The 126,080-nt window shown below is 46.9% G+C and overlaps 7 protein-coding genes across 15 annotated transcripts; 3 read left to right on the top strand and 4 right to left on the bottom strand.

Annotated features, from left to right (window-relative positions):
* Positions 1-1,359: 1,359 nt before the first annotated feature.
* ATP5MF (ATP synthase membrane subunit f) lies at positions 1,360-8,487 on the top strand. Its single transcript, XM_080679269.1, has 4 exons — positions 1,360-1,793; positions 6,194-6,301; positions 7,497-7,613; positions 8,353-8,487. The coding sequence occupies exons 1-4, from the start codon at positions 1,781-1,783 to the stop codon at positions 8,379-8,381; spliced, it is 267 nt and encodes an 88-aa protein (XP_080535395.1). The 5' UTR covers positions 1,360-1,780; the 3' UTR covers positions 8,382-8,487.
* A 615-nt stretch (positions 8,488-9,102) lies between these two features.
* On the bottom strand, positions 9,103-23,828 carry CPSF4 (cleavage and polyadenylation specific factor 4). 4 transcript variants are annotated; one of them, XM_080679262.1, is made up of 9 exons: positions 23,531-23,792; positions 21,821-21,871; positions 19,420-19,572; positions 16,460-16,555; positions 16,006-16,099; positions 14,725-14,797; positions 13,474-13,538; positions 13,005-13,100; positions 9,225-10,181 (listed from the first exon to the last, which is right to left on the bottom strand). In XM_080679262.1, the coding sequence occupies exons 1-9, from the start codon at positions 23,631-23,633 to the stop codon at positions 10,010-10,012; spliced, it is 903 nt and encodes a 300-aa protein (XP_080535388.1). In that variant the 5' UTR covers positions 23,634-23,792; the 3' UTR covers positions 9,225-10,009. The 4 variants fall into 4 exon arrangements, with proteins under 4 accessions (XP_080535389.1, XP_080535390.1, XP_080535388.1 ...); XM_080679263.1 differs by lacking the exon at positions 13,474-13,538 and having other exon boundaries at positions 9,103-10,181; positions 13,005-13,175; XM_080679264.1 differs by lacking the exon at positions 13,474-13,538 and having other exon boundaries at positions 9,218-10,181; positions 23,531-23,828.
* A 30-nt stretch (positions 23,829-23,858) lies between these two features.
* On the top strand, positions 23,859-45,103 carry LOC308253629 (pentatricopeptide repeat-containing protein 1, mitochondrial-like). 3 transcript variants are annotated; one of them, XM_080679255.1, is made up of 10 exons: positions 23,859-23,957; positions 30,103-30,601; positions 32,403-32,543; positions 35,306-35,524; positions 36,714-36,815; positions 39,017-39,724; positions 40,699-40,815; positions 41,563-41,745; positions 43,533-43,711; positions 44,896-45,103. In XM_080679255.1, the coding sequence occupies exons 2-10, from the start codon at positions 30,125-30,127 to the stop codon at positions 44,960-44,962; spliced, it is 2,193 nt and encodes a 730-aa protein (XP_080535381.1). In that variant the 5' UTR covers positions 23,859-23,957; positions 30,103-30,124; the 3' UTR covers positions 44,963-45,103. The 3 variants fall into 3 exon arrangements, with proteins under 3 accessions (XP_080535381.1, XP_080535379.1, XP_080535380.1); XM_080679253.1 differs by lacking the exon at positions 44,896-45,103 and having other exon boundaries at positions 43,533-44,628; XM_080679254.1 differs by lacking the exons at positions 23,859-23,957; positions 44,896-45,103 and adding an exon at positions 24,000-24,177 and having other exon boundaries at positions 43,533-44,628.
* Positions 44,099-56,508, bottom strand: BUD31 (BUD31 homolog). 2 transcript variants are annotated; one of them, XM_080679268.1, is made up of 6 exons: positions 56,081-56,211; positions 54,668-54,797; positions 53,908-54,029; positions 46,685-46,807; positions 45,865-46,031; positions 44,099-44,347 (listed from the first exon to the last, which is right to left on the bottom strand). In XM_080679268.1, exons 3-6 carry the CDS (start codon positions 53,999-54,001, stop codon positions 44,297-44,299), a joined length of 435 nt encoding a protein of 144 aa, XP_080535394.1. In that variant the 5' UTR covers positions 54,002-54,029; positions 54,668-54,797; positions 56,081-56,211; the 3' UTR covers positions 44,099-44,296. The 2 variants fall into 2 exon arrangements, with proteins under 2 accessions (XP_080535394.1, XP_080535393.1); XM_080679267.1 differs by lacking the exon at positions 54,668-54,797 and having other exon boundaries at positions 56,081-56,508.
* On the top strand, positions 56,494-74,496 carry PDAP1 (PDGFA associated protein 1). 2 transcript variants are annotated; one of them, XR_013961144.1, is made up of 7 exons: positions 56,494-56,630; positions 65,826-65,917; positions 67,122-67,232; positions 69,116-69,237; positions 71,317-71,468; positions 72,575-72,964; positions 73,226-73,285. XR_013961144.1 is itself a non-coding variant. In XM_080679266.1 (6 exons), the coding sequence occupies exons 1-6, from the start codon at positions 56,618-56,620 to the stop codon at positions 72,631-72,633; spliced, it is 549 nt and encodes a 182-aa protein (XP_080535392.1). In that variant the 5' UTR covers positions 56,494-56,617; the 3' UTR covers positions 72,634-74,496. The 2 variants fall into 2 exon arrangements, 1 of the variants encoding a protein (XP_080535392.1); XM_080679266.1 differs by having other exon boundaries at positions 72,575-74,496.
* Positions 74,391-87,012, bottom strand: ARPC1B (actin related protein 2/3 complex subunit 1B). Of its 2 annotated transcripts, none has more exons than XM_080679256.1 (10): positions 86,596-87,012; positions 80,909-80,985; positions 80,045-80,149; positions 79,402-79,624; positions 78,552-78,659; positions 77,323-77,529; positions 77,165-77,240; positions 76,041-76,246; positions 75,000-75,090; positions 74,391-74,696 (listed from the first exon to the last, which is right to left on the bottom strand). In XM_080679256.1, the coding sequence occupies exons 2-10, from the start codon at positions 80,970-80,972 to the stop codon at positions 74,658-74,660; spliced, it is 1,119 nt and encodes a 372-aa protein (XP_080535382.1). In that variant the 5' UTR covers positions 80,973-80,985; positions 86,596-87,012; the 3' UTR covers positions 74,391-74,657. The 2 variants fall into 2 exon arrangements, with proteins under 2 accessions (XP_080535382.1, XP_080535383.1); XM_080679257.1 differs by lacking the exon at positions 86,596-87,012 and adding an exon at positions 85,838-86,131.
* Positions 87,013-93,207: 6,195 nt separating this feature from the next.
* Positions 93,208-119,576, bottom strand: ARPC1A (actin related protein 2/3 complex subunit 1A). The gene is made up of 10 exons (XM_080678558.1): positions 119,438-119,576; positions 114,111-114,203; positions 108,503-108,607; positions 105,141-105,363; positions 102,451-102,558; positions 99,542-99,754; positions 97,986-98,061; positions 97,339-97,532; positions 95,536-95,626; positions 93,208-93,624 (listed from the first exon to the last, which is right to left on the bottom strand). Exons 2-10 carry the CDS (start codon positions 114,172-114,174, stop codon positions 93,586-93,588), a joined length of 1,113 nt encoding a protein of 370 aa, XP_080534684.1. The 5' UTR covers positions 114,175-114,203; positions 119,438-119,576; the 3' UTR covers positions 93,208-93,585.
* Between the last annotated feature and the right edge of the window lie 6,504 nt (positions 119,577-126,080).

Raw genomic sequence — 126,080 nt, forward strand, 5'->3', positions numbered from 1 at the left:
CAAGGAGATTTAGACTTAAGCACCCTAGAGGAGAATGTAAACCGCTTAGGGGATTCTCTCAGTTCGTTAGCAGAAGTAGTCTTACAAAATAGAAGGGGTTTAGACTTATTATTCATGAAGCAAGGAGGACTCTGTATGGCCTTAGGAGAAACTTGCTGTTTTTATACCAACCATTCTGGGGTCATCAAAGAAAGCCTAAGTCAACTCAGAAAAAGACTCCAAGATAGAGAGGAAAGGCAAAGGACTGAGGGAAACTGGTACGAAAATCTATTCTCTTGGTCCCCATGGCTAACAACACTCCTAACATCTCTAGCAGGACCTTTGATCTTATTGCTAATAGCAGCAACATTTGGGCCCTGTCTTATAAATAGTCTCACCAACTATGTACAAAGGCGGATACAGGCAGTAAAGCTGATGGTCCTGCGTACTCACTATCATCATGTCTGCACTGATGATAAAGAAACAATGATTTGATTCTCCCATAAAACCAGTGGGGAATGTTAGAGAGTGGGAATTTTTGAGCACTCCGGAGAGGCCATGGACTATGCCCCAAATACGGTTGTCAGTGCTGACACCAGGCCAGGCCTTGAGATATGGTCTCATGGCCCCTTTCCCCTTGTACCTCACAAAATAGCCTCGAAAGATAGAACACTGTCAGCTTTCTAAAGAACAGGATAACCCTGTAAATAACATGGTCGTCAATAGCATGGCCCTGACATTATTTGGGAAAAACTATTTTGTCTTGGGTTACTCTGCAAAAACAGGATGTGGTTAATGTGCTTAAAAGTGGTCTTGCACAAAGGGTCGGGGCTGCTCTCTGACCTCCCTGCCTGGAGAGAGAGCAGTCACCGGCCGGCAATAAAGGCTCCCTAAATTGTAATTTGGTCTGGACTCCAGTGGTCTTTACTCGGGTTCGCTCCACAACAGGTCAGGAAGTCCAAATTGAATAAGGAGCCATACTAGGGGAAGGAAAAGTCACCCTGGGGGCAAGGTCCCACCCTGCAATAGATTGTCACCTGGGGCTTTCTAACCTGGTGACCTTCTGTACCTGGCCCATGGTCCTTTCTCTACTCATGGCTAACTGCCTACCATATTTTCACACACATTGTTTCATTTAATTCCTAGCACAAGGATGCCAAGTAAGCAAGCATTACATCCCTATTTTACAGAGAAGGAAACTGAGATTCAGAGTATGGAATCACACCCAAGTCAGAATTGCTTAACCAGCAATGGTGAACGTAGCCTTTACACACACACACACACACACACACACACACACACACACACACGGTCATGTGAACCCTAAGGTCTTGCATATCCAGCCCAGAGATAGAACACATAGGGGTACTCTTGAATCAAACCTACTTGTAATTTAAACCTGGATGAACACTTTTCCTGGTGACTGGGAATTCCTTAAGAATCGGAGCTCATCTCCCATCCAGTCCAGTTGGGAGGAAGGATCTTGATATGCTCAAGGTGACAGAGTAAGAAAGCCAGGATACTCTTTTTCCTTTCACTTCCCGTTTTCTGATTCCCTCCCAGGATGGAGAGCTAGGCTGGGCCCTTCTCTCGCTACTCCGCTCCCAACTGAGGGGGTCTGGAGGCTTTCCTCTCCAGAGACTTTGCCTTTCATTCCGCGGAGCACTTGCAGCCCCAGCGGAGCCTCAGTCCCGACCTGCTTCCCGTGAGCCTCTGCTCTCCACGACCCCACGCCGGGGCGCTTGCGCCATACCCAGCAGTCCTTGCGCGGCCCCGCAGAGCGGACACCCCGGACTCCAAGATGGCGTCAGTCGGTAAGCACAGAGAGCCGGTTAGGGCCTGTCAGGTTGGAAGCTGGAGCCGGTCCGGGGCTTACAGACGCACTGGGAGGGGAGGGAGCTGCGGAGCGCCTGTCTTTGCTGAGGGCCTTCGCCGGGACCTCACCCGACGCGCTCTGGACCCTTTGCAAGGGTCCTGCGCTGTCCGACCTTTCTCTGTTCTCCGGCCGCACCTCCGGGCTGTGGCAGGGAGGGCGAAGGCGAGAGCGAGGCGGGGGCAGCCGGGCAACGCGCGGCAGGGCTTGGGAATGCGCCGCCTCAGGACTCCCTCCCTCTCCTCGCCTCGCTAAGGAATAGCTGCTCTTGTCCCCGCTGCGACCCAGGTGCTTTGCACTTGAATCTTACGTGTAGATACTTGTTTCCAAAGTTGAAACGCAAATTAAGCTCCAGGAGAAGTTTAGTGCCTAGGACCGTACCTAACATAATAAAAGGTTAGACGCATATACGTATGTTGACTATGCGCTGAATAGGCTCTCAAAGGTGAAGTGACTACTCAAGGTCACAACTAGTGAGAGTACTGAGCTGGGATTCAAATCTAGGAGTTTGGGGCCTCTTGGTAAACTGAGCTTGAATCACAAGGATGATCTTAGGACTGACTGGCAGGCTTTTCGGTGGCATATATGAATGAATCTCTACACTCATTGGACTGTGCACACTTTTTTTTTTTTTTTTTTTTTTTTTTAACAGTAGGGCAATCATGTATAAGCCCTAGATCCTCACATTAGCCTTTTCAAGAAGTCACTGCCAGGAATGTTGATTCCATGTGGTGTGGCCTGCGGGAGATCACAGCATGACATAGGCAGTTTTGATTAACCTATGTGTGTCTTACCCCAGTTTCTGTATTCTTAATCTCAGCCTGGAAAAATGAAGAGGGGATCAGAAAAGATGAATGATGCTGTTTTTGCCATCTGTGAAAACGGGCACTAGAATATTTATCCATAGGTGGTTTTGTTGTTTAAATAAGACAACATGTGAAAAGAAAGCATTAAATATTTTTATTTAAAATAGTTATTCTGCCGAAACCGGTTTGGCTCAGTGGATAGAGCATCAGCCTGCGGACTGAAGGGTCCCAGGTTCGATTCCGGTCAAGGGCATGTACCTTGGTTGCAGGCACATCTCCAGTGGGAGGTGTGCAGGAGGCAGCTGATCGATATTTCTCTCTCATCGATGTTTCTAACTCTCTATCCCTCTCCCTTCCTCTCTGTAAAAAAATCAATAAAATATATTAAAAAAAAATAATAAAATAAAATAGTTATTCTTTTGCATATTTCCCCCAACATAGTTCTATTTTTGAAAGCACTTTTTAACTTTTATTATGGAAGATTTAAAATAAAAAGGGAACAGAATAATGTAAGGAGCACTTTGTACTCATACCCTGTGTCAGCAGTTAGCAACATTGTGCAATTCTAGTTCCATCTATACCTTCATCGCCACTCCCCACCACAATGCCATGTTTAAAGCCAGAGTTGGTTTTAGAATGACGTTTGTACTCCTTGCTGCATGCAAGAAGGCTTTGAGAGTGTAGCAGAGGTATTACCATGTTCTTATTCAAGAAGAAATGTGATATAGTATTCCTTGGACTAAAAGCCTACCTATTCAAGTAAAGATAAACCTGGAATGTAGGATGTGTACTTATTAAACTTTCCTAAAAATAGCACAATCAAGGCAACAGGGAAAGGTATAGGTCATTTTTGGAGAACATTGTTCGGTGTTGAGTTTAATATCTGTGACACTGAACTCTCGGATAGAGATTTGGAACATATCTTAACATTCATTTGAGACCATCTGACATTTCAAAAATTAAACTAATCACAGCTTTCTGTTTGTAAAAAAAACCCTAAAGAGTGAGATTAATCCCTGAAACCTTGTGTCGTTAAAATATCCTAAAGTTTGGTTTATGTGCTTTTCCCTCTACTCTTATCCTTTTAAAAAAATGTTTCATGTAAACCTAATGAGATTTTAATAGTAATAATAACAGTTTACAATTCTGAGCACTGTTCCAAATGCTTTTATACAGATTTCCGTTTAATCCTTATAATAAACCATTACAGATGAGGAAATTAGTTCACTGATTATATTGAAAGAAAGTGCTGGCATTTGAGATAAAGAGGGCAGGGAAGAGGCCTTTTAGGAGATGATATTTAAATTGAGATAGCTGTGTGATGAACCAGGGGCACTGCAAATGCAAAGGCATCAGTGAAAATAATTATGTTGCATATGAGAAACAGAAACGGTTTTGACTCAAGTATGGTGAGCCCAGGAAGATGGGTGTATATGAGATGGTTGTCTTACTCCATAGAGTGTTGGCTCCTGAGAGCAAGGCTTTTGTCTGCAGTCAGTACTGTATTCACAGTGCTTGGTGTGCTACTTGGCATATGGTAGGTGTTCCATATTTGTTGGATGAATCTAGGTGGAAGGTTGGGGCAGTTTGTTTGGGACAGGTAGCCTAAACCGCAACCCTTAATCCATGTAGGCAAGTCATAGGCTTATGCCTCCATGTTTCACTGGTCTGTTGTGATAAGCCTCAGCCTGGTCCATCAATGCCAAGGGTCCGGTTCTCCAGACGACCTGTAGCAGATCTGAAGCTGCCTTTCAGCCTTGCATTTCTCTTTATGGCCTGACAGCCCTTGCCCTTGTTAAGGGTTGGGAGATGTTAGGAAACCTGTGGGATTCCCTCAGTGGACTCTTGAGGCTGGTCTTCAGGGAGCATTCATCTTTCCTTGGATCCCCAAAATGGAAAAGAAACTTTGGAGTGATTTAGTCTGGCTTCTGTGGCTGGTCATTAAGAAGGAACTTTAGTCCTTGACGCCTTGCTCTGAAGGCAGCTTTTTAGAGTTGATCTCTGGCTGCCCTGCAGGTGCTGGATCTGCTGGCACCACAGACATCAGGGCACAGAGGAAGTGGCTATTTCTACACTCAGTGCTCAGAACAGTGGGCACTAAGAATGGTTTATAGCCTGACAGTCCTAGCGTGCCTGGCCGGCATGCATTTGCGTTCTGTGTGTGCAGCAGTCTGACCTGTGTCTGGGCTTACAGTTGGGGACCTCAGGCAAGATCCTAAGCACTTTGCTTTTCCTTTTCCTCTGGGTGATGAAGCTGTTCTGGGGGTTGAGTGAGGTGGGTGGGACTGCCTGGCACAGGGTCTCCTGCCTGGAAATGTGTTCACAGGGCTGGGCTGGTGGCTTCTTAGCAACAGTCCTTGGGCAGGTGTGCAAATCCCCAGTTAAGAACCGTATGCTAGTGTGAGCTCCCTGTGGCCCTGGGTGGGCAGTTGGGAGCCACCTCGCACATGAGCACCCACACTAAAGACCCTGAGACAAGCAGAGCACTTTCAGGAGCAGGAGGGAGGGGCTTGGTCAGTTTGGGCCCAGTGGGCTGCTAGAGGTTCGCTCCCTGCATTTGCCTGTCCATGAGTTGGGAGTCGGGGCCCACGCGGATCCCCTCAGTGGGCTGATAACTCTGCAAATGATTGTCCCAGCCAGGGCACTGGGGAGAGAAGGGGCTGTAGGTAACCCCACTGGGATGGCAGGTGTAACCCACTGTCCTTGTCCCCTTGCAGAAAAAAATAAAAAATAAAAAAAAATAATAAAGTTGACCTCTGGAGGAGCATGGGGGAAGGGAAATCATTCCCTCATGAGCATCTGAACACTCACAGTTCCACCCCCTCTCCCAAGTCCCCTTTCTATTTTACTCTTAAGCCCAGAGATGAGTATAGTATGGAACTATAGAAACCCTTCCTGTCCAGTCTTCAGACTCTCATTGAAATATAATCTAGGGCTTGTTGGATCATTTGGAGTGGTTTTTACTATCATTTGACATCTGTGGTCCCAGGTAAGATACTTGTAGTAGAAATCAAACTGGCTTCAGGAGTAGGGGGACCAGAACTGAGGTTGAGTCCTGCCTCCACTGCCTGCATGCTGTATGACTTTGGCCAACTTTTCTGAGTTACTCCCCCCACCCCACCCCCACACACAACCTTATAAATTAAGGAATCAACTACTTGTTTCAAAGATTAAATGAGCTAAAATATGTAAATATTAGTTTTGCAGCAATCTTTCTATTCTGTCCACTACTACTTTCTTCCTCGTGGCCCTTAGTTCTCTTTTTACATAGTTATTCTCAGCAAGCTGTTATTCAAAATCCTGTTTATTAATAAATCTGTCACTACAGCAATTCTGCCATTATATGGACTCTGGCTTAAAATAGTGAATTTGGTGTGATATATTTATTCATAATATTACTTATGTCCAGCCTAGCCTCTATGTAGTAATTTTATCAAATATCCCTTTATTGAATGGTTGAAATGAGTGACATAAAAGGATGCTATTTGTATTATTTGGAGATTTTTCAGTATGTCTTTTTGCTTTTCCTAATCAGTGCCATTGAAGGAGAAGAGACTGATGGAAGTCAAATTAGGGGAACTGCCAAGCTGGATATGGATGCGGGATTTCACCCCTACAGGCATTGCTGGAGCATTTCAAAGAGGTCAGAGCCTTTTGGATATGTGTAAACAAAAGCAAATCTCTGGTTCTTCAGATTTCTTTTTCCTGAATTAATTTGGGTGGTAAAGGCCTTGTCTCAGACCAGTAAGTTATGTAGATGACAGGGAGAAATTGTTAGCTTTTGAATTTCATGTTTGATCCTGTCAAAGACTGGCTCTGAGATATTTCAGCCAAGAAAACATTTTCTATTGCTTGGGATCAGTACCATTGCCTTCATCTTAGAGAAATGTCTATGAGCATTTTCACATTATTAGACTTCTTTAAGAAAAAAATGAGTGAAGCATAGTGGACATCAGTCCTAAAGTATAATGCTCATCTTCCTGCCAAGCAAAACTTCCTGATGAATATTTGAAATGGTCTGTCCTTCATGTCTGTGCATTTTAAAGTGCACAGCTTGTCAGATCAGTCCTGAGGAACCCATGTCATGTTCCAAGACTAAAGACCCACATTATGCATGGTCTCCAGCTTCTCAGGGGCTTCCCTCTGTATTTTTCTTAGTAATACTGACTTCCCTGTGGCTGTCTTTTATGTGCCATCCTTCCTCCTGCCCTGAGGCCTTTCCTCAATTTTGCCCTCAGATTAGAATACTCTACCTTTTCCCTACAGTTACAGTAGTCCCCGACTCCATGGAGGTGACTGTGTCCTGTTCATGCTCACAGCTCTCTGCAGTGCTCCTTCACAGTGTCCCTCACTGTTATAAACTATGGCCTTCTATGATCATTTCAGTCTTTTTCCATCTACTAGGCCATGAGCCCCAAGAAGGCAGATATGGTTTGTCCCCTTACTGATGGGAGTACCTAATAAAGAGAAACGCACGAAGCCTTCTTCCCTGAGTGGCCCTTACTGGGGATTGGATTCTCAGTCAGAATTAGGGTAAGGTTTTCCAGGGCTGGAGGTGAGGGTGAGGTAAGATCAAAGGCTGACAGGCTGAACCAAATCTATAAGATCAGGGCCAAAGGGTAGGGGTAGAATTAAGGTGGGCCTAGCTAGAGCTTCTCTTGGGCTCGTGGGGACCCAAGACTCCAGGGGGGCATTTATGTTTTTCCCTTTATCAACCCGAGAATGTAGGGTCAGTGGCTTAAAGAGCCAGAGCAGGACTGGATCCCTGAATTAAGCCAGACTCGATTTTGCGCTGCATGAAGCAGTCATAGCAAAGCAATGATCTTTTCTGTTTGCAGGTTACTACAGGTATTACAACAAGTACATCAATGTGAAGAAAGGGGGCATTGCTGGGATTTCTATGGTGCTGGCAGCATATGTGTTTTTCAACTACTGCCGTTCTTATAAGGAACTAAGTAAGTGTCTTTGGTTACATTGCCTACAGTGGGGTTTCCCATGAGAGGGTAGCATTGGCTCACTGTCAGATTTAGAAGTCCATTATTCTATTGACAGCTGAAGAATTGAAGGGACTTGTCAGAATATAGTTTTTAGGATATTAAGTGAGAAAATTGTGGCAAAGAGAAAATACACAGAAAAATAAGATGAAGCTGGGGTTAAGGTAATACTTAGGAAGCATTCTATAAGATACTGCAGGCTCTGCCAAAGGTTGATGGAAAATTTGGCTTAATTTTCCTAGCAGCCCATGTAGAGGGAAGTTGAGTGGTACAACCTGTTTGGGCAGTGCTTTGGAGAAGTGTAGCTATTCCTGGTTCTGAGATCCAAGAGGAGCTTGTCCAGTGGGAGATGCCAGAAGGTGTCATTGGTGATTGGGTTTCATGGCTGTTTCTGATAGTGTCCAGCCCCGTCTGTGGCATCTGGGCTGATGCTGGCTCCAAAGGACTGGACAGGTTCTTGGGGCTATTTATCTGAGTGGGTGTTCTTCTGGGAAGGAAGAGGCTGGCCAGGGAGATGAGCACCTGAGATGCCTTCATGTCCTCAGGTCAGCAATTCCACTGAGACCCTGACAGGCAGGTTCTAGGTTATTTTCTGAAAGGAATTCTCAGGATGGCTTTGATTTTAGCCCAATGCTTTCTCTGTCATCTTGTGCTTTCCCTGTACCTTTTAAGAAATTTACTTGTGACTTTCTAACTTCAGAACATGAGCGACGACGCAAGTACCACTGAAGAGGGCCCAGTGTGGACTCCACATTCCTGACCATGACCTTTGCCCAGCACCTCTGAATCCTTTCATATTGTAATGTAACACCTAATAAAAGGTGGCTGGTACTGGGCTGCTTCACTGGTTTGGCCATTTCCCCTCACTTCAGGTCCCTTGCACAAGGTAGGACAAGATTGCCTTACCACTCCCAAAGGGGGACTGTCAGCCCAGGGCATCGAATTATGAAGATAGACCATTTCAGTCACATCACTTGGGGATTTTGCCCCAGCTCATTAGGGGGGTCATTTAGCAGTACCCTTTCAAGTGTTTCCCTGCTCTTCATCTTGTGTGTCCTGAGCATTTTTGGCTTTTTGTCACCCGACTGCTATAGTATAAAGCAGTCCTGTATTCCTAATGCCTTCCCCACCATCATTCTGTATCACTCCTGGGTATGTGCCTGATGGAAGCTTAGTGGGATGATCTAACGGAGGGAAAGCACAGGCCCTGAGAGCCCATATACAGCACTTTTCCTTACCTTCATCAAAGGCCTCAGTAAAATGATGTGAAGGCCGGATTAGTTTCTTGTTAAGGGGCGTATGGTGAGCCTATATACTGCATGGAGTATAAGGGGGTGAGATGCTGTGGCTCATTTTCTCCTAGACCTGAATTTGAATAAATGTCATCCAGCATTTGAGATGGAGACCTGCCAGTAAAAAGACCTTTCACCGGCAGCATCACTTCACTTTTGAAGTCATTTGTTGAAAGGGGATAAGCAGGCACCAATGTCAAAGCTTTGTGCCAGGCAGCTAGTGCAGCCAATGGCAAGATCCTCTCCTTGGCATGGAGTCTGAAGCAATGAGACACAACTTAAAAAACAAGCTTTAATCAACCTCATAAAAATTGTTCTTATAATTGAACTTGGATAGGTCCCCTTGCCCAGCAAGTTCCAGGTGATGGTTTCACATTTCCAGGCTAAGGTGGTCTCCATAGGCCAAAAGGTGTCTGAGTGACAGTACAGATGCTTGATGGGGCAGGAGGTAGGTGCACAGGTGGATCACGTCATCTTTTTAAAGGGCGGCCTGTAGCTCAGCTTCAGGTATACCTTAAACACTGTTAAGGTTAAGCATGTGCCCCAAGAAAATAAGCCTAGAGGAAAAAGACCCTCACACTTGAGAGCCCTGCACCCCTCCTCAATCGCTGCCACCTTGGAACAGGACCAGGCTGAGGCAACAAGCCCACTTGAGTTTGCCCTGAAGGGCTGCCTCGTTCAAATCACATTGATAGGCACAGCTTCTGAATTCAGCAGGACATGGAGGAAGCAGGCATGACCTAGCCTGTTTTAAGGACCCACCAGTCCCTGGGGTCACCAAGAACTGGTGTTTAATGAGGCCCAAGGGGAAGGGCCGTCTTTCATATAGAACTGCTTGCAAAAGCTCTTCCCCACAACTTCCTCCTCTCTCCAGAGGGCAGTGTTCAGGAAGTCCCAGACAGATGTTGATGCCTAGACACACATGATGCTGATTTGAGGGACAGAACTGGAGCACATGTTCCCTTTTTAAGAGACTACAGCAAAATGGTAGGGAAACTGACAGATGTTGCCCCTCAGACTGATAAACGCCAGTGTGCTTGCCTACCAGCTCCAGCCAGAGTTGCACTAACACTGGCATTGAACAGTTAAATGCACAATCCCAAGGATGGCCCAGAGTGATCCCCGAAATGGGGCCCTTTGGGCTGTTTTGAGCTGTCTCCAGCTGCTGTCACTGTCCACTGAGAAAGGCCAAGTGCCCTTTGGTGCATCTGTTGGCGTAGTGTCCTTTTTCACCACACTGGGAACAGTAGGAAGTAAAGAAGACAAAAAAACAAAAACACGTAATTTTCAAATGCAGTTTTCAACTAAGGTGGCACTCATCAAATACCAGGTTGGGAACAGGGACTCTGAAATTCTCAGTGGTACAGTTTCATTGAAATATAAGGGAAAAGCTACAGAAGATAAGGTGGTATAGAAACTGCAGCAAAAACTTGTCAAATGGGAGGGACCTGCAGCCAAAGGATGATCTGAGAGCACACAGTAGTGAGCTCCTTCAGCCAGCTGGGCACATGGGACCTGCCCACAGAAGGGCTCTCAAGGTGGTAGGAAGAAGCCCACAGCACCAGAGCTCCTCCACCTGTCCAGGAATGAAGCCTCTGCATGGCTGACCACCTACCTGTGAGGCACCGTTCTAGGACTGCCTGGCAATGGGAGGGAACAAGGGGAGAGAGAGAAGCTACCAGGGTCCTCCCCCAATGCAGGGGGGGATTCATTGTTGTGGACACTGTGTGGGCTACATCCAGATTTCCCCTCCTGGTTCTTGCACACCTGCCTAAGCTATCCCTGGGGATAGGTTTCGGTCACAGGAGCAGAGCTGGGACAAAACGGTTAGACTTGGTTGAACAGACCCGGTAAAATCACCTCAAAAATCTAGCATGGACCCGGATTTGTCCTGCTTCTCATTATCCAGTACCTGCCTTAGTTTTACTTCATTCAACCTTGTTGCTCCTCAAAAAGTAGAATTCTTAGAAAGGAAGCAAATGGCATCCTCAAGCACCAAACAAGGAAAGGGTCTGGAGGTGGTAGGTAGGGGCACCCACTCTGCACTAACCCATTCAATGCCCTCCTAATCCCTGCTTCCTTGCAGTTCCTGGAGAGTGGGGCTCTAATTGCTCACCACTGCCTAGAACTCTTGGCTGCTCTACTCCCAAAGGGGGACTGCTGTCCTCATGTTTTCAAGTCTTTACCTGTACATGTGACCTGTGTGGACAAGTGGCCTGTGTTGCTGCCAGTTAGTCCTTTGGTTGATGTGATGACCAGAGGGAGGGACTGTGTGGGCCCATTCATGGCACTTGGCATATCCATCAGCCTCCACAGCTGAGGAGTCCAGGATTCCCACAAGGCATCTTTAATATTAACTGTAAAGTGCCCCTGGTAAGAAGAGGTTGGCAAGTCCTCACCCCAGTTCTCTGAGGTTCCAGGACTTAGAAGAGTTTGCTTCACAGAAGCCCTGCTGAAGAGTCCTACAGGGAGGCAAGATGTACTTGAGGACTGCTTGGAAGCTGTTTTGCACAGGACAGATATCACCTCATTCCTCTCTACTTTCCTCACCTGTTATGGCTCAGGCTTAGAAATCTGAGGCCTTCCCTGAATCGATGTGCACTTTTAACTTTAGTGTCTTTGGCCTTCCCGAGAACAAAAACCCCTCCCAGGATAGAGTAGTAGCAGCAGTCTGTTTCCTCAGCAGAGCTGGCACAGAGCAGGTGCTCAGTGAGTGATGGCCATGGGAAGTGTCCAGTGGATTGGCTTTTCTATGAACATGTTAAATATATGCCTTTTGACTCAGCTCCTCTATTTGCAGGCATGGATGCTTCTGACATCAGATAAGAGCTCACAAATGTCTAAGTATTAGATTTAGCACTATTTTTAGCTGTAAAAATTATGACTTAACTGTCTACTAACAGAGAACTGGTAAAATAAAATATGATTATAGTCACTGAAAAAGATTAGATTTACATGTACTGATAGATCTACAGTATATTGTAAAGAAAAATGTATAGAATTCTATACATACTAGGGCCCCATTTATATTAAAATACATACCATCCTTGTGTTTCTGTGAATAAAAGTTTAGAAGGGCAGTTCTCCAAGTTGGGGTCCCTCTTAGGGATTTTGGAATGTAAAGGGGTACCAAAACCAAAAAGCATGAGCACAGAATATAATGAATAAAGTGGCCGTTTTAGAAAAGGTGGGAGTAAGGGACAACACTCACTTTGTATCTTAAATACTTCTATATCATCAATAAATTTTTTATTTTTAAAAGCATGGACTAACTTTGTATTTCTTCTAACAATTCCCAATCTGAAGTCTTTGTAAGTCTAGTTCTATTATTCGTTGTTTCTGATTCACTTGGTGGTGCTTGTTTCCTTCTATGTTTTGTGATTTTTAATTGTGAACTCATTCTTCGGAACTCTAGCTATGGGAATTCTGTGTGATCTGGGTTGAGAATAAATTCATCGAAGAGCCAGGTTCCAGGAGCCCATCTGGGCTGTTTTAGATGAGAAAATTAGCTTTTTAGCCCTCACCAAGGGCATAAATACAGGCCTAAACTCATGGAAGGACTTGCCAGTGACTGTAAACTCAAGGGACTCCCCTCACCCCTTTCCATCAAGAGCCAAGAATAACACACACGTTTCTTAGTGGGGCTTTAAAGTTTACTCTTCCCTGAGTGCCCCATTGTATGTATGTGTGTGTATGTGTAAGGGGTGAGAAGGGCCTATAAAGCTTTGAACCTTTCCCTTCAGTGTGATCTGAGGACAACCAGAGGCTTCAGGGCTCACTTGTCCTGGGATTCATGCTTCCACTTTATTCCTAGCCTCTGACAGATTTCCCTTCCTTTTTTGAATGTACACTCCATTCATTGTGTGTTTAATCATTCACCTAGCCTTGGCGTGTTGTAGAAGAAAGTGGGATGGCCTCTAGCCCACCATAATGGCTCATTTTTTACTGTTACAATTAGCAAACACAAAGACTTTTCATTTTTCAAAATTAACTATTTGGAGAGTGAGGGAATAGGCACTGACTGTGAAGACCCCTCCCCACCCCCCAACCCAAGACTCACCTTGTAGCAGGTGACCTGCTCCAATGGGCGGGGTCCCCGGTTCCCTGCACTGCTGTTTTGACTCTGCATGACCCCGATGACCTGCGGGGCTCTCTGCTGATTGGGAGAAGAGTTCTGACTCGTTAACTGGATCAAGGAGGACGACCTTTGTAATGGCGGATTGTTACTTTGCTGGAAAGAGTTACACAACACGGTTTTACTGTGAAAAACACGTGCACGCAAACTACCAATGGGGACAGAAAAAAGGAGGGCGGGACTACTCCCGCATGACCAACAGGAAGGAGGGCTTCTGAGGTGGCCCCTCTCAGGAGAGCAGGCAGAATAGAAACATCTGGTGATGATGGCAGGAGCGGCTGCCCGAAAAATACCATGCAGACACACATAAACGAAAAATAAAAGTAGAAAACAAAACACCAAAGAGACAAGGAGGTCTCTGGGGCAGTGGGGCGAGGGCATGAGCAGGCCTTACTTTTGTTTCTGAGGTTCTAGCTTCAGGTCAGGATGAACGCTTGGTTCAGCCAGATGTTTAGCAGCCTACACGGCGAGCAACAGTCATAGAAAAACAGTTGGAGGCTGACATGCTGAACTGCGGTCTAGGGGCTGAGAGGGCCTTCCACTAGGGAGTCACGTGAGTAAGGAGGATGGGGACTCCTGGGGTGGGACTGGATAGCAAGGCTACCTCCCAACCAAGTGGTTTCTGGCTCCAGCCTCCAAAAACGCAGGAACCCCAAGCTAGAAACCCCCAGGTTGTCACGGTTGCACCAGCACCCAATAATTCCCAACTTTGGTAACAAGGAATTCTATCTGATGCCCCATAACCTCCTGAGGATGGGAGCGGTCAGTATAGCAAGTGCGGACATTTCTTCTGGCTACTCAGCATCTAGCAGTGAGGAAGGCCTGGTGGGGCTTTGGCAACAGGTTCAGTCCAGCCAGGTAAGAGGTAAGGCTCAAGGTCCATGGGTGGGTTTATTCAGCGTGTTGAGACCCTGCCTAGCGCAGTGGCCAGCCGTTCCTCTGGGTTTCCAATCCCCCACTCGAGTAACCAAACCCAGGATGCCCTTGCCGGGGGATGGGGGCGGGGGCTGCTGCTGCTTTCCATTTGTTCATGGCATTTCCTCTTTTCTCCTGCTTGAGGGGAATCGGCCAACTGCTGGGTTATAGGACCCCTTGTCTAGAAAACGGGAGCCAGCTGGTCCTTCAGCCCTCTGTTCCCAGCATTTCCCGAAGTTGGGAACATCCACACAGAGTGATCACAGCACTGGCCAGAGAACTAGCCAGCCTTGATTTTGTTCCCAGATCTGCTCCTGCCCAGCTGTGGCACCTCAGGCAAGCCCCTCCCTCTAGGAGTGTCAGTTTCTCCATTTGTAAAGGAAAGGGTCTGAACCAGAAGCAAGAGCGGTAGAGACGTGGAGCTCTTGCTGCCTTCCACTCTGGCTCCAAGGTGGGCTCAAGGCACTCCCCAGGCAAGGGAAGAGAAACCAAGTGGGCATTCAGCTCCAGCAGACAGCCCTCCATATCTAGAGGCAGATAAACTGCTCAGCTCCCTGAATTTTCTGCTGGAACTCAGGATGACTGTATTGCCTCCTCCTGAGCCCTCTCACAGGTCTCCAGCTGGGGCTATGACAGACCAGGCATTGATGCAGGCACTGAGTTCTCTACTGCAAGGGCACTGCCAGGGCCAGCAGTGCCATAGGGCCGAGGAAGGGCCAGAACACGGTACCTTTGTCGGAGGCTGCGTCTGCTGGGGCAGTGGAGGCTGCTCGGTGGTTCCCATTGGCAGTTCAAATCGAGGGCTGGTGACCCAACAACCAGAGGGGACGAGAACAAGAGAAGAAGAGATGAAGAGGAGCTTGGCTAGGCGGTGTTCTCAAATTCTGGCCCAGGGAATATCGTGGCCAGTCTCTACCCAAGTACAGAAAACGAACCAACTGGACTTAGGGTGGATGTTGGCTCTCAGCTCTGCCTCTGAAGCCATAGGACAGTGGGAAGAACAGAACTAACATGCCTGGGCTCAGACCCAGCTCTGTTATAACTGGCTGAGACCTGGGGAAAGTGCTGCTCAGAGGAATGAAGGAACAGCTGTTGGTAACATCAGAAGGCATGAGCCTGCTCCATGAGGGGCTTTGAGCATGGGAGCTCTTTCCAATACACACCCTTCCCTGCAGGATCCAACTCAAGTGCCAGACCTCTAACAACAGACTCCCAGGAGGACACGTCTGCCTGCCCCACAAGCAGGAACCCTTGGGCCACCTGTGGGCTCCTGGGCTTTCATCTAGGGAGCGGGACCACGTCACTTACTCACCGTGTGGCAGCAACCAGGACACTGTGCTCCTGTACACGTGTCGGCAGTGTGGATGGAGGCAGCACAGGAGGAGAAGACTACCCTGTGGTTCCAGTGCTACCCTATCCCCTCAACCACCCAAGTGACAGGTGCACTGAGGCTTAGGAGAGGAGTGCTGAGCCCTGCTGGGCAAGAACCTGGCTTTGGAGGCCTGCAGACCTGCCTCTGAGCAGGCACCACCTCCTACCACCATGTGACCCTGGCCAGTGGCTGAGCTGCCTGTGTCCTCATGTGTGAAAAAGAACATTCTCTTTCATACTTGTGAGAGTTACATGAACTAGTGTATGTGAAACCCAAGCTCAGTAATTCATATAGGAGGCCCTGACATTATAGTACCCTTCCTTTATGGCACAAGTTCTTAACCTGAGGGCCCTAAAAATATGTGTGCATGAGTTTCTCTGGATCACAGGACCCATAGTTTTCATCAGATTCCCTGATGGCTATGTCCAAAAAAGGTTAAGTGCTGGTGTAGTCAGCCACTCTGAGCTCAGGAAGCAGCTGGGGTCCCTCCCCAACCTCCTATCCCTGCCCCAGGCACTGTGCTACCACCACCCAGTGACCAAAGCCTAACTGAACCCAGGAAAGATGTATAGGGCAGCAGGGCCTGGGGCAAGAACAGTGAGGGAGTTGTGGGGGGGGAGGTAGGAGCTGGCTACTCACTGCATGAATTTACACGAGGGCCCCTCCGGGCAGAATCCCACGAGGTAATTCACACAGATGACTCTCCGAGTGTGCCGGTGCCTACACAGGGGACCTGTGGAGCCAGCATCAAGCACTCAGACCACCCCCTCTTTAGGGGATGCTCTCATGCCCATTGCCAGTCAGAGACCTGCCCAGACCATTGTCAGATACTGGCTTTGCCGCTTATTCATAGGGACAGTGGGCAGGACACACAACCTCTCAAATACTGGTTTTCTTATTGAAAATGCAGAAGAGAATGCAGCCCACACAGGAGCTTTGGGAGGCTCAAGTGAATTGAGAGTGTAAAAAAGCCTCACTAGCCCCCAAATGTCTAACACCATGTTTTGCTGGAGTAGGCAGGACAGGTAGAGGGTCATGTGGGCAGAGAGAGGACTGGCCTCTTAGCAGGGGGCCCAGCCACCCTGACACCTACCGTGCTTGCAGAAGCCACGATCGTACCAAGGGCAGTCCTTGATCTTGGACTCGGGGTCGATGTGCAGGAAGGGGCACTCCTTGTTGCTGCACTCCCCTGCAGGGAAACCCACACATGCGTCCACCCAGGCCAGCCCTGGGAGAGCTGGACCCAGACCCACCTTGGTTTCTCCCAAAGCCAGGGCCCATTGTGTGGCAAAGAGTGCCAGGTGGTTCTGGTGTGTAGTCCTGGCCTGGCGAACCCCGAGACTCGATAGAGTGCCTCAGGGCCTCGGTTTTCTGACCTGTATGTGTGCTGTGAAGGTCCTCCCCTCACATGTGTCCATGCTGTCACCAGGGTCAATGACACTGACAGAGCTGGGCACAAGGTATACACACACTCATTAGATAACTCATGGCTCCATCCCTTACCAAAGATGGTGTCCTGGGACTGTGGTGTGCCCAGGTATGCAAACGTACCAGTTGAGGCCAGGAATTACTGTTCTACTTGGATCAGCTTTTCACATGTACTAGCTGGGACAAGGGAAAGGTCTGAGGAGTCTACCATTTAGGACAAAGTAGGGAAGATTTTGGAACTCAGGCTGGGTCCCTGTGGTAGAAGGCAATGAAGCCTTTATGAGAGGAGCTATCTCAGAAGCAACCAGCCCAGCTGCCACTAGCATCTTTCACCCAGCTACAGTTCAGCCACCTCCAGGCTTGCCCTTCCTTTCTAACCTGTTACACATAAAATGCCAATCTGAAAAAATGCAAACTCCTTCCCAGACCCACAATTTCCTACATGTCTAGCTCAGTGGTAGGCAAACTCATTAGTCAACAGAGCCAAATATCAACAGTACAACAATTGGAATTTCTTTTGAGAGCCAAATTTTTTAAACTTAAACTATATAGGTAGGTACATTGTTATTAACTTAATTAGGGTACTCCTTCAATCGCACTGTACGTGCGTGCCCGCATGTGGCATTTTGTGGAAGAGCCACACTCAAGGGGCCAAAGAGCCGCAAGTGGCCCGCGAGCCGCGGTTTGCTGACCACTGGTCTAGCTCATCCCTCCTGTTTCCTCCTCCCCTCCAGCCACAATGGCCCCCCCGCTGTTCCAAGACACTTTTCTGTCAGGATTGGCCCCTGCTTAGCCTTCAGATCCCAGCTCAGGTCTCACCTCCTAAGAGAGGCCTTCCTGACCATTCTACCTAAAGGAGATTCCTCATGTGGTTCCATCACTGTTTATTTCCTTCAGAGCACTTATTGTGCACAATTCTCTTGTCTCACTGACATATCAGCTGCCTCTTTCCCTGGCCCACTAGAGCAAAAGTACCATGGGGCAGGGAATGGGCCTATCTTCTTCATCACTGTCTCTTCAGGGCCTAGCAGGGGGACCCTCACCTGTGTTACAGGTGACAGGAGCTGCAGACAGTATGTTTATACCAGGTCAGGATCTGCAGGGGAATAGCAGGCAGGGATTTTTCACAGGGGCAGGAGGGAGGGGGGGCCTGCTGTGCCCATGGCCATCAGCAGAGAAGTAGGGGACTCAGGTGAGCCTGCAGAGGCACCCTTGAGAGTCTGCTCTGAGGGCTGGCTCCTGCCTTTGGGGTCAGATGAAAGAAGGTTCCCATTGAAAAGCCACTGCTTTCTTTCAGTGATGGCTCCAGGGGAGGGTGGGAAGCTTGGAAGTCTGAGTCCTATTTCTGTCTGTCTGTGCTATGACTTTTTAGTTTGTGTTGCCTCTCAAAAAAAGAAAAAAAAAAGAAGCCATAACTCTAATTAATAAGCCAGCAGGCCAAGCCTGTTGGGCTGCTGTAATAATTAGCGTCTCCTCTGACAACAGTGCTTTGAAAGTGTGCAGCAGGTCTAGCACTCCTCGGCCCACAACAGAGTATAGCAGGCTTCCAGTCTCCCACCGGGCCTCCACACAGAGCCTGGGGTCAGCAGTCCTGAGGCCAGAGCTAGCCCTTGTCCTGACCAACAAGGTCAACCTCACTCAGAGCAGAGAGCCAGATTCTAGTTCCATCAGAGAGCACAACAGCTTGGCCAAGCCCTGTGCCAGCCCCACTGCCCTCAGGCTGTCCCCACTTCTCCATGCAGTTCACTCAGGACAACTTAGGCCACACGTTCTCTAAGCAGGGATCAAGTCAATCTCAGTTTCAAGGTGAAGAGTAGGACTCTTTGCTATCAGAATACAGCTCTGCAAACTTGCCATTCTTAAGGGGCATTTAGGACAGACAAGCTACTACCTGGGATCACATGCTCAGAGAGAAGGAAACCAACTCAGGGGGCAATCAGTTGCCACACAATAAGAAGTTGATTTAAGGGAGAAGGCAGACTTGAGCAGAAACAAGGCCTCTGGCCAGCTGCACTCTCACCCACCCACTGGGAGGCTCTCATTAGTCTCAAATTCCCAAATTACCTGTAAGTGCTCAAAAAAAAGCAGCACTGCCCGGGCTGGTACGCTCACTGGTTACAGCACCAGCCCACGCACCACAAGATCTCAGGTTTGATTCCTGGTCAAGGGCATGTACCTGGGTTGCAGGTTTGATCCCCAGCCACGGAGGCAACCAACTGATTTGTCTCTCTCACATCAATATTTCTCTCTCCTTCCCTCCCTTCCTCCTTTCCACTCTGGAAAAAAAAAACACCAAAAAACAATGGAAAAAAATATCCTCTGGTGAGAATTAACAAAAAAATAAACAAACAAAAAAACAGAGAGAAGCACTACACAGACGTAGGGATTATTAGAGAATAACTATAACTTCCCATGACTAATAGGCCAGCTGAGGGTTGGAGAGCAATGCCTAAGGTTCTCATCTGAAGCTGGACAGATTGGAGATGGTAGATACCCGGAGTGCCTGACCAGTTGCTTAACTCCTCTGGGTCTTGGTTCTTGGTGGAGCCTCCCTTCGGTTACTGATGCTGGGGGGTTTCTGGATGGGAGGAAGGGGCCTGGCCACACCTTACCGAATTGCCTTACCAAACTTTGAGTAGAAGTAGCACTCAGGCATCTTGGTCATGTCATACTCATGGAGGAACTCGCACTGGTCCCCCTTCTTGCACAGCCCCCGTAGCCAGTGTTTGCACACCACTGTCTTCTCGCCACTAATGTGGCGAAATGGGCACATGCCCCCTGCAGAGGAAGATAGAAAGATGTAGCCCTGAGCCCAGGGGCACTGGGCCTAGGGGAGCAAAGGCGCCTTCTCCCCACACTTCCCTGAAGCACCCAAAACCAGAATGTCCCAGAAGGTGGTGGCTGCTCCTAATAGAAGGCAATGTGATTTTAGGCGGTACATGGGCACACATTTTAAGTTTAAATAGTTATGTCTTTTATTTTAATGTGTTTTAATAAAATCTAACTAAAACATCATGATTTCACAGATTGTATTGTAAGATGGAGGCTTGACTAGATCAACAGTGGTGTGGGGGAGGGGTGGGTTTATTTCTTTATTTAATTAAAGAATAGTTCCAGTGATACATGGACATGGCAAAAATTGTACGGCTAGTTAAAGAAAGACTGGGTTTTGGGAAAACCCAGTTTTAAGCTATCTTCTAGCCCAGTGGTCGGCAAACTCATTAGTCAACAGAGCGGCAAACCACGGTTCGCAAGCCGCATATGGCTCTCGAGCCGCAGTTTGCCAACCACTGTTCTAGCCTAAAAGATAGAAGGTAAAGAGGATCACCAGTAGAAGCCTGGACCCCAGGTGGGCTCCATCTTTAGTTAAAAGTACCTACTTAGCCACCAATAACTAAGAAAATCAGCTACAGAACTGAAGAAATGCATTGCATACAAACTGGGGGAGGTCTGTCGTCTGCAGTAGTACCTAAGTGATCATCCTTATAGACAGGACAGAGCCATACCCTGAGAAAGTACTATTTCTAAGTAGTGGCCTGGCAAGACTACTGGGAAGTGCCAACCAGAATGAGGTTGTGACTGGGAAATTTCTGGACCAGCCCTGTCCAACAGAACTTTCTGCAATGATGGAAGTTCTATATTTATGCTGTCCAATATGGCAGTCAGTAGCCACATGTGGCTATTAAACACTTGTAATATGACTAGTATGATTAAGGAACTGCATTCTTAATTTCATTTAATTTTAACTGATTTAAATTTGAATAGCACATGTGGCTAGTGGCTACTGTACTAGCTAACAAAGAAACAGTCATAATGCCCATGTTAAGGACAGCTTGGTAACAGATGGTGGCAGGTCAGAAAGGCAGAATTACTGAGCAAGGACATGGGAATGAGCCCAGGAGCCCAGGGATGATGATTCCAACTAGAAAGCTGGAGGTCAAACGGGTTGACCTACTGGTAGGTCTATTGTTTCAATGATAAATGACTGAGTTATAGAACTAAAACTTGCCAAAATCAGTCATTAAAACCAACCTTGCTCTAATTCTGTGTTCCCTTTCAAGCTGTGATCAAATTTAGTTTCCAAATAAATTTGCCTAGAAAAACAAAAATGGCCGAAACCGGTTTGGCTCAGTGGATAGAGCGTCGGCCTGCGGACTGAAGGGTCCCGGGTTCGATTCCGGTCAAGGGCATATACCTTGGTTGCGGGCACATCCCCAGTGGGAGGTGTGCAGGAGGCAGCTGATCGATGTTTCTCTCTCATCGATGTTTCTAGCTCTCTATCCCTCTCCCTTCCTCTCTGTGAAATATCAATAAAATATATATATAAAAAAAAAAAAGAAAAAAAAATGGCCAGACCTACGTATAGTATATAAGGTCCAGCCAATACTTCTCCTTATGAATAATCTGGCTCATGCAGCCTCTGTGGGGGCCTGGTTACTATGAATAAGACTCCATGAGACAGACTATTGTTGGGTGTGGGGGTTTTTTTGATGAGAGGGTATGGAGAATAGTGAGCTTGTACAGACTGTAGAATCACAAAGGCCTGGGCTCAGATACTGGGTTCAGCCACTCAGTAACTGTGAGTTTGGGAAACACAGCCCTAAAAGATAAGACGGTAAAGAGGACTACCAGCAGAAGCCTAGACTCCACACGGGCTGCATCTTTAGCCTCCAATACCTAAGAAAGATCAACTACAGAACTGAAGAAATGCATTGCATACAAACTTGAGAAAGTTTCTGAACATCTCAGTGCTAGGAGCTTCTGTTCATGTCATAGGTCAGCTTGTGGCCACAGGGAAAGTGAGGTGAGAAAGCTGATTCAGAGCCAGGTTCAGTGCCTTGTTTTAGGTTTCAGGCAGAATACCCCATCATGTTCCTAGCTTATCCAAACCACAATTTCATCTAGGGGCACTGTTATTCTTGAGAAAGCAATTTAAGCTAGAGACCTGATGGCCTGCAAGTCTGCTAGGGGATAGAGAGGTAGAAGGCACCTCAGGAGAAATATCAAGGAACCAGGAGTCTCTTACCTTTGCCACAGGCAGCTTTCAAAAAGAATTCACAGACAGCAGCCCCTGACTCTGCAGAAAGGAGAGAAAAGGAGAAGGGTCAACAAAGCAAGGTGCAATTGCTACTGATGACATCTGAAGACAGGAAGAGGAAAACCTTCCGGCCTTTGACCTATGAAATTCTCATGATCCAGGAAATAGGCTGGCAAAAAAAATGCAAAGCCCAAACAAGCAAGAAAAATGTTGCTTATTTCAGTCATGAAAAACGAGACACATATGTTAAGACCAGTCATTATACAGGCTGAGAGTCTTCTATAATAAAAATGCTTTCGAGGGTTTGGGAGTGAGTGGGTGAAGGAAGGATGGAGCCCAAGTTCACAGAAATTACCCGGTGCTTGGACCTTCCAGAGGGCTAATTTCCGAGCACTTTAATGTGAGGCAGAGGGAGAGAATGATCTCACAGGAAACATACATGAATGGGGACTCTGAAGAGGGACAGGAGAGAGAGAGAGAGAGAGAGAGAGAGAGAGAGAGAGAGAGAGAGAGAGAGAGAGAGAGAGGGAGGGAGGTGGGGGGGAGGCGCTATTAGGGAGGGAAGAGCATATAACTGAAGACAAAAAAAAAAAAAGCAGGACTACTCAATTTGCAATACCAACACAATTATTAAAGGAGCAGTGCTTTGCTTCTACAGATGCAGCTGGTTCAGGTGAGGGGAGCAAGTGAACACAGGTGGAGTGCATGTGGTGCAAGTCATTGGGATCAGGGTTAGCTGTTCCAATGAGCCCAGTAATTCACCGGCCATGGCTACCAGAATAAACCTGGCTTCACAAAGTTTTGTCTATCAGCAGGTATTTCAGAATTGCTGAAAACCCACAGAGAGCATCTCCGAGGGCCACTTTTGTGCCTCTATTTATTAACTTGGAAGGGATTCCTTGGCTTCTGGGCTGCAGGCAGATTTTTCTAGGACGGACTTAAGGCGGTAGCACTGGGGATCCTGGAGGTGTCACTTGTTTGCATTTCAGAAAGTCTGAAAAGGGAGCTCAGGCACCTGCCAGGTGTGATGAAAGACCCAGAGTTGGAGTCCAGTTGGAGTGAGTCCTAGGAGAAGAATGGAGCTTGAGAGTCTAACTGTGGTCTTCCAGACTCCTCCAACGGCCCAGTTTTGATGAAAGCAAAAGGGAGAGCACAGTGAGGGGACTGGAGATGGGGGAAAGAGATTGTATAGTACTTTCCAGTAGTTGGGGAGTTTGTGGGGTTGGGGGAAGGATTTCCAATCAAGGATACCCGCCTTGCCCTAGCTGGTTTTGTTCAGTGGATAGAGCCTCGGCCTGCAGACTGAAGGGTCCCGGGTTCGATTCTGGTCAAGGGCACACGCCCCGTTGTGGACTCAATCCCCCTCAATCCCCAGTAGGAGGCTTGCAGAAGGCAGTCAATCAATGATTCTCTCATCGTTGATGTTTCTATCTCTCTCCCCCTTTCACTTCCTCTCTGAAATCAATAAGAATATATTAAGAAGAAAAGGATACCCGCCTTCATTGAACAATTATTTGAACAGCCGGACATGGTCTAGCCCTCCTGAAGATTATCTTAAACTACCCCTAGGGGATCAAAGATCAGAGGAAGTTGGGCTCCCGCGTCCGAGTCCCAGGACTGAGGGGAATGGGTCCCAGTTCCGAGTCGGTTGCGCCCCTTGCCCGCCGGCCCCGGCCCCGGCCCCGGCCCCACGCTCACTGTCCATGCCGGGGAAGGGCAGCGGCTGCGCCCCGAGCTGCTGCTCCACCGCGATCTCCAAGTCGAACTTGATGTGGTCCACGCTGGCGATGATTTCCTGCATGGCGGCGGCGGTGGCCCCACCGGCCCGGCTACTAGTACCTCGCCGCACTCACACTTCTACCCGCCACCGGCCGGCGCACACGGTCCTCCTCCGCTTCGCCTCGCCTAACCTGGCCGCCGCCGCCGCCGCCGCCGCCGCCACCACCGGCGCCCGAGGTATGCCGGGAGCGCTCGAAGCCCGCGCCGGCCCTTCGCTTGCTCAGACCCGAACAATCGAGCGCGGAGTACGGCCTGCTCCGCTAGGCTCGACTAGCTGCCAGCCGAACGCCCGTCTAACTTGTATCCACGCGCCAGGAGCTCGCGACACGGACTGCGCCTGCAGGAGGTTGGCCGGGGCGCGCTCCGGGGGCGTGGGAGGCGGGCGGGTGGGTGTAGGGAGATGGTGCGCGACGCTGAGAGGCGAGGCGGGGAAGTGTATCCCCGCGGGGTCGACGCGGACGCCTGGCCCGCGTTCCTTGGGCCGGACTCGGAGCGAGTTCCTATTTGACCCGCACTGGAGCCCGGGATCCGGACGGGAACAGGCCAGGTTGAGCCGGGGGCGTCCGGTGAGGAAACCGGGGATCTAAAGGCCAGTGTGGAGGGGTCGGGTTGGCCTGAGGCCCCGGGGGAATGTCGGGTCCTCCGAGGGGAGGACAGCGGCAGTGTATCTCTAACGCAGGAGTTTTATTAGCCTGGCAGGTTAATGAACTTGGGCAGGAAGAAAATTTCACCTTTATTGTCTCTGCGTGGAACAGCTTTTTCTTCCCTGACTGACGTGTAGTGTTAGCAGTGCCCAAAACTAAGTCGTGATTTCAAGTGGGGACGAGTGTAAATGATACTTAGAGAATCTGCAACTACTACCTACAAGCTATTATTTCCATCATCGCTGTTTGACATGACAGGATCTTGTTATTTAGTATGTTGAAAAGAAGCATATATACTACTATAGATAAGTTAGTTTTTAAAACATTTGATACCTATTTCGGTATATATTTTTTGTAAACCTATATATCTCATTCAGTGCAGGTAAACACTTCATTTAATGTGGCTACTTGAAAATTTAAAATTACATACGTGTTCACATTTGTTTTTATTGAGTTTCAGGCCTCACCAGACACGGAATGATAAAGGTCCTCTGCACTAGTGTCACTAGGGTGCTGGTCAAGAGAGGTTGTCCTATTTGACTCTCACAGGAGCCGGGATCCCAGCCGGGACAGGCCAGAGGGGCAGTGAGTGTGGCAGCCAGGGTTGAGCCCGGGGCTCAAAGACAGCCCAGTTCGGAAGCTGACCAGTCTGACCCACAGCACTGCTGCAGGGCCCCCAGCAAGTCACTCCCCTTCCTGGGCCTCAGTTATTAATCTGTTCAATCTGCCATCACCTCTGAAGTCTTTCCAATGGTCATCTGATATAACTAGACTTTAACATTTTTTCATGCTGGTTATTTTGATATTTTTTAATGAAAGAGTTTCAAGTATGCAGAGCAGGACCTCTAGCCTAGCACTGTGCAATAACAATATAGTGTGAGCGCATATGTAATTTTATTTTATTTTTTTAATTTAATAAATCTTTATTCAGATTGTTACAATTGTTCCTCTTTTTTCCCCCCATAGCTCCCCTCCACCCAGTTCCCACCCCTTCCTCTGCCCTTACCTCCCCCCTACTGTCCTCATCCATAGGTGTACGCTTTTTGTCCAGTCTCTTCCCACACCTCCCACACCCCTTTTCCCCCGAGAATTGTCAGTCTACTCCCTTTCTATGTCCCTGATTTTATTATATTCACCAGTTTATTCTGTTCATCAGATTTTTTTATTCACTTGATTTTTAGATTCACTTGTTGATAGACATGTATTAGTTGTTCATAATTTTTATCTTTACCTTTTTCTTCTTCTTCCTCTTCTTAAAGCATACCTTTCAGCATTTCATATAATACTGGTTTGGTGGTGATGAACTCCTTTAGCTTTTTCCTATCTGTGAAGCTCTTTATCTGACCTTCAATTCTGAATGATAGCTTTGCTGGGTAGAGTAATCTTGGTTGTAGGTTCTTGCTATTCATCACTTTGAATATTTCTTGCCACTCCCGTCTGGCCTGCATAGTTTCTGTTGAGAAATCAGCTGACAATCGTATGGGTGCTCCCTTGTAGGTAATGAACTGTTTTTCTCTTGCTGCTTTTAATATTCTCTCTTTGTCTTTTGCTCTTGGCATTTTCATTATGATGTGTCTTGGTGTGGTCCTCTTTGGATTCCTTTTGTTTGGGGTTCTGTGCGCTTCCTGGACTTGTAAGTCTATTTCTTTCACCAGGTGGGGGAAATTTTCTGTCATTATTTCTTCCAATAGGTTTTCAGTATCTTGCTCTCTCTCTTCTTCTGGCACCCCCATAATTCTGATGTTGGTACGCCTGAGGTTGTCCCAGAGGCTTCTTACACTATCTTCATATTTTTGGATTCTTTTTTCTTTTCCGGTTGAGTGTTTTTTGTTTCTTTGTATTTCAACTCTTTGACTTGATTCTTGCGATCCTCTAGTCTGCTGTTGGATCTCTGTATAATATTTTTTATTTCAGTCAGTGTATGTTTAATTTCTAGTTGGTCCTTTTTCATATCCTCGAGGGTCTTGCTAAATTTATCAGCCTTTTCTAGGAAATTCTTGAAAAACCTTATAACCGTGGTTTTGAACTCTATATCCAGTCGTTTGTTTTCCTCCATTTCTTTCATTTGTGGTATGTTTCTTTGTGTCCGCATTTTTGCTGCTTCCATGAGTTGGTAGAGTGGCTTTGTGTGGTAGGTGTCCTATAGGGCCCAGTGGCTCAGCCTCCCAGTTACCTGAGGTGGACACTCTTGGTGCACCCCTTTGTGGGCTGTGTGCACAGTCTTGTTGTAGTTAAGTCTTGATTGTTGTTGGTATCACTGGGAGGAATTGACTTCCAGGCCAATTGGCTGTGAGGATCAGCTGTGTCTGCGCTGGGAGAACTTCTGTGCTGGAGACACTCTTATGAGACAAGACTTGCAAAATTGCAAAAGCCTCTGTGCTCAGCTTGGATGGGGCGGAGTTTCAGGGCGGAGCAGACAGCTTTGGTTTCCCGTCAGCCCTGCCCTATGAGGCCCTTGGGTCTCAGTGTCCCTCGGTAATTGCTGCAAGCACCTCTGAGAGAAAGCTGCCCTTGAGTTTCGCCTGCTGCCAGATAGTCCAGTTTCTCCCCGAATGAGTCGGGGTTCCCAGAAACTTGCCCAGAACTGGAGTTCAGTGCAGTCGGGAGCTTCTGTCTCCCTCTCGCTTTAGAAAGCCAGCGCGCACTCAGCCTTCCGTGCATTCAGCAGTCAGTCCTCTCTGTGCGCGTGCGCGCGTGCCTCCAGACCTCTGTCTTCCGCAGCTCCCGAGTCTCAGTGTGCTTTCTCTTTTCCTGACAGTCCAGTTTCCCCCTGAATGAGTCTGGCTTCCCAGCGTCTCGCCCGGGACTGGAGTTCAGTGCAGTCGGGAGCTTCCTTCTCCCTCCCACTTTAGAAAGCCAGCCGTGCTTTCAGCCGCCCGTGCACACAGCTGCCCATCCTCTCCGCGTGCGAGTCTCCGTACCTCAGCCTTTTGCAGCTCCTCTGAGTCTCAATGTGCTTTCCTCTTTTCTTCTAGTTGTAGAATTTCCACTCAGCCAGCTTTCCTGTGGTTCTGGATGGTGTCGGTTTTGTCTCTTAGTTGTAGTTTTGATATTGTTGTGCAAGGCAGCAGTTTAGGTGTTTACCTATGCCGCCATCTTGGTTTCTCCGCATTTGTAATTTTAAATGTTCAAGTAGCCATATTAAAGAAAGTAAAAAGAAATTGTGAAATTAATGTTAAAATTTCTTTAGCCCAGTGTATCTAAAATATTAACATTTCATCTTGTAAAATAATTGTGTATTTTATATTTTTTTGGTACAAAGTCTTTGAAATCTGGTGTGTATTTTATACTTATAGTTCATCTTCATTCAGATTAGCCACGTTTCATGTGTTCAGTAACCATATGTGGCCAGTGGCTACCATATTGGACAGCACTTATGTCCACAACTAGCCCATTTGTCCACAACTTTTTGCAGAAAATAAGTGCTTGAATTAGCTTTCCTGGGCATAGGCCCAAAATACCAACATTCCCCCCCCCCCCCAATAACAAATGATAGCTGTAATTTTTGAACATTTATTAAATGCTAGACATTGTGCTAAAAACATCTCATTTAATCTTTATATCCTTGTGGTAAGGTGAGTGGGATTATCCTCATCTTGCAGCTGAAGAAATTGAGGCACAGAAAGGTCAATTAATGGTTACAGTCACACAACTCTGTTCAGGTCTCAAACTCAGCTCTCATTTCAGCACCTGTGCTCTTAGATCATCTATCTTCTTATATATGTAAAAGGCTAATATGCTAAGTGTCCGACCGTCCGGGTAATGACGTCATGTAGCAACGCCCAACTTCCTCTCCCTAGTGACTAGCCTCCTTGCAGTTTCTTCAGCCCAGGAACACAACTTGCTTTATAGCCAGGTGCAAACATTTCACACTTTTTAAAAAAAATTTCTTTATTGATTAAGGTATTACATATGTGTCCTTATTCCCCCATTACCCCCCACCTCCCATTCATGCTCCCAACCCCCTGTTGTCTGTGTCCGACATTTCACACTTTAACCAAATGTCTGTGAAGTGTTTTCCCATGCCTCATCTCATTTAATCCTCACAGAAGTCCTGGAGTAGATAGATAGGGGACTCGGTAGAATCGTATTTTCTTCTCATTAGCCAGAAAACGGAGATTTAGAAAGCTTAGAAACTTGACCTGACTGAAAAGAAGTAAGAAATAGTGGACCTTGAAAATGACTTCAGGTTTTTTCACTGCACAGAATATAGTCAAACACTGCTGCAGTTAAATATTGTACCCTTCGTTCTCCCTGTGTGATCTACAATAATAATCTGCTTCGTGTTGATATTTGCTGTTGTGTTGCTAATAATTACCTGAAAGAGAAGTTGGGGTGCTTCACTGGGCTGGAAAAAGTTTAGCTAAATCAGAAAGCAGGTCTAATTAAGCAGGTTCATCTATATACTAGAGGCCCGATGCACAAAATTGGTGCAAAGGGCTCGGCCCCCTGCCGCTGCTGCAGCTGCCTTGGCCCCCTACGCTGTGGCAGCCACTTCTGCTTCGGCCCCCACCTCTGGGCTTCGTCTGGAAGGTCGTCCGGTATAATTAGCATATTACACTTTTATTATCTATACTAATAAAAGAGTAATATGCTAATTAGACTGGGAGACCTTCTGGAGACCTTCCAGACATCCTTCCAGACAAAGCTGGGGGCTTCGCCGGCCTGCAAACAGCCCCCAAACGGCCCTCAGTCCCTCACCCAGGCCAGCCATGCCCCCCAGTGGGACCCTCACCCCAGTGGAGGTGTGGCCAGCCTGCAAACGGCCCTCAGCCCCCCACCCAGGCTGGCACCAACCCCAGTGGGGACCCCCACCCCGATGGGAGTGTGGCTGGCCTGTAAACCGCCCCAGGCCCTGACCCCCAAGGGCACCCTCACCCTGATCTGGGACCCCCTTCAGAGCAGACCATCCAGCCCCCACCCGTACACTAGGCCTCTATTTATACTAATAAAAGGGTATTATGCTAATTAGACCTGGAGACCTTCTGGATGTCCTTCTGGACAAAGCTATGGTGGCAGGGCCGAGGCAGAGGCAGTTAGGGGAGATCAAGCCAGGAGGAGAGGGCAGTTGGGGGCAAGCAGGCTGGTGGGGGGGGGGCAGTTGGGAGCGAGAAGGCCAGTGCGGGGGGGGCAGTCGGGGGCGAGCAGGTTGGCAGGCAGAGTGGTTAGAGGCGATTAAGCAGGCAGGCAGGTGAGCGGTTAGGAGCCAGCGGTCCCGGATTGCGAGAAGGATATCCAACTGCCGGTTTAGGCCCGATCCCACAGGATCGGGCCTAAACCAGCAGTTGGACATCCCCCGAGGGGTCCAAGATTGGAGAGGGTGCAGGCCGGGCTGAGGGACACCCTCCTCCCATGCACGAATTTCGTGCACCGGGCCACTAGTTATAGATATAAAGCTCTCGCTGGCACCAATCGCACGTGTGTTTCAATCTGTCATTGTCGATCGTGACACTTCTATTATAGAGAAAGGGCGATATTAAAATATTTCTTCTAATTCATTTCCTTTCAATGTGCATGAATTTGTGCATCAGGCCACTAGTAGCTTGATAATATCACTAGCTTATATCTGTTGAGTGCCTACTGTGCCAATACTGTGCTGCACGCTATGTATCTGAGACCTCACTCAAACAGTGCTCTGTGGGTGACGTTATCGTTAACCCCAGTTTACAGGTGAAGAGACTGAGACCAGAGCAGTGAGTGCCCAGGGACTCATGGATGGTTGTTTGGCAGAATCTAGGCTTTCTAACCTCAGGGATCATGCTTGTAACCACTTCTCTGTCTTTTTTCTGCCTTTTTGGGTTATGAACCTGAAGTTATTGACTTCATTATTTTTCTGACCTATGCCAGGTCTTGGAGGTAAAAGCCAGAGATGGACCTAGTGAGACTTGCCCGGCTCTTCTCCAGCCCCTGGCCCCTGGGACTGTCTATCCTGCAACACCTTGACCCTCTTAGTGCCCGGTTGGCAGGAGGTAGGGAAGGGCCTGTGTGGCTGAAGTCCATGAGGCTGACTGGGCCAGTACAAGCAGCCTTCAGCAGCTCCCTCTCTCAGCTGCCCCTCAGCCAGGGGAGCCAGAAGAACACACGCAGCCTCAGCTCTGACCCAAGCCAGCCCAGCCCCAGGGCCACCCAGGAGGAAGAGGAGGAAGAGAGTTTTGGGACTCTCTCTGACAAATACTCCTCCCGGAGAATGTTCCGCAAATCGACGGCCCAGTTGTATAACCTACGGCTCAGGGAGCAAGATGAAGAAGATGATGAAAGGGAGCTGGAGCCAAAATCATGGCAGGGCCGAAGAAACACCCCTTATTGGTACTTCTTTCAGTGCAAACACCTGATCAAGGACGGAAAGGTGAGGTAACCTTTGGATTCTGCTGCTCCTGGCTCTTAACATCCCTGGTAGCTCAGTTTTTTGTGTGAGGGCCTGCCCTACCTTTTCAGTCCCTAAAGGTTTGGGTTCTCAGGGCTATATTTTCTCCTTGGTCTTCACTCACCCTGGGTGCTGTTCCAGGTGACCCACTAGCCTCCTGGCTTTCAGTGCCCCCTCCTCACTGCAGCCCGGCCTTCTCGTGGGCTCCTGATCTGTGTATCCAGCTACCTTCTCAGCATCTCCCTTACACTTACCCACATTGACCTGAAATTTTCATTCCCAACCTTGTTTTTTCTACACTTTCTTCATCTCACTAAATGGCAACCCCATTATTCCATCTGCCCAGGTAAAGTGACTTCAGGTCATTTCTAACTCTTCCCTTTTTCTCCCAGCTCTAACTTCAAAATGTTGCCAATCCTAACACTTCTCACAACATTGCTGCTGAACGCCGAAGCCTACCCTTCTCTTTGCCCCCTTAGACCTGTCACAGGTCTCCCCGCCGCTCTGGCCGTCTCCTGCCTGGATGCCAGCTCTAAACACAGAGCCATCCTCTTGAAGCAGAAAGCAGTTATTGTTACTCCTCCCTCCAAAACTCCTAATATATTGACTGACATTGAAGATGTTCACTTTCTTAGGTATTGATAATGACATTCTGTTTATGTATAAAGTTCTCTTAGAGGTATGTATTGAAGATTTTATGAATGGAATGATAGGATGTCTAGAATTTGTTTTCAAAAATTCTGTTTATAGGGGGAGTGCAGAGTATAGATGAAACAAGATTGGCCAAACGTTAATCCTTGTAGTTAACACTGTTCTCCATTTTTGTGTGTTTTTGTAATGAAAAGTTGAGAAATAAAGAGAAGCAGAGTCCTTACAACGGCTTATGAAGCCTGCAATATCTGCCACCATGACCCCTCTATCCCTCCACTTAACTACTGCAGTCCTCCAACTCCCCGGCAGACTCCTGCACTGGCTGTTCCCTCAGATAGACATGGGGCTTCTTCCCTCATCTCCTTCAGATCTTTGCTTACCCGTCATCTTCTGAGGCCCTGCTTGGCTATCATATCTAAAACTGAACCTCCCACACCCTCTGGCACTTAGTGCTTCATTTTTGTTCATAGCACCAGTCACCACTCGACCTACTATATATTTTTCTTAGTTATCTCATTTGGTGTCTGTCTTTTCAGACTAGAAGATGAACACCAGGAGGGAGCTCCCTCTTGTTCTCAGCTGTATCTCCAGCAAATAGATCTTGCCTGGCATAGAGGACTCAGTAACTACTGGTTGAATTAATGGATGAAAAAATAAGGAGTAAAGGAGTGAACCAAGGATTTAAAGGGGAATAGCTTAGGGGTGGGGATGGGTCAAAGACAGCTGTGGGCCAAGGGAGTTTGCAATTGGAGGAAGCTGGTCACTCAAGGCTGTCGTCCTATACCAGTGGTCGGCAAACTCATTAGTCAACAGAGCCGCAAACTGCGGCTCGCGAGCCGCAGTTTGCCAACCACTGTCCTATACCATCTCAGGAGGCTGTCGGTGTGGGGTGGAGAGTTTCCATAGGTGGTGGGAGTCCAGTGGGCTTTCCTTCCTGGCTACACAAAGCTCTCATGCTGCAGAGCACAGGGACCAAGAGGCTGGTGGCAGAGGCCCAGGGCAGGTGTTTAGCTCCTGGGCAGGCCTGGTCTTGGGCTCAGGGAGGGTCCCACAATTTCAAACTCCCTCCCTCTGCTGAGGGTCTCTGAGGCCACCCTGAACCCCCTTTATTGTTTCCTTCTTCCTCCCCCAGCTGGTTGAGGCCCTGGACCTGTTTGAGAGGCAGATGCTGAAGGAAGAGCGACTCCAGCCTCTTGAGTGCAACTACACGGTGCTGATTGGGGGCTGTGGGCGGGCTGGCTACCTGAAGAAGGCTTTCCGGCTCTACAATGATGTGAGTGGGGGCATAGGGGTGGCAGGGGCAAGACTCTGAAGAGCATGGATTTAGGGACCAAAAAGAGCTGGGTGCTGATCCTGAATGTGTCACCTGCTGCACATGACTCTGGACAGATGATTTAACCTCCTCGGCCTCAGGTGCATCATCTGTAAATGGAGGTGATCTTGGATAATTACATGAGATCACATGGGAAGTCCTCCAGCATCTGCCTGGCCATGGAAGGCCCCACACATTGGTCTTTTTCCATTGCCCAGTTTGTTTGTGTTCCTTTTCTCTCATCCCTGTCTTCACAACTCCACCACCACTACACACACACACACACATACACACACACACACACACACACACTCACACACGCACCTTTCTTTCAAAATTGGTCCCTTTTTTTATTTTTTCAAAGTTGGCCCTTTGAAAAAGGGCTTTTATTCTCTTGGAACATGGTTTTACTTTACATTCACCCTCCTCTAGGGTGTGTCCTGTATGTAATTCTCAGAACCAAGAAACTATTTCCTTTGTGAGTCAGGAAAGAGCAGTGGACTCTAGCAGCAGTGATCCCATCTTCTCCTGCATCCAGAAGCTGGGACATCCTTTACTCCAACAAGGATTCTTGGGAGCCTTAGTCTTGTCATTTGGGACACTCCTACTCCAGGCCTGATCATCTCTACTGGGAGCAAGGGGGAGGAATTGTACTTACAAATGATAAAGTAACATATTCTTTAAAAGACCTGATTAAATGTCTTGGCATAGAAAAATAAGAGGCTGGCTGCCCTGATCAGCACTCTAGCCAGCAGAAAAGCACTCAAGTACTAAGTGAAGGGGGTGGGGTGGGAGCACATTTATTGTGGCTCTTGGTTAAGAGTGCTTAGCAGCACTTACATTTGGAGGATCCTTAAGTGAATTCCCATATGTCACCTCCTCAGAGAAGCCCAGGCCATTCTATTTAACCTTAGCTATTTTCTATTACTTTGCTGCTGCCCCCCAATAATAATTTTATTTTAGAATAATTTTAGATTTATAGAGAAGTTGCAAAGATAATATAGAAAGTTCCTGCCGAAACCGGTTTGGCTCAGTGGATAGAGCGTCGGCCTGCGGACTGAAGGGTCCTAGGTTCGATTCCGGTCAAGGGCACGTACCTTGGTTGCGGGCACATACCCAGTAGGAGGTGTGCAGGAGGCAGCTGATCGATGTTTCTCTCTCATCGATGTTTCTAACTCTCTATCCCTCTCCCTTCCTCTCTGTAAAACATCAATAAAATATATTTTAAAAAAAAAAAGTAAGTTCCCAAATACTCCTACCCCCCTCCTCTGTGTTAACATTTTACATTAGATGGTGCATTTGTCAAAACTAAGAAACCACTATTAGTTCATAGTTCATTGTTAACTAAACTCCAGACTGTATTTGGATTTCACCAGTTTTCCACTGATAACCTTTCTGTTTCTGATCCAATCCAGGTTCCCATACTGGCTCCTCCAATCTGTGACATTTTCTGAGGTTCCTTGTTTTTCATGGTCTTGACAGTTTTGAGTAGTACTGGTCAGGGGTTTTGTAGAATGTCACTCATTTGAGAATTTCTACATTCTCATGGTGAGACTAGGGTCATGGGTTTGGGGGAAGAATATCGCAGAGGTGACATGCCCTTCTTATATAAGGTCTTCACAACATCACCATGACTTATCATAGGAGACGTTAACCATGGGCACTTGGTAACGTGGTATTTGCCAGGCTTCTCTACCACGAAGGTACTATCTTTCCCTTTCCAGCCTGTGTTCTGTGGGTGTCCTTCACAGCACTTACTACAGTTGTTGGTTACTTATTTGTCTGGTGTGTGTCTCACCCTCTAGTGTAGGCTCAGTGAGACAGGCTGTATCTGTCCTGGTAACCACTGTTAGCCAGTGCCTGACTCGTAGTAAGTTCTTAGTACACATCTGTCGACAGTGTGAATATATACCAAGTGTCCGTCATCCTCGAAGTCGGGATCACTGTCTTCATTTTTCAGATGAGGAAGCTGAGGCCTGGAGAGATAAAGTACTTTGTCCAAGGTTACCCTGGGGTTAGGGCTTTTCACATTCTTCCGCAGCAGCTCCTTGCCTGTCCTTGGTCAGGTGGCCCTTATCTGGGAAACAATGAGTGCTTGACTTTACCAGGAGTTCAGTCACCTGGAGGGCTTCATAAGCACTGTGTTAGCCCCAGCCTGGGGTTTGTGACTCCCCAGGGTGGGGGCCCCTGAAATGTGTTGTAGTAATATGCTCCTGGCTGCTACTGGTCTGGGGGTCACTCTTCTACCCAACCCTTTTCAAGGTGACAGTATCATTCCTATGTTTTTCAATGAGGAGCTAACTTGCCCACCACCGTTCAGTTAGTAAGCATTGCAGTGGGGCTTTGATTACTACCTCCCATCCTTTCCCAGAGCAGATCCATCCCAAGCCCCTTAACAGTCAGTGTGACCTGGTTGGCAAGAGGGTGAGAGCATCAGGAAGACCCTGCTTAAAGCACCTCAGGCCGAGGGTGAGCTGATGAGCACCCTGGGAAGGATCGTTTGGTGTAACTGGGATGCGGGATCAGTTTTCAGAGTCCCTCTGGCTGAGTTGGATTTGGAAAGCCGAGCCATGATGTGTCACTCAGCTCTGCCTTTGTGCAGGCCCTGCTCCCAGGCCTGTTTAATGCAGTAATGGAGTCCCCTCTAGTGTCCTTTGGGTGCCTGTCACCTGTGTGTCCAGCTGATCCTAGAGCTACCTCTAAGTTTCTCCCCATCTCCACAGATGAAAAAGCGGGACCTGGAGCCCTCCGATGCCACCTATACAGCCCTGTTCAATGTGTGCGCTGAGTCCCCCTGGAAGGACTCTGCTCTGCAGAGTGCCCTAAAGCTACGGCAGCAGCTCCAGGCCAGAAACTTCCAGCTCAACTTGAAAACATATCACGCCTTGCTGAAGGTGACAGCCAAGTGTGCAGACCTTAGGATGTGCCTCGACGTGTTCAAGGTGGGGATGCCCTTCCTTCCTGCCTCCCACTTGGGATCTGTCCCATGTAGCAGGTGTGAGGCTGTGGCCATCTGTGTCCCTCACACAGGAAGGTTCAGGGACCAATGAGATAGTCCCCGTGCTGGGCTCTGGGGTTCACAGGTAAATCTGACGAGACCCTGATCTCAGAGGCCTTGGTCAGACAGAGAGACCCCTAACCCCATGGGGACATTGGGGTCTGTGCACGGCTGTGTTGGGCTTGGTGGTGCCACGGGGAAGGTGACCTCATAGCACTAAAGATGAGTCTGCTCACTGGGGAGGGCCTCCTGCATAGAAGGAGTAGTGGGAGCCTAAGCCCTAGTATCCAGGGCGCTGGGTGAGTGGAGGCATGGGAGTGCTGAACATGGGCTTGTCTGCATTAGAGCTTTGACTTGTAGCTTCTTATCTTCCTCAGCAGTCCCATAAGAAGGTTTTTAATTTCTAGTTTACAGAGGAGACCTATACAGGGTTTGAGTATGGAATACCATGAGCGGATGATAGGTGTGCTTGCTCAGCTTGCAAGGAAGTGGGACAGATGTGAGTTCACACTGAAACAGCCTTATGGGAAGCCGGGAAGGCTCTAGGTCGCCACAACTAAACCTCAGGAGAACCAGGGCAGTGTCAGGGCTCAGCATGCCCTTGGCAGCCTTGTCCTCACACTCTTCCCTCAGGCATTTCTCACTCTGTTCTTACCTTCTACCCAGAGTGACTTGACAGCTTTTCCTCATCACACATAGCAAGATCCCACCTGCCCATTCCAGGTTAGGGGACCTGATGGACTGTCCAGGCACCATGTGGTACAGAGCAGCCTTTGGTCAGTCCTGGGTCGGTTACCTTGAGTAAGCCTGCCCTGCTGGAGAGGCAGAATTATGGGGTTTGCGATTCAATTTCCAGTACAGGGGCTAAAAGTGACCACTGTGGTGTTCTTTGCAGAGGGGTGCACAGAAGTGATAGGAGCAGCTGGGAAAGAGAGGAGGAGGAAGTGCAGGCAGCAGTTGAACAGCTCAGCTCAGGAGCTGGTTCTGAGCCAGCCAGCCAGATTCAGGCTCCACCTCTTCACTATGTGCAGACTTGGACCTGCCCCAGGAATGTCTGTCCTGAGCCAGACCCAGTTGGCGGGTCTGGGCTCTGCCACAGGTTCCCAACAGGACCTCCTTATTCCCTCTCCTAGGAAATTGTTTATAAAGGACATGCGGTCACAGAGGAGACCTTCAGTTACTTGCTCGTGGGCTGCATCCAGGACAAGAAGACAGGCTTCCGATATGCCTTGCAGGTCTGTCCTTCCTGACTTTGCCTTCCTGCCTCTCCTGTCCCCACTACTTCCACTCCGTGCCCCTGTGTCCGGTGCAAACGATGATCCTTTGTACATTTCTTGAGCTCCTGCTACTGCCCTGGGCTGGGTGTTTTTATATTTGCCATATTTTGGTCTTCCCAGAGCACAGTGCTCCCCTGCCCCACCTCATTTTACAGATGAAGGGAGAGGAGGCCCTAGGAGGCGGTGGTGGCATGGCTGCTGAGAGTGAGGGCACAGCCAGCTCATGGTCTCCTACTCTGCTCGGCTGCCTTCTGTGCAGCTGGTCTGCATCTACCAAGCTTGTGGTTCCTGCAGCACATCTACTTGGGGTACTTGCTCAATCATATCCCACAGCCACCCCCTCAGCCTCTCTGTAGGGGAACCCCAGGAGTTGCATGTAGTTCTGGGAGAGTCTCACAGACATCAACATTGAGACATGCTGCTCTAATTTCACCTTGGATTCCCAGGAAGAACTCCACTCATCAACTGGGTAGGCAGTATTCGCAGTGGTACCATAGCTGTTCTAGCTCCTCCAAGTAGAGAAGGACTGGCAGCTCACCTAGAGCCCTCCTACTTCAAGGGTAGCCTTTAGACCAGCAGCATCAACCTTACCTGGGACTTGCCAGGGTCACAGACCCCCGCCCCCACCCCCCATCCCCCCACCCCCCCACACACACATAACACATACACTGCATCCAGATCAGCATTTCATCAGGATCTCCAGGCATTTGGTCCACACAGAGTTTGAGCCCTAGTGATCTGAGACAGCCTTGGACCAAATGTTTGCCCGCCCGTGCCCCCCCCCCCACCCCACCCCCGTTCCAGACTCGCTGAAAGGAGTGGCCACTGGCCATCCTCTGGCCATTAGCAAGCTTTATAGTGAAAAACCAACCACGGCCTAGTTCTTCCCTCTCCTTGGCCTAGATCTGTTCTAGTTAGAAACAGTCTGTAATACTAACAGCTATGCACAGTGTCTTGCACTTATTAAACTGCTTGAGCTAGGCACCAGTAGCCTTGTTTTACGGATAAGGAAACTGAGGCTCCTTATGTAACTTGTCTTAGGTCCCACAGCCACTAAACAGTGGAGCTGGGACTGGAAATGAGGTTCATCTGACTCTAGAGTCAGAATTCTGCCACCATGGGATAGGGCCTGTGTCCCTGCTGAAACTCAGTTCTGTAATCGTTCCCTGAGGAGGTACCTGCCAAGACCCTTGCCCTCCTGTGTGGTGGATAGCAACCTTCTTGCTAGATGTGTCCATCTGGGCCTGACCAACCCCTGCCTCACCTGCACAGTGGTCCCTGATGAGGGCAGAAATCAGAGCTCTAGGCCCACTGAGTGTGGCTTTCACCTGAGCACAAAAGGAGGAGCAAGTGATACCTTGAGCCCATGTGGTGCCCTCTTCGTGTCAGTCACCCAGACATCACAGCTTTTTGGAGAACACACAGCATACTAGACACTGTGCTGTGGGGATGAAAATGATCTCATTTATGAGGAAATGGGGCTGCCTAGGCCCACAACCTGGCTAAGTCCCCCGCCACCCACACCTGCCTTATGCTCTCAAGTGTGAGAAAGCTGCCTGGGGCAGGGCACACAGTAGGCACTCAGGGAGTGCAGCTGAATCCAATCCTTAAGTTGGCCTAGCCCAGTGGTCTGCAAACTGCGGGTCGTGAGCCACATGCGGCTCTTTGGCCCCTTGAGTGTGGCTCTTCCACAAAATACCACGGCCTGGGCGAGTCTATTTTGAAGAAGTGGCGTTAGAAGAAGTTTAAGTTTAAAAAATTGGGCTCAGTCGTTGTACTGTTGATATTTGGCTCTGTTGACTAATGAGTTTGCCGACCACTGGCCTAGCCCTAGACTTCCATAACCTAGCCTCTCTGGCCGTCCACCCCCAAGGGAGTACAGAGGTGGGCAGAGGCCTAGGGAGAAGCCTATTCCCTGGTACGGGGGCCCTGAGAGAGGGCAGAAGGGTGAAACAGAACAGTTTTGGGGTGAGCTAAAGAGGAAAGGAGTGATACTCCCCTGAAGTTTCCCATAGAGTTCGCAGGTTCTTGCCCAGAGCCTGGAGTGGAGTCATACTCGGTCCTTCCTGCACCCTTTGTGTTTGCCAGCTGGTTGCTGGCTCAGTGCCTTCTCCCTCCTGAGAGGGAGCATGGAGCTGAGGCTTGTTTCTCCCTGGCAGGTGTGGAGGCAAATGCTGAGTCTGGGGCTCCAGCCAAGCCGGCATGGCTACAACCTGCTGTTGGGGGCAGCTCGGGACTGCGGCCTGGGGGACCCAGAAGTAGCCTCAGCGCTGCTCCTGAGACCCAGGGAAGAGATGGTGCTGCTCCAGCCCCGGGCAGGTGGGCGGCAGGCAAGGAAGAAAGCCCAGGCTGGGATGGTTGACAGCATGTCAGCCAAGCTGCACGTGGAGACCCTGGAGAGGCAGCTGTTTCTGGAACCTTCTCAGGCACTTGAAAGGCCTCCAGAGCCTCAGGAGGCCAGAGTCCCCAGCAAGGCCCAGCCTGAGATGGAAACCAAAGTGGATCCTGATCACACTGTGGCCCTTGCCTCTGTGGTCTCAGAGCCGCCTCCCCGGGAGCTGGAGACTAACCTCCTGACCCTGGGGCCGGTCCCCTCGGCTGTGGTCTCCTTTGGGACCGTGACCACATCAGCAGACAGGCTGGCTTTAATGGGGGGCCTGGAGGGCTTCCTGGGCAAGATGGCAGAGCACGGACTCCGGCCTGACATCAAAACCCTCACGCTTCTGGCTGAGGTGGTAGATCCTGGTAGCCCCGCAGAATCCTCACTGCTGACTGTCCTGGACACATACCAGGTGGAGGCCGATGTGACATTCTTCAACACTCTGATGAGGAAGAAGAGCAAGCTGGGTGATCTGGAGGGGGCAAAGGTGAGCATGGAGGCAGGCACAGGACTCTGCTCTGGAGCCCTCCTTCCCCCTCCCTCCTCTGACCTTCCGACTGTAGGTCATATCTTCTCTATCCATATCCACAGTCATTGGGCAGACTGTCCAGGGCCCATGTTCTGAGCCTGGCCTCAGGTGAAAAGCTGGGAATCGAGCGAGCTACCTTCCCAGCCCTCTTCAAGGAGCTCACAGATTGGTGGCTGGTGGCTCCTGAGTATCCCTACCCTTCAGCCACCCCACCTCACTGACTTCACACTTACTCTGTGCTAGATGCTGTTCTAAGAGCTCCACATCCATTTGTTTCTTTACTGACCACACCCACTTCACTGATGAGGACACTGGGGCCCTCCATTCATATGACATGTTTTTTATGTGATGCCTTTTTTTGCCAGAGTACTCATCTGGGCACTTGGGAACATCAAAGATGACAAAGACACAGCCTCTGCCATCGGGCTCACAGCGCAGAGTGCACCTTTCCCTAGAGAAGCTACATATGATAGAGCCCCTCTGCGGAACCTTCTCTGGGTCAGCCTGCACTTACCACACTGTTGTCGGCATCTCCCACCCTGGACCACGGGACCATGAGCCCCTAAGGCCTCTGGTACTCCATGGTCATTGAAAGCCCAAGTGCAGGGATGGATGGCCAACAGAGAAGTAGAGAGGGACAGGAATATGAAGGGCATTCAGGGAGAAGGGACGGCATGTTGGAGACAGGCAAGCTAGAATGCGAGGTGTACTTGTAGAACAGCTGAATTCTGGGGAGGTGGCTGGACAGGACCTGGGCCCTTAAATAATGGGCTGAGGCCAGTGTCCAATGTGGCCAGCAGAGGGAGCTTGAGGCCTTGGAGCAAAGCTCTACCCCTCGGATCTCCAGCATCCAGCCAAGGGCTTTGACAGGCGAAGCTTTTGCTGGGGCTAGTGGGGTACAGCTTATGGTGATGCCATGTCTATTCCCATAGGCACTGCTGCCAGTCCTGGCAAAGAGGGGAATTGTCCCTAACTTCCAGACATTCTGCAATTTGGCCATTGGGTGCCGTCGACCACAGGATGGTCTGCAGTTGCTGGCAGACATGAAGGTGAGTGAGCCCAGGCCTGGGCAGGACCCATGGTGCTGAGGAGCACTGGAGGTGCTCAGGAAGAAATCTGGGTGGGGGAAGTTGGGGTACTCCCAAACCTCTGCAAGGTGTACTTATAGAAAGCTGACTTATGGGGAGCTGGTTGGATAGAATAAATTGTGGGGGCAGGGAGAGTGGGGTCATTCTAGCTTCAAGTGTAGAATGATCATTGGCCCAATTTGGGAGAAAGTAGACGCTGGTGAGCTGCTGCAGGAATGGGCATTGAGAGCAGGGATGTTACAATCTTGAAAGCGGTGGCAGTGGGGTGAGATTGAGGGGTGGGGACAGGTCTTGGCCCAAACACTTTGGAGGATAGAGAGCAGGGATGTAGCAGAATTCTTGGGTGGGAGTTCAGGGGATATAGTAAACCCACAGCCAAGAACTGAGGAGGTGGTCTCCTGCCCATGGTTTACTGCCTGAGTCTGTTGATTTCTGAGAGCAATATTCTCTCTCCACGTTCTTCAGGACTGAGAGGGTAAGGTACTTAGCCATGTGGGATGGAGCCACAGAGTGGGGCATCTGTGCTTTCTTTTTGGAGGGGGCAGTGCAGCCCATTGTTGCTATGAGGTTCTGCCCTTCTTGTCCCTGGTCACTAGTCTGTAGAGCAGACTTGACCGGCAGGGTAACTCACCAAGCTGAACATGCTGCAGCAGGCCTTCCTCCGACAATCACCATCATCTTGCTGATTGTATGTCTGTGATGTTCCAGAAATCCCAGATGACCCCCAACACCCACATCTACAGCACCCTCATCAATGCGGCCCTCAAGAAGCTGGACTACACCTATCTCATCAACATCCTGAAGGACATGAGGCAGAACAGAGTCCCAGTGAATGAAGTCGTCATCCGCCAACTGGAGTTTGCAGCCCAGTACCCACCCACCTTTGACCGGGTATGTCCCCCAAGCTCTAATGTGCCCATTGTCACCTTAGTCAGGGCCACTACCTGCCCCTGGTTCTGGCCTTCTGGGATTGGTATTCCCTTGCTTTAAGTTGTCAGTGGCTACCCTTGGGAAAAATCCCAAATTCCTTAGGCCACAGCTTGCAAGTCCCTCCTCCACATGGCTTTCATCTCAGGCCACTCTTTCCTTTGTTCACTGTCAGTCCAACTGTACTTCTGTCTTTTCTAGGTAACACCAGCCTTTTTCCTGCCTCAGGCTTTTTGCATCCTCTCTGCCTTAAAGAGACTCCCTCTGCTTTTTCACATAACTGGCTCCACCTCATATTGTAGATCTCAGCTTTAAGTGGCTCTTTCTCAGAGGATACTCAGCTGACTGCCTCCCTTCTCATTACATAAAGCACTATTTCTTTTCACCATGTTTCACAGCTTATACTTACATGTGTGACTCGCACCTTCATGAATTATAAGCCCCTAGAGGTGGAGACTCTCTCTGCCTTGCTCACCTGAATCCCTAGTGCCTGCCCTCTGCCTGTACCCAGTACGGACTGTTGTCAAGTGAAAGGGGACGGCAGTAGGGCAGTGATAGAACCTGTTCTGTAACAGCCATTTCTGTCTGCCGTTCTGAGGATATCAGAATCTGAGGGTTCAGATTTTAGGCCTACTGAGTCAGACTGTGTGCCACGGATTTAGCCTGGAGAAGCACCATCCCAATGGGTAGGGAGAAAAGTTGGCAAGGACACACCAAGCTCCACCATGGAGGCATGGGGTCAAGGACAGCTGTGCAGGTGCGATGCTTGAGTGCCGTTGAAGGCACAGGAAGAATTAGTGATAGCAGTGAAGAGTATGCCAGGCAGAGGACATAGCTTTGTGCCTTTGAGCAGTTGGTTTAGTCTTATCAATTTCTGAGTTCTTTATATGTTCTGGATACTAGTTTTGTTGGTTGCATGTTGCCAGTATCTAGTTAGTAGGTTGTCTCTTCACCCTGAGGTGTAGGGCCCACTAAGGGTCTTCTCAGGTTGTCAGCAGTCCCCAGACTACCTAAGTACTTAAAGCTTATTGTATTGAAATCATACATTCATACTGCCTTATGAGAGTGGACTTATTTCTGTTTGTGATTGTGAAGGTTTTGCTTTATGTACTTTCAAGCTACGTTAGATACATAGAAGTTTAGAATTGTTAAATCTTTTCAATCAACCCTTTTATCATCATGTGGTAAGTTTATCTCTGGTACTTTTGTTTTTTTGTCTATTCCTCCACCAGCTTTCTTTTGGTATCTGCCTGGTACATCTCATTTCCTCCCACCTCTCTGTAGAGGCCACTGTAGCAGTGCTGAGATGACAGTCACCAGGGAGACAGTGGCTGTGCAGAGGTAGAAGCACTCAGCAGACTGTGGAGGTAGAGTTGGTGGGACCTAGCGATTCTAGCTAGGGGCGGGAGTAACATCCTTGGGTATAGGACAGTGGTCGGCAAACTGCGGCTCGCGAGCCGCCGCCGTTTGCCGCTCTGTTGACTAATGAGTTTCCCGACCACTGTATAGGAGAACAACACATATTTAGGAAGAGCTGTTAGCAGATGGGAATCTGGGTCAGCCTTCTGGTATAGCATCTTTGCTTTTCTACAGTATACTCAGGTATTATCAACAGCTTTGTACCCTCTCCTTTCCACAGCTTCCCTGAGGCCTGAGCCAGCTGCTGTGGTTTGAGATTAGCTGTAGGTAGCATGCAGTGATTCTAATTGTGGCTCCTCTGAACCCTTGAATTCCATGCTTTTTAATTACAGTACAAAGGGAAAAACACCTACTTGGAGAAGATTGATGGCTTTCGAGCTTATTATAAGCAATGGTTGAAAATGATGCCAGCAGAGGAAACGCCCCACCCATGGCAGAAGTTCCGGACCAAGCCCAAGGGGGACCAAGACACTGTCTCTGAGGCTGATGTGGACAGAGGCTGTGGGGGCAGGTAATGAGGATGCCCAGGAGGATTTCCATCCAGCAGAACTGGAACAAAGTGCACAGCCTTCACAGTGCTTTGTGGGAACTTCAGGAGTCCCTTTCATATTAAAGACACATGAACATGCTGGTGTAGCCTCAATCCTGAGGACAAGGTCTGGCCAGAGTAAGAATTGCAGCATTTTGTATTAAGACAAATGCTGGGCCCAGGGTGCCTGACAGGATCCCAGCAGATCCCAGCACGGCTTGGGCCATTTTGGCACATCATCTCAGGCCATCCTCACCTGAGAGGTTGTCATCCCCAGTGAACTTGATCATGGTCACATGAGGTGGTCAGGATTGAGTCCCAGTGGCCCGGTGTTCTCCCACTGGGCTCTGTAAAGAACTATTGCAGGGCCTAAAGGTTTAAAAGTTTTATTTGTACAAATCACAGCTGATGAACACCAAAGCCTTCACACATAGAGACCATGCTCCAACTTGGCCCTGTGGCACTGCTCTGCCAGAAGAGCTGCTATCAGGAAAAGGGGGTGTCACGACAGGCAGAAACCTGAGAAGTCCAAAGTCCTGGGTGGAAAGGGGTCAAGGCCCAAGGGCCTCAGCCAGAGCAGCCCCGGCAGCCGCAGTGTGTGCACTCAATGATCCGGCCCTGCAACAGAAGACAGTTGAGACACCGCACCCAACCATATGCGCCGCCCCCCCCGCCCCCCCCACAAACGTAGTAATCCTCTCACTGAGGAAGTTGACAATGGGAGTCACTCCCTATAGGGCACTCCTCAGAAATTCCTCTATGACAGTTCTGGATGACAAAAATTCAGTTCCCGTGTGAGAATGGAAACAGCTGCTATTGACACTGAAGTTACAACTTATTGTACTTTGAATTTAAGCTAATTAAACACATTTGTGCCACTCCCTCCCCCCAAAGGGGGGAAAAATCTGTGTGACTCTTGTTAATCTGCAAAGTGAGCATGACATATCCTGCTATAAGCTGGAGGGGGGAGGTGGGTAGGATTCCTACTGTTCAGGGGTCTCAGGTCCTCTGGGCTGGGGATCCTTCCAGGAGGCCATGGGGAGAGAATGTTATGCACTTGAATCTATACAGTAGCAGAAGTCTTTTCTCCCAGGCCAGGGGCCTGTCCAGTAGACGGAAGACCTCAAAGCAGTGGTTATATTTATTTTCCTCTTTTTTGGAGTAAGACCCTTACCTAAGCAAATAAGATCTGATGGTGAAACCAAACTAAATCCAAAGCAGGCTCTGTTCTGAGCATAAGGCTGGGGGAGTTCCTCCAACCAGACGCTGCCATGGAATCTGGTGGTCTCAGAGAATAGGGGCTCCTGCTGCTCTGCCCCCAGAAAACTTAACATCCAGAACCTTCCCTTGGGGAGGCAGCCCTCATTCACTTTCCACTGCTCAGAATGCTGTGCCTTTGACATTCTAGATGATTCAGGGAGACAGCTGCCTACTGAGCTAAAGCCCTGGCCCAGAGCCGAAACTACAAACTGTAACTGGTCTGCAGAGTAAAGGGTCCCTGTAGTGACTGTGGAAGACCAACCCAGAAGGTGAAAAATGTGGCTTCAGCTCCCAACTGGACCCACAACTGTCAGCTAAGGGGCTGCACTCAAAGGCCACTAATGGCCAACATCCCAGTAACTTCTCTGCCTCCTGTAGCCCCATTTCAGAGGGGCTTGTGATCTCAGCTCAGTTACTGCATACCCAGCACCATTTCTGAGGTTTGGAACTCAGAAGTTCTGACAGAAGAAATAGTGTAATTGAAGTGCCGAGGCCTGGAAAAAAGCACAGCTGAAGAGTAAGTACTATTGACTGGCTCACCCTTCCCTGACTCGGTCCTCCCAACCACCTTAGAGATAGGTGTTATTACTCCTATTTTGTAAGTGAGGAATTCAATAACTTGCTCAAAGATGGAGTTAAGACTGGCCCCCAGACAAAGCATATACAATTACTGCCAAACTGCTTAGATGGCTTGCTGAACAGAGGGACTCACTTCTGGGATGGGGGTGGGAGGGAATGGCCAGCAGGACATCCAGCAACCAAATTATTTCCAGCCCCCTCAAAAGTATAAACTCTCTTGGTGTCAACTAGGACAGAATTCTGAAGTGAAAGTGACATCAAATTCAATAGTCAGTCATTATAGGGATAGACATTACCACTTCCAGCTTGCTTTTGGGAACCCGGCAAATGCAATTCGTCCCAAAATTTGTGTCTCGTGTCTGAATGCACCGCAGGCAGCATAAGTTTTCATAACCTTGCTTTTTCCATTTTGCAATCAGGTTTTTGTCTGCATAGCCTTCTTTAATACAATATTCATATAGTTCTGTCAAAAAGATGAGAAAAGGGCATCAGATCATGGTAAAACAAAGCTTGCCCCACCCCTGGCCCATCACTAATCTTCATTAAATAGAATATCCAACATTGCTCCCCTTCTTTTTTTTAGTGGCAAGAAAAATCATGAAACTTGCTGAGGTTGCTATAATAGAGCCATCCTATATAATAAAAGCCTAATATGCTAAGTGTCCAGTTTTCCAGTCATCCATTCAACTAATCAAAGCACAATATGCTAATGATATGCTAAGGCTGCTCAACTGCTCACTATGATGCGTACTGACCACCAGGGGGCAGACGCTCCAACTGGTAAGTTAGCTCGCTGCTGGGGTCCAGCAGATCAGGACTGAGTGAGATGGGCTGGACATGCCTTGGAGTCCTCCTGCAGTCCCTCCCTGGCTGGCCAACCTCCCATGTTCCTCCCTGGCCCCAATCGTGCACTGGTGGGGTCCTCAGCCTGGCCTGTGCCCTCTCACAACCCGGGACCCACTAAGGGGATGTCAGAGAGCCGGTTTCAGCCTGATCCCGCAGGCCAGGCCGAGGGACCGCACTGGTGCATGAATTCGTGCACCGGGCCTCTAGTTACTTAAATAAATCTCAAAGCTACTCAAGTTGGAAAGGCTAACAGAGAATCTAGCCAATTACCTCTGCTTATGGCTTTCCGCTTATAGAAGAGGTCAAAAATATAGCGGGTTTTCTGGTGGTGGATCCTGAAGATAGGCCACAGAGATTCCACTTTCCTCTTTCCCTCATGAGGTTCTGTTTCAGCTGGGGAGAAAATGGTGTTTGATTTATTTTGGCAGGCAGGGTTACTCTACACAGGATATAGTGGTGTCTTTTTTTAAATAAGCAGGAATAAAGAATAAATCCTACTTTATACCCACCAGTGTGGCTACAATAAAAAATGAGAGACAATTAAAAAAAAGACAAGTAGTGAGGATGTGGAGAAATCGGAATCCTCACATGCTGCTGGTGGGAATGTAAACTAGTGTAGCCTGGTTGGAAAACAATCTGGAAGTTCCTCAGGAAGATAAACAGAGTTACCATATGACTTAGCAGTTCTACTCCTGAGTATATACCCAAGAGAATCAGAAACACACATGTACACAAAAACTTGTATGTGAATGTTCACAGAAGCATTATTCACAATAGCCACAAAGTAGAAACAATTCCAGTGTCCATTAACTAATAAACAGATAAAATGTAAACCATACAATGGAATATAACCTATATATATAAAAGACTAAGTGACCGACCATCTGACTGGTACATATGACGCGCACTGGCAATTTAAAAGTAAATGTTGACTCACGCATGCACAATACATATAAAGCTCTCGCTGGCCCCGATCTAGACAGAATAGGAATATTCCTACCTGAACCCCTTTTGGGACATGGTCAGTTATATGTTGCTTTTTCTCGAGTTTGAAGAGCATGTGACGATAAAGTTAAAGTAAATATTTCATCACAAGGAAAATTAGTCAAGCACTCTTAAAGTATTTTTACTCTTAATGTGGTACACAGGGAGATACTAGAATAAGTTTAATCAATTTATCAGTCGTTTTTAATATGTGTTTTTATATCATGTCTTTGTTGTTATATCATGTTATTGTTTATTAATCAATTTATATATTGTTTTCATATACATTTTACTAATTTCCTTTCATCTCTGACATTTCTATTATAGAGAAAGGGTGAATAGCAATATTAAAATATTTCTTCTAGCCGAAACCGGTTTGGCTCAGTGGATAGAGCGTCGGCCTGCGGACTGAAGGGTCCCGGGTTCGATTCCGGTCAAGGGCATGTACCTTGGTTGCGGGCACATCCCCAGTGGGAGGTGTGCAGGAGGCAGCTGATCGATGTTTCTCTCTCATCGATGTTTCTAGTTCTCTATCCCTCTCCCTTCCTCTCTGTAAAATATCAATAAAATATATTTTAAAAAAAATATTTCTTCTAATTAATTTCCTTTCAATGTGCACAAATCTGTGCACTGGGCCACTAGTTCAGTCATAAAAAGGAATGAAGTACTGATACATGCTACAACATAAATGAACCTTTAAAACATTACACTAAATTAAAGAAACTAGTTCCCAAAGCCAACCTACCATATGATTTTATGTCTTTAGAGACGAAAGTGGACTACTGATTGCCTAAAACTAGGAGATGTGCGGGGGGTGGGGGTGGGGGGAGAATGACTACTAAAGGGTATGCATCTTTTTGGGGTGATGAAATGTGAAACTGATGGTGGTGATGGGTTGCCCAACTCTGTGACTATACTAAAAACACCCTTTAGTTGAACACTCTGAAAGGGCAAATTTTACATTACATGATTTATATCTTAATACAGCTATTTTTTAAAAAATAGAATAAGCCACATGATTTAAACAATTATTTTTTTAAATACATTTTTATTGATTTCAGAGTGGAAAGGAGAGGGGGAGAGAGAGATAGAAACACCAATGATGAGAGAGAATCATTGATTGGGTGCATCCTGCACATCCCACACTGGGGATCGAGACTGCAACCCGGGCATGTGCCCTGACCAGGAATTGAACCGTGATCTTCTAGTTCATAGGTTGACGCTCAACGACTGAGCTATGCCGGCCAGGCATAATTATTTTAAACTTAAAATGCCTTTTTAATTACATAAATTAGAAAACAAAAGATTTTGAAAAATAATTCAAATAAAACCTCTGTGAAAACCCTGGTCTTTATCCTTCCAAACCTCTTTCTACAGTCTAATAATTTCTCAACATAATTCTGGGCCCACAGACTGGCATCCTAAACATCTATAGAGTACCTCTAATTTCATTGCCAACCAAAATCCTTTAGGGATAAAAGAAAAATAGAATTGGACTAATCTGAAAGTTCACAGTATGGCAGGCCTGCAGGAAATAACTGCTCCATCTATATATATATAGGATCAGGTAGCAGCTCACACCTGCCACCAGCAATTCTCTTTCTTACAAGTTGATCTTTATCTACCACCTCCTCTTGGTTTTTAGAGCAGAGGAGAAAAGTGAGGAATGGTAAAAAAACAAAACACAAAACAACAACAAACCCATACCTCCATTTCTCCAACTTTGAGGCCATTTTTAAAATCTAGGATTTATAATTCAGCTCAACAAATGGTTTCTTTGATTGAATCAAGATGCAGGTGCTGAGGACATAGCAAAAGCACACCATTTGCTTCATGTGGGGAAAGCCCTGCTCTGGGTGCACAAGATACAGCAGTAGGGAAGACAGAGAAGCCCTGGAGCTGTGTTCCAGGGGAGGAAAGCAGATCAACATCTAGTAGTTAAGTTGTAACAGATGGCAAGTGGGGAAAGGAGGGACTGCCATTTTATATAGATGATGAAAGAAAGCACAAAGGAGATATCTAAACAGAGACTTAAGAAACAAGGGGTCCGGCTGGCATGGCTCAGTGGTTGAGTGTTGACCTTTGAACCAGGAGGTCATGGTCGATCCCCAGTGGGGGGCGTGCAGGAGGCAGCTGATCAATGGTTCTCATCATTGATGTTTCTATCTCTCTCCTTCTCCCTTCCTCTCTGAAATCAATAAAAATCTATAAAAAAAAAAATAAGGGGTGTGGGTGGGCTGGAAGGTGGGCAAAATGGGTGAAGAGGGTCAAAGCGTACAAACTTTCAGTTGTAAGATAAACTAGAGGCCCGATGCACGAAATTCGTGCAAGAGTAGGCCTTCGCAGCCACGGCGGCTCCCTCGATCCCACAGCTACAGCCCCGTCCGGTCTAATTAGCATATTACCCTTTTATTATTATAGATAAGTCCTGAGGATGTAATGTGCAGCACGGTGACTATAGTTAACAATACTGTATTGTACATTGAAAGTTACTGAGAGAGTAGATCTCAAATGTTCTTATCACAAGAAAAAAACTATGTGAAGTAATAGATATTTTGCTAAACTTACTGTGGTAATCATTTTGCAATAAGGTATAAATATGTCAAATCATTGTTGTACCCCTAAAACTAATACAATGTTTTATGTCAATTATATCTAAATTAAAAAAAGAAAGAAAAATGAGGGGCAAATATGCTTGAGAGGCAGAGCTAACAGCAATGCAAAGGCCCTGAGGCAGGACTATACTGGGGATCAAGGAACAGCAGAAAGGCTGGGGGTTGATGAGGCGAGTGAGGGAAAGAAGTAGGTGATGGAGCTCAAGAAAGAGCTGAGGGTGAGAGTGTGTTTGACCTGGAAGGTCACAGAAGGACTTTGGTTTTGCTCTGATAGGGAGGTGAACCACTGCAGGATCCTGAGCAAAGTGATATAATCTGACTGACTTAAAACTCTCACCCTGGCTGCCCTGTGGAGAAGACTGCAGGGAGAGATTGAAGTAAGCCAGATAAGAAGTGAGGGTAGCTTGAATCAGGTAGTGAGGATAGATGAGTTAAAAGGAGCCAGATTTTAGATACATGAATTTTCTAAGATTTCACTATGAACAATTTTAAATATACACAAAAGAAAACAGTTTATTGAACTCCCAAGTACCTATCACCCAGCTTTAGTAACTAAAAGTTAGCTAGTTTAATTTTATCTGGTTTTCTCCACGTTTGCGAGTGGGGAAAGAGGAGTATTTTAAAATTAATCTCAAACATCAAACATCACATTAAAAAATATGTATCTCGCCTGGCAGGTGTAGCTCAGCAGTTGAACGTCGACCTATGAACCAAACGTTCACCAGTTCAATGTTTCTCTCTCAATGATGTTTCTATCTCTCTATACCTCTCGCTAAAATCAATAAAAATATATTTTTAAAAAAGTTTTAAAAATATGTATCTCTACATACTAAAGACCTTAAAAGATATCTGTAATGCCAATATCCCGCCCAACAAAATCAATCATTATCTTTTTTTTAAAAAATATATTTTATTGATTTTTTACAGAGAGGAAGGGAGAGGGATAGAGAACTAGAAACATCGATGAGAGAGAAACATCGATCAGCTGCCTCCTGCACACCCCCTACTGGGGACGTGCCCACAACCAAGGTACATGCCCTTGACCGGAATCGAACCTGGGACCTTTCAGTCCGCAAGCCGATGCTCTATCCACTGAGCCAAACCCGTTTCGGCTCAATCATTATCTTATTAGCATCCCATATTAAATCCATGTTCAATTTTCATCAATTGCCTCAAAAATATCTGTTGACAACTATGTGTCTGAATTAAGATCTAAACAATGTCCAGATGTTGTATTTGGTTCATCTGTCTCAAGTATTGTTTATCTGTAACAGTTTTCCCTCTCTGTTCTGCCACCCTTTGTAGGAATCTGGATGTCTTCGATGTTTGGATAGGAATAAGAGGGAAATCAAGGAAAGCTCCACAGTTTGTGGCCTGAGAAGGGAAGCAACTTTGAGGTGGGTGAATGAGGATTTAGTTCTGGACACGTTAAGTTTGAGATGTTTTTAAGTATCTAAATGGGGGCCATCCAATAGATAGTTGGTGGAGAGTCTAGTGTGGAATCGAGGCTGGAGAACACATTTGGTCACCTGGGTAGAGGTGGCTGGATGAGAACACTGGGGAAAGGTGGGAGCATGACGCCATCCTGGAAGTGGAACCTTCCTATGCTTTTGAATCTTCTCTCAATCTTTTAATCATAGCAGCATCACCTGCATTTTAAAAATCCCTTTTTGGACCCATTTTCACAAGATCATGTGAATATTCTTTTTTTTTTTTTTTAAGAAAAAGAGAGAGAAAAGAGAAAGAAAAACACTGATTGGTTGCCTCCCATATAAACCCCGACCAGTGATCATAAACCTGTAACCCATGTGTGCGCCCAGACTGGGAATCAAACCCACAACCTTTTGGTGTACTGGACGACGCTCCAGTAGACTGAGCCGCTGACCAGGGCAAGATCATGTGGTCATTCTTGGCTATCGTTTTGTACAGGTTCACACACAAAGGGGAAGACAGTTTTCAGTGGGTGACGTGGAGTCTCGTCACTATGAGAATATAAGAAGCCAGAGGTAGGGGACATCATGCCATAGTCTAGACTTATGTTTTTACCTCTTTGCTAATGTCAAAAACTGCCCATTAACTTCAAAATCTGGCAACACTTCTTTTACAGTACTATTATTTAAAAGTCTAATTAAATGTTTATTATGCAAGTGTTGATTATGCTCGATTTTCAACTAGTTTCAAGTCCTTATAAAAACAAAGTTATTTACAAGTCTCAGTTACAGTCCATAGAGAAAATGTCTTTGTCAAATCCCCATAAAACCCTCTGCCACATGTAATTTCTGCCATCTCTGCCCCTCAGTCCCTTTTTTGTGGGGGACTTACAGAGCAACAGTGGCTATACACAAACTTGAGTAATGAGCTAAGAGACATATGAAGAGCTGAGAAGTTGTACTGAGCTAGGAAATACTGGGGACAAAGAGAAAACAGAAATTTCCTTCCTAAGTAACAGTGCCAACTGCTCCAGTAAGTGTGAGTGGTTCTGTTAATGGCCCTCAGATCAAGAGAACAGGGCTGATAATGCCACTGGCTTTGTGCCTCTTTACCAAAGGCCACACATGACCCAGAAACACTGCCACAGACTCCACAGGCAAAATTTGCACTGAAGGCTACAGAATGGAAGCTGGCAGGCTTTGTTTGGCTCCTCCAAAAAATACATTTTTAAGTTTGAATTTTAAATTAGGGGAGTTCACATAAAACAACTGGCTTTCTGGCTTGTCTTGAGGGGGGAAAAATTTAACACATTTGGAAATGCTCAGCCTGTATTTGATATGGTAAAATGGGCTCCAGGTAAGTAGCAACCTCTGCCCCTCTCCAGTGTGCCACATCCCCAGAGCTCCCTCCCTATGGTGCCCAACACTGAAGCCAAGTCTGGTACCACCTGGCATCCACTCTGCTTTCTTTATAGTGGAAGTAGGAGTAAAATGGGAAAGCAAAGACATGCTGAAGGGCAACATGGTTAAATAAAAATGGGAGAAAGAATACTTCTTTTGGAGGTAAAGAAAATCATATAAAAAAAAAAATCATATACTTCTAAATACTCTCCCCCCAAAAGTCATCCCTTAAAAATGGAAGCTTTTTTTCAAGGACTCGTAAAATCTCATATATTACAGCACTTTCCAAGTTCCTTTATTTTGAATAAAAATCTGTTTGGGGAAGAAATCGCTCAGCCCAAAATGATCTTGATTACTTTAAGTTCTGGGTATTTAACAGAGGTTTTGAAAAAAAAAGAAGCAAAGTAATTTAACACTGATTTAGTAATTACTGTTGGAGGTATGACTTCACAATAACAAAGGTTAGATTAGTTACCTCAAAGCTTTAAAAAAAGACCACTTTAAAATATATTTAAAAAAAAAAAAGCAATTTAATAAGTTGTTACACTGTGATCATATAAAGCCAACAGATGCTTGTGACTTATGATAAAATTTCCAAAACAGCACACTACACTGATTCACAAAGTACAGAATCATACTGCATTTAGAGGGAAGTGAAGATGGTGCATTCTGGAAAACTGGTTGATGATGCAGAAACAAAGATGAGGAAAACAGTCAGAAACCCGTAAGAAAAATCTGAATAACAATGTTTCAGAAAAAAGAACAGGATTTTCCAAGTAAATATATTTTGTGTCATTTGAAATATATATCCAATTAAAATAGTAATTATAGATAAACTATTTGATCTATATTCCCTAAAACTTTTATATTAAAATTGGCCCCAAAGTGTTTTTGAAGCCCCTTTCATTAGTGTTATCTTACTTTCTGACACTTATTGCATTCTTATGACTTAGTAAGCAAACAAAACAAATCAATGTCTGGAGGCCACAGTAGTGCCCTCTCTCTTTGCATTTAAGCCTCTCTCTTGGATGCAGCCCACCTGGACAGGAACTCCCCAACTCACCTTCTCTCATCTTTTGATCTAATTCATCCAGTGTTGGTTCAATCAACTCCCAGCCATCTGGGGGAGCTTTCCGGCTTCTTTTGACTTTAGGCATTTTTCCTCACAAGATAATTTGCAAAGATCTAGGAGGGAAAATTAAATAAATTAGTTTCTGACCCTCAGATCACCAAAGGCCTTCACCAGCCTCCACTGTGTACCTTCACTTCACTAATTCTGTTATCTAATCTGTAAAATGGGGATAATAGAACTTAGGGGGTCATTGTGAAGACTTAACTATAACTGCATGTAACATGCCTGGTTTTTAATGTGGTTTTTTTTTTGCTGTTATCATTAACTGACACCAACTACTAGCCGGGCCCTGTACTGGATATTGGGAACATAGAACAAAGAATAAGACACAATCTCTGTCCCTGTAAGGTGACATTCTAGCAAGGAGATAGAAAGTAAAAAGGCAATTACAAAAAGTGTGATAACTGATTGAGGGAGCTGAGAGGATGAGTGTTTAAAAAGGAAAAAGAGCCATGGCCTCTGTGGCTCAGTTGGTTGGAGCCACATCCTGCATACCAGGTCTCGGGTTTGATTCCCGGCCAGGGCACATACCTAGGTTGTGAGTTCAATCCCTGGTCTAGGCACATACAGGAGGCAACCGACCAATTTAAGTCTCTCACATCAAAGTCTCTCTCTCTCTAAAAAAAAAAAAAATATAACAATTTTCTTATTTTTTTAAAAAAGGGAAAAAGGCCATGTAAAACAAAAGTACCTCAAGGCTACTTCCAAAGAATGTAACTGAAAGATCTCTTGTCAGTTACAGGCTCAGGTTCTTTTCTAGCTCTATCAATTACTCTGCGACTTTGGGGAGGTCACATTCCCACTCTGGTACTCAGTCTCATCTGTAAAATGAGGGCAGTGGGTTAGCTGGTTTGTCAACATCTCTTTTTAAACTCAACATACTACATAGAGGCAAATCATGTAAAGCCCATATAATAGTCCAGCCCAAATGTAAATTAGTAAAGAAATAATTTCAAGCCTCATAGCATATACTAAATGGCAAAGAGAACTCAGGTTACCTCTTACCTTTTTTAAAAAAATATATTTTTTACATAGAGGGAGAAGGATAGAGAGTGAGAAACATCGATGAGAGAGAAACAACGATCAGCTGCCTCCTGCACACCCCCTACTGGGATGTGCCTGCAACCAAGGTACATGCCCTTGACCGGAATCGAACCTGGGACCTTTCAGTCTGCAGGCCAACGCTCTATCCACTGAGCCAAACCGGCTAGGGCTACCTCTTACCTTTAAGCATAGCAGATTCTCTTCTCCCAAATTCATTCAGTCCCTCCCTTCTGTCCAGTCCTTCACAGCTTACAAAGTCCCCCTCACCCTACGGCTTCCTTTCATGAATTTCCCCTAACAACCATGCAGGAATTAAACTCCAGAAGGTTTACTAAAGTCAAGGTCGCACAGCTTGGAACTGGCAGCGTATGACTCTGATTGGAAGTTCCGGACTCCCAAATCCGTGATCTTTGCACTTGTTTCCCCTACTACGCTGAAACTGAAGAAGGGTGGAATCTGGTTCCTGCCCCAGCGCCCAACGGCTGGGAGAACAAAGACACGGGAACAACCACTCTGCAGTCACCCAGGGAAATTCGAGGGCCCTGGCCCAGCCTGGGAGTCAAGAGGAGGCCTCTTCAGGGAGGTAACAGGTAGGAGGTACACTAAATCAAGAAGAGGTGTCGGGAGGTATAAGAGAAGTAGTAGCGCTCGGCAGAGGCGGCAAGTGGAAAGACTTTCGGAAGAAAGGAGGGAAGACGATACAACTAGAGTTGGAGGAAAGGTTCATAGAGAAGACAGCATCTGAACCGGGCTTACAAGAACGAACAGATTTTTTTTACAAAAAAAAAAGACCCAAAAAACAAAACACGTTCTTGGCAGAGAAAACAGCGTATGAGTGTGTGTGTGTGGGGGGGGGGGGGTGGAAACAAGAGAACCCCCAAATCTCCCATCCCCTCTGTAGAAAGAGCGAGGCGCCACCTCCTCTCCGTAACTCACCCCCATCTCCAGGGGCCCGAACCCGTCCCAGTCCAGCCGCTCAGAACGCCCTCTAGGCCAGTGCAGACCTCCAATCCCTGGCCCATCTTTACCAAGATACTCGAGAACAGAGAAAAACACCCACCTCTAGTGCTGTCAGTTAGCCGAGCTCTGGCTCCCAAAGAGATGCAAAAGACAGAGGGATATAACAGCAGTCTGCCGCGTAGTAGTCGTCGCTTCTGTCCCGTCCGCTTCCGCTTCCCAGATTATCACTTCAGGATGAGGTCCTCGCGGAGCCCCGCCCCACCTGGCGCAAATATTGCGTCATCTTAGGTGCCCAAAGCCCTGCCTGTAAAGAAAACCAGACCTACCGCTGCTTTTTTGCTCTCACTTTCCGAGGGTTGGCCAGCCGACTCACGCGTCTCTCCAGGCGGGGAGAGTGGGGGCACTGTTGCCCGGCAGTATGCGGACGAGCCTGAACTCAGGCGGCGCGCGGGACAGTCCAGCTCCCTGCAGCTGATTCCCTGAGATAACCAGTTCTCTTGGAGACGGCGGCGGCGGCAGCGCGCAGAGGGGACTGTGCTGGGCGGAAGAAGTCGTGCCCGAGGCATTTCCGGTTCCGGTGTCAGTGTGAGGCGCCGCCGCCGCCGCCGCCGCCCCCGCAGCAGCTGCCAGAGCCGCGATGCCTAAAGGAGGTGAGGAGCGGGCGCGTGAGCCCCGTGGGCCTCGAGGGGCTATCTCAGTCTGGCTCCCGCTGCCCCAGCCCTCGGGCGTCTCAGAGGGCGGCGCAGAGAGAGGATGTCCGTGCCGGCTGAGGGCCAGGCGTAGGCCTCGACGCCGAATTGTCCCGATGGGGAGACTGAGAACCATAGTGGCCTCAAACCACTCCCTCGGGGGTCTGCGGAGACTCGGAGGCTCCGGTTCCTCGCCGACGCAGAAGGCCAGACCTAGGGCGCGCTTCTCCCCGGGGCGGGGGGGGGGCAGGGGGTGGGGCGCGGGTCTGGAGCTTTCTCTATTCTAGGCTCGCCGGAGACTGAGTCACCGTGTCCAGCGCCTGTGCAGGGCCCGCTTGCCTCGTTGTAAAACGTGGGCCCTCTTGGGCTCTGGGCGAAAGAGGCCTGCCTAATGAGACATAAGGTGATGCTCTCTTGAGTCTAGCAGACTCAGCTTTGATTGCTCTACTCAGCAGCGGTTTGATGTGTATCTTTGAGCCAGTCCCTTAACCTCCCTGTGACTTGGTTTCCTCATTTGCAAATAAGGGTTATAATTGTACCTACCTCATAGTATTGATGCGAGGCTTAAACTAGGTAATCCCATGGAGTGCGCATATGTGCCTAGTAAGCTTTAACACTTGTTATTTGTAAACTTTGTCAGTTCCTTGGCCAAGAAGGTAAAGAATCCCTGGCTTCCCAGTACATTGTTCATCCTCCTCCATCCTTTTTTTCCTAAGAGTCAATAGTTCTCGATTTGAAGCCCATCCAGTGGCTTTGGACAGGATATCTACAATTTTCCAGACTGTTCTCATCTGGAACACCTGGCTGATAAAGAAAATTGGAGAGTTGGGATTAGGGGTAATAAAATGATAGAGCACTTGAAGTGTCTAGCTAGCTCCTGGCACAGAACAGATATTCAGTTAATGTTGGCAGCTCATGTGTCATGTTGATTGAAATGTATCAGTCCACAGGAAAATATACTTGGAACTTTATCAAACCTAAATGACTTCCTGACTCTACTTCCAGAGATAATTGGACTTTACAGAGTTTCATCCATTTAAACCTAGGTATCTGCTGGTTTAGTCTGTGGTAGGAAGAGCCACGTCTCCTCTGTGTTCCTTAGTTTCCTGTTATGCACAAGGAGGATGCTAAGTGAGCCCTTCTGACTCCAGAATTCAGGCTCTAGCAGTTCCATTTAATAGATACTTTGAGGCAAGGTTGGAGGGTACAATTAGAAAGTCCTAAATATGAATTCTTGGTTTAATGACATAGCCTTTTGACTTGTGAAAAACTTTATGTATAAACAAGATTTACATTTATTTTTTTTGTTTTGTTTTTAATATTTTTATTGCTTTCAGAGACGAAGGGAGAGGGAGTGAGAGATAGAAACATCAATGATGAGAGAGAATCATGGATCGGCTGCCTCCTGCACGCCCTCTACTGGAGATCGAGCCCACAACCCGGGCATGTGCCCTGACTGGGAATCGAATCCTGACCTCCTGGTTCATAGGTTGATGCTGATCCACTGAGCCACACCGGCCGGGCAGATTTACATTTATTACTTTACATTAATTTGCTTCAAAAGCAAAGCAAAACATGAAAATGTTAAAAGTATCAAAATTCCTCATGAACAAAGAACCAATATTTGTTTCCGTTTAAAAACTGAAGCATTTTTAAAGGCATGAAGAGCTGATAAAAGTTATTGTAGACCAAAATAAGGTCAGCATCCCATAGCCAAGTGTGCAGGATAGAAGCCTATAGTAGCCAATTTTGAGTTGTTACTATTGCCTGGAATATTCAGAGGGCAAGAAAGGGTGTTGGTTTCTTATAATGGCAAGCTTGATCTTTCACAATAGGACTTTCATGAGCATAGACTGAGACACTCCTGGGAACCCAGGTAGTCATTAAAAATGGGTGGTGTACTTTGTAGCAGCCCAATTATGGCTATGCAGCTGCTGTCTAGGAAATTAGGGAGGCCAGTATCTCTGTTGCTGTCTCTGGAGTCCAGAGCAGCTCCGACTGTCTAATATAGATTCTCTGCTATCAGTGAGAGACTCACTGGAAATCAGGTGGACTACAGCTTTCAGGAAAGGTGGGGATGGGTCAAAGCCACAGCTAATCCAGTATCCTCTGGGGCCAGTAGAAGGGCTATAAAACTGGCTGGTGGCTTTAGCAGGGGTCAGTCTATAAAACTGATACTCTTAAATGAACTTTAATTGCTAATCATATATAAATTTTAAATTTTAATTGTTGAGAGTATTATAGATGTTCCTCTTTTTCCCCCCTTGGCTCCCCTCCACCCAGTTTCTGTCCCACCCCAGGCCTTCACCACCCTATTTTCTGTGTCCCATAGGTAATGCATATATGCATGTAAAATTTTTGGTTAATCTCTTCCCACCCCCCTTCCCTCTGAGATTCGTCAGTCTGTTCCATGTTTCTATGCCTCTGATTCTATTTTATTATTAGTTTATTTTTTTCATTAGATTTCTTGTTCATTTATTTTATTTTTAGATTCAATTGCTGCTAGATATATGTGTATTGCCATTTTATTGTTCATAGTTTTAAATTTTTTTCCTTCTTCCTCTTTTTTACATATTTTTATTGATTTCAGAGAGGAAGGGAGAGATAGAAACATCAGTGATGGAGAATCATTGATTGGCTGCCTCCTGCACATCCCCTAGTGAGGATCGAGCCCACAACCCAGGCATGTGCCCTTGACCAGAATTGAACCCGGGACCCTTCAATCTGCAGGCTGATGCTCTATCCACTGAGCCAAACCAGCTAGGGTGTCTTCTTCCTCTTTTTAAAGAATATCCTTCAGCCCGGCTGGCGTGGCTCAGTGGTTGAGCATCAGCCTATGAATCAGGAGGTCACAGTTTGATTCCCCATCAGGGCACATGCCCGGGTTGCGGATCCCCTTTGTGGGGCATATAGGAGGCAGCCAATCAGTGATTCTCATCATTGATGTTTCTCCCTCTTCCTTCCTCTCTCTGAATCAATCCTATATAATAAAACCCTAATATGCAAATCAGTTGAACGGCAGAACAACTGGTCACTATGATGCACAGTGACCACCAGGGAGCAAATGCTCAATGCAGTACCTGCCCCCTGGTGGTCAGTGTGCTCCCACAGGGGGAGTGCCGTTCAGCCAGAAGCCGGGCTCATGGCTGGTGAGCACAGTGGCCATGGCGGGACCCTCTCCTGCCTCCGCTGCAGGCAGCCAGTAAGAAGCAAGGGGTCCTGGACTGTGAGAGGGTACAGGCTGGGCTGAGGGCCCCCCCCACTCTGTGCACGATTTTCGTGCAACGGGCCTCTAGTAAATATATATTTAAAAAACAAAACAAAAAATGAATACCCTTCAACATTTCATATAGTACTGGTTTGGTGATGAACTCCTTTTGCTTTTTCTTGTCTGTGAAGTTGTTTATCTGACCTTCACTTCTAAATGATAGCTTTTCTGGGTAGAGTAATCTTAGTTATAGGTCCTTGCTATTTATCACTTGAATATTTCTTGCCACTCCCTTTTGGCCTGCAAAGTTTCTGTTGAGAAATCAGCTGACAGTCGTATGGGTACTCCCTTGTAGGTAACTAACTGCTTTTCCCTTTCTGCTTTTAAGATTATTTGTCTTTAGCTCTTGGCATTTTAATTATTTTTTTTTAAAGGAATGGGTATTTTATTTTTTATTTTTTTGTTAATCCTCACCCAAGGATATTTTTCCATTGATTTTTAGAGAGAGTGGAAGAGAGAGGGAAAGATAGAAATATCAGTGTGAGAGAAACACTTTGATTGGTTACCTCCTGCACAAGCCCTGACTAGGGCCCAGGCCAGGGAGGAGCCTGCAACGAAGATATGTGCCCTTGACCTGAATCGAACTTGGGACCCTTCGGTCCACAGGCTGATGCTCTGTTCACTAAGCCAAACTGGCTAGGGCTTGGCATTTTTTTTCCTTGCTTTTATGGGGGCAGGGAAGGGGAGCATGGATCAAGGCTGCCCTGGAGGTGGTGGACCTGTTGTGAGGCCGTGGTGGTGGTGGCAGGACGGCGTGGATCCGCACAGCCCTCCCCACAGCTGGTGCACCTCGGAGCCCAGGCCCAACCCTGCCGGGCTCTGGACGCAGCTTTGTCTCCTCCTCCATGCTCTTGGCCGCAGGCTGCCTCCTCCTCTCTGAAACCAACTAACCTGGACTAGGGGTTGGCATTTTAACTATGATGTGTCTTGGTGTGGTCTTCTTTGGGCTCCTCTTGTTTGGGACTCTGTGCTTCCTGGACTTGTAAGTGTATACATGATTTTCAAAAAGTAATCTGAATTAATTTTACAGTATATCTCTATATATAAAAGCCTAAGCACTGTTATGACTGGCCGACTGGTCGCTATGATGTGCACTGGTCAACGTAGGAGCTTCCCCCTGGTGGTCAGTGCACTCCCACAGCCAACCTCCCACATCCCTCCCCCACGCTGGCTAGCCCCGATCTGGACTGGATGAGGGACCCCACCCATGTACGAATTCGTGCACCGGGCCTCTAGTAGGCTAATAATTAGCCTAACATGTCTACCCCTAATAAACCAGCCTAATGATAATAGCGTAAACCTATCAATAGTATTCTTTTCTGATTCTCTACCCCACTACTTATACTCTCCACCCGACTGTTGCCACTTATGATTGTTGCTAGTCAATTTCACCTGGCCAAAGAACCTTAAACGGGAAAAAATTAATATACTAGAAGCCCAGCGTGCACGAAATCGTGTGTAGTTAGGGTCTGTAGGCCTAGCTTGGCCTCCTTCGCTGGCTTCTGCCACCCTGCGATGCTACGTGAAGCTCCCTGCCCTGAGACACTCTGCAATGCTCGCGGACCCTCGACTGCTCCATGAGGCTCCCCCTGCCCCGACACTGCTCCGTGAGGCTCCTCCCGCCCTGCCACTGCTCCGTAAAACTCCCCCCGCCCCGCGACTGTTCCACAAGGCTCCTCCCGCCCAGCCACTGCTCCGCGAAACTCTCCCCCGCCCCACGACTGCTCCGTGAAGCTCCCCTCGCCCTGTGACTGCTCCGCAAAACTCGCTGCTGCCCAGTGACTGCTCCACTAAGCTTGCTGCTGCCCTGCGAAGCAGCCCGCCGCCACCACTCAACAGTCCCCAGTCCCGCCCACCACCACCACCCCCTTCATGGTGAGCGGCTTGGGGGGAAGGGGGGTCCGAGAGGTGCTCCATGCATTTCATGGTGACCGGTCGTCCGTTTGGTCGTGACAGCACCTGGCTCTGTATATATTAGGATTATTATATTCTCCAAATGTTCTTGATCATAACATTTTCAGCTACAGAATTTTATTTTACATCTTATTTGAAGCCACACTAGTTCCCATTCTTTTTTTCTTTTTCTTTTTTTAATATATTTTATTGATTTTTTTACAGAGAGGAAAGGAGAGGTATAGAGAGTTAGAAACATCGATGAGAGAGAAACATCGATTCAGCTGCCTCTTGCACACTCCCTACTGGGGATGTGCCTGCAACCAAGGTATATGCCCTTGACCGGAATCGAACCTGGGACCCTTCAGTCCGCAGGCTGACGCTCTATCCACTGAGCCAAACCGGTTAGGGCTAGTTCCCATTCTTATTACCTACTGAGGGTGGCAAACTGAGTGACTTAATGCATGAATCTATTTCTTATTTTACACTCCATTAGGGTCACTACCTTTACTAATCACATTAACTTACATTCAAAATACTGTAGGCTCACTAAATTTTCTATTGACCCAATATTGAGTTAAACCATTAGTATCTTCTTGAGGTAATACATTATTGTGACTAGTGTACATGATAGCTTTTATAGTAAAGATACCTTTATATGGTCTCCAACTCTGACTGCCAAAAGCACATGTTGAAGCCCCTATTTCCTGTTCTATAGTATTAGCAACTATAATGCTACAGTTAGGATGATACGGAATACTATGAATTACTATATTATTAAATCCTGTTACTAATTTCATAGCATGTCCTTTCTTAATATTACCTTTACTAGAGGCCCGGTGCACGAAATTCGTGCCCTGGAGGGGAGTCCCCCCAGCCTGGCCTGTGCCCTTTCACAGTGTGGGAGCCCCGCGATCGGTCACCCCAAAGAGGTAGGCCCCACCAACCCATCTGAGCCTCCTCGATGGATTGCCCCAAAGAGATAGGCCGGAGCCAGGGGACTCACCTCCATGCCTGGTGGAGCTGCAGGACCCCCGCGCACACAGCGTCAAGCCCCCGCCTGTCTACATGTGCATGCAGCCCTGCCCACCCACGCACACCCGCTGCACACGCAACCTCCTGGTGATCACTCATTACAGCGTGAGGGCGTCATGGCGTGAGGGCGTCACAACTACATAGGCTTTTATTAATAGGACTGGGTATACTATTTCTTTCACCAGGTAAGGGAAGTTTTCTGTCATTATTTCTTCAAATAGGTTTTCAGTGTCTTGCTCTCTCTCTTCTTCTGGCACCCCCATAATGCGAATGTTGGTATGCTTGAAGTTGTCCCAGAGGCTTCTTAACACTATCTTCATATTTTGGGATTTTATTTTTTTCTTTTTGCCCTTCTGATTGGGTGTTTTTTGCTTCCTCATATTCCAAATCCTTGATTGAATTCTCAGAATCCTCTACTTTCCTGTTGAATCCCTGTAAATTATTCTTTATTTCGGTTAGTGTATGCTTAATTTCTGACTGGTCTTTTTTTTATGTCTTTGACATTCTCACTGAGATCCTTGGAAGTCTCACTAAGTTCCTTGAAACTCATTAAGTCTCTTAAAGCTCTCATTAAGATCCTTGAGTAATCTTATAACCATTGCTTTGAACTTGTATCCAGTAGTTTGCTTGCTTTCATTTCTTTCATTTATAACATGTTTCTTTGTCTCCCCATTTTGGCTTCTTCCCTGTGTTTGTTTCTATGTATTAGGTAGAGCTGTTATGTTTCCTGGAATTGGTAGAGTGGCCTTGTGTAGTAGGTGTCCTGTAGGGCCCAGTGTCTCAGCCTCCCCGGTCATCTGAGCTGAGCACTCTAGGTGTGGCCTTGTGTGCACAGTCTTGTTGTAGTTGAGCCTGGGGGGAATTGGCCTCCAGGCCAATTGGCTGTGAGGACCAGCTGCATCTGCAATGGAAGAGCTGCTATGCAGGAGACACCTCTGTGGAGAAGGACTTCCTTCAGTGGGGTTTTGATGCTCACTGAGTGTGCCCCTTGAGTATGTCGCTGTTGGATGTGTAGAATTGTAATCTGATATGGTCTGAAGCTGTCCACCGGGTCACTGGCTGGGGCCACCTGGCAGGAGCTACAGTGAGATCTGCAGATGGCTGCTATTTGTATTGGGCTAGGAAGTGCTCAGGCTGAGGTCCAGCTCTGAGGCAAGGCAGGCTGGTGCTAGTGCTGGGTCTTGGGCCTTTTATTGATAGGTTTGGGGTAAGCTGCCCCCAGCTGCTGCTTGTTTAAGAGAATTTAGCAAAGTTTGGAGCCTGAGCCCTGACAGGCCATTCATATGGAAAAGCAACTGAAACAGCTTGGGTGGGGGCTGCAAATTGGATGGGGCAGGGTCTCAGGGAATCATCAAGGTGGAGCAAACAGTGTGTTCCAGGCTGATGGAGACTCAGATATGGCTGCCAGTCAGCTCTGCGATGGGGGAGGTTCCAGCACAGGAGCAGTGACCCCTGCAAGCACCCCTGTCTAGGAGAAAGCTGCTCCCAAGTTTCTGCCCCCATGCCAGACAGTCCAGTTTTTCCCTGTATGTTCCTGGTCCCCCAAAGCCGCTGCCCAGTGCTGGAGTTTAGAGGATTTGGGACCCCGTAAGTTTATGTGCAGCCCCTTTAAGGGGAACACCTGGGACTCCAGCAGCCTCCATGTCACTCAGCAATAATCCCCCACTAGTTTTTACAGCCTGAAGTTATAGGGACTTACCTTCCCAGCTCTGGAACCCTGGGCTAGGGGTCTGGTGTGGGCTGGGACCCCCTGCTTCTCACGGGAGGCCTTGGAGATACCCCTCCCAATTAAAGAAATATCACATGTGGGTGTCAGACCAGCCTGTTCCACGCCTTCACCCCTTCTACCAGTCTCAATGCGCTTTCTTCTTTACTTCTCTAGTTGTAGGACTTCCATGCAGTTGGATTTCAGGTGGTTCTGAATGATGGTTGTTTTGTATTTTAGTTGTAATTTTGATGTAGTTGTGGGACACGGTGATTACCAGGGTTTACCTACACTGCCATCTTGGTTCTCCTGCTAGTCATATTTTAACACTTAGATGGTAGTCAGGTTTATTTTCAACTTTAACTATGTTTCTTACTACAAGTACAAGAAAGTTTTCTCCAATAGGTTTTAAGTTTTCTCTTTCTATCATACCACTTAGATGAAGTACCTTGTATTCCCTAGCATCTGTGGTAAATCACCTATGTGGTGGCTTTGTCTTTCCCCTCAATACTATATGTTAGAGAAAAAGGTGACAATCACAAGAAACATTTTTATAGTGCTTATCCCATGCCAGGCACTGTCCCAACAGCTTTACATATGTTAAATCCATCTTCATGACAACCCTATGAGGTAGGTAGGGACACAGATGAAGAAGCCGAGATTCTTAGAAGTTAAATGCCCAAAATTATAAAGTTAGTAAGTGGTAGAGCTGAGATTTGAACCCCAGGGTTGGATTGCAGCATTTGTGCTCTTCACCACTCTGTTTTGATCTTAAGTCTTTTTGTCTATAAAACAGGACCAGTTGTGGCTCCTGCACCATAAGTTTGTTCTGAGGATCAAATGAGTTCATGGAGGTCACAGAACATGCAAGTAAAAAGAACTGTGGTGACTGCAAGGATGTGTTTCATGTTCTCATAATTGCATCTATCTATGTTTGGATTCTAAGGGACCAGGTGACTTAGCCAGTCACTACATGCAGTATGCTCTCCCCCATATCCTCCCCTCAGGTCTTGTTTGTGGGAGCCTGCATCCAGCACATAGTTTAGTGCTGCATCAGGTGGTCACATGTTGCCTCTTTTTTTCCTTTGAATATATGAGGATGGGGGAAGTATAGGTTTGGGTTGTGTTTGGTGAGGAACAGGTGAGGTCTTCAATCTCTGATGAGAGTGCCTCAAGCAGGACACAGCTCTCTGGGGCTCAGCAATCAAGGAAGCCGCTTCCCTCCTGTCTTCCTAAATTGCCAATCCTCTTGCAGGGAGAAAGGGAGGCCACAAAGGCCGGGCACGGCAATACACGAGCCCCGAGGAGATTGACGCACAGCTCCAAGCTGAAAAGCAGAAGGCCAGGGTGAGTACATTGTGTCCCAGGGTGGTGCTCTGCCTCTGGCACCCAGATAGTCCTGGCAAGGACTATCCATTCTCAGGAAGAAGCCTACACCTGGAATCTGGGGGAGCAGCAAGGAGCAGCCATGAGTCTCAGAACAACCAATGCTGGCCACCCTCTGATTGGATCAATTAGAACTTTGTTCAGTCAGCAACGGTTGCCTTAGTGAGTCTCTGTTCTTGTTCCTGTGTTCCCAACTTCCAGGGGTCTCTCCCTTTGCCAGGCTCTAGGGTGAGCTCCCAGCACCACCCCTTGTCTGTTCCAGCCATACAGGACTACTTGCCAAACCCAGCATAATATGATGCCCTGCCTTCCCATACCCCTACCAGGCAAAGTAACATTTGTTCCCCAGACCTTGCTCAATGTCACCTCTTCTGTGACTCTCACTGGTGCTACCCACCCTTCCCTCTCCAGTGCAAGCTTAGTAGTTAGCTCTACTTTGCTTTTTCCAGACAACTTACAGGAAACAAAGTATGTTTCTGTCGTTGTTGTTCCTGTCCCCTACCACACCATTAGAGTCTCATCTGCATAAGGGCTGAAGGAAGCACAGTCAGGTTAGGGTAGAGAGACCGGGGTACAGGGAAGGAGGAGGGCCTGCCTTGTGAGGGGGCTGGCAGCTGAGCATGACCTTGGAGAATATGTACAGGTTTTGTAAGGGATCTCTTTGGTGGGGAGGCAAGAAAAGTGGAGGAAATCGGTGTGCCAGGGCGTTGTCTTGGGAAGCTGGTGTAGCAGGGCATCACTGCCACTGATTGTGGGAGTGGAAAGCAGGGGAGGACTTGCCCAATAAAAATGAGTATGATTTGGCAGCTGAGGAAGCAGAAGAGGAGCTGAACAGTACTAGCACCACAGCTGAGTCCTTCTGACCTTGGGAGATGAGGTACCTAGCCTGGGAGAAGGGGAACAGGGTCTTTATGGCTGTGTGAGGGGCTTGCTGGACTGTGGGAATGACTTCCAAGCTGCAGAGTCTAGTGGATAGGCTGCTTCTGACCCAGGTCCCCCCGGGGGACCAGGATCTTGGAGTAGGAGCCTTGTCATCCTTGATCTCAGCCTTCTCAATGTCCACAGTTTAGATGTAGTTGGGGCGGGGGGAGGGGTGTGTGTGTGTGATAGTCTTGGGGTTTTGTTTTGCATTTTTAATTCTGTAGGTTGTCCATTCCTGAAATAGGAAGAAGAGGAACAAGGAGAAGAAGATGGAGATGGGGCTGCAGGTGACCCCAAAAAGGAGAAGAAATCACTAGACTCAGATGAGAGTGAGGATGAAGAAGATGATTACCAGGTACTAAGCTTGGTGGGGGCCTGAGACCTGAACTCATTCATTCAACTAACATTTATCAAGTGCCTGTTGATCACCAGTCCCAATGGTAGATGCAGACAGAGTCCTTGCTCTTAAGGGTTTACATAACGATGTTTTTGTCAAAGATAGACCACATATATGATGGTGGTCCCATAAGATTATAATGGAGCTGAAAATTTCCTGTCATCTAGTGACATCATAGCCGTCGTAACATTGTGGTATAATGCATTACTCATGAAATGTATGGTGATGCAAGCATACTCTAATGTTCGAACAATGGCGAAATCGCCTACTGATGTATTTTTTAGTATGTATCACTGTTAAGGGGCACATGATTGTATGGACAATAGGGAAGTAAATGAACGGTGTAATTTCAAGTAGTGAGAAGTATTACAGATAAAATGGACTGTGATCAAGGATACTGGGAGTAGTGTGTGGTAAGGTTTCTTTTAAACTGAGATCTCAAACAAGATGGAACTGGCCGTGCAGAGCAGTCGAGGCAGCCAGATTAGTAAGCAAAGTTCCTGGGGTGGAACCACCTGATCATGTTTAAAAAATAGGAGGTTGGTGGGACTGTGACTTGGTGGATAAAGGGTAGAGTGGTTAGGGATGAAGGAGGAAAGGTTGACAAGGGCAGCTCTGGTATGGCTTTTGAAGGGGTTTGGGTTTCACTGTAGGTGGGCAGTGGGCAGCTGGTGGAGGTCTCGAAGTTGGAGAGAGAGAGGACCAGATTTGCTTTTTAAAAGATTGTTTTGGCTGCTCTGCAAAGAGTGAATTGTGGGCTGTTGAGTTTGGGAAGCAGTGAGATGTTGGTAGGTATCCAGACAAGAATTTGTGGTTTATATTAGGGTGGTGGCAATGGCAGTGCAGAAAAGTGGGCATATTCAAGCCATATTTTAGAGATAGACTTAGTGAGGTTTGTTGAGGGTTGGGTGAGGGGGCTGAGGTAAGAAGGAATAAGGCCGTGCTTAGGGTTCTGGGGAGGAGCAGGATGGGTTGGGGGTGAATCTTAAGTTCTGTTTTAGACACATTAAGTTTGTGATATCAGTTATCCAAATTGAGGTGCATAGATGTAGCCAGATTGGATATAGGTATCTGCAGCTCTGTATAGTGGTCAGATTGACTGGTGTTTAGAAGCTGCCTTTCCGGTCACTTTATTAAAGAGAAAGATGGGGTTGGCAGGGTCTGATACTTTGACCAAATGTATTACATTGAGAACTTGTGCTTTCATTTCTTTTTGAACTTCTCTGGGATGTGGGAGGTTCAGGCTCCAGGTTCTTGGGCCAGCATTCAAAACTCATAGGCTGTGATCTGATGGCTAAAGTCATATTTCCCTCCTATCAGCTTAGATGACTAGGAATTAGAATTGGTCCTGAGACCATCATTGGCCCACCGTACTCTGGGGATCCAGCATTGTATGTTGTAGTCAGGCGTGAGAGTCCATGGAAAACAGCTTTTGGAGTCTGAACTTAAAGTGGAGGAGTAGTGAGTGCTCTGTGCTGGGCGATTTTGATTTGGGCTTGGGTTCACATCTCATCTATTGTCTACTTATTGGTTGGCTTTAGGCAAGTTATTTAATCCTGTGCCTCCATTTTGTCAACTTTGAAAGTGGGATAATAATCCCTGGCTGCTGGAACTTAGCATAGGTTGGGCTCTAAGTCATATGCACTCGTTCTCCTGTACCTCCCATGCTGGTACTGGTAAAGACAATCCTCTGAGGTTTTGGGCCAAGCATCTGGGGTGGGCTGGGGTGGAACAGGAGTTTATCCCCATCCAGATGGGCTGTTGGGAGATGTTGGAAGTGGCCTTCAGGGGCTCTGCAGGACCTAAACTTCTCCAACAGCCAGCTTCTTGTCCTATCTTAGCAAAAGCGCAAAGGTGTGGAAGGCCTTATCGACATCGAGAACCCCAACCGAGTGGCACAGACAACCAAAAAAGTCACACAACTGGACTTGGATGGGCCCAAGGAGCTTTCAAGGAGAGAACGGTAACCTCTGCTGCTGGGCCTGGTGACCTGAGCACACAGGCCAGGGGCTGACCTGTGGGGGCTGAGGCACCCACCTCCACTGAGGCCCCCGCTTCCTGGGCTCTGAGATCTCCAGTGGCTTCAGCTATGGTGTTGATCTCTGTTTCATCTCATTCCCTAAAGGCTCTCTAGAGCAGCGGTCGCCAACTGGTGGTCCACAGACCACTGGTAGTCCATAAGGTCCGAAAGGTTGGTGACCGCTGCTCTAGAAGCTTCTCCACAAAACATAAAAGCAGAATTTTAAAATTCACCAATAGAAACAGGAGAGCAGATTCAGACCTGAGTTTTGCACTTGAATTAATCCCCCGGGTTACAGAGGGTTTTGCTATAGTTCCTGCTTCCATTCCACCCCAGTCCAGGGACACTTCCCTTATCCTGATCTCATCATTCCTGGCCTGTATCCATCTGTAATGTTATGGCTATGAGATGAGGGGGGGGATTTGGGGCCTGTGGAGTCCAGAAGACAGCACAGTGCAGGGAGATCCACTGGCTGCCCAGCCCTCTCCAAGTCTTAGGTGAAAATGGAGCAGCAGATAGTTTCCTTATAGATTGTGTGAGGATCATAGTCAAGTACCAAGGTGCCCTGCACACGGCCAGTTTTCCATAAGCAGTAACCTGGCTTTTGATGGCTGCCAGGTGACATCAAGGGCCTTATAAGAGATTGAAGGTCGTTAGGGAAAGCTGCCCTGTCTTTTCTTCTGACTAGGCTGCTGGGATTTAAATCCACCTCCCTGTGCTGGCTCCTTGAGGGGTCTGTGAAAATCCCACGAGGAAGGGGTCTATGAAAACCCATGAGGAAGGTCCACAAGCTTGGGTGTGATTAGAGGCTTTGATGGACTCTACTCCTCCAATAGATTCCTTCTCACCAGTGAAAAGGGATCCTGTTGCTGCTCCTGCCTTTTGGGTTGCAGAGTGAAAGCCATAAAGACCTGCACCATGCCTGGCACTTAGCCTTCACTGAGGAGGCCCTGAGAGCCTTCAGGCAACCTTGCTTATCATTCCAGATGCCTCCATGACCCCCTCCTCCCTCCTACTGTAGGCTGACAGGTATTCCTGTCTCATCTTTTTAGTAAGTGTTTTGTCCAGAGTCTTCTGGATGAGACATCTGCACATCCAACTTTGATTGCTGGGGGTTTTTCCCTCCCCTCTGGCCATGCCCCATGCCTTATTTTTCATTACTCCCCAGCCCTGTGTGCTATGAGTCCTATGGGATGCCCAGTCTCTCCCTTCCCCCACCTCCTGCCAGGCGGGACTTCTCTGCCACCTCCAAAATCGGCTCTTCCAAGAACCTGGTGTAAATGAGACACTCTAATCTCACACCGGGACAGGTGCCCATTCCAGTTCAAAATCTCAGGCTTGGGAAGAAGATCCTCTAAGGGAACTTAATGACCCTCCCCTCTCTCTACTTATGGTGTTGGTGGCTGTCACCTTTGTCCCATGGGAGTCCAGCTCATATTCACACCCCTATTAATGGGGGCTCACCCCCCTTGGAGATAGCCTCATGCACATCTGAGCTGCACTGATTGAGTGTGCCTGGTTCCCATCCATGGCCATTTGGTTCACTCCTTTCTCCACCCCTTATAGAATGTGGTTTCTATTGCCTTCCTCCTCCTGGTCATCTTCTGTGGACACAGTTCACTTGGTTTTGGTTCTCCTTTCTCACTGTGGACTTCAGATCCTAGTCAGCCACACCCTGCCCACTACTCACCACCCCAGCCAGACATGGTCCATATTGTGTTAAGGCTTTCCCAAGGTCACAGGCCCTGAGCCTACCCGTTTATCCTGTGTTTTCCATCTGAGGAGGCTGAGTACATAACTTGAGCTTCCCCCAACCCCTTGAGCCTGCCATGCAGAGGTCCAGACTAGTCCCTCTGCGTGTTTTGTTTGGTGAGTGTCCATCAGGGAGGGGCACATGGAGCCAGGGGGCCCTCCACCACTTGGGCCTAGGCCTGAGTACTTGGCCATTTTTCTGGTTCCCACATCCACCTCAGCTGATAATGGTGGGGAGATGTCCCCTGTGACACTATTTTATCCAAACAGAGAAGAAATTGAGAAGCAGAAAGCAAAAGAGCGTTACATGAAAATGCATTTAGCTGGGAAAACAGAGCAAGCCAAAGCTGACCTTGCCCGGCTGGCAATTATCCGAAAACAGCGGGAAGAAGCCGCCAAGAAGAAAGAAGAAGAAAGGAAAGGTAACTCCCGAGTCACTGTAGCACTGCCTGACTGGTTCTGGGCATAAACCCTGCACTTCATTGTCCTTGTTGTGAAATGGGGTGGGGTCAGGTTGTTTGGTAGAGGCCCACCCTGTGTGTATGCACCTTTCTCACTGATAGGTGGAAGTGGGAGTTCCTAATCCCTCCCCACCAGGGTGCTGGGAGGGTCCCACAGCAGCATAGGGTTAAATATGGGTTTGAACTTCAGCAGAGCACTGTCTGTGGCATCTGAGAGAGGCCTCAGGGATATATCAAGTGCAGATCTTCGAGTTTGGAAGGTCCCACCAAGGTCTGGTGCCTTGTGTGGCTGGGGGAGCTGTCTGGGATAACCACTGTCTGTGTGAGGGGTTTGGGGAGGTGGGGCAGGGTGGGCTGGATTTCATGGCAGACTCAGATGAAATCTGGCCCAAGTGTCCTTTCTCCATATCCTCCCTCCAGTGTGCCAAAGGTGGTAGAGGGTTCCTGTAGGCCAGGTTGGCTGTGGGAGTTGGTCTGGTTTATAGGAGCATTTTGACTCATGTTCTTATGTCTTGTGCATTCTACATGTGGGACCAAGAGAGCCCTTAGGGGTCCTGCTATCCTGCCTCCTCACCAAATAGCAAGGAAACAGGCCTAGAAATGGGAAACCAGTTATCCAGGGGCATTGTTACCACACTGGAGATAATCTGGTTATCCCGGCTCCCTGCTAGCGGCTCTTGCTAACCAAATCCCAAGCAGGAAAGGACTTCCTGTGTAACTCCAAACGTTGTTGCTGATTTTAGAGAATTCAGCATCTACTGGGAGAAGATTGGAATTACTGGGTTTTGCCAGGGGCGGTGTAAAAAGAGTTTCTATTTTAGTCCTGGATTGGGTGTTGGTGGGTCTTTATGGAGTGGGCCCCAAACTCAGAATGTCTGCACACCAGGAAGGGTTCAGTGGCTTCAGCAGAAATCCTTTTCCCACTGGAAGGCATCAGGCAGGCCTGGTGAGCCATTTGCACAAATGTTTTCTGAGGCCTATCAGACGTACAGTTCTGATTCTGGGAGTGGGGTTGGATATGTGGAGGGGTTGTTTTAACTACCCTTTCCTTCCCTTTCTACTCTTAGCAAAAGATGATGCAACTTTGTCAGGAAAACGAATGCAGTCGCTCTCCCTGAATAAGTAACAAGGCCTGAGGGAGGAGATACCAGGGAACTGGGCCATTCGGCCAGGACTGCTGCTGTGTCTCGCCCACCCTGTGCCCTGTCACCACTGCAGCAGCCCCTCAAGACAAGGAGTTCCCCACAGCCTGGGGTCTCCTCTTCATCTTGGCACGGAAATTGTTTGGGGGATGGTGGGTGGGGGGCTGGGGGGAGGGGGCAGCTGCTATCTTTGAGACAGAAAGATGCAGGACAGCATTTCATATGTAACCATTCGAATGTTTTTGCTGTTTTTAGAATTCAGAACTTTTGTTGGGGGTGCCTGGGAGGTGGGTTAAGAAGAGCGTCCATTGTCCAGTAGATTGCACAGTAGGGGCTGGTTGTGCTGGGGGCTGCTGCTGGTGAGTTTGCAACAACCAGCCCATCTGTGTTGCCTGGGTGCTCACTCAGGGGCTGTCATCTGGGAGCCTGTACCCCTGGGTCTCTGAGGGTCAGGGCTCTTCCCATGGCCTCCCCTGTGCCCTTCTCTGCCCCATTCCCACCTTTCTGACCAGGGCCCGTTCTTAACCCTACCCATGGATAATTTCAAGAAACCGCTGTTTACTGTGCAGCACCCAGGCAAAACATGCTCTACAAATCCAACTTGTATATTTGGCAGATTAAACTTGACATTATCGTAACCCTTGTTCCATGATCCATCTTTGGGCCCCTGTGCCTGGGCCATTTTCACCCAGCAGGCATGTTGTCACTCTCAAGGCAGGCCTGCCCCACAGGTTCAGTTGGCACTGAGCAGAGTTTGGGGACTGGACCCTGGGCATCCAAACTGGAGACCTCAGGATACAGGAGTTGGCCCTTCTCCCTTTAACCAAGTAGAAGTCTTAGGCCAGAGTGGCCAGGGCCCTGTCCATGTCCACAGCAGGCTGGCAGCAGCACTGCACCTCCCTGTCCTGTCCTTCAGGTGCCCCCTGGTGGTAACAGCCTTAGGATTTCAGTGCAGGGAGGAAGCATCCTAATAGCTGATATCCAGCATGACTGCCAAGCGTTACCTCATTCAGTCCTTACCACCCTTTATGGTGGGATGGCAGCAGGGATGCTGGGACTTAGCATAGTCACCGCTGCCTGCAGGCTCCGCCATAGTGCCTGTCCTGCCCCCCTGCAATCTCCTGAGAGGCGCTCTGTCTGCCTCATGAATAGCATCATCCTTTCTTTGCACATGGTCCTCCTGGGAAGTCAGTGACTGGGTGCCAAGCAGGGAGTTTGACCTGAAGTCAGATGGGTTTAGTGGTCGAGCCCAACTCCCAGTGACCTCTACCACACCCCCTGGGCTTGGCCATACTGGAGGTCACAGCCTTGGGTACCCGAGGAGGGATACCACAGCTGCCAACATATGCAGCTCATCCTGACCTACAGAAACTCCCTCGTTACCTAGATTTTTAAAGCCGCATAACTATAAAGTATGTTATTAAAAAACAAACATAACCCTCTGAATAAAATGAAAATGGGGGGGGGATCTTAAAAAATAATGAGCATTTACCAGAAACCAACTGCAAAACATCAAACAGTAATTAAATTTACATTAAACCCCAGAATCAGCCTGGAATAAGCAATCACTTGTCTAGGAATCTGACTGCTGAATGACAAGAAGACACCTTCCCCCTAGGCTGGACTACAGTGGGGAAGGAACTATTTTGGGGAAGGCTCTTGGGTTTAAGGATCATTTTTGCTGGCAAGCAAAAATAAGGTACCTATGTCTGTGCAAAAACTAACCTCTTCCAAACACAGGCGAGCATGTCTACAATTGTATTTTTATTACCTCCACATTTTGAAGCAGTTCATGACCAGCAGAGTACTTTGGGGACATTTTTTACAATAAATGAAAGTATTTGTTTAAGAAAAAGGCACATGTTCCTTCAAATAGGTAAGAAAAGCTTCCAACCCCCTCCCCTCCCTTTCCCCTATGGGAACGTTAGAAATACTCAGCAAAGCGAGCCTTAGCTTCCCCTGACCCCTCCCCCAGCAGCTGGGATGAGGCCAACATTCTCCTCACAGGTCATTTGATCTTGAGGTCCTTCAAGGCTGATTCCAAGCTCTGGAAGGAGATGAGCAGAACAGGCTGGTTCTTAGCTGTCCTGTAGACATTCTACCCACCCCAACCCCAGGCAGAGGACAGAAAACTTGGTCTTTGGGGCCCAACAGACCTGGTTTGAATCCCAGCCCTATAAGGGAGGTGCCTCAGCATGCGGAGGCCCAATGGTCAAGGGGCTGCCTCTCATCCCCCCTACCGCACTCCAACGAAGTGCCTTTCTCCCACTTGAAAGACAGGGCATCCAGGGAGGCTGCCCAGGCAAAATGGGATGAAGGACCCCTGGGAGTCTGGTGGGTTAAGACTCACCTTCACATCCCAGATGCTCATGCCACCGTCCATGCCAGTAGTGCAGAACTGTGAGCACTTGGCCTTACCCCCGCTGAGCACCGAGATCTGGCTGCAAAGATGATGAGGGCTTTATGGATCCCAGCCTGTGCCTGTGCCTGTGCCTGTGCCGGACTCAAGTCCAACCTGCCCTCCAGGAGCTCTTGGGGGTACTGACTTCAGTGAGAAGTCCTGGGGTTTGCTCGCAGGGACAGCCTGGGAGGCAGGCGGTGTGATCACAGAACAGGGCTCACAAGTGTGCTTTAGGAATAGCAGTAGTGTGCAAGGTGCAAAGGGCAGCCCAGGCAACTGGAACAAGATACAAAGGCCTGGGCAGGGCATGGAGGATGTGTCTGGGGAATGTGTGTAGTGACAATAGGGTGGCAGAATAAAGTAAAATATGGGGCTGGCAGGTCGAGGAACTAGTTCTGAAGAGCTTTGAAAGTGGGACAAAGGTGTTTGGTCAGAAGACAACACTGTACCTAGCAGCCACAGGAGGGCTTAACTGGCTCCGTCAGAAAGTCTTGCCAAAGTTCTTTATTTGCCACAGGGTGCACACCTGTGGCTGGCCGGATTTGGAAGTTTTGGAGGGTCTTCTCATCACACCCTATTTCCTTAGAGGCTGCTGCTGGACCTTTGGTTCTGCCACCAGTTCACCAGTTTCTAGCACTAGACCAGCTTCAGCTGTGGTCCTGCCCATAGCTGGTCACTGCCTGGCCAGCCGAGAAACAGGCCCCACCCCTATGATGGTCCTCACACAACCACGGTCCTACAAATGCTGAGAGGCTGACTGCTTGCCCCACCAGATTGTATTATGCAACCTAAAGAGATCTACCTGGCTCCCAAAACCTGGGGTTACACCTCCAAGCTGCTAGAAAGAGAGTCCAGATCAACTGCTCCCATGACCACCCACTCCAGGCCCCATCCTGCCCCCTCTGGCCCCGCCCTGAGCTGCCTCCTTTCTTACGCAGCGAATCCAGGCCCGCCTCGGCCCCACCCCAGGTCCACCAGGCCCGCCCTCACCTGACGCTGTTCTTGTGCAGCGAGTCTAGGCCCGTCCCGCCAGCCACGCCGCCCTCGGAGCTCGCCTTCTTGTCGAGGTTCTGGAAGCGCTCGCGGGCTGTCAAGCCGCGCTGCGAGTTTTGTTTGGGCACGTCCAGCCGCCCACCGAAGCTCAGCGTTCCCGCGGCACAGTCGTAGGTAAAAAGCACCGGAAAGCAGTCGTGGCCCTGCGGTGGGGGCGGGGTGCTATTTGAGCACAGGCCGAGGGCAGGCGTAGCGCCCCCCTTTTCCGCCCAGGGAAACGGGCTGGAGGCAAGGCATGCCAACAAGGGGAAATTGGTCCATGAGTCTGGCTGCCCGCACAGGCTGGATGGACTTGGATGGAGCAGCTACCGGGAAGCTGATGCAAGCTTGCGGACACTGCCAGACCAAGCCCAGGTAGAGGGACCAGATGTTGGGGGTTAGCAAATAGGGGTGGCTCCTACCCCAGTAAAACCAGTGCCTAGATGAAAAAGCTCGTCTGGGACTCCTCTGGGAGCCCAGGGACCTTCTGTCCTAACAGGCCAAGTGGGCTTGATCCCCCTCGAGGACCCCCATTATGTTTGCTGAGGGTGAAAAGGGACTTGACCGAGGTGGGCAGAAGGAGGGAAGAACAGTAGTGCCCTTTGGACACATGGTAGAACTGCACCCCACACACACCCACTCTGAGTGAGGTGTGACCCTGTCATTTCTACTTGCCAATAAAATAGGCATAGATGTAAAGATCCATCCAGGGCATGATCTCCACTTCCCCTCCTCCCTCCATGGCCGTTGGTGGAGCAATCTGGTGACAAAGCCTCCATCTGCACTGAGCAGAACCCCCTCACAACACCCACACTGGACATATAAAGTGAGCAAGAAATAAGTATTTACTATGTCGAGCCCCTGCAGTTGGGGAATTTTTTGTTGTTACCACAGAATAATGCAACCTATTCTAGTCAATACAGATATATGGACGAAAGGATGGATGGATGAAAGGAAGGGAGGAAGCAGGGAAGGAAAGCAGGGAGGGAGGAAGGGAAGAAGGGAACAAGTGGATATAACTGCCTGGGCACCTCTGGGCTCGCGGGGAGACCTAATTGGCTACTGCTTCCCTCCTTCCTTACCGCAGCCACCAGACTGTTTTCTGTGATGAAGGTCACGGCCAGCAGTGGCAGTGTTTCAGAGGCCAGTGTTGTGACTCTGAGTGAGAGAAAGATGTCAGCCACCAGCCCCCTCCTGCTCTATGACTTTGTTGTCCTCCCCTTGGGTGACCAGTACTCACGCCATCTTCTTGTCAGCATCAGCCAGGCACACCGTGCTGTCGTGGCTGACCCAGGCCACGCGGCTGCCACTGGCTGAAAAGCAGACACCGTGCACCCAGCCGCAGCTACTGCTAGACTCAAACATCAGCTCCCCGAAGGGCATCTTGGAGCCCCATGGGGTGGGTGCTGGTCGCTCCTCCACTTCCTTTATGTAGGCTGAGAATATCCTGCCCACAGAGGGAAAAAAAAAAAAGGTGAATGGGTGTCTAAAGAGACTCCCTTCCTCAAACCAGCCTGGTAAGGCCAGAGCAATTGGCTAGAAGCTCATGATACCAGAGCCAGCTTTTTATGACCTGCATCTGCACAGGTGGTCAAGTCTGGGCCTCAGTGCCATCTTTGTGCAATGGAGAAGGGCCAGGAGGTCTCCCAGCTCAGAGTCCTGTGAACTCCCAGGACCATCCATTGGTGACACACCACCAGGAGGCGTCCTGGTCCTCATCATGCTGGCCACAACTCCATAGCCAGCCCCACGATGGCCCTTCTCCCTCCTACTCTGCACCTTGAGCCATTCCTGCCCCTTGTCTTGCACACTGCTGCTCTCACACATGTTAATCCTCCTCTATATCCCAGAACCAGCAAGGGGTCACCTGACACATCAGGGTGCCAACAAAAACAGCTCCCAACCCACCAACAGAGCCTCATCAGGGTATCCTCCTCCCCATGCCCAGGACCTCCAAGGGGACCTCTGAGCCTGCTGGAGCCTTGTTTCCCAGGTAGAGATTCAGAGACCCAGGTCATCTGCCTGGAGCTGGGAGCTGGAGGCTTGGGAGACTTAGGGCTGCTGAACCCAGAAGTAAAGAACAGCCTATGGCTACTGGGGACTCTACATTCCAGGTCTTAAGATAATGAGGCAGCTTATCAGTCATTTATTCCTTAGTGTGAAAAAGTACACCACTCATTTTCCTTCAGACAGAAGCCAGGAAACTGAAGGGGTGGCAGATTCTAATGAAGCAGGAGAGGAAGGTCTAGGAAAGAAACCTTGTTGACATTAAGAGGTAGGAAGAGGCCAAGACTCCCCAGGCTGGAGACAGGAGCCAATGAAGATCCTAGAAAGAGTAAAACCTCACAGAGCCCACGTCACCCTCCTGGCAGCAGCGCTGGTCTACAGCTGGTCTGGAAGGCAGGGTGTGGGGCTCCCCCTTCACCCTCAAATTCCTGTCCCATTGATGTCAGGGTCCCACCCTCTCACCGGCACTTGAAGTCGCAGGAGCCTGCGGCCAGGAGCACGTTGTTGGGGTGCCAGTCCAGGCTGAGGACGGTGGAGCGAATGGGCTTCTTGATGTGCTTGCACACCCACCTGGATACGGCAGTCAGACAGGTAGGGAGAAGAGAGAAGCAGACCCACTTACCTCAATGTCGAGGGGCCTCAGTGGCCTAGGAACTCCAGGCTTCCACTGTGCCCTACAGACCAATGCAGTCCAGGAGAGAGGGATCTGGGCACTGTGAGCTGATGGGCCTTTCAGGGCCAGGTTCAGGCCAGCAATGTGTGGGCACTCTATACCCTGTCTCCTTTAAAACTCAAGACAACCGTGAGCAGGCTCAGTAAAGCTACTAATTGGCTAGAGTGGGATTTGAACTTGGGTCTCCCAGGCTCCAGCCTGAGCTCGTGCCTGGCCTCTGGCCTCAGGGACCCAAGGGAGATTATGATGTGGCCGGAAGCTTGTGGCTGGGTACCTTGGGCAAGTGACTTTGCCTCAGAACCTAACTTTGCTCACCTGTAAAGCACGAACAGATGCCCAGTCCAGGGGGCGGTGGGGAAATCAATGCCAATACACGTGCAGGGCTTAATGTGAGGACCACAGAGGTGACCTGGTGTGTTTTGTCCCCTTGTTACTGAGACAGGGCTGTGGGAGCACCCAGTGGTGTGTAGAGCCCCTCACCTCATCTATGAGGTCCAAAGAGGTCACACTTCCCCAGGGTGGTGTGAACAGAGACACCAACACCTCATTTGGTATTTTCTGGGACACTCTAGTCCCACCACCTGTTAGTCTGCAGTCCAGGGTACCTCCCAGCCCATTCAGGCTCACCCAAACACCCACCAGTCATTTTCCTGTTCGAAATAGCAGATGGAGATGACACGGGAGCCGCTGCCCACAGCGAACTTGTTCTCATTGGGGGCCCAGCGCACACAGCGAGCAGCCCGGTTGATCCGCAGGATGACAAGGGTGGGCTTCCACGTGCGGCCCTTCAGTGTCCACACATACGCATTGCGGTCTGTGCCGCAGGTCACAATGCGGTTACTCTCAGGGGCCCAGTCAATGCCTGTGGGAGGGGAGGGGACACTAGGTTGAAGGGAACTAAGCAGAAGTGGATGACTCTGAAGTTCCATGTAGGAGGGGCTCAGAGGTCACAATCTGAATGAAAGTGGCTCCAGGGGGTGCTACTAAAGCTTCCTGGGGGTGTTACAGTTCTGACAGCTATCACCAAACATGCTGGAAGGCCAAGCCAGGAGACAGAAAAGAAACGGGTTATTGGTAATGCTGGGCTGCTGGATCAGACCTTTCCTAAAGCCCACAAACTCTGAGTTTTACAGTAACACGAACCAGCATAATCCCTTTATAACTTAAGCCACTTTGAATCAGGGCTGTGTTACAACCCAAACTATCCTACCAACACAGTGTGTGCGTGGCTGGCCCTGGATAGCCATGTCAACCTTTGCTTCCTTTCAGGAGGGTGACCCACCTGTCACCTGCCCGTTGTGCTCCTTGAGCTCATGCACCTTGACCCACTTGGCTCCACTCTTCTCATAGATGTGCACTTCATGGTTGTTGGGGCAGATGGCAATCTCTGCAGGAAAGAGCAAGGTGTGGGGAGTCAGAAGATGCATAGATGCCCAAGTTCCCCATTGCCCTTCAACTACCCTCTACCAGGAATGCCCTTCACAGACCACGTGGGCAGCACTTTGCTTTTGAGACTCTGCCTCAGAGGGGCCCCCTGAAGTCCCTCAGGCCCTGCTGGGCTCTTCTTATGACACCTCCCCAGGGACTGGCCCCTCTCACATGGAGCACCCAGACGTGCTCACAACAGTCTCATGACATCTGGGAGCTTTGCCTAGTCCTCTGCTACTGCCCTCTGCTCTCAACTCCAGCCATGGTCCTTGCTGTCCCACCTCAGGGCCTCTGCACCTGTCCCTTCCTCCCTTCCTTTAGGTCCTGTACAAATGTCACCTCCTTGGAAAGGCCTTCCCTGGCCACCTTTTCTAAATCAGCACCTCTACCTCCACTACTTTCCCTCACCCTGTGTGTTCTTCATAGCTCATCTCACTACCTGCCATTGCAGGTTGTCTTCAGTCCTTATCCCAGCCCCTCCCCCAGCCTGGGAACCCCTGCACCTACAGCCCGCCTGCTCTCGTTCCTGCTCTCACCTCCACCCCTCAATGCCCACTCACCTGGCTGCCCCTGCTTGTCCCAGAGTGGCTCATCCCTTCCCTCCTAACCCAGGATCAGAAGTGAAGGAGGGGGACAGTTGGCCCTCACAGAGCCCACAGTCCAGGGTGCCTGGCCACTTTAATGCCCACGTGTGCTCCGGGGGATGGAGGGCACTCACGTGTGCGGTCCTTGTTCCACGCGTGGCAGCTGATGGGCTCCATCAGGAAGCTGTGGTAGGCCATGGCTTCTCAGCTCCTGTGCCCAAGAAGGTGAGAACCCAAGTCAGCCCTGCCCCTGCCCCAGACCAGGCCCCAACTGACCTCACAGGAGGGCAGTGGGACCACCCTGCCTCCTAACTCTGGCCTGATGCCTTGCTTCACTCCTGGGACCTCAGTTTCCTTGTAAAATGACAGCTCTCATGGGATGTCTTTGAGGCTCCAGGGAACAGAACAAGGATGGGGTGGGAAGTACAGGGGTGTTGAAGCCGCTGGAGTGGGGTGTGCAGTGACCCTGCGCCAGGCAGGTCATTACTCATCATCTGTGCCTCTGTTTTCTCATAGATAGAGCTCCCCCCAGAAGAATGGGGTGAGGATGAAATGAAACCATCTCAAAAACCGAGAGCAGTGCCCTACATACCCAGAGCCCTGGTCTTCCCCACTCTCTTCCGGGTGGGTAAAGAGGGGGAACTTCTGTAGGCACCTGTGGGGAAGGGCACAGGTGGACAGACAGACAGATCCTATTTTCATCAAGAAAACCCATTTGCTGCTCCTGTGGCTGGGAGGATGGGCTGCACTGGGCCTGGAGTGGGTGTTGGGGTCTTTGGGGTCCAAGGATGGCATGGATGTGAGATGAAGGAGGGTCCAGAGGGCAGCTAGGTGCCAAGAGGAGGGGGGACTGGGCCCAGCACTGCAGGTTCAGGCCTGGCAGCAGCAGCAGCTACTGGACCTCCCACGTAGAGAGGGGCCACAGCTCGCCCCCCAGCTCAACCCCTGCACATCTCAAGCCTCCTCCCACCTGCTGGCTGAACCCATTGGGCCTGAGGAGATGTGGGGTCCACACCTAGAAGGGTCACCCACCGCCTTCCTTTACCCTCACCCCTCCTCACATAGCTCTGCTCATTTCTGCTCTGGACTGGCTGGCTCCTCCCAACAACTGCCCTCTCAGGCCACTCCCTCCCTCCTGGCTGTGACTAGGGGCGAGGCCCCCCTGCCTCTTCTTCATGCTGAGCTTGCTGCCCTCAGCCACCTCTGTGCCTGGAGCAGGCAGAACTCCTGGCCTTCACACATGCTACTCCCTCTGCAGGGAAGGCTGCTTTCTGGGGACATGCCTGATGTACCTTCAAGGCCAGTCCTGTCCACATTTCACACCTGCGTGCCATTCTCTCCAGCCGCTCAATGCCCACCTCTGTTCTATTAGGCAAAATCCTACTTACCCCCGTAAAGACCAAAGTGAACATCACTTCTTCAGTAGACCAGGCTCAGGCTACACATGCTCATGCATGTTCAGCCTTGTACACACACAAGCACACTGCTCCCACACATGTGTTTTCGGCCTTGCACACACACTAGCACTCACCTGGCTGCCCCTGCTTGTCCCAGTGGTCAGCAAACACATTAGTCAACAGAGCCAAATATCAACAGTACAACGATTGAAATTTCTTTTGAGAGCCCAATTTTTTAAACTTCTTCTAACGCCACTTCTTCAAAATAGACTCACCCAGGCCGTGGTATTTTGTGGAAGAGCCACACTCAAGGGGCCAAAGAGCTGCATGTGGCTTGTGAGCTGCAGTTTGCAGACCACTGCACTAGCACATTGCTCCCACAATAGCTGCCTCCCGGCCTATCTCCTTATAAGGCCTCTTTGTGTATGGCAAGGCCACGGAAGTGGCTGTGGTGCCGGAGCTGTCAGCCCAGGTCAGCATGTCTGAGGGGGATTTCCCCCAAGCTTCCGGTGCATCTGGACTGGGCCAGTGTTGGCATCCAGTTTTGCTGGGGCAGGGTGTCCTCACTGTCTACACTATAGATGACTCAGGAATGGGAGCATCAGGCTTGTCTGACTGCTAACCTGTGCTAATCGCCCTGTTCAAGGTCACTCACAGGGCAAGGGCAGGCCTAAGGCCAGAGCCCACTTCCAAACCCCTAGTCCAGCTGAGGCCAACCACCCTGACCCCTTCAGTCCCAGGAGGCCCAAAAGGAAGAAGCCCATGTAGCTGCATGCTGGGGTGAGGGTGGGAGTCCCTGGACCCCAGATTTGGGCTCAGGGTTGGTCAGCAGAACCCAACTTCCCAGCTCCAACTGTGTGGCCAGGCATTTCTGCCCTTTGCAAGGTCTTGGTAAGAGTGTCCAAGGACACGTGAAAAGCCTGTCTAGCACGATGTTCCAGAGTTCCAGGCTGTGAAGATGGAGAGGCTGGGTCAGCTGAGGACAGTGGCCCCCATACTAGTAAGCCATGTACCTGAGAGGACCTGGGGACCTCTGACCATTTTTTCCTGGGTCCCAAAGGTTCACCAAGCTGGCAAAGATGCCACATGCGCAGTGGGACAGGCAGGGGAGGGAGGTCCAGACTACACCTATCAGCGGTCACACTTTAGCATGAATTCAGAGAGAAACACTTCCTAGTCCACTGAACCAACACCTTAAAGGGGCAGGTGGTTCGGATGAAGGGGGTGGGAGAGGGGAAGATGCACTTCCCTTAACTTTTTCATAACTTCTGCAAAGCACCTGAAACCAGCAAGAGCCCCAGCAATGACTCCCACGCCCCAGGCACAAAAGAGGAAATGAGAGCCCAGAGAGGGCAAGGACTTCTCCAGCCACCGTGGCCCAGGGCTGTAGCCTCCTTGCTTAGGCATCAGTAGTGTCTGTGGTCAGACCCCAGGAAGCAGCCTTCACTGGGCCACCTGCCTCGGAACTTTGACTTAAGCCCAGGAAAACCTCTACCCTACAAAAGTAGGGAGCTGGACTCACTGCCAGCCAATTTCCTGCTGAGGAAAATGCTGTCAGGGCTGCTTTGCTCAAGTATGTTGTCTCAGGGATGATTTCTGGTGGAGGCAAAGGCAGGCTGAGGCTGTGGCCTCCGGGACACCCACCCACTTGTCCTCATGGCCTGGTGAGCCAGCACTCCTGTGGGCCCATTTGACTGTTAGAGACAAAGTGAGAGGAGGGGACCCTGGGCATGGCATTGGGACTTGCCCCCCTTCACCCCCAATCACCTCTGAAACTGAGTGAGGCTGGGGGAACACGGACCAAATCCTGAGACTCCCTGCTCTACCCCAGCCTGGAGCCAGGATCTCTCTGTGGTCCCCACATCCACACGCAGAGAATGCTCAGTGTGAATGGACCCAGGAGCACCCGTGGCTGGTGGTGTGAGGGCAAAGAAGAGTGACGTGGGGGCTAGGAGGGGGTATGGGTCCCCCAAGGGGGGGGGGTGTGGGTTTCCATCCAGGGGGTGCCAAAGACCATGCACTGGGGCATAAGCCCCACGGGGACGGATATTTGTTCACTGATGTATCCCCAGAACCAATTAGAATACCTGCCAAACAGTAGATGCTGAATAAATATTTCTTGAATGTGGTTGAATGAATGAATCATATCCTTTCCTGTCTGAGGGGATGGTCTGTAAGGGATATGCCATATTACTTCAGTGGCACATGAATGCAATTTGTACATATTTACTGGTTTACTGGAGAGCATGTACTCCAATTTTTTTTCCTGATTGGGTCAATGATCAGAAAAGCTTGGAAACCTGCAATCTAGAGGGTCCTCTGAGGATGCAGGGTGACTATAGCTCCTTCTAAAGCAAAGCAAGTCAAGTGAAGGGTCCCAGGTCTTGGGGCCCCTTCCTTACAGTGCTGGGTTCAAATTCTGGCTCTGTCCATACTGGCTGGGTGCCCTTGGCCAATGCTTTCCTCACATCTCCATCCAGAAAAGGCTGGGGCTGGACAGGCACCCACTGTAGGTTTTTTCTTACTTGAAGAGCAGCTTTGCCAGCCTTCCCTGAACCCAGACATTTGGCTGTATTTTTGGCTAATCCAGACAGGAGGTGCCTGGAGCAAGGATCTCCGCTTTACAGGCGCTCAGGGAAGTCCCCACCCAGCTCAGAGGCTGGCTGGAGAGAGCTGCCAGCAAGCCATTTTGCAGCAGGCTAAGCAATTACTCAATTTCCTGTTGTGTGTGGAGCAGCCCTTGCCACCACAGACAGACCAGCCAATCCCTTCTCCCTAACTCTCTCCTGAAGTCTTACAAACCAAAGTCAAGTCAAGAAACACAAATGAAAACCATCACAAAGCACCGTAAAGCCCCAGTTAAAGTAACTCAAACAAAACAAAAACACATAAAACTTAATGCTGGCAGGGCTGTAGAGAAATTCTAATTTGTTGCTAATTTATTCAGTCTTTCTGAAGAGCGATGTGATAATGCTTAACTCAACAGCTGGGTAGGAACAAACAGAACAGAATAACATGAACAGGAAATTAAGATCATTAACACTCTTGGGTGACATAAATTCATTTTTTTTTTTGCTAAGAAAATAGCCACTGAGTTATTTTTTTTTCTCAAAGCAAACATGTTCATACTAACCCTCTTTGTAATGGGGACAGGGTAGAAAAATCCAGCTGACTACAGACATGGAGAGAGTACATGTGATATTAACACGATATTCTATTTAATTATTACAAGCACATATGTAATAAATTAACTTAACTTGGCATCTCTAATGCCCAGGATTCCCCAGGATTTTGACATACATTCTATTCTCTCTTCTAAACCAAGCCTAATAAGTTTTTTGTGTTGTTTTTAACCTTCACTCTGAGACTCAAAAGCCAAGATTTGCTCAAAGTCACACAGCTCTTAAAAGGCACAGCAAATTCTGACCCCGAAATCTCAAGAGATTAGGTTCACCTGGACAGACTCTGATACATGTGGGCAGGCCTTATAATGGCAGCAGCAACAGCAGCACACATCTATACTCTATGTGTGCCCAGCACATTAGCAAGCGCCTTACATGCACTACCATGCAAGGTCCCCGTTTTCCAGATAAGCAAGTTGAGGCCCAGAGAGGTGGTGGCTTGCTCAGGTCATCAGCCCGTGAAGGAAGACGCTGGCACTCTTACCTGGGTCCCTGTGACCTCACAGGCAATGGGTGCCCTTAGCCCCGGGCAGCACTGACCTCCGGGCGGGGAGCCCCGGGGAGCCACACTAGTCATTTACTGTCACCGCCCGGGTCCCGGCCCTGCCCCTCCCGGCCCTGCCCCTCCGGGACGGCCGGGCTGTTCACCCCGCAGCTGCCGGAAGAGGGGCCGATCAGATCCGCTGGCGTCTGGGACCCCGGTTCCCGAGGCTGCGCCAGGGAGGGACCCCTCAGACCTGGCCCTGGGACCCAGGCGGGGGGAGGGGGCGCCGAGAGGAGGGAGGGGACGGGCGGGGACGCCAGCTCATTTCCCGCTGGAGCAACCCGGAAGGTGGAGGATGGAGGGGAAGTGACTGGGCGTGGGTCCCTCGCCGACCGAAATAACGGGGGACACCGACCGGGGGGCACAGTCGGGGAGGTGGGAGAGCGGGGGAGGGGGACAGAGCGGACGCGCGGGCCGGGGACTCGACCACCTCGAGGACGCCAGGTGCGGCGAGTCCTCCGTTGCCCACCCTTGGCCCGGCCGGCCGCTTTCACCCGCCGCCCCGAACCCCTCACCACCTGGCGCCCCTTCACCTCCGGGGGCCCCCACATCTCCTGGCAGGTTTCCTCCCTCCCCGCCAGGCGTCCCCTCCCCGCGCCCCCCTCTTCCTCGGGCCCCCCTTTCCCCCGCGCTCCCCTCATCTCCAGGCGACCTCCTCGCCCCCCACCTCGGGGCCCCCAACCCCGCACGCCCCTCACCTCGGGGCTCCCGGCCGCGGACTCTGGGCAGTCGACGCGCCGAACCGGCTCTGGGACCCGCGGCTACTTCCTCGTGGGCGGCGGGCGGGGCCTGCAGCCTCAGCTCCGAGGGGACTGGGGCGGGAGCGGGCGGCCGGAGGTCAAAGGCCCCGCCCACCTCTCTGGGTTTTGGGGCTGCACGGATCCAGGGCACCCAGATATTGCCCGCGACTGTCCCTCGCCACAGTATGGGTGGAGAAACCGAGCTCAGAGAGGGGAGCGCAGCCTGAGCAGCAAGACGGCAGCGTGCACGTCCCCCACCCCACCCGGAGCGGCGGGCTCGGGGTTCACACGCGCTGGCCGGGCAACTTAGGGAGCCTCCGCAGGCCTCGGGCCCCAGCTCGCAGGGACCGCCCCTTCCGTCACCAGCTGATACCCGCTGGGCAGCAGAAATGCACGGGGCGTCGCCCAGGCAGGGGGAGCTGGCCCGGGCGGGAGCGCACCCTGGCGCCCTGCCGCACTCCGGCGGCCCAGCACTTACAGCGCTGGCTCCTGGCACCGTCCCACGGAGTCGGCTTCACTTGCTTGACCTGGCCATCTGAGGTCAGGGGTCCAGGACCTGACCTGGGGCTGACTGGCTTAGAGCACGCAGGACCACACCAGAGGTAATGACAACCTCACCGGGGTCATTTCCTGGGCATGTCCAACGCTCTGGAAGGGGTGGAACAGAAGCCAGAGATGCAACAGGTAGGTACCCATGGTGTCCCCTCACAACTGCACTTGTCCCCACGGGTAAGGGAGTTGTCTTGCAGACCGTCTGAAAAGCCCAGGACTTTAGACAATGAAGCCCCTTCTACGAAGCTGCATGAATCTGAACACGGAAGTGGAAAAGCCACAAAGGAAGCCCGTCGACCTAGTTTGAGCTCAGAGGGGAGAGAATCCCAGAGAACTGACCAGAGCCCTGGGCAACCTCTGACTGGTCAGCCTGAGCCAACCCGCTCCATCCAGAGGTTTCAGATACACAAGGCAAGGGGCCTACTTTGTTTTTAAGCTGGCTTGAGTTGTGTTTTTCTGTTCTTCATCACTGAAAGCATCCTGACAAACATGCATTCCTGGACCCCTGTTCTTCCTTGAAGAGTGAACTGAGGCAGCCCGATTTGATGAAAAGACAACTCATCAGCTTAGTGCGAGCAGAAACCATGTCTGCATTGCTCACTCTGCTCTCCCCTCCCTGCCGCCTGGAACAGCACCTGGCATAGAGGAGGCCCTCAATGCACATCTGTTGAATGAGCCAGTGAATGAGCAAACTGAGTGGTGTTAGGAAATCGAACCCAATCCGGGCTCTGCCACTTCAGCTGTAGTGTGACTTCGGGCCAGTCACTCCCCTTCAGCGCCTTGGCTTCTGCATCTGTAAAGTGAGGCTGACACAGAACAAGCTGGGCTGCCCCTCACAGGCCTGCGGTCTCCGTGCCAGGGAAGACCCAGTGGGTGGGAAGGCACAGCTCACACAGGGAAGTGGCAGGGGTGTTATTTGAAATGGCTCCCTTGGGGGACAAAGTTTTCTAAGCCTAAGAAGTGAAGCCCCTTCTTGGGTGAGGGGAGTCTGGGGGTGGAAGTGTTCATTTGAAGTTCTGAGAACAACGCAAGAGCTTTCTGTTTCTTCCCGGAATCTGCCTCTCCCTGTGTGTCCTGGGAAGAAGATGCTGTATTCCCCGTCTTTTCCGCCTTCTCAGGTATCCCAGGAATGCAGCCGCACACCCAGGCTTCAGGGCAGGCTGACTTGGAGGAGGGCAGTCAGTCAGGGGTTGGTGCAATGTGTTGGGGTCATCAGGGTCCTTTGACTTTCTGCTCCTTCCTCCTCACCGAACTGGCCTTACTGCCTCCGGTCACAAGCGGTGAGCCATGCTGCAGGCATCTGGCTCAGGACACGGTGGGCTGGCCAAGGCCGTGGGACACCAGGGACAGAAGCGTTTCCCATAAGACCCCAGCATGTTTTCCTTTCCTCTCAACGTGTGCTCACCCCTGAATGCGGACAATGGGTCTCTCTCCCTGAGGCCAAGGGATTGCCCCCTGATCCCTGTGAACAGGAGGGAAGAGGGGAGACACTGTACCTCCTTCCCCAGACCACACATACTTGTGAGGTGGCTGAAGCCTGGGAGGGCAGATGTCCTCCACGGCTGAGGCTCAGAACTCAGTCATCATTCCACATCCCAGGTCCTGTTCTAGGGGGCAGGCCTTCTGATAGGCCTGGCACCCTCTTGTGCACCCCCTTCCAAGCCACACAGTTGTATGTGGCAGTTCGGTTGAGAAACTCAGGTCTACAACAAAACCCCACAAGGTATCATCAGAGGGGTCCCTCCTGTCGGTTTCAGACATTGCCCTGCTCCTGAGCTTGGGTGAACGGAACTGGCCTTGGTCACTACTGTCCTTCCACTTCCTGCTCTCACCCAGCGTTGGCCTGGGAATGAAGGGTCCCGGGTTCGATTCTGGTCAGGGGCATGTACCTGGGTTGCAGGCACATCCCCAGTGGGAGGTGTGCAGGAGGCAGCTGATCGATGTTTCTAACTATCTATCCTCTCCCTTTCCTCTCTGTAAGAAATCAATAAAATATATTTTAAAAAAATAAAATGTGGCAACAGCCCTAGCTGGTTTGGCTAGGTGGATAGGGGGTCCTGAGTTTGATTCCGGTCAAGGGCACATGCCTAGGTTGCCGGCTCAATCCCCAGTAGGGGACGTGCAGGAGGAAGCTGATCAATGATTCTCTCTCATCATTGATGTTTCTCTCTCTCTCTCCCTCTCTGAAATCGATAAAGATATTTAAAAAAATGTGGCAACAGCCCGGCCAGCGTGGCTCAGTGGTTGAGCATCGACCTATAAACCAGGAAGTCACAGTTCGATTCCTGGTCAGGGCACATGCCCAGGTTGTGGGATCGATCCCAGTGTGGGGTGTGCAGGAGGCAGGCAATCAATGATTCTCTCTCAGCATTGATGTTTTTCTCTCTCTCTCTCTCCCTTCCTCTCTGAATCAATTAAAAAATATAAAAAAATAAAATAAAATGTGGCAACAACAGTTCCAACACTGCAGGGTTGTTGTGAGCAGTTAATGCCTAATGACTGTTTACCTCGGTGCCTGGCACAGTTAGCTATTCTTACAGTAATGCATCAAGGGGTGGGTGAAGCACCCTTCCTCATGAATCCCTCAGGTGACTGACTCTACTTCAGTTGTTTTCAAATTTTTTTTGCTCAGGACCCACAGTGATATATATTGTGACCAAGTACAAACCTCTATGTATATCTGAAACGTTAAGTATTGTGAAACAATACTTACTCTTACTATGTGTAATACAAAAATCTGTTATTTTTCTCGTTTTATTTTTATTTTTTTACTTAGTGATAGCTTTGATTATATTAAATGCTAGCATTACAAATCAATCAAATGTAGTAAATCTAAGTACAATGGGGACATTTCTCTTTCCAGGAACAATCCATTTACACATCCTAGTACCATCCCCTAGTGGAGGGCTCTTTCTTGTGTAGTCCAGCCTCTACTGATGCTCCCCTCAGAGTGAGTGAGTGAAAGGAGAGAAATCTTGAGCTCTCTCCAGAGGCCAGTGGTGGCCTAACTTAGAAAGCATCGATGACGCCTCAGGACCCACAGGATGTTTTCTGTTCTTTCCTCTGTTCCTCCAGATGTTTGTGCCTCCTGGGTGTGTGTCCCTCTGGATCTACTTTCCACTCTTTTCCACTCTGCTCTGGGCCTCAGCACGCTCACCTGTATAGACTGCATTCGTGAGCTCTCTTGCCCTCTGACTTCCAATTTATTTTAACCAAGGGACGTCACCAGCATTGGGGATGGGAGGTGGACAGTGCATTTGTCTTTTATGTCAGTTTCACTTCTTCCCCTGTTGGGTTTATGGCATCCCTTGGTTGCCAGCCTGCTCTCTCTCTGCCCCACGCAGCTCACATCTGGTCCTGGAGACATGCAAGCATCCTCGCCCGTCTTCAGGGGGAGTCTGCTCCAGGGCAGTCTGGTTTCTGCTCTCTGCCCTCAGAGCAGCCAGCGTACCACATCCTCTTGATTTCATAGGCATGTGTCACATCACAGTCACTATGCTCAGCAAACACACAGAGGTCTGTATCTGAAAGACGATCTAATCTCTCAGCAGGTTTGAGGGGAGGGTTAGATAGCCCCTGCTCTTCCCCCATGGGCAGGGGAGGAGGGCTGACACACAAACACACTGACACACTCTCCAATAGAATTTTTATTTCCAAATTCAACCTTGAGATGAGGATTTGCTAAGGGTCACAATCTGGTTTTTGCCCCCACCTTGCAAGTCCTGAACAGGTGTTTTATTTTTATAAAATGCCAGTCATGACCTAGTAAATGGATTTTTACAATCACTACTGGGCTCTGGCCCTCAGTGTGACCGTACTTCCCTTCTCTGAACTGAACTAGTGTATTAGTTTCCCATTGCCGCTGTGGTAATTGCTAAACAGGGTGGCTGTAAACAACACAGACCGATTCTCTTGCAGTTGTGGTCAGGGGTCCACAACCAGTCTCCGTGGGCAGGTGGCATTCCTCCTGGAGGCGACGAGAGAACTCCTTGTCTTTCTTGTCTTTCCCAGCGGATAGAGGCTTCCTGCATTCCTTGGATCTGTGGCCTTGTGACATTCCAACCTACCATTCCATCATCACTCACCCTCCTGCCTCCCTCCTAAAAGGTCCTTGTGATAATGTTGGGTCTTCCTGGGTCACCCAATATCTTCTCCCCATCACATCTTTAAGTTAACCCCATCAGAAAAGTTCACAGGTTTTGGGGATTAGGACATGGACATCTTTGGGGGGCATTATTCTATCTACCACACTTTGATAAATTATACACAATAACTGAAATAACATAGCTTATAATTTATATTTTGATCTGTGCTGACTATTCCACATTGGGGTAGCTTTATTGCCTTAGCTATACTGCACACACCTGGGGGAACCCTGGGCCTTCACATCATTGCCTCTAGAGTTGGGCACACAGGGAAAGTAAACTGCTTGTGATGACTGTTGGGCCAAACTGAAGAGTTATGCTTAAATAATTAATCTGCGTTCTGAGGCTGACTCCGGTTTTCTAATACTATTCTGGAAAGAAATACTGAATTTTTTTTTTTGGTTAGCAAAAGCCTTCATACTTTATTTCCTACCCTATGCTACTCTGTTATTAAGGGTCTCCATGCCTACTATAGGGCCAGAGCTAAGCCTGAAAGCAAACCCCACCTTTACTATCTAACAGAATTACTAATACTGCATTACCATTTTACTGGTAGGGAGAATGAGGTTCAGATATGTTAACTATTGCTCAAGGTTACACAGCTTGGCAGAACTTTGACACCAAAGCCCAAAGCTTCAAATCAAAGGGCTTTGGTGATCACCTAGATCCCCTCCAGATGGGTAGTCATTGTGGACCCAACCCTGGCCTTGTTCCTGAAGGTAGGGTGAGAGGAGGAGCTTCCACAATCTCATAGACCCCAGCACAGCTGTACAGCACAGAGGGTTTCTGGTTGCCATGCTTGGGATGGGTGGTCTTCCAGGGTGAGAAATGGCCTAAGTTACAAAAAAGAAAAAAACTACTCTGTGGCTATTAAGTTCTTGGTGGTAAAGTTCATAAATTTTGTTTTTTGTTGCTGTTGTTTCTTTCATGCAACACATTGTTTCTCTAAAAACCTCTGGGCTCACTAGCCAAGTCATGTGCTTTAATGAAACTGAAAAGAAATTAGCTAATTCATAATTTTTGGCCTGCTTTTGTCTTTCCTCTCTCTGTGACAACAACCTTGCTGATATGCTGGTGCAAACACATATACACAAAGGATCCCTGCCAGCAGGTCCAGAGAGAACACGGCAGCCAACAGGGAAGGGGCAGGCTTCCCGACCTGGCACCCCGGGTGTTTCTGGGTCCTCTCCTGGAGGGAAGCAATGCTCCCATGAGTCACCAAACGGGCAAAGTAACTCTTCTGAGACTATCATGACGTCCTCTGAGAAGCACTGTTACCAGGGTCCTAAAACTAAAGTTGTGTTTGAATCCCTGCTCTACTTCTCCTGGGCCAGTGAAGTCAAGAATATGGCTACACTCAAGGCTACTCTATATTTATTGACTTTGTTATTCATTTATATTTACACCTCTCAAGATTCGCAGCCTTGGAATGTCAAACTTCATGTCTAATTATGATGAAAATAACTTAGCTTGGGCACAAAAATCACTAAACCAAAATGATAACGTGTCCTTTTCTCTTCCACACTCCCCCGCGTTATGCCCTCGGCGGCACACTATTACAGCAGGTGCTCCTGCTGTGGACACAGGGCCCAGGGCCCAGACCTCGGGTCTCAGAGCAGGCTCCCATTTGGGCGTGGCTGCTTAATGGTGGTGGGCATCTCTGTGCAATATGGGAACCATTCACCTACTTTGCAAAAGCACTGCAATGCTAAAAGATAGCATGCAATAAGTGGTTCTTTTGGTTGAAGAAAAACCATTTGTATTCAATTTAAGAAATGAATCATCTAAGATTTTACCTTAAAAACTAGTCTAAAGAAGAACTGATTAAGTCTTTCTACTAAATATGGAAATAATATAAGGAAACAGAACCAAAAACATACTCAGTATTTTTATTTAAATTTTTAGCAATTTACATACCTCTCCACCCTTTCTTTTAAGTTAGTGTGACAATTTCCATAATAAACTACTAAAAGAGAAGCTTTGGTCAAAAAATGGAATGAAATAGCAAAAACAAAAACCAAAAAAACAAACAAACAAAAACCAAAATACAAACAAAACCCAATCACTGCTGCTTTTAAAAATCCAACACTTTAACCAATTATATTCAAACAAAACCACACAAACAACATTGGCGCGATACGTGTCTTCAGTGTTTCCTTGCGGCTGGCTCTCCTCACCATCATGCAAATGGTGGAGCTGCCGTGGGCAGTTTGTCAGTTTGTCATGCTGGATCTGGGAGGCTCACTCAGCTTCACATTATCCGGAGGCCCTGGATGGAAGACTCTAAGGTCTTAAAAATGGAAGGAAGAAGACTAATGGTTACTGAGGACTGTATATCCTGGCATTTTCCCCACAGTGCCATACTACTCCCCTTCCTCTCCTTGGCTGAGGTGCAGGCTCCTTGTGCTCCCTGTACCCCCCAATCTGAGACACGCTCTCCCAGGACTTTGCCCAGAGTCTCTCCAGGACTGCTGGCCCTTCCAGGTCAGGTGTTCTCCTGTCTCCACTACCCCAGCCCACAGGTTCTGGGCACACTCCTGTGTTCCTGGGGCACATACCTCCTTATCTGTGTCATTGGCCCTTACTGATGAGGGCCACTTGTGCACATGTCCCTTGCCTCTTCACCACACTCTAGATGCCCTAATGGCAGGTACTTCTGTAGGCCACACAGCAGTCAGCCTGCTGCACAACACAGCAGGTGCTCAAAGGTGGATGGATTGAAGAGAAAACTGCACTGGGACTTCCTAGCTCACACAAGTGCAAAAAGAGAGAAAAAGACATGGCTTGAGAGATCAAAGGATAAAGGGCATGACTGTAACCACCCGGGTGGTGCTAACTACAGATGCCCAGGACTTAAAGCATATGAAGATTAAAAAAGGGGGTGGGGAGGATACTTTCATTATTATTATTATTATTTTTATTTTTAAAATATGTTTCTTTATTGATTTCAGAGAGGAAAGGAGAGGGAGAGAGAGATAGAAACATCAATGATGAGAGAGAATCATGGATCAGCTGCCTCCTGCACGCCCCCTACTGGAGATTGAGCCCGCAATCCAGGCATGTGCCCTTGACCGGAATAGAACCTGGGACCCTTCAGTTGGCAGGCCAATGCTCTATCCACTGAGCCAAACCGGCGAGGGTGGGGAGGATACTTTTAGAGAAAGATAGTTTGTTTCTTCAGAATATTCTGGAGGCTTTTCCATACTATGTATTTGACCCAAGGAGGGGAAAAAAAATCATGGAAATGTACAACGGCAAAATTCTATAAAGCTAGAGTATACAGAGTCCTTAGATTTGTCACTACCCCTTCCATCAGGCCTCCTAAATCTCTCTCTGTCCAGAGCCTCCTGGCTACAACCCCTGCCTCCGCTGGAGTCCATATCCTCATCACCTGTTCACTGGACTCAACAGCCTCTGCCCCAAGCTCTCGTTGCCTAGGCCACCCACGCCTTACAGCCTGGTGCGTTTCTACATCGATTCTGGAATAGCTTTTAGTTGTCTGTAGACAAAGCCCAGCTTCCTCTCCCTGACCATGCCAAGCTCTTTTCTCTAATTCCATCTTCTGCGTCTGTAGGACTCACACCACAGTCCACACCACTGGCAGTGCCTTGACTATAGTGTGCACCCCCTTTGCCCCCAACCATTCCTGAAATCCCACTGCGTCTAGAGATGCAGCTCTTCCCTGCAGTGCTGGCAGTCCATGCGTCCCCCTAAATTCCTCAATGTAAAAACAGAGACACTGGCTTCTCTTCTGGAGCTCCAATTAATCCCCTGACCCTCCGTTCTCTCTCACCAGACAAGCCCTTCAGGGGCTCCTTCATCTCAATATCCTTAGTACCCAGCACCATGCCTACACCCAGAGGACACTTAGTAAATGTTTATTAGACTAATTAGTGTAAACCATACAAATATATCTATGTAGCTAAATTTAGACGGGTACCCAACACAGGGCCTGCTATAGAAACAGCACTCAACTTTTCCTCAATGAATAGATGGACATCTAGAGAGAAGTATATATTCCAAATCATTGGGAAAGTGTGGTTTCCTGCTAATGACCTTTAGGTTTTAAAGACAACTTCAGTGTAATATCTTATATTTCTGATCTGCATTGGCTTTGATATTTTGTTTCAAAAAATGAGAAACATTTTTCTCATAGGAAGTTTTAACACAAACAGGATTTGTTCTGAAAGGCAGAAAATACCTTGAAATCCCAAATTGTCATGGCTCCATCGATGCCAGTAGTGCAAAATTTGCGACAATCTTGCTTGTCCACCTCATAAATAGATACTTGACTGAAAAAAAAGCAAAAACAAGAGATTGTAAGGTATGTGGTAGAAGTAAGCCCCAACCTTCCTAATAGTATAAAGGCATTTCAAGGAAACTGTCTATCAACTCCTGAATATATATATATTTTTAAAAAATATATTTTATTGATTTTTTTTACAGAGAGGAAGAAAGAGGGATAGAGTTAGAAACATCGATGAGAGAGAAACATCGATCAGCTGCCTCTGGCACACCTCCTACTGGGGATGTGCCCGCAACCCAGGTACATGCCCTTGACCGAAATCGAACCTGGGACCTTTCAGTCCGCAGGCCGACGCTCTATCCACTGAGCCAAACTGGTTAGGGCATCAACTCCTGAATATTAAGTTGTCTATTAATATTAGGCTGCAGCAATCTGATTCAGAAAATATGAAAATGCACCATATTCCCTGATGGCCAGAAGAGAAAAGACTGATATGAGGGAAAGAGTAAGAACCCACATTAATTAGTGATGTGGAGAAACAAGACAATCCAGGCCACACAGCATGCAAACTGCCCAGTAGCAGGGTGTGGCCAGGACCACAGCCATGATTGAAATAAAAACTAATTTAAACAAACAAACAAACAAACAAACAAACAAACAAACAGAGGCAGGATGAAGCATGACTGAAATCCAATCAAAACAAAAACTCCCTGATGACTCTCTGACAACCAGGGCATGTAAGCCAAGAGCTCTCCTTCATTTAAAATTAATCATTATAAATGTCAGCAACAGTCAGACACACCACAAAATTCCAACCACGAAAAGCAGAGGGACACAAATGAGACAACTTGTCTCAGCCTAATTATCTGAAAAACTTCCAAGAAAATCAATTCTGTAGCTCAGACAATATTTTCCTTTCTCCTCTGAAATGACCAGAATATTACCTCTAGGGAAGGGGATGGCAAATGGTACATACTACCAGTGAGCTAAGAAAGGATTTTACAATTTTAAATGGTTGGAAAAAACCCCAAAACTATTATTTCATGATGTGAAAATTATGTGAAATTAAAATTCCAGTGTCCATAACATTTTACTGAAATACAGCTATGCTCATTTATTTACGTATTGCCCACGGCAGCTTTTGTACCACAACAGAAGAGCTGAGTAGTTGTGACAGAGACCATATAGCCCCTAAGAGTCTAAAATATATACTATCTGATCCCTTACAGAAAAAGTTTGCTTAATATCTGCAAATAAAAGTAAACATGTCAATCTGCAAGGGTCTGTCATTTTTTTTTTAAACTAAAAGTCTCAAAGAAGCAAAGAGAGTTGCTTCTCTCCTGATATACAGTCTGCAGAGAAGCTTAAGAAAAATTCACAAGAAATAACATTGAAAGTCATTCAAGACAGAGAAACTTGTAAAGTGTGAAGAAAGTTTTGCTATGCCTTCAAGTTACACTTTTTAATAGAGCACAAACGTTTTCAGCCTATTTTAGGCCCAGTAGTCCCTTTCACTCAACATGATGAAAAGCACAACTTAGCCCTGGCCGGTGTGGCTCAGTGGGTTGGACTGCACCGTTGGTCCACACCAGCTCACAATCCACAGCAGGATCGGCACTCCTCATGTGGGATGCCTTGTACCATCTACACCTTGAAGGACAGGATGACGAGGTGGGTGTAGTTCACTTTTAGGCTGTGGCTACAGGTATCATCCAGGAACTCAGATCCAGGGGCCCCAGGTGGCGGGGTGGCACTTACGTGATGCTATTCTGGTGCAGAGTCTCCAAGGCTGTATTGCGGTCCTCAGTTGTGGCCCTCTTGTCCATGTTGCGGAAGCGTTCCATGGCAGACATGTTGCGTTGGATGCTCTGTTTTGGAATGTCTAGCTTGGAGACGAAAGTCAAGCAGCCGCGGTCATCATAGTTAAAGAGCATTGGGCAGCAGTCATGGCCCTGAAATAAGATATTAGTCAGGCCCTGGAGGGTACACTGTCTACCTACCAACCACTCACAGAGAATGTTCACCACCACAGGTGTCCCTTATTCCTAAAGGCTAGCTCTGTTTCTTTTCTTTTTTAAAATATATTTTATTGATATTTTACAGAGAGGAAGGCCGAGGGATAGAGAGTTAGAAACATCTATGAGAAAGAAACATCGATCAGCTGCCTCCTGCACACTCCCCACTGGGTATGTGCCCACAAACAAGGTACATGCCCTTGACTGGAATCGAACCTGGGACCCTTGAATCCGCAGGCTGATTGAGCCAAACCGGTTAGGGCTAGCTCTGTTTCTTTTAAAAGGCTGTTCTACTCTGTGCTAGTGCACAAAGTCACAGAGCATGCATTGCTCCTGTTCTGGAGAATTATATACAGTGTATTACATGGAAAGATGAAGAGAAATACTTACAGCGGCTACAACGCTATTCTCCGAGACAAATGACACACTCAGGAGGGGCAGGAACTCTGTTTTCAGAGTTGAGACCCTGAACACAAGAACACTTGTTAAAAGGAGATACAAGGGAACACTCAGTTTCTTTATGGATACAGAAGATGACAAAGGACCCATTCTCACAGGGGCTTTGGCAGTTTAAACAACCACTTATGTTTAAAAGGAGCCCCATGACCTAGCCTTACAGGAATCTCAAGCATGAAATGGCCCTGAGATAACCTGTAGAAACCAAGGCCTTCTGCTCTCTTTCGCCTATGCTCTACATCCTTCTAAGTCTACCTACCCCACCCCATCTCCAACTAATGACAAACTGGTCTACAGCTTGGTCCCCAGAAAGCCCTTGTTCTTTCCCATCTCTGCCTTTGCTCCCACACCCCTTTACTACATGCTCTCTCTGCTCCTCTTGCTTATCCAAAGTCCACCCGTTTTTGAAGCTCAGCTCTGATTTGATCACCTCCATGAAGCTTTCCTGGAGCACATCAGCATAAAGTGGCTTCCCCTTTCTCTGATCTCCTAAAGTTCTTAGTGTCACTCACGACTGAACACCTTATTTTGCTATTTTCTCCTTGCCTGTGCTCACTAGGGGCTCCTAGAGGGCTGGGACCAATAACAGTTAGTAAAGCCTATTCTCTTTCCCCCACCTGGGTTAGGAGCTAGGGCTACTGTAAGTATCTATATATATGTATAGAAATCTTCCAAAAGTCTATATCATTTATAATAGGGAAGGTCATTAAAAAACCCCCATAAAGTTTAAAAATACAATTCAATCCAGTAGGAAAAAATATCCTTTCTGAAATACCAATTGGTTGTCACCATGTGGCAGAGGGAGCCAGAGTCACCTGATGTGACCGACTGCCAGCATACATATTAAGTCAGGAAACCTTTAAAGGTGCGTTACCTCTGGCTGCCAATGGGAAAGGATGCACTAGGAAAGGATATTCTTCCTCTAACATGTGAACAAATATGAATTCTGATGTCTAACAAGATGCCTAATGCTCTCTTTAAGGCTGAGCAGGGAAAAATGAGTCATCATGATTTGAGTTCTTCCAGCATACACCAAAGGAACTGGCTTCAAGGTTTTAATATTACTGAATGAAGTCCCAAATTAATGGAGTCATTGTTCACTGACTACACAGAGCAAGAATACATCCTCTATTTAATTTAAGGCTGGTGTGTGACATTTACATGTTGCAAGGAATTCGTAGTAACAGACTAAACTGGTTATTTGAAGGAACTCTTATCAGTAGCAAACCAGGAAGGTTCTTCAAAGGAATCACTATCAGCACTTTCATTAAGAAGTGTTTCTGGAAGTGAAACTCTTTAAATTTTAACTCTTTAAAATTTCCCCAAGTGAACAATCTAAATGTGTGCCTGTGATTTAAAGGCTGCCTTGCAGTTCTTAGGCAGATTTTTATGCTTGCGTCCTACATAAGCACCCAGAGAAGGGCAGCCTTAGCCAGCTGATGAGAAATCCCACCCCATGTCCTAACTCAAAACAGAAGGCAAATACTCACTGCACGCTTTTTGAGGCATCGGCAACGGACACAGTGCTGTCATGGCTGACCCAGGCCAGTCGACTCCCACTGGCGGAGAAGCTGACGCCATGCACCCAGCCACCAGTACCACTGCCACCAAACTCTGACATCAGCTGACCAAAAGGCATCTTGCTGCCCCAGGGTGTACTGGCTGGCTTTTCATCCACTTCTTTAATGTATGCAGAAAACACTCTGCAGTTTAAGGGGCAGGGGAGAAGGAAAAAGTAAATGATAATATATGCATACTAGAGGCCTGGTGCACGAATTCGTGTACTGGTGGGGTCCCTCAGCCTGGCCTGCTCCCTCTTGCAATCCAGGACCCCTTGGGGATGTAGTAGTGGGGCCAGGTGCTGTGCCACTCCCGCTCATCCCAGCCCCACTGTGCCTGCCCAGCCACTGGGTAGCATGTTGCCATGGAGGTGGGAGAAACTCGCACAGCTGCAGCTGCACTTGCCAGCTGTGAGCCTGGCGTCTGGTGCCCTTCAGTCAGCTGAGCGGCACTTGTGCTGTGGGAGCACACTGACCACCAGGGGGAAGCTCCTGTGTTTAGCATCTGCCCTGTGGTGGTCAGTGTGCATTATAGCAACCGATTGACCTGTCGTTTGGTCACGTAGGCTGTTATATATATAGACAGAAATAGGCTACAGGCCCCTGCTACAAGGTGCCTCAGAATGCAGAGTAAAATATGATGGGGCAACTTAACATGAAGAAACCTCTTAAGACACAGAATGGTTCTAGGCTGCCTACAGGTCAATCCATACTCAATCAACTAATAATCACTGAGTGCTGCTCTAGGAGTGCCATTCTAGAAATAATGAATACAAAAGCTCTTCCCTCCTGAATTGTACATTCTGGGGGAGGATTGTGCTGTCCCACTCTCCCTTGCCCATGGGAGATCTGGCTAAATGAGCACAGCATTGTTTCTTGTCTACTTTACCCTCATTCTCAACACAGTATTCCAAGAAGCCCACGCAGTCAAATGGTAGGAGAAAGGAAACTATTTGCTACCCTACAATAAACCAATAGCATGAACTCACTTAAGAAAGGGACATCTAAAGTGAAAGCTGAGGGAGGCCGTGGGAAGAGCAGGCCGGCTTTCCCTAGCACTGTCAGGCAGAGGGCGGTGCTCACTGTACCCTCAGGCCCACGGTCCAGCCTTTGTGGCAGGTATTGTCCGGGATGAAGGTGGGTCCTTTATAGCCTGCTATCATCAGTCTCTTTCTCTAATTCCTTGAGGTGGGAAGCAAAAGGGATAAAGAACAGCTGGGAATCTATCCTTTTATTTCCTTTTGCCCTCCAATGCTGTACCTACTTTGTAAAGCTTCTCTTCAAAAACTCCTGAACCTAAAGACTCCCTAAATGACCTAGAATATTTCTCTTCAAAATGACAATGGCAGTAGCAGCTCTGGAAGAGTCAGGGCACCAGAGAGGGGAAGGGCACAGTGAGCTATGTGTAAGTTAGATGATGTGACCTTAGCATCACTGTGCTTTAAATCAGCGTCACAGTGGCTACTGCTTTAGTCATCTGAGTCCAGGAAAGAACGAGTGGTTCTCAGCTGCGCCAACTGCAGTGTGGGAACGGAACAGTTCCATATCCAAAGGAGCGCAAGCCAAAGCAGAGTTTATTTCTAGAAATTATTATTAACAAAAGCATTGTAACCTATTTTCACAACCAGATTTTTAGTATAGCCTGATGATCCAGGTGATATGATCAGTAACACTTAGCTCCACCCTCTAAGGGAGCTAAAATGACTCTGGGTAACATCACAAAAACAAAACTAAATATAAAAAATTCTAGAGAATATGTATTTTTACTCTTACATTGGTTCTTAAGTACAAGAACCAATATTTTTCCAAAAAGTACCTTGACACTACTGAATCCCCCTCTCATAGTCCAACTGTCACACTCATATTTACTAGTAAGAAAAAAATAAAAAGAGCCCCAAAAACAAACAAAAAACACCCTTGGATATTCTTAAAAAAAAAAAAACAAACACCATATTTTTATTGATTTCAGAAAGGAAGGGAGAGGGAGAGAGAATATTAACATCAATGATGAGAGAGAATCATTGATCAGCTGCCTCCTGCATGACCCACACTAGGGATCGAGCTCACAAGCTGGGCATGTGCCCTGACCATGACCTCCTGGGGCATAGGTTGACACTCAAACACTGAGCCACACCAGCCAGGCTCCCTTGGGTATTCTTGGATATAAATCACTAGTTAGGTTTTCTGGAAATTCTCCACATACCCTATTAAAAAAAGATGCATCCCATCTCCCAATCCACCACATAGGTCAACATAAAGCAACATTTATTTGCTTTCCTTCTGGCTAAAGGGAAAAAAAGCCTGTTAAAAAAGAACAACTTTAAAAAAAGCAATTACTTGTACAGTCCTTAAAGGAGTTAGCCAAGTAGCTGTGTTTCTTCTAGCCTCATACTAATAACAAAAAGCTTTAACTGAAAAGGAATAGCACAATAATAGCTCAGCAGTACACTGTTCAGCTATGTTTTGTTGATCTTAGTTTCACTCTGGAATTTGCAGTCTGCTGCCTGAGTATAAAATGAGAAGTGATACTGTAGTTGAGGGAGGGGGAGAGGAGAAGAACACTTACCCCATTCTGAACCACGGGTGTTCTGCCTAAGGAAAACTTCCCTATCCCCACCCTTTCATCTTCCTTCTCCCATACTTCCAAGTCCACTTCTTTCTCCTTTGTTGATTTATGCACTTGCTTTTTAGTCCCTTTTCTAGACCACAAGCTCTTTTCATCGGAATCCCTTATGGTACCTAGCATAGTACCTTACAAAATGGGACCTTAAAAATATTTGTTGAAAGATGACTGATGAACAACAACTCAAGTCTGTCTACCAATTCTCATTTGTTCCCACCTGCATTTGAAATCACATGATCCTGCTGCCAGCAAAACATTGTTGGGATGCCAATCCAAGCTGAGGACCGTGGAGCGAATTGGCTTTTTAATGTGCTTGCTTACCCACCTACAAAAGGAGAAAAACTATTTTAGTTTATCCATAAACCACATGACTTACAAATATGTCAGGCGAAAACATCAATGCATGGTTCTTATGTGGTGGCTACCAGGTTTCCTGTCAGAGAGAGGGTGCATTTCTAAAGAAAGAGAGGAAGAGAGAAAGAACCAGATTGTCCTTTCCATTTTCCTGTCTTAGGTTTTGACATTCTTTTCTTTTTTCTTTTTAAATATATTTTTTTATTGACTTTTTACAGAGAGGAAGGGAGAGGGATAGAGAGTTAGAAACATCGATGAGAGAGAAACATCGATCAGCTGCCTCCTGCACACTCCCCACTGGGGATGTGCCCGCAACCAAGGTACATGCCCTTGACTGGAATTGAACCCGGGACCCTTCAGTTCACAGGCCGACGCTCTATCCATTGAGCCAAACAGCTAGGGCAGGTTTTGACATTCTTATCAGGGCAACTGGTTCTGAACTTTTTGGGCTACCAGGAGATCCTCTTTGGTAAGTATATTTATGGATGAACTCTGGTAGTGCCCCAAGGAGTTTCAGATTATGTCTGACTTTAACCTTTGAAATAAAAATGGAGGTTTGAAATTACTTGAATTTTTATTATAAATATTCAGTGATTTGTTATTTCATTTTAGGTTAAGTTTGGGTTGTAAGATAGCTTAATTTGCTTTCCAAGTTTCCAATGCTAAGTAAGTTTCCTGAAGCTTCAAATTCTTTTTAACTTTTTTTCAGTGAAAATTTAATCATGAAATCAGCAGAACCTCTTATTGGAGATTAGACTCTAATTCTCTAGCTTCACTTACAGAGTTTATTTATGTCTAAAATCAGTCATGATTCTGGCATAATTTCTGCCCTTAAACTGCTGCTTAAAAACCAATCATGCTCTGTTCAACACGAGAGGCTTAATATTGTGCCAAATGTCTTTCGTTGAAAGCTAATTGTTTTTCTATACAATCTTTTTCTTAGGAACCTATCTGAAAAATTTCATTCTGAAAAATAGACAATATTCTACTTGTTTAATACAGTTATTTTAAATTAGAGGCTTAAAGATTGTTTTAAAGTACTCATATCATACCAATAAAATATTGTTTTATAGCTGAGAAACTCCCCTGAACATACAGCTTGTTCAAATGACACTTTGTACTACAGTAAAGCCCAATTTACCTATATCTGAGACTATTTTTTAATGAATAAAAATGTGAACAATCACTGACATCGAGGGATACCTAGAAAGAAAAATTGTTTCTTACATATGTATTATAGTGAGCCTTCTAAATGATTTTTAGCAGGCAACATTTTGTTAGCCTTAATTTTACACGTTTGAAGGAAAAATGCATGTCTAAACGCATAATTCAATCTTGCTGCAAATTTAGACTTTCTTTTCAAAGAATCAAAATTTCCGAGGTTTTACTAAATAACAAAGTGTAATATGATAATCCCTTCCTTTCACTGTTTCAGCAGAAAGCAAACAGTAGGAACACTAACACAGAGTAATGTGTACTCTGCTATTTGTAGTGCAAATACATACTGCCAGTTTCCTACTAAATGACAATTCCAGGTTGAAGAGTAGTTATTCCTTCCTGAATACATGTCATGTAGAGCAGAGTTGTTTTCTTATCAAAATAAGAAGGAAGGAATAGTTAAAATAAATTACTTAGCCATAAAATAAACCTCTGCATTTTGACTGGCTTAGCAACAAGTGATTTATAAAAAAAGTACAACAGGCTGATTATATATCCAAGATCCTGACCAAATTTTACTTCAATGGCTTAAACAAGAAAAGCATTATACCAAGGCACAGATTTGGTTTGCAAATAAACTTTAAAGAAAGGAGAACATTGTTATCTGTAAGAATCCTAGAAATTTAAGTGGATAGAGATAAGAGGAAAAATAATTATTTCCCAGGACACTGGGAATCTTTCAAGTTTATAATTTATATATCAGAGTAAGAAAACAGCTATTTGGATAGTACAGAGTCAGAAGAGTAGTAATAGCTTACAGAACAGTGGTTCTCAACCTTTTTAATGCCGCGACCCTTTAATACAGTTCCTCATGTTGTGGTGACCCCCAACCATAAAATTACTTTCGTTGCTACTTCATAACTGTAATTTTGCTACTGTTATGAATCGTAATGTAAATATCTGTGTTTTCCGATGGTCTTAGGCGACCCTGCTACATTACGATTCATAACAGTAGCAAAATTACAGTTATGAAGTAGCAACGAAAATAATTTTATGGTTGGGGGTCACCACAACATGAGGAACTGTATTAAAGGGTCGCGGCATTAAAAAGGTTGAGAACCACTGTTATAGAACATACAGGTTAGGAGATCAGGACATGGAAATCACAGCTCTAGATTAATGTGAGAACGATGTGAGATTTGACTCAATGTGCACATAGAAATGAAAAACGTGCAATCAGAGAATGGAAAATTCAGAGGAAAAAAACCTTCAGGTGAAGAAAAACTGAAGCAATAGTTAAACCTTAACCCAGTGTCTCAAGAAGTCACCAAGAACATAGTGTTTCAAATGCATGATTCTATAGAGAGAAGTAAAAAAAACTCAGATGTTGCTCACCAGTCATTTTCAGACTCAAAGTAACAAACAGAAATGAGTCTTGCTCCACTTCCCACAGCAAATTTGTTCTCTAGTGGGGACCACTTGACAAAAGTGGCTGCACGGTTAATTCTCAGGATCACCAGGGTTGGCTTCCAGACACCATCTTTCTGACTCCAGACATAGGCATTGCGGTCTGCCCCACAAGTGACGATGCGGTCGCTCTTGGGAGCCCAGTCGATACCTGCAAGTGAGACGTGGCATCATCTCCTTTGCCTAAGCCAGTGGTCGGCAAACCGCGGCTCGCGAGCCACATGCGGCTCTTTGGCCCCTTGGGTGTGGCTCTTCCACAAAATACCACATGTGGGCGCGCACGTACAGTGCGATTGAAACTTCGTGGCCCATGCGCAGAAGTCGGTTTTTTGGCCTGGGCGAGTCTATTTTGAAGAAGTGGTGTTAGAACACTCAAGAGGCCGAAGAGCCGCATGTGGCTCGTGAGCCACGGTTTGCCGACCACTGGCCTAAGCCAATGACAACTGACATGGCACAGGCAGGTGGCCATTGGTACGGTGGGGACAGATGTGGTCCTGATCACCACATAACAAAGGCAAGGATGTTTCTCCACAAAGTTCTGTAACTCGGGATCCTCCATGAGGCCAGGTAGAATAGAGCTGTTTTCATAATTGCAGAGGTTATAAAACTAAGCAGGGACATTCTTTCACCCATTCACAGGTTTCTAAAGATATCTGGTCTGAAGTCCTTTATCTTCCCTCTAAGATTTTTTTGCCTGAAAGTATCTTTATTTTTTATTTGTTTTTATTGTTGTTGTTAATCCTCACCTGAGGATATTTGCCCCCACCCCCCTATTAATTTTTAGAGAGTGGAAGGGGAGAGACAGAGTCCTTATCTTTTGGAGATACAAATTGAAATATGAAATGATACAATGTCTGGGATGTGCCTCAAAATGTGTACAGGAAGAGAGTTGAGAACAAGACAGGCTGTGTGTTGATAACAGTTGAATCTGGGTGAGGAGTATACAAGGGACTCATTACATTATTGTCTATTTTTGTTATCTGTTTAAAACTGTCCATTGTAAAATGTCTTTTGTGTGTGTGTGTGTGTGTGTGTGTGTGTGTGTGTGTTTTAAAAGATAGCAATTAAACATTTAAAACAAAAGAATAAACTCACAGAAAAAGAACACCAGGACTCTGATATCCCTTTGATGTTTGCTGTACTCTTTCTCTGCAGTACTGACTAGTCTTTTCTTCTAGAAAGCTTCAGAAGATGAATTTTATTTTTCTGTAGTTACTATCTTTCTGAGAAAATATGTTTGATCCTTGGTCTTCTGCCATAGAGTTATACTTAGATTTTTCCAACAACAGTTTTTTAAGACTTAAAAAAAAATCATTTCAGCATTTGGACAGAAAACAGACCCAAGTTCAAAGGATTCCAAAAAAGAAGCAGGGGAGAAAAAGGACACAACTAAATATTTCACTCTTTTGGCTATCTCTCTGGTCTTTCATCTTAGCCCTTTCTCATGTAAAAGTATTTCCTAATGCAAAATTTCCAATTTAAAATTTTTAGATGTTATTATTTTTAGGCCATAAGGCCACTGGCAAAGGGACTCAGAGAAAATAGGCCAAACCTAATAGAAATAACGTGGGAAAGCAATAGCAACAAAAATAGAAATTATGTCTTTGGTGCTGGTTCGGTAATATATAGTCAGTCGATCAGGGTGCTCACTAGCATTATATACAAATCCTGGTAAAAGCAAAAAGGGATGGTCACAAGTTTTTGCTGGAGAATACAATGTAAAGAGTGCAGAAGATCAAAACATGTTATGTTTTTCTCTGATTTGGGGGAAGGAGATCTCTAAGCTAATCAGTATGTTAGGGGATTAGAAGCAAAATTTCAGGGTCCGAATTTAATAAGTCACCATCAGTCTCTTGGCTGCCCACTTAAGTGCAAATACAACTGAGAGGAGAGGAAACCCAAGACTGCAGTGAGAAATTTTTAAATAAAAAGTTATGAAGAATAAATTGAAAAAAAATATTTTTATTAATTTCAGAGAGGAAGGGAGAGGGAGATATAGAAACATCAATGATGAGAATCATTGATCAGTTGCCTCCTGCATGTCCCACAGTGGGTATGGGAAAATAAGCACTCTCATACAAGGCTGGTGGGATGAAGGCTATCTGATGATATCTAGCAAAGTTGAAGATGTATCTATTCCTGTGATACAACAAGTCTACCATATATGAATATCACACATGTACAAAGAGATCTGCACAGGAATGCTCGATTTAGCACTTCAATGTAATAAGGAAAAACGGGCAACATAAATGTCCTTCGATGGAGGAAAGAGTAAATAAATGAGGTATGAAATGCCAAACAGCCTTAAAAGGAACAAACTTGACTTAGCTACACTAACATAGAACTCAGAAACAATGTGGATGCAAAAGCAAGCTGCAAGAGATGCATGATACGATGCCATTTTGGCAGCCCCTGAAAAGTACTAGCCAACAGTACTAGAGATTGCTTATGAATATATATAAATATATGTAAATTGTTAAAAATGGACTAGGACAATGTCATACTAAATTACAGACTGCCTTCTGAGGGACAGGAACAGAACTGGTGGTGAGAGGGGACTTTACCATTATCTAGAATAATATTCCTTGTTATTAAATATTTGATTCCTAAGCTTTCTGGCACAGGAAAAAAAAGACATTTATCTTTCTTGCTGTTAACTATGGATGTTTGTTATATTACTCTTGGTCTTTTTCAGTATTTGGAATGTCTTCCTTGCCCCCAGAACAATATGCAGGCAACTTTTGGAAGACACTGCGCTCCCACAGCAGTTGGAAATTCAGTTTGGCTTACGTTTTCACACAGCTGACATGCTGTCTAGTTTTCACTTTCACGTCTCATCTCCTAATCTAAGCTCCTTAGTCCTCATAGTAGGTTCAGTTTTCCATAACACTAGTTGAGTGTGTGTACCAACTGAGCTAAAACAAGCACTTAATAATTGAGATCAGTATGGCTCAGTTGGTTGGAGCATCGTCCTGTACACTAAAAGGTGACGGGTTCAATTCCTGGGCAGGGCACATATCCAGGTTGCAGGTTGGATCCCTAGTCAGGCACATATGGATGCTTCTCTCTCGCATTGATCTTTCTCTCTCTCTCTTCCTTCCTCTCTCTAAAATCAATAAAAAAAATTGAGATCACTATTATGCTATTTTCTGAAAATTTCTAAAGAAAACTCAGTAAATGCTACACAACTTTGAATGTTATGGTTGACTTACTTTATTAGGCTCTTTATTTAAATGAAAGAGTGCTAAATTTGAAAATACTGTACTAAGTTCACGGTTATCTTCTTTTACCTGTGATGTGTCCATTGTGCTCCTTGAGTTCATGAGCTTTCACCCACTGGCTCCCGTTCTTTTTATAGATGTGGACTTCGTGATTATTTGGGCTAAGGGCAATCTCTGGAGAAAAAAGTCAATAGTTAACACTTAAACTTGAAACTGTCACACAAAAAAGGGATATGTTACAGTTGGGATTTAAAAAGTAGAGTGAAGCCTGACCAGGTTGGCTTAGTGGTTAAGCATCGACCTATGAACCAGGAGGTCTCAGTTCAATTCCCAGTCAGGGCACATGCCTGGGTTTTAGGCTCAATCCCCAATAGGGGGCATGCAGGAGGTAGCCAATCAATGATTCTCTCTCATCACTGATGTTTCTATCTCTTTCCCTCTCCCTCTCTCTCTGAAATCAATAAAAATATATTAAAAAAAAAGAAAAACTAAACTTAAACATTTACTTTATCAGAGACATATACAACTGTCAAAGATTCTAACCAATAAGAAATAAATGATGTTGCTATACTTAGCTGATATACAACTGACCCTTGAACAACACAGGTTTGAACTGCGCAGGTCCAATTATATGTACTTTCTTTTTTTCAATAAATACAGTGGCCCTCTGTATTCATGTGATTCACCCATGGACTCAATTGTCTGCTGATAGAAAACATTATTTTCCACCTGCAGATGGGAATCTGTGGATGTGGAGGGCAGACTGTATGCCACTTTATATAAGGGACTTCAGCATTCTTGGATTTTAGTATCCAAGGGAGATATTGAACCACCGGCCCTCGCACACGAAGGGTTAACTATAGTTATGTTTCTGGGGAGTCAAAACTTATACAAGAATTTTCAACTGCATGAGGGACCGGGGGGAGGGTCAGTGCCCAAAACCTTGCATTGTTCAAGAGGCAATTATAATTTCAGCCTGAAGTAAGATATTTGACATTTTAGCTCACCTGTACAACATTATTAGTAATAAATATTTAATTTCTGTTAGACTTTCTGAAATGCTGAAAATAGTGCAGAGGCTCTTATTACTGCTATCATAGACCCATGTTGGAACCATCATAGTTTATAAAAAAAGCCCAAAACTTGATTCTGCTGGTAAACTATATCAAAGTTTTCCTTTAAATGAAGCCATTATAAATCACAAAATAAAATTATGTTTTTAAGGGACATCTCTTGGACCAATCCAAAATAATAAGAACATACATATCACCCTAGCTGGTTTGGCTCAGTGGATAGAGAGCCGGCCTGTGGATTTAAGAGTCCTGGGTTCGATTCTAGTCAAGGGCACATGTCTGGGTTGCGGGCTCCATCCCAGTAGGGGGCGTGCAGGAAGCAGCTGATCAATGATTCTCATCATTGATGTTTCTATCTCTATCTCCCTCTCCCTTCTTCTCTGAAATCAATAAAAATATATTTAAAAAAATCCTAATTTTAATTTTAAGAAGTCAAATTTTTCAATGGATCAACTATAATGTGAATAAAAATAAGTTTTAAAAAATCATCACATAGATATGTATATTCTTTTTATTTTTTTCCCAGAGAGAAAGGGAGAAGGAGAGATAGAAACATCAATGAATGATGAGAATCACTGATTGGCTGTCTCCTGCACGCCCCCTACTGGGGATCGAGCCCAAAACCTGGGCATGTGCTCTTGACCAAAATCGAACCCGGGACCCTTCAGTCCTCAGGCCAATGCTCTATCCACTGAGCCCAAACAGGTAGGGCTAAAATTAGAATCTTTGACTGAAATGTTAGGTCAATCTTTTAATAGTTTCCCCATCTATTATGTCACCTATCCTCAACTCCTTAGGAAAGCTACATCTATTTTGCAGATAAACTGTGGAACTAGGTAAATATTTAGCTCTAAAATCCTAAGACTTTCAATGCTTTCTGGAAAAGTTATATATTTCTCTAAATTTCTAGGAATTTCAAAAGCCAAATCTAAAGTTAAACCTGAAAAATGTTATAAATTTCAAATTATAATTTGGCATAACAAAAAGTTTGACTTAATATATTGAATTTATAAAGTAGTTTAAATGAGGACAATAACAATTTGCATTTTTATTAAAAACTAGAGGTCTGGTGCATGAAATTCATGCACTGAGGGGGGGAGGTGGTCTCTCGGCCTGGCCTGCACCCTCTCGCAGTCTGAGACCCCTCGGGGGATGTCTGCTGGCAGAACGGGCCTAAGGTGGCAGTTGGACATCCCTCTCGCAGTCCGGGACCCCTTGCTCCTTACCGCCCACCTGCTCGCTGCTCCTTACCGCTTGGCTCGTTGTTCCTTAGTGCTGCTGCGGAGGTGGGAGAGGCTCCCGCCACTGCCGCTGCGCTCCCCAGCTGTGAGCCCGGCTTCTGGCTGAGCAGCGCTCCCCCTGTGGGTGCACACTCACCACCAGGGGGCAACTCCTGTGTTGAGCATCTGTCCCCTGGAGGTCAGTGTGCATCATAGCAACTGGTCGTTCTGGTCATTCTGCCTTAACGGGTGTTTGGCTTTTATTATACAGATAATTGGAAATACTCCAAAAAACTATTTTTAGATGGGAAAGTGGAGATAGAAGATACAGGAAACTCAATTATGAAGTTCTGGATTCACCATCCTGCATGATACTAACCCAGAGTGTACTGTTTATGTACCAAGGATTTATTTAAAAATAAGAGTGAGCCCTGCTTGGTGTAGCTCAGTGGTAGAGCTTCAACTTGAGCACCCAAGTGTCATGGGTTCAATTTCAGGTCAAGGGCATGCACCTGGGTTGCAGGTTCAATCACCGGCACGTCGGAGTGTGAGGGGGAGGCAACCAATCAATGTATCGCTTTCACATCTCTCTCTTTCTTTCTCCCCCTGCCCTATCTTCCACTGTCTTTCTCAAAAAAAAAAAAAAAAAAGAAAAGAAAAAAAAAGAAAAGAAGAAAAAAATCAATGTAAAAAATATCTTTGTGAGGATTCACACACACACATACACACACACACACACACACACACTCACACACATGCAAAATAAGAGTGAACCATGTCTGAATGGCTTTTAAAAAGATAGTGAATTTATAGATACAAAGAAATCTCTATAAAATTCTAGCTGGCTTCTTTGCAGAAATTAATAAGCTGATCCTAAAATTCATATGAAAACGCAAGGGACCCAGAAGAGCCAAAACAATCTTGAGAAAGAAGTACAAAGTTGAAATTTACACTTCCCAGTTTCAGCATGTATTACACAAAGCTCTAGGAAGCAAGACAGTGTGGTCCTCGCACTAGAATAAACATAAAGATCAATGGAACAAAATCAAGAGTCCAATAAATTTACATTCAATTGACTATTTACAAGGGTGCCAACATAATTGCATGGAGAGAGAAGAGTCTTCAACAAATGGTGCTGGGACAACTGGCTATCCACATGCAAAAGGATAAATGAAGCTGTACAAAAATTAACTCAAAATGGATCCAAAACCTAAATATAAGTGCTAAAACTATGAGACTCTTAGAAGGAAACATAGGTATACATCTTTGTGAACTCAAATTAGGCAATGGTTTATTAGCTATACAGCAAATACATAAGCAATAAAAGAAAAATAAATCGGAGATTTTAAAAATGAAAAACTATTGTGCTTCAAAGAACACCATCAAAAAAGTGAAAAGACATCCTACAGAATGGGAGATTTTACAAATCATATATCTGATAAAGGCTTGTATCCAGATTATATAAAGAACTCTTACAACTCAACAATAAGAAAATCCAATTTAAAAAATGGCGAAAGGATCTGAATATACATTTCTCCGAAGGAGATATACAAAAAGCCAATAAGTGGGCATACTCCTTTCTACCCAATAGGATAAAAGTGGGTATAGGGCTGTAATAAAAAACACAGATAATAACATGTTTTGATGAGGACGTAGAGAAAATGGAACCTTCATATACTGCTAATGAGACTATAAATCGGTGTGGCCACTTTGGAAAATGGTCTGGCAGTTTCTCAAAGTGTTCAACATAACTACCATATGACCTGGCAATTCAACTCCTAGGTATACACTCAAGAGAAGTGAAACCATATGTCCACATAAAAACTTGTATGTGAATGTTCATAGCAGTAATAGTCACAACAGCCCAAAAGTGGAAACAACCCAAATATCCACCAACAAATAAACTAAATGAGGTATGTCTATACAATATAAAAAGGAATGAAGCTGATACGTGCTACAAAATGGATAAACCTTGAAAACATTGTGCTCAGTGAAAAAAGCCAGATGTAAAAAGCCACAAATTGTATGATTTCACTTATAAAAAAATGCCCAGAACAGGTAAATCCATGGAGACAGAAAGTAGATTAGTAGTTGCCTACAACTGGAAGTTTTGAGGAAAACTGGAAGTGACTGCTAATGGGTACAGAGCTTCTTTTTGGAGGGATGAAAATATTCTAAAATTAGATAGTGATGACTGTTGCATAACTCTGTGAATATACTAAAATCACTAAATTGTATACTTTAAAAGGATGAATTTTATGTTATGTGAACTCTATCTTAATAAAGCTATTATTTTTCAAAAAGAGTGAATATAATTCAATTTTTAAAATATCTCATGGGCCTAACACTACATTTCTGTTTCTAGGTTTTTTTTTGGTTCATTCTCTTTGTCATATTACCTGTCACTCTGCTTGCTATACTATACCTACTTCTAAGAGTCTTCTCCATGCCTTTCTAGTTTGCTGGGGCTAGAAAACTAGAAACTCAAGCTTGTTTTGAATAATACTAGAGGCCCTGTGCATGAATTCATACATGGGTGGGGTCCAGCCAGCCCGCCCCGATGGGGGCCATTGGGGCCAGGGCAGCAGCGGGGAGGGGACGCTGGAGGTTGGCCAGCTGGCCCCACAGGGTTGGGGGGACTGATTGGGGGTGGGGCTGCCCAGGGGGAGGGGCTGCGGGCGTTTGAGGGGGGGGGCAATCGGGGCCCCAATTGGGCCGGTTGGCCACCTCAGTGCATGTCATAGTGACCAGTCGTCCGGTCGCTTGGCTTTTATACATATAGATAGTAAATACAAGTTAGTACTGCCCTTTGTACCTCAGGAATAAACCATATGTCTCTGAAACAGCTTGTTTCTAGGTCCTAGAATTCTGACTAAATGCTGGGTGAGAGTGGTTATGGTACAACCATTCCAAACAACGGATTTAAATATGTCTCTGATATAAACTGTCCTCTAGTGCAGTGGTTGCCAACCTTTTGGACCTCACAGACCACCAGTGGTCCGCAGACCACCGTTTGGCGACCGCTGCTCTAGTGGTATAGTAAAAGAAGTGAACAAGGAGCCAAAAGGCTTGGGTGCTAGCAAGGGAATGCACCTGGGTTGCAGGTTCAATCACCGGGAGGCAACCAATCAATGTATCTCTTTCACATCTCTCTCTTTCTTCCTCCCCCTGCCCTAATCTTAACTTGGTGTGTAACCACTGGAAAGTCCAAAACTCTAGGCTTCAGTTTCTATATCTGCAAACTGAAGGACTGACCCAGTTCCCTTCTGAACCTATATCTGTCCTTTTCACATGTGACAATGACATATATGATCACTAAAAATGCCTACATCTAAAAGTATCAAAGGTACCAAAATAAAGGCACAAAGTTAATAGCATACTTACGGGTACGATCCCTGTTCCAGGCATGACAGGTGATTGGCTCTAGTAAAAATTGATGCAGGGACATTATTCTTAGTGGTTTCAAAGGATAGAAAGCTGCAAAGACAACAACAAAAAAAGCATTTAAAATGACAGGCAGCCAATATTTAAATTTTCTGGGGATCTTGAAATGTTTGGGAATACATAAAATATTATTCTCCCATTAAAAAAGAATCTCAATGTCAAAACTTAATCATTTAAACACAACTAGTATCGTAACCACTAATATATAATTTATTCTGTCAAGGGTCATCAAGGGACTTTAAAACCATGGGTTAAAGATGATTGAAGTACAGGATATTCAGACAGTCTCAAGTGATCATCCTACAGATTACTTACTAATCACAAAGAGAAAAACATGCTTTTACAATAAAAAAAAATCTGGCAGTCACCACCTTAACTGAATGATCACACTTAGTATCATAAATAGTGAACCAATATAATCTGAGGACCTCCTCATGGGAGGCAACATGAAGTGCACATCATCTATATCATAAAAAGCCTGTGGTCGTCAAGCCATCATGCTGTAATGACCGATCAGCAGGAGGCTGCGTGTGTGGGGTGGGCAGGGTTGCACGCACGGAGAGGTGCACACAGGTGGGCGGGGACTTGACTCTGGAGAACTTGACCGAAGGTGCAGGTGGGTTTCTGGGTCCCACCAGGTGGTGGGCGGGTTTCTGGGTCCTGCCTCCTGCGTCATCGTCGTCCGAGGGACTCTTTCTGGGTCCTGCTGAGCCGCGGGACTCTGGGTCCTGGGTCTCATGCGATTTCGTGCGCTGGGCCCCTAGTTATTTATAATAAGTAGTGACCACTTAATGTATCACCCAGACCAGAATACTTTTAAGAGAGCAAAAAGGGCCCAGTCGGCGTGGCTCAGTGGTTGAGCACCTACCTATGAACTAGGAGGTCATGGTTCAATTCCAGGTCAAGGCATATGCCTCGGTTGTGGGTTTCAGCCCCAGTGTGGAGTGTGCAGGTGGCAGCCAGTCAATGATTCTTTCTCATCATTGATGTTTCCATCTCTCTCTCCCTCTCTCTCTCTCTTCCTCTCTGAAATAAATAAAAATATATTTTTTTTTTAAAAAGAGAGAGCAAAAAGGGGCACTATTAATAATTATGCTGTGATAACAGGTCACAGGACTATCCTGGAGTAAGCTGGTAATATGGCCAACCTAGCTATAAAGTATTTATGCAAAATATATTTACTCTAAATCTAATAAAGATCCAGACTCAATTTCCAGTTTATAGAAAATAAAAAAAATTAGTTAAAGAACATAAAAGGGAAATAAACAGTTAAAACCAGAGCATGTGCCAATTAAAAAACAACTGGTCTGGACTATTAAAAAAAGACAAGTTGGGGTGAGGACTATTTTAGATTAAAAGAGCTATGAAAATCAAAGTTGATATGTGAAACTTGATTGCAATCTGTATTTTTAAAATAGCCATAAAAGACATTTTGCATAATAGAGTAAATTTGAATTTGGACTACATATTATGTAACAATACAGAATTATTTTCAATTTCTTAACTATAATGGTTTGCCCTCAGGTAGGATAATGTCCTAACTCTTAGTCGATAAAGATGATGAAGTGTGATGATGTTTTCTGTAACTTATTTTCAATCCTTCAGTACATGCAGATATATAAAGAGCAAATGTGGCAAAATGTTAACAACAGGTGAATCCAGGCTAAGAGTATGCAAGTATTTGTTATATTACTCTTTAACTTTTTATTGTAACTAAATGAAAAGCAGGAATCTGTGAAATATCACTAAATTAAAAACCAAATAAAATAATTTTATAGGCACCCAAATCTAGATCCACTGAAGAAGCAACCATTACCTGAAATAGGAGAAATTTTTTCAAAAAGCACCCCATTTTATAATTTCTAAGAGGCACTCTCACACCACTCTGAAGTTTCAATACACTTTAAAGTACAAGTCAAATTAACCTAGGGTGGAGACTTAAATGTGAAATAGGAATTCAGATGTAAGCAGGAAATAAATGCAAGGGCCAAGAAGGTTGTGAACAATCAAAGTTCAGCAGACAAAGCAGAAGTTAATTTCAGTGGAAAGCAGAAAAAATGTCTCTGCTAATTGTTGTAAAGGAACCCAAAGGTCAAAAAGAGATAAGTGCACCCTTAAATAAAACATTTGATATCTTGAACTGACAGAGAAATGTCAGTGTTTCACCTTTTATTCCAAGGGTGAAGATGGTTAGGACATTAATTTTTTACTTTTGCATGTTCTAGAAAGCAAATTGCAACTCACAAATACAGAAAAAGCCTCTAATAGGAAATTAAAACAATTAAAAAAATTCAAATGAGACTGCTAATTTCTTTTTTTAAAAAAATAAATGTCCATCTCTCTCTCTCCCAATTTTTTTTTTTTTTTTTTTTTGGAGGCAACCAAAATTTTTGGTGGCCCTGTTTCCCACAAAGCTTAAAAAAAAATGTTTAGCTCTGGCCAGATGACTGGAGCACTGTCCAGTGTACCAAAAGGTTTCGGGTTCGGTTCCCGGTCAGGCACAAATTAGGTTGGAGGTTGGATCCCTAATTGGGGCACATAGGGATCACACCAATGCTTCTCTCTCTCATTTCCTCTTTCTAAAATCAACGAACATATCCTTGGGTGAGGATAAAACAAAACAAAACACCTTTCTGACTCACTGCATGATTCTCTTTATCTCTGACATCAGATGCTGACCCATCACAACAGGTTTTACTCACAGTTACTCAAAATAACATGTAGTGTTACAAATATCTCCTTAATTAAAAGCACTTTAGTTTACAGCTACACTTTATAAGGTAATTTGTTAAGTAAAACAAAATTTGTCTTCAAATTAATAATTTAATGTGAAGTCTACATGCAATAAAAGCATATATTTCACGTATAGTTAAAAAAGAGCAGTTGCAGACAAAGGCTTTCTCATTCTTCAATTAATTTTGTAAGTAATGTAGCAAAGCCTTCAAAAGAGGTAAACATTTACACAATGGCATAATTACTTCTAATATTGCATTTCTAATTTTGTTATTATTATTCAAGAGCCATATTTGGACACACACTCAGACCTGTAATTCTTTTATAATCATGTGGCTATTTAAAGTCAGTAGGCCAAGACAGCAGTCATGTTTGTCAAATTTATAAGGCACTCAGTACACACAGCCTGTATTCATGAAACTCAGTGAATGGAGCATAATAATAGCTTGAATCTTGTACCAAGAAAAAGATAACTTCTGTCATAGGGTGATAATTATAATTTCTAAACTGTGATTAGTATTTAAGTGAAATTCAAAACCTTTATCTTCATGAGGGTAGAGAGGAGAAAAAGGGACAGAAAAGAAGGTGGTGATATTAAATTTAATAAGCTCCTACTGATGACCTTTTATTGTCTAGCTCTAAGATGATTTATAGCATAATATGATTCCAGGAGTTCTCCCTCCCTTCAAACTCCTTTATTTATCACTTTGAGTAGAGTCATTCTGATGTTTGGTTAGCCATGGGCTCTGGAGCCAAGGGAACATGGGTTTGAATCCTGCTGTTGACACATACAAGCTATGAGACCTTAGTATCTTAAATCTTATTTTTTTTTAATCTGTAAAATGCACATATCACTGGCATCCCAAGGCTGTTGGTAGGAGGATTAAATGAAATAACATGTGAAAGCATGTAGTACAGTACAAAGCCTAACTCAAAACAGATGCTCAATAAGTTAATTCCCTTTCTCCCGTTGACCTAAGGCTTTTGAACCATCCCAAGAAGTACACACCAGTCAGTATCCTCTCAACTTGGCCCTGGAGCTTGAAAGATTTGTACAGTGGAAATTTCACTTCCCTGTTTAGAGTCAGTTTTCAAGATTATGATTCATCTAGTTTCTAATTGCTCTCATTACCCAACCCAGCAATACCAGGTACTCCAACAAGGTCACCACACCCTCCACACATTCAGAGACAGGTTCCAATTTCCGGCACCAGCCTCACCAGCAGAGCACTTTGAACTTCTTTATGCAGAATTTGTTTTAGCATAGGATTAGTCAACTAGATTGGAATACTGCCCCTCTCCCTCCAAGCAGGAGTTTTCATTTTTCCAAGATGAACCCCCTCAAATTGTCATAAGGAGATGAATTGACTCCAGAAATTCTCTGAATACTTTGTGATAGGAAGGAGCCAGTTACACCCACTCCCTAACAGGGCAAAAAACACCCATCTGCTTTCCTCTCTTTTGTTTTTATATAACCAAAAGGTTAGATAAAACTGATGAAAGAGGACAGAAGTAGGATAATTTAGGCGATGAGTTGAGGTATATAAAAACAGGGTCTAAAGTTGCAGTATGAGAACAGATGGCTTTATAATCAGAGTCTAAGGCACAATTTAAGTGCCTACTAGGTTCCCGGCAGTGTAAGTACCAGGTTGGGGCCAGAAATATAAGTCAATTTGACACTTTTCTGGACCTCAAGTGAGGAGTGAGGGAGGAAGGGAAGATAAATTTGCAAAGAATGCCCAGAAGCAGTAATAATAGCTAATATTTACTGAGCACCTACTCTGGGCCAGAAACTATCCTAAGCAATCTATATAAATAAACTCACTTGATTCGCCAGAAAGCACTAAGAATGTTGTTACTGCAGATGAGGAAACAGGGACTCCGAGAAGCAATCTTCCCAAGGTCATCCAACGAAGTGGTGGTGCTGGGATTAGAATTTTGACAGTCGGACTGGAGGGTGGGAATGTGACAGGTGCTGCTACATCAAAGGTTGCATGGAGCCAATATGTGCAATTCTGAGTTAGGGGACAGCGGCACTCAAGAGGGGGAATCTTAAGGAACTCGGGGAAAGGTTTTCCTAGAATTGAGACGGGTCTCCAATAATTGAAGGATGTCCCACGAGCGCCCACCGTGTGCTAAAGAAAGAAACGAACGGTCCCTCGTGACACACCAATTAGAGGGAGATTATTCCACTTACATTACAGTTTTACAGACTGTGATAAATGGCCACAATAAAGGTGCAAGTAGGGCTATGGAAGCGCAGGGGAAGGAGCCGTTAATTCTGGCACTGGAGGACGCTTGGAGCTCGAAAATTTCGGGAGAAACGATCTTTATGGAGACCCACGAGCTCCGCAGGTCCCACGGAAAGCGGCGATTTCCTCCGCCCCTCCGGAGGCCGGGCTGGGAGCCCTGGCCCGCCCTCCAGGCCCCGCGGCCTAAACCCTCGCCTCATCGTCCCCGCGGGTTCAAGTGCGCTGCGAGGCCAAGTAAATGGAGGCTCACAGGGTCAGAAGCGCGCTCCTACTGCCCCTTACCTGGGGTCGGGGCAGTCCGGACCGGCTCGGAGCGGAGAATTCGCGGACTCTGGTCAGTCGACGCGAACAGGCTCCGGCAGGCGCTGGCGGAGGACCGAGGCCCAGTGGGAGCGGCTGACAGATACCGGAAACTGTCACAGCGCCTGCGCAGAGCGGCCGCGCGGGCAGACTGTGCATGCGCAAAGCTCGGTCGTGAGGCTAGTTCCCTGGCGGGTGCGGCGGGGGAAGATTCCGCGTTTGAGTCTCTGTGTTGGCCCTTTTGAAGTGGAGTCACAAACAGGCTAGAATGTGGTGACGAAGAAGCGTAGGTGTCTTACTCCTTTCCTAGAAAATTCTTCATACTTGTGAACCGAAAGTGTGGATCCTTGGGTGTTTCACAGGAGCATTTGTCAGTAAATGAATTACTGAGAATTGGGGCCTTTCCAGTCACAGGGACTCTAGGAACGACTATGTTTTTCTCCCTTCAGAGAGCCTCCCTCAGAGCCACTTTCCTCTGTGGAAAGCACCTGAGTTCCGTCCTGGGTTAAAATCACTTGTTCCCTGCCCCCAAGATGGCGCCACAGGACGCGGGAGTTGGGGGAATTCAGCCGCCGAGACCTTCCCAGTCCCCCACTGAAGACGGTGCTTGCTTTGCAGATGCTTCCTTAACTTGTGAAGCAAAAGGGGATTACTTGGCAGGCTTGGCAAGCTCAGTGACAGAAAGTGACCACACAAGATGGTCTAATAATAAATTCCTAACTGGGTAGGTCACGGTGGATAGTCATGTCCCAGTCCTATAGCTTCCTTAGCAAAGGTCAATCTTTAAGTGAGCCCTGCCCATTGTTCTTACGCAGCTAAGATAACAACTTTGAAATGTCAGAGTAATTTTCTTCTTCAGATCTCTGGAAAGCCCAACCTGCAGCACCAGAACACGAGACCGTAAAACTCACTGTTATTTTGTTGCCCGCACACCATGTCTATGTACTATAATTATCCTCTACCCATGTAAAAGACGTATGTGCTTTTCCATTTTGTTTTTTATCCAATCTTAGATGTGTCCCTCCTTTGCTTTCCCTGCTTTGATTTCTCCTGCTTCCTTAATGTATCACCAGTGGATTTCATGTAACCTTCCTTTGATTCTAAATGTATAAAATTAGCTGCAAAGCGGCCATTCTCCAGAGCATTTTCTCAATTCGTTGAGATTCTGTTTCTAGGCATGTTTTCAAAATTTTGGCTCAAATTCATATAAAAATTTTCTATAGGTTTAGACATGCTTTTGTTGACATTCAAATACCCTGAATTTCTGGCTAGACTTGTTGCCTTTGAACTCAGAAATATAGGAGCAGCACTTCTTCCTCCAGGTCACTGCAAGTTGCTAACCTGCTGCCTATTTTGTTCCTTCTAGTAGTTTATGAGTTTGACCCTAATGCTTGGTTGTAAGGTGATGTTCACAAAAGTGACTTGTCAGTTTCCCAGTCTCAGAGTCTCAATATGTTCTCTGGGGTTAGTTAATTCAGTTGATCATGAAGCAGTAATGCACTGGAAGTAACTGATTTTACTTTGTCCCATGGCTACAAAGTCTTTGGATATAGGAAGATTGAGGACAGATTGAGAGTGGAACAAACATTTTAACTAATTACCCACTCCCAGAAACATCTTTGCAAAGGAAGGACAGCACATGGAAGCAAGGATTCCTATGTCTGCAAGTTAAATGAACCAATTGGAAGTATGTAGAGTTGGTATCCAGATTCAAAATACCAACAGTGTTTTATGTAGAGCCCATCTCTTTACAAAGGATAGTCCTTTCTTTGAAGGAGTTTATAATTGGGTAGATGAAATTAACACAAATCAATGATATTAGATTCCTTATAATACATGACAAGAAAAGAAATAGCCTCAGAACAGTAACTGAGACATTTAATTTTAATCTCTGGTTCTCTTTTTTTCCCCACAGCAATTGTTTATTTTTCAATTCCCATTTACATTCCATATTATTTTGTATTAGTTTCAGAGGTACAACATCATGGTTAGACACTCATATTCTTGACCAAGTGTTCCCCCTGATATTTCCAGTGCCCACCTGGCACCAGACATAGTTTTATTTTTTAAAAATATATTTTATTGATTTTTTTACAGAGAGGAAGGGAGAGGGATAGAGAATTAGAAACACCAATGAGAAAGAAAGATCGATCAGCTGCCTCCTGCACACTCCCTACTGGGTACATACCCTTGACCGAAATCAAACCTGGAACCCTTCAGTCCGCAGGCCGACACTCTATCCACTGAGCCAAACCAGTCAGGGCTTTTTAAAAAATTTATTGTCTAAAGTTTTACATATGCTTCCTTTTTCCCCAATTGACACCCCCTCGCCCCCCGCCCAGCCATACCCACCCCAGGCAAGTCTCTACCTCCCCGGTGTCTGTGTCCATATTAGCATAACCAATTATGTTATCATTATATCCCACACTAGAGGTCCGGTGCATGAAAATTCATGCACTGGAGTTGGGGGGGGAGGGGTCCCTCAGCCCGACCTGCCCCCTCTCACAGTCTGGGAGCCCTCAGGGGCGGGAGGCAACCTGGCGATCGGGGGAAGGCGATGCCCCCATCACACCTCTGCTGCTGCCACTGCTGGCAGCACAAGCCTTGGCTGGCCCTGGTTACCTGAGCCTCGGGCCGGCCCTCGGTGGCTGGGGGGCTGAGGGGACTGGGGACTCCGGAGGCAGGTGTGCAGAGTGGCTGGACCTGTGTGCCTGCCACCCCGGCGGGGGTGAGGGGACTGGGCACCGCCTCCTTGTGGCTGTGGGCGCTGCCATCTTTGAGGGCGTGGCAGTCAATTAGCATATTCCCTTCCCTTCTTATTGGCTGTGGGTGCCACCATCTTTGTGAGGGCATGATGCTCAATTAGCATATTCCCTCTTAGGATATAAGTGAGATCATGTGATATTTATCTTTCTCCAACTGGCTTATTTTGCTTAGCATGCTCTCCAGTTCCATCCATGCTGTTGCAAATGGTAAAAGTTCCTTCTTTTTTATAGCAGTGGAGTATTCCATTGTGTAGATGTACCACAGTTTTTTAATCCACTCATCTGCTAATGGGCACTTAGGCTGTTTCCAAATCTTAGCTATTGTAAATTGTGCTGCTATGAACATAGGGGTGCATATATCCTTTCTGATTGGTATTTCTGGTCTTGGAACATAGTTCTAGAAGTGGGATCACTGGGTCAAATGGCAGTTCCATTTTTAACTTTTTAAGGAAACTTCATACTGTCTTCCACAGTGGCTGCACCAGTTGGCATTCCCACCAGCAGTGCATAAAGGTTCCTTTTTCTCCACATTCTTGCCAGCACTTGTCGTTTGTTGATTTGTTGATGATTGCCATTCTGACAGGTGTGAGATGGTACCTCATTGTTGTTTTGATTTGTATCTCTCAAATGATTAATGACTTTGAGCATGTTTTCATATGTCTCTCAGCCTTTTGTATGTCCTCTTTCGAAAAGTATCTATTTAGGTCCTTTGCCCATTTTTTGATTGGATCATTTATGTTCCTTTTGTTATGTTGAATGAGTTCTCTGTAAATTTTGGAGATTAAGCCCTTATCTGAAATAGCATTGGCAAATATGTTCTCCCATGCAGTGGGCTTTCTTGTTGTTTTGTTGGTTTTCTTTTGCTGTGCAGAAGCTATTTATTTTGATATAGTCCCATTTGTTTATTTTCTCCTTAGTCTCCATTGCCCTAGGAACTGTGTCGGTAAAGATATTGCTATGACATAAGTCTGCTATTTTGCTGCCTATGGAGTCTTGTAGGATTTTTATCGTCTCCCGTCTTACATTTAGGTCCTTTAGCCATTTTGAGTTTGTTTTTGTGTATGGTGTAAGTTGTTGATCTAGTTTCATTTTTTTGCATGTATCTGACCAAATTTCCCAGCACCATTTATTGAAGAGACTGTCTTGACTCCATTGTATGCTCTTGCCTCCTTTGTCAAATATTAATGGCTTGGATCGATTTCTGGGTTATCTGTTCTGTTCCATTGGTCTATATGTCTGTTCTTATGCCAGTACCAGGCAGTTTTGAGAACTGTGGCTTGGTAATATAGCTTGATATCTGGTATTGTGATCCCTCCAACTTTGTTCTTTTTTTCAGGATTGCTGTGGCTATCTGGGGTCTTTTTTTATTCCAGATGAATTTTTGGAGAGTTTGTTCTAGATCTTTGAAATATGCTGTTGGTATTTTAATGGGGATTGCATTGAATCTGTAGATTGCTTTGGGTAGTATGGACAGTTTAATGATGTTGATTCTACCAATCCATGAATATGGTATATTCTTCCATTTGTTTATGTCGTCCTCTATCTCTTTTTTCAGTGTCCTGTAGTTTTCTGAGTACAGGTCTTTTACCTACTTAGTTAAGTTTATTCCTAGGTATCTTACTTTTTTGTGTGCGATGGTAAATGGGATTTTTAAAAAAATCTCTCTTTCTGTACGTTCACTATTGGTGTATGAAAATGCCATAGGTTTCTTGGCATTAATTTTGTATCCTGCTACATTGCCGAATTCATTTATTAAGTCTAATAATTTTTTGATGGAGTCGTTAGGGTTTCTATGTACAGTATCATATTATGACAGTTTTATGTATTCTTTTCCAATTTGGATACCTTTTATTTCTTCTTCTTGTCTAATTGCTATGGCTAGCGCTTCCAGTACTGTGTCGAAAAGGAGTGGTGAAAGTGGGCATCCCTGTCTCATTCCTGTTCTTAGGTGAAATGGTTTTAGTTTTTGCCCATTGAGTATGATGTTGGCTGTAAGTTTGTATAAGGCTTTTATGGATACCTCAACATAATAAAAGCCTTATACAAACTTACAGCCAACATCATACTCAATGGGCAAAAACTGTCTGTGACTGCAGGTGTTGGTGTATAAAATCATTAAATGTCTCTATAGCTTGCACCACTGTTGACTCATGTGCTTCTAATAGCTACTAAGCACACTCTTAGCTGGTCCTCCCTATTCCCACCTTTTGTTCTGGTCTGCTTTCCCCTACTTTATGCCTAACTCTTTTTTTTTGTTGTTGTTGTTAATCCTCACCTGGGGATTTTTTCCCATTGATTTTTAGAGAGAATGGATGAAAGGGGAGAGGGGGAGAGAGAGAGAAAAACATCAATGTGAGAGAGACACATCAATTGGTTACCTCCCACATGGGGCTGGGAATGGAACCTACAACCCAGGTAAGTGCCCTTGATTGGGAATCAAACCTGTGACCCTCCAGTGCACAGGCTCTAACCACTGGGCAACGCAGGCCAGGGATATGCCTAACTCTTACTCATCCTTAGGCTTCAGCAAGATATGATTTACTCTGGAACACCTTTTATCTCTCAAGATTGGGCTGAGTGCCTCTCCTATAGCATTCTGTACTTAACTACACAGAGGCTTTCCTAATCCCTAAACCTAATTCTCATAACTAATTCTAATAATATAGTTTTCCCCTTCGTCTACATGTATGGTTACTATTTTGTACCTCTATTTAAAAGTTGTTTTTTAAATGTCTGTAGAGAGAAGTTTTATGGAGTCACTTCTCCAAAGCTACAGGACACATTTTTTATTAGCCTAAGTCAGAGTTTAAGAAGTAGAGGGAAGAATAGTTCCTTCTAATTGCCAGCAGATTCTTCTCCAATCTTGTGATTCCACCATAACTCAAGGTTGACCTTTTCACAACAGATCTCCAGCCCCAATTCCTGGTAGCTTGTAGGTGGAAGGGTCAGGGTTTTTGTGATGATTTTGTGATTTCTGGAATCACTTAAAAGATATGCTCCGTGGGAAAGACCCAGAACTTCCTGGGTTCCCTACAAAGACCCAGGACTGATTCACATGTGAAAAAAGGAGGAAGATAATTGATGTTTTTTATTATTTATTTATTTATTAATATTTTTATTGATTTCAGAGAGGAAGGGAGAGGGAGAGAGAGATAGAAACATCAATGATGAGAGAGAATCATTGATCAGCTGCCTCCTGCATGCCCCCTACTGGGGATCAGGCCCACAATCTGGGCATGTGCCCTTGACCAGAATCGAACCCAGGACCCTTCAGTCCACAGGCCGATGCTCTATCCATTGAGCAAAACCGGCTACGGCTGGTGTTTTTAAATGTACCTGTAATTTGTTTTACTTGGGTATGGTAAGACAAATAGACATGGAAATGATTGTCATGAAGAAAGAAGTTTTTATATTCACAACATACCTAGAAACAGGAGGCACAGCATGGCATGTGTATGGTAAATGGGAACATGGGCCCCTTCCCATGATCCAACTCCCCCTCCCACCCCGTGGGAAATATAGTGAAGGCCATCTGTAAGTGGACTGTGAGACCTTGGGAACCTGGCCAGCAACTTGGTCTAAGAAAGGCTAAAGAGAAACTGCTTCTAGATGTGAGCCTGGATTGTAAACAGCTAGTGTTTTGAACTCACACAGGCACGTGCCCCTTTCCCTGCATGCCCTATTTTTCTCTGTTTTCTGTACTCTATAAAACCTGTGTTGGGAAAGTCTGGGTGGTGGCAAAATAATAGCTCCCCCATCCCCCCGCCCGCCTCTTATGTAAGCCCATCAGCAGGTTAGATGGGACTTAGTGGGACAACTTCACCAGTGGTAGCCAGTGCAACAGTAAACTTCACCAGTTG

The sequence above is a fragment of the Plecotus auritus genome (assembly GCF_963455305.1).
Source record: "Plecotus auritus genome assembly, chromosome: 7".
In the NCBI taxonomy this organism is placed as follows: domain Eukaryota; kingdom Metazoa; phylum Chordata; class Mammalia; order Chiroptera; family Vespertilionidae; genus Plecotus; species Plecotus auritus.

Excerpts from the sequence above, each read along its gene's own strand:
- ATP5MF (XM_080679269.1), top strand. Across the intron at positions 6,302-7,496 it reads TGCTGGAGCATTTCAAAGAG|GTTACTACAGGTATTACAAC; the intron begins GTCAGAGCCTTT and ends TTCTGTTTGCAG. Across the intron at positions 7,614-8,352 it reads CCGTTCTTATAAGGAACTAA|AACATGAGCGACGACGCAAG; the intron begins GTAAGTGTCTTT and ends TTCTAACTTCAG.
- CPSF4 (XM_080679262.1), bottom strand. The coding sequence starts at position 23,633 with ATGCAGGAAATCATCGCCAGCGTGGACCACATCAAGTTCGACTTGGAG. Across the intron at positions 13,101-13,473 it reads CTAGAACCTCAGAAACAAAA|CAGAGAGCCCCGCAGGTCAT; the intron begins GTAAGGCCTGCT and ends TCTCCCAATCAG. Across the intron at positions 10,182-13,004 it reads AGCAGGTCACCTGCTACAAG|TGTGGTGAAAAAGGACACTA; the intron begins GTGAGTCTTGGG and ends TACTGTTCCCAG.
- LOC308253629 (XM_080679255.1), top strand. The coding sequence starts at position 30,125 with ATGGACCTAGTGAGACTTGCCCGGCTCTTCTCCAGCCCCTGGCCCCTG. Across the intron at positions 39,725-40,698 it reads GTGATCTGGAGGGGGCAAAG|GCACTGCTGCCAGTCCTGGC; the intron begins GTGAGCATGGAG and ends CTATTCCCATAG. Across the intron at positions 40,816-41,562 it reads AGTTGCTGGCAGACATGAAG|AAATCCCAGATGACCCCCAA; the intron begins GTGAGTGAGCCC and ends GTGATGTTCCAG.
- BUD31 (XM_080679267.1), bottom strand. The coding sequence starts at position 54,001 with ATGCCTAAAGTCAAAAGAAGCCGGAAAGCTCCCCCAGATGGCTGGGAG. Across the intron at positions 46,808-53,907 it reads AGATCAAAAGATGAGAGAAG|CTGAAACAGAACCTCATGAG; the intron begins GTGAGTTGGGGA and ends TTTTCTCCCCAG. Across the intron at positions 46,032-46,684 it reads GCGGAAAGCCATAAGCAGAG|AACTATATGAATATTGTATT; the intron begins GTAATTGGCTAG and ends TCTTTTTGACAG.
- PDAP1 (XM_080679266.1), top strand. Across the intron at positions 69,238-71,316 it reads GAGCTTTCAAGGAGAGAACG|AGAAGAAATTGAGAAGCAGA; the intron begins GTAACCTCTGCT and ends TTATCCAAACAG. Across the intron at positions 71,469-72,574 it reads GAAAGAAGAAGAAAGGAAAG|CAAAAGATGATGCAACTTTG; the intron begins GTAACTCCCGAG and ends TTCTACTCTTAG.
- ARPC1B (XM_080679256.1), bottom strand. The coding sequence starts at position 80,972 with ATGGCCTACCACAGCTTCCTGATGGAGCCCATCAGCTGCCACGCGTGG. Across the intron at positions 80,150-80,908 it reads GTGGAACAAGGACCGCACAC|AGATTGCCATCTGCCCCAAC; the intron begins GTGAGTGCCCTC and ends TCTTTCCTGCAG. Across the intron at positions 77,530-78,551 it reads TCCTGCGACTTCAAGTGCCG|GATATTCTCAGCCTACATAA; the intron begins GTGAGAGGGTGG and ends CTCTGTGGGCAG.
- ARPC1A (XM_080678558.1), bottom strand. The coding sequence starts at position 114,174 with ATGTCCCTGCATCAATTTTTACTAGAGCCAATCACCTGTCATGCCTGG. Across the intron at positions 105,364-108,502 it reads GCACAATGGACACATCACAG|GTATCGACTGGGCTCCCAAG; the intron begins GTAAAAGAAGAT and ends TCTCACTTGCAG. Across the intron at positions 102,559-105,140 it reads TTTGAGTCTGAAAATGACTG|GTGGGTAAGCAAGCACATTA; the intron begins GTGAGCAACATC and ends CTCCTTTTGTAG.